This window comes from Neovison vison, chromosome 11, assembly GCF_020171115.1.
Source record: "Neovison vison isolate M4711 chromosome 11, ASM_NN_V1, whole genome shotgun sequence".
In the NCBI taxonomy this organism is placed as follows: Eukaryota; Metazoa; Chordata; class Mammalia; order Carnivora; family Mustelidae; genus Neogale; species Neogale vison.
In genome coordinates this window covers 201,641,644-201,785,822 of record NC_058101.1, presented here as the reverse complement: position 1 = coordinate 201,785,822, position 144,179 = coordinate 201,641,644, and the positions used below count along the sequence as shown (strand labels likewise).

Below are 144,179 nucleotides of genomic sequence, written 5' to 3'. Positions count from 1 at the left end.
TATTGATTGTAGGTATAAGACATAATGATTTGGTATTTGTATATATTGTAAAATGGTCACCATAATAAGTGTAGTTAGCTTCCATTCTTATACACATTTACAAATTTTTTTCTTGAGGACTTTTAAAATTTACTGTCTTTGCAGTTTTCAAATAAGTAATGTAGTTATCAGCTAGAATCACCATACTGTACTTTACATCACCATGACATTCTTACTTTATAACTGGAAGTTTGTACCTTTTGATCGACTTTACTTGTTTCTTCCACCCAGTACCTTATGCCTCTGGCAACCACTTCTGTTCTCTGTATCTTTGAGCTTGTTATTTTTGTTTTATTTTCTTGGCACGTTGTAACAAAAGGTCAAGGGTGAATTATTTTCTATGTCTGAATAACATTACATTTAGAGGGTGTGTGCACCTGTGTGTATGTGCACATATGTGCGTGCATATGTTTATTACAACTTCTTATCTATCACGAGGGGATACTTTGTTTCCATGGCGAGACTATTATAAATGTTGCAGAGAACATGGCTATGCATCCATCTTTTTATTTTCTCAATTTCTCTTTCTGCTGCTTCATTATTGGTATATGGAAATGCAACAGATTTATGTATGTTGGTTTTTATTCTGTGAACTTACTGAATTTATTTATCAGTTGCAATAGTTTTTTGGTAGCATCTTTAGGGTTTTGTACATATCCTCTGTCACCTGCAAGTAGTGGAAATTTTTCTTCCTCCTTACCACTTTGGATGCTTTTTATTTCTTGTCTAATTACAGTGGCTAGGACTTCTAGGACTTCCAGGACTACGTTAAATAAAAGTGGCGAGAGTGGACATCCTTGTTTTGTTCTTGATCTTAGAGTAAAAGTTCTCAGTTTTTCACCATTGAGGATGATGTTAGCTGTGGGCTTTTCATATATGGCCTTTATTTTGTTGAGATATGTTCCTTCTAGAGCCACTTTGTTGAAATATTTCTTGTCTTTTTGATAATAATCACTCTACGGGTATTAGAATTTTCTTAAGCTCATAAATTCTGAGGTTAGGAATTCAGATGCGACATAGCAAGATAATTGATATATGGAATTGCTGAAAGAGGCGGAAACATTTGGGAGCTAGGATTACGTGGGAGCTCCCTAATTTACATGTCTGGCAGTTAAAGTGGGATTAATTGAAAGCTGGATTTAGCACTGACAACCATAGTCCCCACCTATGACCTCTCCCTGTGAGGTATGTTTCCTCTCTGTACGGTTGCCTCAGAAGAGGCTGGGGGAGACGATCATTGACAGGAATGAGAGAGACAACTTTCTTTAAGGGAGTCTTCAGCCGCAGGAAATGTATGCAACAATGGTGTGCATGTACTATACCCAAAATGTGCCTTCCAAACAAAGGAATACAGGAACTTCCAGATCAAGCATATTTGGCCATTTTTGGCTGCCTCCCCTGCCTCTCTGATCTATTCCCATCCAACCCTTCAAAATTTATATGCATAACATCCACAGAAAGAAAACATATCTCACATTTCACATAGTCATGCTTGCTCTTGTGGCAGTAAGAATCAGAGCTCCAAGTGCACCGGACGAGGGAGGTGTAGTGCCTTGATTTGCATGTGAAATTGGAAGCTTTAAATGGTATTTACTGAACTGGACTGGTCCAGAAAAGACCCAAAGGTTGTAAGATATAGGAGTTATATTCTTAAGGAAAAGGTAAAGGGAATTTTAAAAAGCATCATTTAAAAAAGAAAAAAAAAGTATAATTAAGAAAAATAACAATTTATATATTTTTTAAAGTTGAAACTCCTCAAAGGTCAGTGGCTATGTTTCCAATATTATAAATGAAGTTGGGTACTATTTTGAATTTTAAGCTAGTTCATTTATAAGTAATATAAAATATAATCTAATTCCTAGATTTCCAGAAATGGACCCACTGGTTGCTTCAATATTTTGTTTCAATGTTATCTTAATAATCTGAAAGAAATGTCAAAATCCAAATGTCTGTAGGAAATTAGCATATGATGTGTGAATTGGATTTAGTGTAAGAATTAGGAAATACAAGTAATAAAAACGGCCTAACACAAGAAAGCACATCTAGAGTCCTTATTAGAGGGCTAACTCTGGGCATGCCACAATGTAGGGAATAGAGAAGTTTGGATATGACACAGTTATATCATTTAGAACCCTTGGTGCTTTTCTTGATTACTTAAAAGCATATCTATAGAGATTCAATGAATTGTATTATATATACACATATATATCTATAAATAACAGATATGAGAGAAGGATAGTATTGAATTACTTGAGGGAACAAAAATTAAGAAGGAATATGGAGAAGAATTTACTATAACACAGAACTAATGAAGAAGATACACAAGACGCACCAAAAAAAATTTTTTTAATCCATTTAAATTATATGACCAACTAATAAATGAATATGCTATTTATTTTATGATTTGAAAAGCTTCTTTTTCTAACAGAAAAACACATAATGGTGGTTCCAGATTTGTATTTCAATTTAACACAAACATCCCTGCATTTCAAACATATGCCTCTTTTATTATTTATCATCATTGTATAATAGGCAGTTATAGAACTATCAGTTTGCTCAAAATAACCTTGGATTTTCAAGTGGGATTAATTAAAATAAAAATAAATCACATACTGATAGTACGTACACATTAAGTGATCTGTATTAACCTACTTACTTGATCCACACTACGAGCCCATTTGGTTATTATTATGGAGTAATATCCTTTGATGCAGAAGGTTTATGAAGATTTTGCAAATCATATAGACAGTAAATGGCACAGCAGGGATATGAAAACCAGTTGTCCTCCTCTTCCCATTTTCTTTATTTAAATGAAATGTTGTGTTCTTCATGAATTTGGAGGGGAATAGGCCATTTTAAAACAGGTTGTGGTGGGGCGCCTGGTGGCTCAGTGGGTTAAAGCATAAAACAGGTTGTGTAGAATGTATTGTAAAACTACATTTTGAAAAATCAATAATCACGTTCATACAAGGGCACTGAGCTTTTACAAGTACTCTGTAAATATATAACTTTATAGAGAATACCTTTATTAGACATTTCATAGTGTCATTTTAAGTTTTTTTCTAATTGGGAGCCTCTACAGTTTACCACTACCCCTAAGAAACAGATGGGGTAACCACAGGATATTGAAACACCCACAGGATAACTGAAGAGAGATTAATTAACAGAGTATTGAACCTTGGGTCTGTCTGCCCTATCTTCTCCTCTCCGCTTCCTGCATCAGCCAAACCCAATATCATAGTTCAAGCTGCCCTAACAAAATACCACAGATGGAGGGGCTTAGAAATAGAATTTTATCCCCCCACAGGACTGGAGACTGAAACCCTAGAATCAAGGTGGCAGGTTGGTCAGTTTCTCTCGCAAGCTCTCTCCTCGGTGGCGGACAGCTGCCTTCTCCCGTGTCCTCGCATGGCAGAGAAAGCCGGCAAGATTTCTGATGTCTCTTAAAAGGGCACTAATCCCACTACAGGTCCCCACCCTCATGGCCTCCTCTATACCCGATTACCTCCAAACGGCCCCGTTCCCAAATGCCATCACACCGGAGGTTCACGTCGACGTGTGAGCTGGTGAACAGTGGGGCTCGGGATTTCACCCACAGCACCCGGCTAGCATCCTTAGGGCGGGGAGCCCCTCCAGAGTCAGCGCAGTCAGCTTCCCAGGACACAGACCCAGCTGGAAACCACCAAACTCGCACAGTTTAAAAATCTGCCTTTGTCATACCGATGAGAAATGCAGGTTTCCTGTCCTGTTTGATCAAAGAGCCACCTAAAGCCTTTCCCTCTCTCTCTCTTTCTCTCTCTTTTTTTTTAATTTTTGAAGATTTTATTTATTTATTTGACAGAGAGAGCACAAGCAGGGGGAAGGAGCAGAGGGAGAGGGACAAGCAGGCTCCCTACTGACAGGGAAGCTGATGCAGGGCTTGATCCCTGGACCCCAAGATCATGACCCAGCCAAAGGCAGATGCTTAGTTCAGTGAGCCACTGGGGCAGCCCAAAAGTCTTTCTCACTTTATTTATTTATTTATTTATTTTGCCATGCTCAGCATTTCTAGTTGTGTAATAAGGAAACTTTTAAGGATTTAATATACATGTCTGTACTTCATTGTTACCATTTCAATCTTGAAAGTATAATTTTCACTACTATCTCAGAGATAAAATCTCTAATTTTCAAAAACAAGCACATTTTATAGATGGGTCATAGGTGCATAAATCTTTGGCTTTTATTAAACTGCATTAAATGATTGATTATGCTGAGTCTTTACATTGGCATCCAGTAGACACAAACTCAATTATACATATTTTTAACGATTTAAAAGAAGTTCCTTAAAGCTATAGAAGTAAGAGCCCATATTTTACCTGATAGTGTTGAAATTCCAATAGAACAATCATTTCTTTTGATAACTATTATGATAGACCTTCCCAGAGGTATATTGGTGGAAAATATCTTTCATTCTTAAACATCTGAAACCAAACAAAGCCAAACAACAATAACAACAACAACAACCAAAAAAAAAAACCCTTAAAACTCACACTTTACATTATTTTTTCTTGTAGTTATCAGGTCAAAATACAGAAATAAATGTATTTAACATGCATTTCTATACGCTTCAAAATCAGATAAATCTACCTTATAAGTTACTATAAAGTGTAAGATAAATAATTTTTGGTTTTTAAGTCAATGTAAACAGTATGGCTTAAAACTGACTTGAGGAAGAAGATAGGAACATTTCATACTTGTTACAAAACATAGTTTTGTGTATCTGTGTGTTTCTTTTTGCCGTAATGGTAGAATTCTCTCTCATTTTGATTACTCAGAAGGGACTATTGTAAGACGGTTGGAGGTTAGCAGGACGTCACTTTCTTCCTCTCTAGTTAGATGTCCAGATCCATAAAAATACACACATATTATTAGATGCTTGTTCTCAAGCAACAACAGGTATCTGGTGCTGTATGTAGTTTCTGGTGCTCAGTAGTTTCTTCTGAGCACCGGTGAATAATTACTGAGAACATTGCAGCCACACCTTCCGTGTATATGGAGGGACACACTCAACCTCAAACCTGATGTTTTCCAATGGTCTAAGAAAACACTGTCAAAATTGTAGATATTTCTTAAAGAAATAAAGGAAACATCATTTCTGTGTTTTTATTATAATTCTGTTGTTTTGTCCAACGATTTTTTAGAACAGAAAATATACAGTGTCTTAAAACTCTTGTTAAGGCTGTAATTGTACCTTTTTTTCTTATTTCTTTTCCCTCTACTTTAATGCTATCACATTCCATCCTTTCCTTTTGGAAAAGGTAATTGCTTTCTGAGAATTAAAATCTGCCCTGATTTAAAAGAAACTGATAAAAATGAATAGGAAACAAAATATGTTGAGATTACATTTGTTATAACTTCAAGTTATCCTAGAGGCATCAATGTGTTAACTAGTAAAAACACTGAAAACCGGTGACAATCATACCAAGATGCTCTTACGTTTCGATGAAGGTAAGCTGAGTGGGGTTTTAGATTTATTCAAGATATACTAGTTAATAGGTGCTGAAAAATAGCTTTTAGCATGTCTCTTGGTGTGTTCTAATAAAATTCTAGAAATGTAAAGTAGGGTACATTATTTTTTCAGAAGATAAAGGAAAAAAGAATTTGTATTTATCAAAATGAAAAGTGAAAGTAAAGGTTACCAGTGCAAGTTACACAGAGGTACAGTGCAAAGCATTTTGAATTTAGAATTTGTTTTGTATGAAGAATCATTGAAAAAATGATCAAAAACTTAAGTTACCAAGGACAATATCCTTTTCTGTGAAGTTATCAAGGTTGTGAAGAGAACTGGAAAGTTCCCTTCACATTTAAGATTAGTAGGTGGGTTTTGTTTTATTCAACTGTTTTTATGGCTAGAAGAGCTGCTCTACAGAAAAAGAAAATATTTTATATTAAAAATAAAATGCTTCTTTTTTATTGACCTGATACCTGCTAAATAATTTGGCTAAAAATTTGACAGATTTGTCTGGTCATTTAACTAAACTAGTTAAGTCTGTAGGGTTACATATTCATCCAGTAGGTAATTAAATGGAGAAATGGGTATCTGTGATGGTCCCATTTAGACCGACTAGTTAGATAGTTCGATTTTATTTCAATGACAAATGAGTAAATCAAAATTTGTTTTTGTAATTTAGTTAAAAAAAAATTACGAACCAGACCTGTGACCTGTCATCACGTTGATTCGGCATATGTATTAGTTTTTGGATTGATTTTGGTTATTTCTGGTTTTTCTGATATGTAAGAAATGAACAGCTACCTGTCAGTATTTGGCCAATTCATAATTCCTGTTCCTTTCCTTCCTTCTTTCTTTCTTTCAGAGAGAGAACATGTGCACAAGTTGGGGAGGGGCAGAGGGAGAGAGACTCTGAAGCAGGGACCACATTCAGCGTGGAGCCCAACGCTGGGCCCCATCTCATGAGCCTGAGATTATGACCTCAACCTAAATCAAGAGTCGGATGCTTAACTGACTGAGCCACTTGGGCGCCCCGAATTCCCGTACTTTAAATATGAGTATGATATAATTTATAAGTATACCCAATACAATATTTGTCATGTGTGAATTAACTTTTTAAAAGTTTCACATACTCCCATTTTTTCAAAAAGCAATTATAAGAACAAAAGACAAATCATATGCTTATAGTACACTAGTGATATAATTTAGTCTCCTTTCTGATTCTTCACATTTCTCAAGATACAAGTGCCACAGTCATATAAAAACGTGAAAAACAAACCTCTCATATTTTATTTCTTTACAAATAAACCCTTAACATGCATAATGCCTCAAGCATGGGGGATTTTTAATTCAATCTTCAAAAAACATATTAAATATTGAGGGTTACCTTGTCTTAATTGAGAGGAAATATAATACATGTTATACATCAAATAAATATCTTTTTTATTATATTGCCTTATTTTCAGTTTCTCTCTGCATTTTCCATATGCATAATCTGTCTGGGTCATGAAAGATGATATAATAAATGAATAAAAGATGCACACAAAAAGAAAAGAAATTGTGCTTTCACTTCTGAATATTAAGAGAGAAATGAAATTAAAAGCATTTTTATTGAAAAATAAAAATTTCTACTTTAGACTTCTCGCCATTGGATCCCTAGGTTTTCCGTATATCCTAGAAAACACTCATACTACCCTAGAAATATAGAATTGTAATGTAATTACTGTTTACTAGGTGCAGAGAATCCGTGTTTCTACATTTTGATACAAACAAGACCAATTTCATTAAAATTATGTGGAAAGAGTAGACTATTCCTTCATTGAACTATTTAAAACCCTTATGATATAGCAATATCTAAAGTTTTACACTGGTTTTTCCTTGATACATGTATATCATTACTTTGGTCTTCCATTTAGTTTTATTGTTAAAGATCAAGTGATATGAAGATAATGAAAAAACAAATACAGTCATTTCAGTGTCCATATTGGTAACTTAATTCTACTCCTGAAACTAATATTACACGACATGTTCGTTAATTACAATTCAGATAAACTTGAAACAAGCAAACAAACCAAAAAATTCTGAAGTACTTTGATTTCCTCACAGTCTTTGACCAGTTGGCTAAGTGCGTCCTTTATTTAGTGTAAAATGGACAAAAGAGGAAAAAAAAGGTTAGTACAATTTTTTTTATCACTGTAAAAATTATTGACATTTTCTTGAAAACAGTTTAGGTTTATGTTAATGAAATAGGACAACAGGGTTTTTCTAATTTTTTTTTTCCTAAAGATTTTATTTATTTATTTTACAGAGATCACACGTGGGCAGAGAGACAGGCAGAGAGAGAGAGAGGGGGAAGCAGGCTCTCCGCTGAGCAGAGAATCCGGCTCAGGGCTTGATCCCAGGACCCTGGGACCACGACCTGAGCCAAAGGCAGAGGCTTTAACTCACTGAGCCACCCAGCAGCCCCGGGGTTTTTCTAAATTTTTTTAAAATTTTAATTCTAGTATAGTTAACATACTAGTTTCAGGTATATAATTTAGTGATTCAACACTTCTATACCTTACTAGATGCTCATCATAAGAAGGGAGCACAATAGGTTTTTGCTGGGTTTTTAATCACAGACTATAAATTTAACAAGACTAAAACATTTTTTCAAAAAGCTAATGCTTAGAGAGACGCCTGGGTGGCTCAGTCGGTTAAGCATCTGCCTTTGACTCAGGTCATGATCCCGGGGTCCAGGGATGGAGTCCTGCTTTGGGCTCCCTGCTCAGTGGGGAGCCTGCTTCTCCCTCTGCCTGCTGCTCCCCCTGCTTGTGCTCTCTTTCTCTCTCTCTCTCTGACAAATAAATAAAACTTTCAAAAGCCAATACTTTGAATGAGTATTTAGCATCCAATCTTTTGTTGGATGCCTTGCAAGCAAAACATTTTATTCTAGAAGTGAATCTGCTCCAGAGATTCTAAGTTTGGGAAATCCGCCTGGAGGCTCACAGTAAGGACAGGCAGTCAAGAGTCCCAAAAGGAACCAGTCCCACCCTGGGAGACGCGGAGAGCCTAAGTGTGGGGCTCAAGTCTGTAGGACTATTGCCTTGACTTTAGGGAGGAAATTATTCACAGAAGCTCTGGATAATGACCCATCAGATTACACCAAAACAATTTTCAATTTGGAAAGCAGCACCAAAGAAAGTAGCACCTGTAAAGAGATGAGAGGTTCTATTTTGCTCTCTTCCTAGAACATGGAAGAACTGAGCTCTTAAGACTGAGTAACTTGACATTTTTTAACAAATAGGAAGGAGTAGGAGATATTTATGTCATTAAGTGTCAGTGGTGCTTAAGTGTTTACTTAGAAAAGTAAAAACGATAGAATTATGTTTGAATCCTGTGTTCAGGAAATTCTCTATAAGTGCTGTTCTATCATATAAGCTCTCCTGTCATATTAGCTCTAATTTAATTCAGCAAATGTTTATTAAACACTTTCCATGTGTCTGGCATTTTAATAATGGCTTAATTGGTCATTTTTCATTGACAAGACCTGCTAAAATGTTCAATGTTAAGCTAATTCATTTCTAAAATGCTTCAAAATATTTTTTTGTTTTTTTCTTTTTTATTTTTTTCTTCAAAATATTTTTAAGGTCAAAATGACTTTTAAATATATTGTCAATTTCTATTCCCTGTGTTACAGAAACTTTAAAATAGCTGTGTTTTGGGGTGCCTGGGGGGCTCAGTTGGTTAAGTGTCTGCCTTTAGCTCAGATCAGGATCCTGGAGTCTTGGGATAGAGCTCTGCATCAGGATCCCAGCTCCGTGGGGAGTCTGCTTCTGCCTCTCTCCCTCACTGCACTCCTGCTCTCTCACTCTCTCTCAAATAAACTCTTTGAAAAAAAAAATTAAATAAATAAGATAGTTATGCTTCATTTTTATTATCTTAATAGGAACCTTAGTTTATCCATATGGTTTCACCTATTGTTAAACATATTTCTTGTACCCTTATAGAAGACACAGTGACTGTGCCCACATGACATCAAATCATTTGGATGAGAAGCAAAAACAAAAAAACAAAAAAACAACAAAACCCAACCAATCCCAATTATCCAGATGTTGAGCTTAAATAATACCAAACATCTGGTGTTTCCAAATAAATTTTTCTTGATTCTGCAAAACTTTAATTTTTAAGAATGGAGACTTAACTGTCAGACCCAAAATATTTCTTAGCCTAAAATTAACACACATGAACTTACGATATGTTGGAAAGAAATTATTTCAAGAGGTGGGCTGACACAGAAATGCAAACCCTTTTACTTCACAATCACACCCAAAAGGATCATTCTATTACCATGCAAGCAAAGAGATTTTCACTTAAATGTTCTGACTTTTAATGTTTCTTGTCATTTATTTGACCTATGATCTTATCCATCTGCTCAGCTTCTCAGTGTTAATAACTATTCAATTCTCAAATTACAGAATATCATGTAGTTAGAATGGTCAAGACCTGAAAATTTCCAAATTCACAATATGTCTGTGGTTTATAGATCTAAAATACAAAGAATAGAAAGATTTGAGTGGAAAAAGGCATTTTATACATACGATTTACAATGCAATATGCGAAATAACATATATTTTAAAATGTTTTTAAGATGAAAAAAGTTTAATGTGTTGGAAAACCAACTGTTTGATATAAATATATCTGTCACAGATTTGATATACAGTCTATGTACACTTGCTTTTTTTTTTTTTTGGTGTAAAGGTCAAAGCTTAATTTTTTCCCCTGGTGTACTTAGTACCACTTATTGCGAAGATCATTCTTTTCGACTGCTACACAGAGCGATCTCTGTCATAAAGCCAATGTTACATTTAATTGTTCCTGTTCAGGGCTTTTATTTGATCCTTTTGGGCATTTGTCTGCCTTTGTACTATTACCATACTGCTTTAATTACTTTATTTTTTAATAAGCTCAGTTGCATACCAAGAGGGGAATAGTGGCCGTGACTACCTTGGTAGGTAGGAAAACTTTATCGCTGGTATTATTTAGAATTTCCTGTGCATATTAATTATAATAATTAAAAAAAAACACATGGTTACTTTTTATAAAGAACTTTTAAAATCCATTTGGACAATTTACTGCTTTATTGCCTGAATCCAAAAGTGAATTTCTGTCATCATACCCCTTTCTCCCAACCCAGTCGATTGTCTCTGTATAATTTTTTTATCTGCTAGAGCGTGTTCTCCAGAATTTGTTCTTGAAGGAGCCTTGTCTAAATTTGATAATTCTTAATTCCATGTAAATTTTATAATTTATTTAAAAATAATATAAACAGACCACCACCATAAGATAACTCTCTCTAATGCAATTTGACATTGACATTGTCAGGAATTGATAGAGCATTTTAGAATTAATTAACAACTTTATATTAACAACACATTCCAATCATGTATATGAGCTATCCCCTTATATAATATGTTGTTATTAATTTTTTCTCAATAATAACATATTTTTCTGTATAAAGAGCTTATATATTTATTGCTATATTTATTTATATAGAATTTGATTCTTAAAAAAATTGTTTTGAAGTTTATTTATTTGAAAGAGAGTGCAAGATAAGAGAGCATGAGCAGGGGGGAGGAAGAACCAAGCTCCCTCCCCAGAAGTGGGGCTCGACCTAGGGGCTCAATACCAGGACCCTGGGATCACGACCTGAGCCAAAGCAGATGCTTAACTGGCTGAGCCACCCAGGGCACCAAGAACTTGATATTTGGAAGCAATTCCAGATGGAATCCTTGGTACCCTCATTGAAATCATGTATTACTTATAAAAATTATCTATAGAATCATTTGAAATTTCTATCTAGGAAAGCATACTCCCTGAGAATAATTTTGGTGGTAGATACAACTATATAACAAATAGATATAACACCAAGAAAAAGGTAGACTGTTGTACCTTTATGATTTTGACTTCAGGTGATCCTTTTAACAGAACACACAAAGTAAAAATGACACATGAAGTAATTGCTCAATCAAACCATGAGTACGTTTCTGTTGCTGCATAACAAATGACCACAAGCTTGGTGGCTTAAAACAGCACTCCTGTAAGAGCTCAGAGTTCCGTAGGTCAGAAGTTCAGTGATGGTGGGACTGGGTTCTCTCTTGAGGGTCTCATAAGCTGAAAACAGGAGGTCAGCTGGCCTGAGTTCTCATCAGGAGCTTAGGATCTGCTTCTGAGCTCCTGTGGTTGTGGCCGATTTCAGTGTGTTTTGGTTGCCCAGCTTAGCTCCTGTTGGCTTGCTAGCGATCTCCCAGACTCATAGCCTTCAGCCCTGGTGATTACATACACCAAGCAGCCATCTTAGAATTGAACCTACCACAAACATCTAAATTAGTTATGATCTTTCCTTAAAATGCACTGGTAGGAGGATGAAAAATCAAGTAAAGGAGAAGGTTATGAGAAATCTCTAAATATTGGTGGGAAAAAATGGCGAATCTCATAGAAAACAAGGGAGAGCTGAAAAGACTTAAATTGGCTCAGTGGGTTAAAGCGTTTTTCTTCAGCTCAGGTCATGGTCTCGGGGTCCTGGGATCAAGCCCCACATCGGGTTCTCTGCTCGGTGGGGGGGCAGAACCAGGCTCCTTGTGATCCTACTTGTGATCTCTGTCTGTCAAATAAATAAATAAAATATTTTTTTAAATAGGCTTTTTATATTAGAGTCTATCCAACTGTCCATTAAAATATATACAGTTGTCTGCAGACATCACACAGAACCAGACAATCGAAAGGGTATACCCACATAAAGCTTTAACTACACTTGTAACAGATAAAGAAAGCAACTCCCAGCAAGTATCACTGCTGTCTAAGACTTTCAGTCCCGATGATTCTCAAGGCCCTTTCACAAACTCACTGAAGTGAGCTTCATTTGCATTTGTTAACCATCCGGGTAACAAGTTTAAGGAGAGTTTGGTTACAAGGCTAGAATCAGGCAGTGTAACAGGATAAACCAAGTACAAAACATCCATCAATGCACTTTTAACGAACACTGTATCCACATTTGGTGTCTAGGGCTTTCATGCACGTTCTGACTTTAAACTGCATAAGGTAAATCACAAGCTAGTAAGCTCCACCCTCCTCTTGTGGTTAAAAAACATTACCATAGACATCCCTGTGGAAAAGCCTAGAGTTACCATAGACTGGCTACAAGTTCACCCTCTGTTTATACCACAGTATAAATTGAATACATTCAATTTCATTATTGATCAGATACATGTAAATTAAAACTTCCATTGGATATCAATGTCCACCAAATGGGTTGTAATTAAAAGATTGATATTAGCAAATATTAGAAAAAGGGAATAGCAAGAACTCTTACAGCACAACATCTTTGACCGTAAATTGATAGTGCCCCTTGGAAAAAGTAAGTTTTTCATTATCTAGTAAAGTTGAAGGTGCACATATCTTATGACCAAAATTTCTGCTTATATATATATATATATATATGCCCACCATAAGTATCTGTGTATGTATTTCTTCTAATACGTAAATAAAAATAACTGAAAGTTTTAAGTGATCCAGGTGTATCATCAAGAAAATGTTTAAATAAATTCTGGTGTGTTAGGCAGTTGAATAGAATATAACAATGAAAATAAACCAACAATTCTGTAAACAAGAGTATAAGAGAAACAAGCATAATTTTGAACATAAGAAGTTAACATAAAACATAGACGAGTCTGTATATACAATCTCCAGAACCAGACAAGCTAAACTGTAGTGTTTAGGGATAAAATGATGCATAAAAGCAAGTAAGTGATTATGATAAAACTCTTTAGGGATTAGAAAGTAGGTGGTCATTGGAGATTGAATGGAGAAATGAAGAAGGCTTCGCACTGGTATATTAAGGATGTTCATTTTAAAATAATTTGTTCAGCTCTATGCTACAGTTTTGAGCACCTTTCTGTTATGTGTTTATGGCTCTCCATTAAAAAGCTATAAAATACAGAAAGTATTCATTTAAATTTTGTAATGCATTGAATGTCATGATTTCATACCAATTGAAAAGATTTTAATTACTCTCTCAAAGAAAGAAAAATCATAATATTTAATGCCTAAATAATTAGAGATGTAGCCAAATGAAATCATATTATCAATTCTAGCACCAGAAGTCTGAATTGCAACACAAGGTTAGCCCCTTAAAAATAATCACCGGTTCGGGGTAGGGGCAAATCACTCATCCTCGCGATGTGTGGCGATGGGCCCTGCAGAAATTAAAGGACAAGATGACACAAGTCCCCATTGCAACATCGTACTTGCATTGCTTTACTTTTTCCAAATTAAGTTTCAGCCTGACTATCAAGAGTGTCTCCTACTCAGAGGTAAGTGTCCTTCCTTCCACAAAATTTATGAAACTTGTCAGAACCTGGAAAGGGCTTTGATAGGCATTTTCCATCCATCTGCTCTGGACTGCGCCACTCCCTCCTCACTGGCCCAAGCGAGCCGGCCAGACATCACAGATTAGTCCTCCGGTGCCTGGAAAAATCATTTCATCACTGCCCTGCCTACTCAGGGTAAATCATGAAGTACTTTCATGGTGCTGGTTTAAAAGTTGAGTAGAAATTTTTAACACTTGGCTGTTTGGATGCTTCTCTGGTGTTCTTTCCTGTTGAATTCTGCATACCATTTTATGGGATGCGGTAGACTGCGTGTTTGTGCTTCCCCCAGATTTCCATGGTGAAGCCTAATCCCCAGTTGCAATGGCCTTTGCAAGTGGGGTCCTTGCAAGGCTCTGCCCTGAAGAATGGGATTCGTGCCCTTATAACATGAACCACAGGGAGCTCCTGGCCCCTTCATCCAGGCAAGGATACAGTGCTAAGTTCAGTCCAAGGAACCAGATACCCAATCTGCAGGGTGACTTGACCTTGGACTTTCAGCCTCAGGGACCTTGAGAAATAAACAATTGGAGGTTTTGTTTTTGTTTTTTTCTTTTTAATAAGCCCCTCATCTGTTATAGTGGCCTGAGCAGACCAAATATGGAGATATATATGAATTATATACATGAGAACAATTTGGGAAGTTAATGTTATAATTTTTATTCCTGAGTCTGGGTACATAAAGAGGGGAAAAAAAAAATGCTGTGATCTTTTTCCTCAGAGTAGTATATTAACAAAACCAAGATCCTAAATTTGAATTTTATGTGTACGTTGGTTCGTTTTTGCCTATTACATTACAAAGCTATAGTTTTGTACAGTGGGGGGAACGGAAAGGGTGAAACCTCAGAAGGCCTTTGGGTGGTCGATTAGTGCTAAAAAGTAATTATTCTGTCGCTGCCGGGAATGAGAGGAAAGAGACAGTCACCTCGAGTGCAGAAGTGTAATCCGTCCGCCCTTTTCCCAGCCTCGCAGTAAGGAAGGTACCTCGCTTACTGTCTTTTCCCTAAAAGACTAGGCATACCTTACTTAATGCTTAAGTTCAATTATCACAACAAATTTAAAATGCCTGAAAGCTAGTCACTCTCCATCATCTTAAATTTTCAAGTCCAAGGGCCATTTCTTTCCTAGTCTAAAGGAACTGCTCACTCCCACCCCCCCCCGCCCCAGGGCTCCATTTAAATGATCTTTGTGTCCCCTAGAGGCATTTCTGGTTTGTCTCCACTTCACCGGCCACTCCTTGAGAATTCTTTTGCTGACCTGTGGTCTTGTACTTCAACTTTAAACGTGGAAAGGCTGTGAGCTCCCACCTGGACCTGCTATCTTCTTTTCTGCAAAACAAACCAAGGAACAAAAAAGTTGTTTCAGCTGGTCCCCTCCCTTGAGATAGTCAATGGAGTTAGTCTGTATCTGCATATCTAGTCCCAAATCTTCCCCAGCTCTCGCTTGTTACATGCAAGTGCCTACCTGCCCAGACCATTTTCTGGGACGCCTTCAAAATGGAAATTTTGTTCCCTTTTCTGTGTCCCAAATATATAATCCTGTTTTCTGTTGAGTGTTCAGGAATGTGGGCTAGGTTCTAAATCACCATTTACCAACATGTAACAATTTTTTTCTTTTTTTCATGAAATAGAGATTAATGACAATCATTCCATAGCAAAAAAAAAAAAAAGTATCAAAAGACACTTGATCACTTTTTTGCCTGTTTGCTCTGAAGAAGGGTGATTACAGGTTATTCATTCAGGGATCAACTGAATCCATACTGGACCGAATAGAATCCCTAACCTATATACGTTTTAAAAAGTCACTTTCTCTGTGCTTTGGGTGAATTTTATGTGTTTTGGTAATTTCTGAAAGTGTCTCCATTTTCCTTTTTCTCTTTGCGTGCAGCCTAGAGGTATTGTCTCTTTCTGGGTCATTTAACTCATTTCACAGTACATTGTTCATTTCAAGAATTTTTAATTCATTAGTTTTTTTTTTAAATATTCTTAAGAATACTTTATTATTTATTTTTCAAAGATTTTATTTATTTATTTGACAGAGATCACAAGTAGGCAGAGAGGCAGGCAGAGAGAAAGGGGGAAGCAGGCTTCTTGCTGAGCAGAGGGCCCAATGCCGGGCTGGATCCCAGGACCCTGGGATCATGACCTGAGTGGAAGGCAGATGCTTAATGACTGAGCCACCCAGGCGCCCCAAGAATTCTTCTTCTTCTTATTATTATTATGAGATCTAACATCTTAAATGTTTCAGAGTACAGTACAGCTTTAAGTACAATGTTGTACCACAGATCTGTTAGGTAGAAACTAGACAAGAGTAAGGGAAGGAAAACTTTGGGCGAATCCAAGTCCTTGAGGGAGGAATGATAGAGACAAGAACTGGAGGCCAGGGCAGTGACGAGCAGATGACAGGTTAGAAGCTTAGGGGCACAACACCCTGACCTTGTTTCCAAGACCTCGGGGCTGACAAACTAAGGCGCGTAAGTGCAGAGGGAGGGCTCTCCTTTACCTCCTTTGCCCCAGGGTAACCCCTAGACTCATTAGTCATTCATTTGCATTTTGGATACTGACTCACCCCCTCACTGAGGAAAGCTGCTTGGAAGGTTCTAGTACACACCCTGGAGGGTCAAAAGGGCCCCCTCCCCAGCGGTGGGCGGAGTCCACAGATGATTGAAGGCAGCCTCCGTTAGAGCTCCTGCCCGTGGCTCCTTCCCAGGAGCTGGTTCCTGCTTTCCCACCCCGAGTGTGTAGTTTTCCCTTTATATGCTGCTTTGTGTGTGCTCCTTCCCTTGCGGCTGTCTTTATTCCGACTGGGATCCTCCGGTAAATGCAAGGACCGAGACCGTCCGGCCATACAACAGAGACTCTGCGCCGGTGACAGATCCGTGGAACTCCCGTCTCTGGACTAACCCAGCTTCAGACGTGTGAGCTCGAATGCATCATGTACGTATCCACTTTTCCTTGCTTCATTTCTGGGTTGTTTTTTGTTTGTTGCCTTGTCTAATAGTTTCCTTTTATATATACTTTGCATTATATTTTGGAAAATCTTGAACACAGGTTCCACAATCATTTTTAGGTTGCTTTCCTCCTTTCCGTCGATTTTAGGGGTTTCGTCTCCTAATTATGATTTTGTGAGCTAACGTTTAAAGCTTTACTACTCCATTTCGGAATTTTGGATTGCAGACTCGTATGGTGTGAATTTTCTCTTGATGAAAATTCTATGGTGAATTTTCTTCTCTATTGATTTTTGTTTGTTTCTTTCTTCTGGTGCCTCCCTGGGGTCCCCAGGCCTGAGCCGGGTTTGCAGTCCTTCTGCGGACGGTGGCACTAGTGCGGAATTAGAAGGAGCTACAACAGCTGCGGGGCCTGGGGGCGCCCTACTGCTGTATTCCTATGGAAACTCCGTGAAATCCTAGTTGCAGGTAGGGCTCACCGGTGCATTCTCCAGCCTCCTTTTTAGGGCAAGGCGCACCTGCCGCGTGTGCTTATTGCGGGCTGAGAATCTGGATTCAGTTCTCCCTGCCACGTGGTTGAAGGAAGGATTCGGGAGGCGACACTGCAGACCTAGTGCCACTTGTTTTCTGTTTGTTTGCTACTCTTCTGCTTCTTCTCCGTGTACGTTTTTAGTTTTTGACTGTACATTTTTATTCTGTTCATCGTTGCTGTATATTTGAAACCGAGAGAGAACTTGTGCGTGTGAACGCGCAGTGCCATCCAGATTGGGAGTTTCCTTAGCATAAAAATTTCATCCAAGACTTGGATGACGGTGCTTGCTTTTGTCTTTGCTCCTCACATAGAATTCACAATTACTTAAGTAGCCTGTCACACTGCTCCAGACCCCATGCCTTTATTTTGAAGAGCCTCACCTTTTGTGAAGACCCTAAGTTGGTGTCTCAGGACCCCTGACTTTTTCTACTATCCAAGATGTCTTTTTTTAATGCAAAAAGAACACGATGGTGAACGCCGGTTATTAGAGGGTGACATTCAGGAAAAAAAAAACAAAACCAACAGTTATTAACCTAGTCACCTGTTATTTGTTATAGTTCTGTTCTAAATATAAAATTCCTGCTAAGGTTTCCTAAGTTTTGTATTAGATAGTTTATAGTGTTTCATGTGTCATTCTTTTTTAACTCAAAAATGCTAAAAATGACCTTAAAGTGACTCCATCCATGTTGCTTGGCTTTGTTTATATGAACAGCCTCAGGATCTGTGCACATTGGAGGTTTTGACAACTTTAATTATTCTACACATTTAACTGGTGAGAACTTAATTATTCTAGTGTTTCCAGAGGGCTGATGACATAGGCGAGATATTAAAAAATAATAAATAAATGGCATGTACAATCTGTGACTCCTTCAATTTGTAGCTAAGAATATTGTAGGACCCATAGAATATACCTTACTTTATTGTTTTTTTAATTAATTTATTTTTTTCAGTGTAACAGTATTCATTGTTTTTGCACCACACCCATTGCTCCATGCAATACATGCCCTCCTTAATACCCACCACCTGGCTTCCCCAGCCTCCCCACCCCCATCTTCAAAACCCTCAGATTGTTTTTCAGAGTCCATAGTCTCTCATGGTTCACCTCCCCTTCCAATTTCCCTCAACTCCCTTCTCCTCTCCATCTCCCCTTGTCCTCCGTGTTATTCCTTATGCTCCTCCACAAGTAAGTGAAACCATATGATAATTGACTCTCTCTGCTTGACTTATTTCACTCAGCATAATCTCTTCCAGTCCCGTCCATGTTGCTACAAAAGTTGGGTATTCATCCTTTCTGATGGAGGCATAATACTCCATAGTGTATATGGACCACATCTTCCTTATCCATTCGTCCGTTGAAGGGCATCTTGGTTCTTTCCACAGTTTGGCGACCTTGGCCATTGCTGCTATAAACATTGGGGCACATATGGCCCTTCTTTTCACTACATCTGTGTCTTTGGGGTGAATACCCAGTAGTGCAATTGCATATACTTTACTTTAACTCCCTATTTACCAGTTCTTTAATGTTACCGTTTTCCAGAGTAGTATCTAATGGTAATGTAATATCGTATATATTATATAGAAATATAGATTCCTTTATGTATAACTTCTATATTATTATATATGTGTAAATATTTTAAAGATTCTGGTTTTGAATTAATTTTAGATTTATAGAAGATTCCCAAGAATTGTAGGAAGACGTTTCATGTGTCCTTCACTTAAGTTGCTTAAATGTTATGAAATATTTGAACGTAAATGGCTGATATGATATCCTCTTACCTTTAAAGACTTCAATAAGTTTTCTAAAAATAAAAACAATACTTTACTTAACCAAGTGCAATTATCAAAATCAAGGAATTAACAACAAAAATACTGGTGCCTATTGTGCATTCCTTATTCAAACTGTGTCATTTATTCCACTAATGTCATTATACATGTAACAAATGTGGCAAACTATATATATATTTTTTCCTGGTCCAGGATCCAACCCACATGTGACACACAGCCCCTTAATGCCCTTTGGAACAGTTCCTCAGTCTTTTCCGTTTCATATTTTTGACTTAAAAAAAAAAAAAAAAAAACAACCAGTTTATCATTTGTTGAATGACCTTGATTTGACTTTTGTGGTGTTTCCTCATGATTGCATTATGCATTTCAGGAATGCCACAAAGTTCATGCATATCCTTCTCAACGCGTCAGGGCACCGGTCACGTGATGCCCAGTTTTCTCTTCGCTGGTGAGACTGACTGATACTTGGTTAAGCAGTGCCATCACTTCCTTGTAATTAGCAAATATGGGGGGGGAGATACTTTGAGATCATGCAAATATCCCATTCCACATCATAATTTTACCTATTGTATTAGCATCCAGATAATTTTTGCTTACCATGATTATTATTATGATCTTGTCAAATGGCGATTTTCCAATTTCGTCACGCCTTCTGGATTAATTAGTTGGCATTCTACCATGAAGATTTCTCTACTGTCCAATTTAATTATTTACTTAAGCATTTGTAATGAGTGATAATCCGTTACTAACATTATACTAATAATCCAACTGTGTAAGTCGCTCCAGGCTGACCCCAGTGTCCTTTGGCGTGTTACCATTACTCAGAGGAGCCCTTTCCTCTTTCTGGCACAAAAAGATGATCTGGTTTAATTTTACTACTATTTTTTTCCCAGCCATCGCCCAGGAAATTAGGTATTTTTCCAAGAAGCTTTGATGCTGTGTTTCCTTTTTGTGGAAAATGCATTTAGAAACCAGGTGATAGGCGCTAGGTCTGTTCACTACTGCTGGGATACCACTGTGTTTGGGTCCTTTCAGCCGATAGGAAGATCTTCAGATGCATGCCTGGAGCTCCCCCCGCCTTTTTTTTTAAAGATTTTATTTATTTGTTTGACAGAGAGATCACAAGTTGGCAGAGAGGCAGGCAGAGAGAGAGAGAGGGAAGCAGGCTCCCTGCTGAGCAGAGAGCCTGATGCAGGGCTTGATCCCAGGACCCTGGGATCATGACCTGAGCCAAAGGCAGGGGTTTTAACCCACTGAGCCACCCAAGTGCCCCAGGTGCCCCAGCTTTCCCCTTTTCACAGCTGCAAGGTGTTCCATTGCACAGATGCATCATAGGGCATGCGACCCTGCATCATTTCGCTTTTTCCCAGGTCTTTGCAATTACAAACTGTGTTGTAATGAAGAATCTCGTTCACATGTATTTTTTAAAGTGTATCTTACCGGCAAACTCAAAGTGAAATCACCAGTTAAAAGGTAAAAAAATATACTTGTCAGATATTTGCCAAGAGGGTTGTATTGATTTGCATTTCCATAAGCAATTATGAGAGTGTTTATTTCCCACAGCTTTTTCACCAGAATGTGTCCTCATACTTTTTAAATTTTTTTGGCCATTCTCTTAGGTGATAAATGGTATGTCAGGCAGTTTTTATTTCTACCAATGACAAGACTAGCCATATTTTACTATGTTTAAGAGCCATCTTGATATCTTTCATTGTGAATTGTTTGTGGTGCTTTTGCTCATTTTTCTCTAGGAATTTTAGGGTTTTTTATAACTTTTTAAAGAGTGCTTTTATATGTTAGGAATATAGGCCTTTTATCTGTGATATATGTTGCCATTTTTCCTTCAAGTTCCTCAGTTGTCTTTTGACTATGTTTATAGGGGACTTTATCCAGAAAAATGTCTGTTTCTTATGGTTAAACTCATCAATCTTTTATTTTATCTGAATTTCCAGTTATAGTTTAAAAATACTTTTCATATGCTCAAGTTACACAGTAATACATCCATGTTTTCTTATGGCTTTTGTAAGGGTTCTTTCTTTCTTAAAATTTGTTTTCATTTAAATCTCGGATTTACTTTGAGTTTCTACTTATACATATTATGAGATTTAGAACTAAAAGTACATGATTTTCAAATGGTCATTGTCTCAGCATTCTGTTAACAGTCCATCGTTACCGCAAGATTCAGATGCTGCTTCTATCAGATCCTGAATTCCACGTGTTCTAAGTTGGTCTCTGGGCCGTCTCTTTTATCAGATTTCTCCAATTGTCTTCTTATGTATCCATATGACACTGTTTTTCTGTAAAGGGCTGAGATATTAAAACATCATGTGGTGTTGATCCTTTCTCATAGCTTGATCTTTTTCCATAATTTCCTGGATATTTTTTGCATACATGTTGCTTTCCCTTTGAACTTCATTATCAACTTTTCCTGTTCATTATAGTTAGTATTGGGGGAGGGGGTTGGATTACATTGCATTCATAACTTAGGAAAGTTGACATCTTTAGGATATTGAGTCATTTCACACAAAAACAAAAATTCTCTACATTTTTTTCATGTGTGCTTTAGGGTCTTTCAAGAGAAATGCACAAAACTTGGAAGTTGTAGAAAATAAGGTTAAAATTGGCATTAGCCCTCACTTTATCGATAAAAGCTAATTTCTGATTTTATTTTAATTTTACTTTTGCTGTGTGTTATATAAGATATATCAAGCAATTATCTAAAATGCCAATAGCTAGCCTCTCCTAATTTTTCTGTTTGTTAATAAATGAAAGACTATTTTCTCCATGTACAGAAACTTTCTCTTTCTAATCCAGTACTTTATGCATTTATTATCATATCTGTGATTCATAGCTTGTGTACCTATTAATGTAAGTTCAGTGAAATCAGTTTCTTCCTTTTCCAGATATTTTAAGATCTATAAATGAAAATAGATGGTAGTGCTAGAATCTTTTATGTGGAGATTTGACAACTCTGCAACAAGGTCAAAACTGATACATCAGACACATTCTTGAACTAATCACCTAAATAAATTTGCCACAACAGTATCCAGTTAGCAGGGGGGTATATACATTGTGCATTATTTTATGCACCACATATTACTTCCCACACAAGAGTAGTAGCAACCAGAGGGGCCATTTAATTGTAAATTTCCTTTAATTGATAAGACTTTTAAATATCTTTTTAACGTAAAATGAACTTAGTCTTTTTATTGCTTGAAAAAAAATAATAAAGCTATGCCAGTAGGAAAATGTTACTGGAGAAATGCAAATTATACAAAAAGTGTGTTAGGAGAAAATTATTTCCCCAGTATAGTAGTATTAAAATTTTCTAGTCTACAGCAAATTTGAAAATATTTACACTCGCTCTGTATAGGCTTACAAACATGTTACTGTGAATAAGTTACTGTAATTATCACAGATTAGGACATCTTTTCAAGCTATATCATAAAAGTACATCATATCAAGCTATGTCATTTATGACACCTTTCAAAGGAAATTGGAATCATGATACGTTCTCATAAAGACATCAGTATTCATACCATTAATGAAGATTTGGTTAATGATAATGTTATTTCTTGTATATTATATTATTATATATAATCTATTAAATATTTATATACTTACAATGATAATTTGGTTGCAGTTTTTTCATTTGATGTAAGATTTGCTCAGTGCAATACACAAAACTTTTACGACGTATTCACTAGTGTCTGAAAACTGTCTGCATTTATGTAACCCACATCACGTCAAGATATAAAACAATATCATCCCCTCAGATTTAGTTTCCTTCCACCCTTTCCAAGTCCCCAGTTCCACAATAAGTATCTCACTTTTTTACCATAGGGATTAGTTTTGTGGTCATAAAAGTTCAAGTACTTAGAATTATCTACCATGTACTCTTTAGCATAAGGTTTCTTTATATTAGCATATCATCTTTGACATTAATCAAAAATGTTGCAAGTATCAATAGTGTGTTATCTTTACCGCTGAGTAACTCTCAATTGTTCGAATATACTAGTTTTTTCATTGATGGATACTGAAGTGGCTTGTCAAATTGAACTATTACAAATAAAGCTTTACAGATATTCCTGCACAGATTTTTTGTGAATAAATTTTCCATTTCCCTCAAGTATATACTTAGGAATGACAAGTGATGGGGCAAGTGAATGTTTGGTTTATAGGAAATGTTCCAAAATATTTCTCAAGTAATGGTACCATTTTAAATTTCCACCAACAATTTCTGAGAGTTCTGATTGCTTTGCATTCTTGCCAGCATTGATCTGTCAGTCTGTTTTACTTTTAATCGTTCTGATGTCTGTGCTGTGACATCCCACTGCAGTTTTAATTTACATTTCCATAACAATAAATAATTTGAGCAGATTCCAGCTGTGTAATGGTCATTAGTATATCTCCTATTTTAAAGTGTCTGTTTTTCTTTAATTGTGGATGTGAGTATATCCTCTATGTGAGTCCTTTGTCAGGTATATGTCTTATGAATGATTTCTTCTACACTAATGCTTGCCTGTATTTTTTAAAGATGTCTCTTAATGGGCAGAATTTTAGCAATTTCGATGAACTCTAATTAGTCACTTCTATGGTTATTACTGTCTGTAACCTAGGAAACATTTTCTTGCCCTCAAGTTAGAAAGATACTCTATTATTTGTTGTTGTTTTTTAGAGTTTTCATGGTTTTTGCTTTTGTATTTAGGAATACTCTTTTTCTGGAATTAATCAAGTTATTTTGTGCAGGGTGTATTTCTGGACAGAACTCAGGTTTGGCTGTTCGCCAACTGAAAATCAGTACTTGAGAGATAAGTGATGGAGGGAAAGGGAAGTTTCCTTTATTCAGGAAGTCAGTACCCCAGGAAGATGGTGGGCTGATGTCTCAAAGACTATCTTCTCCAGCCAGGGGAAGCCAGAGGATTTAAAAATGGGAAGGTGTGAGAAAAGGGAGTGGGGCTGCTTGTAGGAGAAGCAGGTTCCAGGCTGCTGGTCAGATGTTGACAGACATGACCTTAACAGATTTGCTGGCTTCCCTGGCAGCTGTTTTCCAGCACTGTCAGGCCTTAACTTCCGGGAAAGTTTGGTCCTTCACTTCTCAAGGAAAAGAAGTTAGTTTTGCTACAGGTCATCAAGGGACTTAGGTCATCCTGCAAGGAATGCATTAGCTTGAAGCAAGTTAACACTTAAGAGTGACTGAAATGCTGTTAAGTGAGGAGAGGTCATTTCATATATAGAGATAGCTAGAGGTACAGATATCCAATTATTCCATTGCCTTGCAAAATCATTCTTATACAAATCATGGTTTTCATGCTTTTGTCATAAATACAAAGACCTTATAAGGGTAAATCTACTTCTGAGCTATCAATAGTTCTCTATTATTGATTCTTAAGCCAATGCCACATTATTTTGCTTATTCTGGATTTATAGAATAAATGTGGGTAATGAAATCAAATAACACACATTCCTATACATTCCTATTTTCATTCTCGTTCTTCAAGATATATATATGTGTGTGTATATGCCAAGGACCTTGGCATTTCCACATACATTTTAGAAATTTTGTCAATTTCTCTTTTTTTAAAAAAGTTCCAGGGATTATAGGTAGGATAACTATGAATATATGAATCAATTTGGGAAGAAAGGAAATCTTGATAAAATGGAATCATCTAATCCATGAATACTGTATATCTCTCCAATTTATTTAAATATTTTAAAAATTTTGTCTGAAATGTAAGAATGTTTTCCAGAATATATTAACTATGCTATTAACACCCTTGTTACTCCTGCTTTATCCAAGAAATGCCATCTGTAGTTAATTAAAAGGAAACCTTTAGTACCATTTTAAAATCTAATGGAATGAGGACTCCGTCCTATATGATAAGCTTCTATGCTGATACAAGCAGTGCATAGCTAATACTTGAATTCAGTTCCAGGTTATCTTGGCTCCACATAACTTTGTGGCCTCTTCCAAACCCTTGTGTAATAGATACAGTTGAGTTCACTTCCCCGATCCTTATAACACGTTTGTGTGACTTTGTGTTGTATGATCCAGGGCAAATCACTTTCTCTGTTACTTGTTTCTCAACTCTGAAGTGGTGAGATGGTGGTAAGGTTGTCTGATTTCAAAGATACAATGAGGTAATGTCTAGGCACAGTTGGCGAGTTGGTTCAGTTACACAGGTAATTGTGTTGGAACACAGCCATCAGTAAAGACCACCTGTTGCGATGATTTTCCTTCCTTCCTCCCCTTCAGCCTGCCAAGCCCTTTCCTGCTTTAGAGACTTTCTATTCCCTTTGCCAAATTTTTAGCTACTTCCAGGAAAAATATTTCATCTTTCATATCATAACTGAAATAGTTCTCCTTGTCAAGTCCTTCAATCATTTCATCCGAAGGAGAGGCACCCATTTGCGGTCTCCATAACTTTTTTACTTTGTTGTTCCCTCCAAATCAATCATCATGTTTTTTGAAACATTTTTCTTTCAATTTTTTTGGTTTCACTTTGTGTATTTGTTTTTTGTGTCTAATGTAAAGATTAGACACTGTGCTATTCTCTGTTCACTAATATTTCTAACTAGTATGGTAGAGGGCCTGTCTAATGTAGATATTCAGTTAATATTCATGAAGTAAATTAATTTTCAATAAGAAATAGGATAGTTCTCCTTTTAGAAGTTTTTGATAGTGGTGCCTGAGCAGAATTTTCACCTTTTTTGAATCAAGTGCTAAGTCCCATCTGGCAGTTCTTATTTTGAAATCTCACCAGAGTTGGAGATAAGAAAAATGGAAATATAGTTGTTGATATTCTTCAGAGAAACTTGCAACTGAGACGTGACTCTGAGGAGGTTTTGAAGGTGGCAGCTATCATCACCAAAAGGGTCCTCTTCTGCAGAACTAACTCTTTGAAAACAGTTCTTAGAAAATCATGGTTTCTGTTTGTTTCAGGGTTTGGAGTCATTATTTATTCATTCAACACACACATAATCATTTTGTTCTGTGAGTGCTAAGTACTCTTGAGAGCTTAGACAACAACTGAACCAAACAATTCATGTTACACAGTGGTAGAATGACATAGATGTTTTTTAAAAGAATATTGAAGAGTTCCCAAGCAAAGATTTTAAGGAGGTGGTCCATCTACTGAAATTCTTTCTCTGCGCCTTTCCTTCAAAGACTCCCTGTGTGTTCTGCTACATAGGCTAAGTCATAGTCCTGGTAGAGTCTGTATTTTCCCACTTCTGTCTTGTTCTTTTCACTGGCTTCCTCTATCCGGAAAAGATTTTTCATCTTCCCACTTCTCTGCCATCATCCTCGTTGAGCAATGATCAGGGGTTGCCTGACGTCCCGCAAAACCCTTTCTCGTCCTGTGCTCCTTCAGGCATCATCTAGAGATTAGTCAGAACTGTATTTGTTCCTGAGCATGTCACTCAAATACTTAAAATTCTTTAAAAACTCATCTTTTTTCTGGTGATAAAAGACAAAAGAGTCACCTGGCCCTGTGCCACCCACCACTGGCCGCCCCCCAGCTTCACCTCATGACCTGTCCTTTGCCACTTGCCTATCTTTCAAGTTCTCAACCGTATCCTGGTTTTTCCTTCTTCAGAGCCATACCATATGCTCTTCCTCTGCCTGAAAGGCTTCTCACACCCAGCCAGCCGCTATCTTACACGATCCCTACTCATCCTAAAAAGTTAGCTCACAATTCACCTTCTAAGAAACCCTCACCGTCATCCCTATCTATCCTTGGGGTACAGGCGTGTTTTATTACATGATCTCAAAGCACACTGAATTTCTCTTTCGTAGCATTGGATTGGAGCATTGCTTCATTAGTAACTCACTGTCTGTCTTACCTTCTGTAATATTAAAGAGAACAAGGACAGTTTTTTCTTCGCTTCTAGAATTCCACTACTTAGTATAATTTTTGCATAGAGTAGATATTTAATAACTGCTTGTGGAAGGATGACCTATATATTTTTATTTGCAAAATGAATGTTTATTTAGAAAGAGAAAAGAAATAGGTTAAACATTTTAAAAACTGACAAATACCAAATAACAGAAAATACAGAAAAATAATGGAACATTTTGTTATCAGCTACTTCACATACTACTATAATATTTCTCCCCTGTACATTCTGTGTCCTCTTTGGCTGCCTCTAAACATGAACATTTTTTATTTATGGATAGAAAAGAAAATGAATTTAGTCCTTCATCTAGCTTAATGAATTTTTTTTATAACTTTCGCTAACTGGGAAATATAAAACATACACTTTCACACATAAATGTACTCATTTCTATCAGTTTAGGTTTTTAAACATGGAAATCTGATAAATTTTAGTCAGATAATACCCCTCAAAAACATTTCATACATATACAATTATGTATGTTACATTATCAAATATATCTTTGAAATGAAGATACTTTACTTTTGACTCTTGTTTTCAAATTCACCTGCTTCGTAATTGGAAGGCTTTTTCAAAACTAACTTTATGTATTGCATATCTCACATCTAGCTTCTCTTTGATCCTCAGACTTCTAGATGGGGATTCCAGAGTACAGGACTGTAGGGTAATATGGCCTCTGACCACAAGGCTGGAGAATCAGCCTAGTGGTGGTACGGGTATTTCCTAAATTCCTTCATATAGCGTGTTATAGTTAATAAAACTTTACATGGGGCGCCTGGGTGGCTCAGTGGGTTAAAGCCTCTGCCTTCGGCTCGGGTCATGATCTCAGGGTCCTGGGATCGATCCCCGCATCGGGCTCTCTGCTCAGCAGGGATCCTGCTTCCTCCTCTCTCTCTGTCTGCCTCCCTGCCTACTTGTGATCTCTGTCAAATAAATAAATAAAATATTAAAAAAAATAATAATAACTTTACATGGACTTGATCTTGAGCCCCATAAATATATCCCCTTCACTCTGACTTAAATCTGTTCTCCACTCAATTTCCTCATAGCCAAATCCATAAAAATGACCTTCATACCATCGCAGTGCTATCTTAAAGGAAGGGAAGACAGGAAATAAATAATACTCAATAGATAATGGTCAAATTATCTTTTTAAAATTTTAATTTTATTTTTACTTGAGTATAGTTGACCTACAATGTCACATTAGTTTCTAGAAGCCTGTATTTATTTCCCACTGCAAACCTTTTAAATACATGGCCGTGGGAAAACATTGTATTGACCTCTCAATGACTTTGGGAGCTGAAACCTAAATTTCATTAGCTTTATGATAAGCCTGCCTGCTCTGAACTATTATATATAATTTCTTGACATCTCACTCAAACGTTAAGAAACTAGCCCAAGATTTTTTTTACCTAGAATTTCCCTTTGGGGTAGGTAGATTTTACTACCTTATTTTTTAAAATCTTTTAAATTTAAAAAAGATTTTATTTATTTGATAGAGGGACAGCGAGAGAGGGAACACAAGCAGTGGGAGTGGAGAGGGAGAAGCAGGCCTCCCACTAAGCAGGGGGCCCGGATGTAATGTGGGGCTTGATCCCAGGATCCTGGGATGCTTACCTGACAGAGCCACCCAGGCGCCCCTAGATTTTACTACTTTCATTGGTTTCCCTTTTTGCTGGGGACCCAAATGCAGGGGGAGAATTAGCCCTTCCTAATTATTTTATTAACTTATTTTTCTCTAAGTCTTCCTTCTCAATCTGCCCTCATTTTTTCTACTTTCCTTTCTTCCTCTTTCATTTTACCAAGAACAAGACTCCTCATTTCCATGCTGCTTTTCAACCCCAAGTTACCAGGTGCATCCGATCTCCTGAATTAGGGTGGTGGGTTCCCTACTCTTCTATCCTGGGATGCAAAGTGGGTGATCATCCTAAAGCCTCAAGCTCTTAAGCCTACAGAAAGCACTTGGCAAGTACAAGGAAGCAATTCCAGGGGAGAAATGACAGCTTTTGTTGGGGGAATGGGCTTCATGATGGCCTTCAGTGGGTGGGGATGCTTTGCTGTCCTATTCACAGCCTTGGAAATGCGCCTGTTGAAGTTGTTAATGTTTCACATAGGTGGCAGTGACAAGGTAACTGTCTAAACTCAGAGTCTTCACCATAAGTCTCCGTGGAGCTTGTGTTTCTTTCCTTCATTTATTCTTTTTTGTTTTTATTGTTTAAGATTTTTGCCTCTGTTTTCGTAAAAGATCTCAGCCTCTCAATTTCTTATCATGTCTTCGTTAACGATTTTTTTTTCATCTTCATACTTTCTGTAGTATGTTTTTTTTTAGAGAATTTTTTAAAAAAAATATTTTATTTATTTATTTGACAGAGAGAGATCACAAGTAGGTGGAGAGGCAGGCAGAGAGAGAGAGAGGAGGAAGCAGGCTCCCCGCTGAGAAGACAGCCCGATGCGGGACTCGATCCCAGGACCCTGAGATCATGACCTGAGCCGAAGGCAGCGGCTTAACCCACTGAGCCACCCAGGTGCCCCTGTAGTATGTTTTGTTGTTGTTGTTGTGTCCCATTAGCCCACATATAGTACATCATTAGTTTTTGATGTAGTGTTCAGTGATTGGTTCGTTGCGTATAACACCCAGGGCTCATCACATCACGTGTCACCCAGTTACCCCGTCCCCCCATTCCCCTTCCTTCTGTGACCCTCGTTTTGGTTCCCAGAGTCCAGAGTCTCTTATGGTTTGTCTCCCTCTCCCATTTCTCCCCATTCAGTTGTCCCTCCCTTCCTCTGGGGTCCTCTGCGCTATTCCTTATGTTTCACATATAAGTGAAACCATATGGTAATTGTCTTTCTCTGCTTGATTTATTTCATTTAGCATAATCCCCTCCAGTCCCATCCATGTTGATGCAAATGGTAGGTATTCATTCTGACGGCTGAGTAATATTCCGTTGTCTATATGGACCACATCTTCTTTATCCAGTTTTCTGTTGAGGGACATCTCGGCTCCTTCCACAGTTGGGCTATCGTGGACATTGCTGCAATGAACACTGAGCTGCATGTGCCCCTTCTTTTCACGACATCTGTATCATTGGGGTAAATACCTAGTGCAATTGCTGTGTCATAGGGTAGCTCTTTATTTTTAACGTCTTGAGGAACCTCCGTACTGTTTTCCAGTTTTCATCAAGATTTTGCTAGCCAGATTTAGCAAATTAGGAAGTGTTCCCTGTTTGTCTACTTTGTGAAAATTGAATACTGTAGGCTGAATGTTTGCATCCTCCCCATATTCTTGTGTTAAGTCCTAAGGTTTGGTTGTGAGCCTTGGGAGGTGACTAGGTCTTGAGGACGGAACCCTCAGGAATGTGACTAGTGCCCTGATAAAAGAGACCACCGAGAAACCTCTTCCAAAAAGTAAGAACGTAGTGGAAAGATCGCCTTGTGGGCATCAGGAAGGAGGCCCTCCCTGACATACCATCTGCCACCATCTTGAACTTGGACTTCCCAGTTTCCAGAACTATGAGAAGCAGATTTCTCCTGTTTACAAGTACATAGTCTGGCATCTTAATAGAGCAGCCCAAGCTGACAAAAACACTGAAGGATGTGTTTTCACTTAGAAACTCTTTCTATTTTCACAAGCATACAGCGGGTGCTCCATAAGCAGGGATAGATGTTAATTTTTTTTTTTTTTTTAAGATTTTATTTATTTATTTGACAGAGAGAGATCACAAGCAGGCTGAGAGGCAGGCAGAGAGAGAGGAGGAGGCAGGCTCCCTGCTGAGCAGAGAGCCCGATGCGGGCCTCGATCCCAGGACCCTGAGATCATGACCTGAGCTGAAGGCAGCAGCTTAACCCACTGAGCCACCCAGGCGCCCGGGATAGATGTTAATTAACGGCGACTACCTCTGCTGTCTTCAGCCATTTCACGCCACTTGTGTGCCTTTACATTTGTGTCTTTTTTTTTTTTTTAAATTTTATTTATTTATCAGAGAGAGAGAGGGGAAGAGAGCGAGCACAGGCAGACAGAATGGCAGGCAGAGGCAGAGGGAGAAGCAGGCTCCCTGCTGAGCAAGGAGCCCGATGTGGGACTCGATCCCAGGACGCTGGGATCATGACCTGAGCTGAAGGCAGCTGCTTAACCAACTGAGCCACCCAGGCGTCCCTACATTTGTGTCTTCAGCTTCTCTGAATTTCACAGCTAATACCATGGACTTCCTTCCAGCAGGCAATTCCCTAATTACTTGGACCATATAGTCTTAAGTGATATGTTATGTTTCCATATGATATGTATATGTATTTTTTTCATATTGATATGACATGCTAAACTGTTCTCTTTACCGTAGACTTTTGAATTTTGTGCAAGAAAAAGCAGCATCATTCTAATGTACAGTTTCAGACATGATGTGTAGTCAATCTGAGAGAAGTTGTGTATGCTTGTGTGTGTGTATGTGTGTGTGCATGTGTGTGTTTGATTATATATTGTTCTAATGTCCACAGGGTGGACTGGATGATAAATCATGCCATTTCATCATGAGCTCGGCCCCATATATTCCACAGACATGAATGTTGTAACTTGCCCGACGAGGATCCAGAGGTGTAGTGAAAACTTCTTATAGATGGGGTATAAAAAGGGCTGCCCTTGATTATGGAATGGACAGCTTTTTCCCTGAACCTTTCTAAGGTTTCCAGACAAGGAAGCCGTATTCATAGAGAATATAGCAGGAAAGTGTGTGATGTGCCCCCCATTCCTCCCGAGCACTTTTGTATCAGTGTTATCGCAGATGAAGTCCTGGCAGAGGTAACTGATAGGTTAATGAGGGGTTGAGCAGATGCAGAATTGCGAGCAAAGAGGATGATTTTAGAATTTCTAGTGTATGTTTGGAAAAGGAAAACTTCCAGACAAATATGCTATTTTTGCTTTAGAAACAGGTTTTATTATTGAAGTATCATCATATAGTATGTACTGCCATGAAGAACATGTAAATAGGCAAAAGTAGGCAAGCTTATTTAATTCATAAAGTCAAGTATTTGGCAAACCTAGTATTTTTGGAAAAGGATTATGTCATCTTTTCCAGGGTTCCTTATCAGCACTTTACATAAATAGGGTGAGACAGTATGTTTATACTTTGCCTTAGACGTCATTAATAAAAATCTAGTCACTTAAAAATGGATGATATATTATTTGTGGCTCTTTGATTTTTCACAGTGAAGATATATATAAACGTATATATGTATATATTTATCTGGATTGTAAATTCTGTAAATTCTTACAATTATTTTTTATTATTTATGATGCTGTGCATGTGGTAAGTACTAAGCAAATATTTGAAAACTTGAATCCCACCGGGCAGATTTTCCTATGCAAAATTCAGAGTTTTATTCTTAGTTACTTATTATTTTGACCATGACCTTCTTACCCACTAAACATATTCCAACATTTAGAAACAGAGAACAAGGATTGCAAATGTTTTCTGGATAGAGCCAGATAATAAACAATTCAGGCTTACTCAGCTCGGTTGTTGTAGCATGACATCACCTATAGATGATATGTAGACTAATGGGTGTGGCTGTGTTTTCAATAATTTTATTAACAAAAGCAAGAGATCTGCTACATTTGGTCATTATTTGACACTTAGCAGATTACATAGTCACTTCAATAAAGCTCAAGCCCATTCAGTTACAAAAATACGTTCCCCTTTTCTTCCCCCTATTACCAGATTCAGGTTCTAATTTGATTAACAGCACTTGCTGGATGTTTTCATTAGGGATAATGAAGTTGTGCACCAATTTAGGCTCACTGTTCCACTTTTGTATATTCCATATAGGACTTCTGCAGAAATGGAACTTTTACATTCTGGTTATAATTAGTTTATTACACAAAGCAAGTTTCTTCAACTTTATTACAGATTCACAGTCTGTGGAATAAAACTTATTAGCAGCTCTCCTTACAGAATAGAAACAGAGCATACTAGTTTGCTTAAACTTGTGGAAAACATCAGTTTTGTATCAGCTTGTCAATTGCACCCATTGACCCCCCTCTTTCATCTCAGCCACATAATTTATTTTGGAAGCTCTGTTGTTTCTGTTTCACTGAATTCTCATTTCTTAGATCCACTGCCATAGGGTAGCACCTTTTAATAAAGTTTCATTCCAAAAATGCCACACATGATGAAAAGTAGTACAGAAAATAACAAAAAAGGAGGAATTCAGTGACAGTCAGTGATTCCTATACTCCTGGGCAAGACTCTCGGTTCGTCTTCTATGTGGCAGAAATGGTGACACCTGTTACATTTCTTAAAAGGATTCTGATCACCATTATTCACCCCACTTTTGTAAAAATGTCATTTTTAATGGAGATTTCGTTTGCTAAGCATTCTTTTTTATTTTTCATTAACATATAATGTATTATTTGCTCCAGGGGTACAGGTCTATGAATCGTCAGGCTTACACATTTCATGTTTGCCAAGCGTTCTAATAAGTTATTAAAATAAGGACATTTTTCTTAATGATGTGTGATAGGAATTTTTGTCCTTTTCATCATTAATAATTATAACAATTAAATTTAATTAATTTACTTTTTAACTCCTGTATAGTTCATATTCATAGCATTATATTGTTTCACGTGTATGATACAGTGATTCAACAGTTCTCTACATGACTCCGGGCCCATTGCAGTTAAGTGCACTCTTAATCCCCTTCCCCGATGCACCTTTTCCTCCCTCCACCTCTCCTTCGGGAACCATCAGTTTGTTCTCTGTGGTTGTCTGCTTTTTGGTTTGTTCCTTTTTTTTTTTTTTTAAGATTTTATTTATTTGACAGAGATCACAAGCAGGCAGAGAGGCAGGCAGAGAGAGAGGGAGAAGCAGGCTCCCCACTGAGCAGAGAGCCCGATGCAGGGCTCGATCCCAGGACCCTGGAATCATGACCTGAGCCAAAGGCAGAGACTTTAACCCACTGAGCCACCCAGGCACCCTGGTTTGTTCCTTTTTAACTTGTTCATTTGTTTTGTTCCTTGAATTCCACACGGGACTGAAATCATATGGTATTGTTCTTTCTGTGGCTGACTGCATTTAGCATTATACTCTCTCGAGCCATCCATGTTGTTGCAAATGACAAGATTTTGTTCTTTCATGGTTGAGTAATAGTCCAGTGTGTGTATGTGTGTGTGTGTGTGTACACATGCCACTTCTTTATCCATTCATTGATCCATGGACACTTGGGTTGCTTCTATAATTTGGCCATTTTAAATAATACTGCAATGAACCAAGTTAGGCTGAAATTACTATTTTCATATCCCTTGGGTAAATACGCAGTAGTGGCATTATTGGGACTGGATTATATGGGAATTCTATTTTTAATATTTTTAAGAAACTCCATTTTGTTTTCCACAGTGGGTGCACCAGTTTGCCCGAGGGTTCACAAGGGTTCCTTTTTTCTGCACAGCTTGGCCAGTATTTGTTGTTTGTTATGTTTTTGATTTTAGCCATTCTTATAAGTATGAAGTGATATCTCATTCTGGTTTTGATTTCTATTTCCCGGATAACTAGTATTACTGAGCATCTTTTCCTATATCTGCTGGCCAACTGTATGTCTTCTTTGGAGAAATGTCTACCATGTTTTCTACCCATTTTTTATTTGGATTATTTGGTGGGTTTTTGGTGTTGTGTAAGTTCTTTATATATTATGGATACTAACTATCAGATTCATCATTTGCAGATATCTTCTCCCACTCAGTAGATTCTCTTTTTTGTTGAAGGTTTCCTTCACTGTGCACAAGCTTTTTATTTCGATATAGTCCCAGTTGTTTATTTTTATTTTTGTTTCCCTTGCCTCAGGAGGCACATCTAAAAAAATATATCCAAGGCTCCTCTCAGAAATATTGCTGCCTGTGCCCTGTGATTTTTATGGTTTCCTGTCTCACATTTAAGTTTTTAATCCATTTTGAGTTTACTTTTGTATATGGTGTGAGAGTATTGTCCAGTTTCATTCTTTTGCATGTAGCTGTCCAGTTTTCCAACCAATTTTGGAAGAATTATCTCCCCTCCATTGAATATTCTTGTCTCCCTGTGGAAGATTAATTTACCATACAACCATGGATTTATTTCTGGGCTCTCTATTCCCTTCCTTTGATTTTTGTGTCTGTCTTTGTGCCAGAACTGTACTTTTCTTGATTATTACAATTTTGTAGTATGTCTTGATATTTGGGATTATGATACCTCCAGTTTTGTTCTTTTTCAAGATTGCTTTAGCTATTCAGGGTCTTTGTGGTCCATAGAAATTTTATGATCATTTGATCTATTATTATGGAAAATGTTTTTGGCATTTTGATAGGGATTGCATTAAATTGGTGATTGCTTTGGGAAATAGGGGCATTTTAACAATATCGATTCTTATAATCCATGAACATGGAATATCTTTCATTTGTTTGTATCATCTTCAATTTCTTTCATCAGTTTTTTATAATTTTCAGAGAACAGATCTTTTCACCTTCTTGGTTAAGTTTATTCCTAGGTATTCTTTTTGGTACAATAGTAAGTGGGATTGTGTTCTTAATTTCTCTTTCTGCTACTTCATTTACAGTGCATAGAAATGCAATGGGTTTTTGTATATGGATTTTTAAAAAAGATTTTATTTATTTCTCAGACAGAGATCACAAGTAGGCAGAGAGGCAGGCGGGGGGGTGGGCGGGGAGGCAGGCTCCCTGCCAAGCAGAGAGCCCGATGTGGGGCTCCATCCCAGGACCTTGAGATCATGACCTGAGCCGAAGGCAGAGGCTTTAACCCACTGAGCCACCCAGGCACCCCAATGTATATGGATTTTGTATCCTGTGACCTGTTGAAACTCATTTATCTAGTAGTTTTTTGGTGGAGTCTTTTGGGTTTTCTATATATGACATCATGTCATCTGTAATTAGTGAAAATGTTACTTCTTCCTTACCAATTTGAATGCCTTTTATTTCTTTTTTGTCTGATTGCACTGGCTAGGACTTCCAGTATTATGTTGAATGAAAATGGGGAGAGTGGACATCCCTTGTCTTAGTCCTAATCTTAGGGGAAACACTCTCAGTTTTTCACTACTGAGTATAATATTAGTTGTGAGTTTTTCATATCTAGTCTTTATTATGTTGAGGTGTGTTTCCTCTAACCCTACTTTGTTGCAGTTTTTTTGTTTTGTTTTGTTTTGTTTTTTAATCATAAATGGATGTTGTCAAATGCTTTTCCTATATCTATTAAAATGATCAAATGGTTTTTATCCTTTCTCTTTTTCATGTGATGTATCATTGTTGTTTGTTGATTGATTTGCACATATTAAACCTAAGATCTAAGATCTACTAAACCTATGATCACTTGATCATGGCAAACAATTTTCTTAAATGCATTACTAGAATTGGGTTGCTCATATTTTGTTGAGGATATTGGCATATATGTTCATTAGAGATGTTGACCTATCATTCTCTTTTTTGGGGTAATGTCTTATTCTGATATTGGTGTCAGGATAATGCTGGCTTCATTGAATGAATTTGGAAGCTTTCTTTCCTTTTCTATTTTTTGAATAATTTGTGAGGAATAGGTATTTATTGTTCTCTAAGTGTTTAGTAGAATTCACCTATAAAGCCATCTGTTCCTGCACTTTTATATCGGGGAGATTTTGATTACTAATCCAAATTCATTGATGACAACAGTCTGTTCAAATTTTCTATTTCTTCCTACTTCAGTTTTGGGAGGTTGTTTCTTTGAATTTATACATTTCTTCTAGGTTTTCCAATTTGTCGGCCCATAATTTTTCATAATATTCTCTTATAATCCTTTATGATCGTTATATTCTTATTCTCTTATGAATCCTTATAATTTCTGTGCTGCTGGTTGTTACTTCTTTCCTTTTATTTCTGATTTTATGTGAGTTCTCTCTTTCTCTCTCTCCGTCTCCGTTTGATGAGTTTGGCTAAAGGTTTATCAGTTTTATTGACCTTCCAAAAGAAACAGCTCCTGGTTTCATTGATCTATTCTATTGTTTTTGTAGTTTTTATTTCATTCTTTTCGGCTCTAATCTTTATTTCCTTCCTTTTACTGGTTTGGTTTTTGTTAATTGTTTGTTTAGTTCCTTTGGTGTAAAGTTAGATTGTTTGAGATTTTTCTTTCTTCTTGAGGTAGGCCTATATTGTTACATGCTTCCTTCTTAGAACAGTTTTTACTGTGTCCCAGAGTTTTTACTGCATTCACTGTATTTTCATTTTCATTTGTCTACATGTATTTCTTTTTATTTCCTCTTTGTTTTGTTGTTGTTGTTGTTGTTGATTTATTCATTGTTTGGTAGCATGTTGTTTAACCTCCATGTGTTTGTGTTCTTTCCCAGTTTTTGTTGTTGTTATTGTTTTTCTTGTGGTTGATTTGTAGTTTCTTAGCCTTGTAGTTGAACAATATGCATGGTATGTCCTCGATCTTTTGAATTTGTTGAGACATGCTTTGTGTCCTAATGTATGTTGTATCCTGGAAAATGTTCCACATACACTTGAAAACTAATGTGTATTCTGTTGTTTTAGGTTGGAATATTCTCAAGATATCTGTTAGATCCATCTGGTACAATGTGTCATTCAAAGCCACTGTTTGCTTACTGATTTTCTGCATTGTTCTTTTTTTTTTAAGATTTTATTTATTTGACAGAGAGAGACACAGCTGGAGAGGGAACACAAGCAGGCGTGTGGGAGAGGGAGAAGCAGGCTTCCTGCACAGCAGGGAGCTTGTTGCAGGGCTCTCCCCCAGGACCCTGGGATCATGACCTGAGCCAAAGGCAGATGCTTAATGACCGCCACACAGGCATTCCTTGATTTTCTGTTTAGATGATCTACCCATTGATGTAAGTGAAGTGTTAAAGTCCTCTACTATTACTGTATTATTATCAGTTACTTCCTTTATATTTATTATTAGTGCTTTATGTATTTGTGTATTTCTATGTTAGGTGCATAAATACTTACAATTATTATATCTTCTTGTTGGATTATTCCCTTTATGATTATATAGTGTTCTTCTTTGTCTCTTGTTAAAGTCTTTGTTTTGAAGTCTATTTTGTCCAATATAAGTATTGCTACCCTGGCTTTTTTTTTCCACTTCGCTTTGCATGGTGAATGTTTCTCATCCCTTTACTTCTAAACTGCATGTGTCCTTAGGTCTGTAATAAGACTCTTATAGGCAGCATATAGATGAGTCTTGCTTTGTCACACTTCGTCTTTCGATGGAGCATTTGGTCTATTTACATTCAAAGTTATTATTGATAGGTATGTACTTATTGCCATTTTGTCACTTGTTTTATGGTTGGTTTGTTGCTCTTGTTTGTTTCTTCCTTTGCGCTCTACCCTCAGTTTGCTGGCTTTCTTAGGTGATGGACTTAGATTCCTCCCTCTATTTTTTTTTGCATATATATTATTACTTTTTTGATTTGTGGTTACCATTCAATTTATATATAATATGCATATGCAGTCTATATTAAGTTGGTAGTCACTCAAGTTTGATACCATTCTTTATTCTCTCCCCACCCCACATTTTAGGTATATGTTTTTACACTTTACATCTTTTTTAAAAAGATTTTATCTATTTATTTGAGATGGAGAGAGAGAGTGAGAGAGAGAGAGAGAGAGAGAGAGAGAGCATGAGAAAGAGGAGGGTCAGAGGGAGAAACAGACTCCCTGCTGAGCAAGGAGCCCAATGCAGGACTTGATCCCAGGGCTCCAGGATCATGACCTGAGCCGAAGGCAGTCACTTAACCAACTGAGTCACCGAGGCACCCACTTTATATCTTTTTATTATGTAACTCCCTTGACTGAGTTTTACAGATATACTTTATTTTGTTGCTTTTGTTCTTTCTACTCTCCTTACTCCTGTTTATGGTCTTTCCTTTTCAAAGACTCCCTTTTAAGGCTGGTTTAGTGCTGATGAATTCCTTTAACTTGAAAGGTAGAATATTCTTGTTGCAAGTGTTCTTTAATTTCAGTGTTTTGAATATATTATGTCACTCCCTTCTGGCATGCAACATTTCTGCTAAAAAAAAAAATAAAAGGGGTTTCCCTTTTATGTAACTGTTTTCTTTTCTCTTGTTGATTTTAAAATTCTCTTTATTCATTACTCTTTGCCATCTGAATTACCACGGGTCTTGGACCTCCTTTGATTGACTTTTTTGTGAGGCTCTCTGTGCCTCCTTAATTTAGATTTCCATTTCCTCCACTTGATTTGGGCAGTTTTCAGCTGTTATTTCTTCAAATAAATTTTCTGCTCCCTTTTCTCTTTCTTCTTCTGGAATTCCTACAGTGCAAATGTTACTATGCTTGATAGTGCTGAATTTCTTTACTTTTTGTTATTATTTTTTTCTCTTTCCTGTTCAGGTTGATTGTTTTCCCTTAGCCTATCCTCTATTTCACTTATCTGTTCTTCTGTTTCTTCTAGTTTACTATTTATTCCATCTAATGTACTTTACTTACTTTCACTTACTGAGTTCTTCATCTCTGATTGGCTCCTTTTTATGTTTCTTCTCTTTTTGTTGAGCGTCTCATTGAGGTCTTCCACTCTTTTCTCAAGCCCAGTGAGTATCTCTTCATTCATTACTTCAAATTTTTCTATCAGGAATATTGCTTAACCCCATTTTTTATAGCTTTCTAGCTGTGATCTTGTCCTGGTCTTTCATTCGGGGCATTTTCCTCTGTCTGCTCATTTTGTCTAACTCTCTGTGTCTGTTTCTGTGTGTTAAGAATGTCAGTTTTGGAGGCGCCTGGGTGGCTCGGTGGGTTAGGCTGCTGCCTTCGGCTCAGGTCATGATCTCAGGGTCCTGGGATTGAGTCCCGCATCGGGCTCTCTGCTCGGTGGGGAGCCTGCTTCCCTCTCTCTTTCTCTCTCTGCCTGCCTCTCCATCTACTTGTGATTTCTCTCTGTGAAATAAATAATAAAAATCTTAAAAAAAAAAAAAAAGAATGTCAGTTTTGTCTTCTGCTCTTAAAAGTAATGACCTTTTGAAGAAGAGTTCCTGTAATGTCCTGCAGTGCAGTGTCCTGTCCTCTGTTCATCAGGACCAGCACTTCAGGGGTGTTTTCTATGTGTTGTGTGCACTCTGTGGTTGTGGCTGAGTTGCTTTTGCCTTTAGTCCAGTTGTCTGCACTGTCTCTCTTTTTTTTTTCGTTGTAGGAAAAGTTTCATCCCTTCTTATTAGTGAACCAGTTTGGGGCTTGAGTTGAGTCAGACCAGGGGTTTGCCAGAAATGCAGTAGCAGGGAACTACATTGTGCTTTCCCTGTCTTCGGGCCTTAAGGTAGAACCAGTGTCTATGAGAAGCCCACTAGTAGGCCTACACTTGAACTGCTATGTATGGTTATCTTCCCCTCTCCCTGGGGCAGGAGTCATCTGAAGTGGTGCTGGCTTTCAGGGCTGCTGGCACAGTGTCTGGCCTGGAGCACCGCTTTGATAGGCTCTGTTCAAGGGTATTTGCTAGGGAATCCACAGGATAATGTGAGGACAGGGCAGGTGGTGCCATCAAGGTCAGCACTGGTCTGCTGTGAAGGGAACCTGTATCCACCTGGGAAAACTCCTGCCTAGGCCACCAGGTTGGATGTGGCAGATCTGTAGAAGTGCCCAGGGGCTGGGCGCACAGAGAGTGTTGGAGCTATGCTGACTCCCACAGATGTCCTATAGCTAGGCTGAGGGGTAGGAGAGGGAAAGGAAAATGGCACCTTCTAGCTCATTTTTTCTTGTCTCCCAATGATCTTTGCAAGTACATACTTTGAAATTAGTAAATAAATCTTCCTCCATATACCTCAGGCATTTTCCAAACCATTGCTTCTGTGCTATATCTGTTTGTTGTGCTGTCTCTTCAAAAGCTGGCATTCTGAGGACTCTGTCCTCTAGGCTCTCCCAGAGCCATGCCTGCTGATTTTTAAAATTGTTTATGTTAAGCTCCACTGATTTTTTAGGCCTCTCTGGTTTCCAAAGCCAAATGTTATATAGATTTATCTTCACTGTGTGGTTACTCCATGCCTGGGGTGCCTGGTAAGGATATCTGGTCCTCTCTCCATGCCCACTCAACCCTTCCTCCCATGGACAGTCCCAAGGGTCCATTTGGCTCTTAATGGCATCTTCACCTTATCTACCCTCTTCAGTGTGGCCTCTTTTCTATGTTTAGCTGTGGAGGTTCTGTTCTGCCCATTTTGGGGTCATTTTCTGGGTTATTTATACTGATGTGGATATTTATCTAGTTGTATCTATGGGAAAAGGCAAGCTTAGGAGCCTTCTATTCCACCGTGTTCCCTGGAAGTCCTTAATAATTTTATATACATTACTAAACCCATCTTTCTACTAAATGAGCCATCATAATTCTGTTATATTGTCAGTTTTTTTTTTATAATTAGCACTGGCATGTAAAAACATAAAATAGAGTTAAAATATGAAATACAAACCTTAATCCATAAAGTACATTGTCTTAGAAAAATTGAACTACTTGTACATGAGCCAGCTGTTTATACGAGCAATGATAGTTTTTTATAACCCAGAAGATGCTTTTTATACTAAAGTTATATGTTTCATAGGCAAATTATTTGTTTGCTATGAGAAAAACAGTTCAAACAGTTTATTCATATTGAACTGAGTGATCCATTAAGAAAAAAAATTTTTTTGAGGAGCAAGGGATAGGTATCAACAAAATGGCCGAATAAGAGATATGTAGCATGTATCTTCCCCTTAACAATAATAATTTGGCATCTGTCTTTAGAAAAATGTGCTTTCATGGAAGCTTTGGGACCCAGATAGAAGACAATGAAATGCTGGTGTAGTCTAAGACCAAGAAGAGCCATTTTGAGCAGACAGCTTGAAACCATGCAACTGACTCATGGACTGGTCCAGCTACAGAAAAGAAAGAACTGTTCTTCCTGACAGCTCCTCTGCAGCCTCATTTGGATTTGGGTCTGTCACCAACATCATTACCAAGGGACCGAGTCATTTCTACCTATACATCAGGTAATAGACATCTAGTCCTTAGTACTGGCTGTGGACTCTGAAATGCCCCCCAAACCTGGCATTAGCACCCCCCACCTTGGCCGTGGTCTGGAAACACTTGGAGGTAAGCCCCCAAACTCGATCAAACTTGAAATTCTGAAAGGACCCTGTCACTGGGCTCTATCCTGTTCCAACCACAGTCCTGGTGGCACAGGAACCCAGCAGGAGACATTCCTATATGTGCTCTTGGAGATCCTGAAGGGGCCCTATAATAGGCACCACCCCTTCCCAGCCGGAGTGCCATAACTGGCCTGTTGGCACAGGAACCAGGCAAGAAAAGTTTCTATCTACATCCCTGGAGGTTTTGAAAAGTCTTTCTTTGTGGCTCCAGCTTCTTCATAGTCATAGTCTGCCAGCAGTCCTGAGGGTCTAGGGTCCTAGCTGGGGGTACTTCCAGCTACAGCCCCAGAGATCCTGAAGAGTACTGCACTCAGCTCTAACTCTATCACAGGTGCAATCCCCCAGCAGACCTGTCAGCCCCAGGACCCATTTGGAAGTACTTTGTCTACCCTCATGGAGATCGCAGAAGTGCCCTCTATTTGCCACTAGCCCCTCCGTGTCTTGGTCAGGGAACAATCCAGCTCTCCCATGGATCTAGAAGGAGACACACCCATCTGTGCCTCAAGAGTCAGGTTTGTAGACCTCACACTCGGCCTTGGAAACTGAAACAGCCCTGGGACACGGTCCCTATCCTTGACTGTGATCCCGGGCCATTATTGCCCATCCAGTGACGAGGCCATGGACCTGGCAAAAGCCATACTGTCTTAACATCTAGTAATCGGCCCACTGTCTGAGGACCCTGAAAACCTCAGTGCCACCCTACTGAACAAGGCAATGGGGGCAGTCCCATCCACCCAGTGACCAGATGGGATCTGAGTCCCTTGTAACATGCCCACCAACTGCAGACCCCACTACAGACCCATCTACAGCCTTTTCACATTTTCTGATCCAGCTTGACTATGATTCCAGAGATAATTGGATTCACCCAGGGAACAGACAGGAGATTGTCATTACCTGCTGAAATCAGTGTAAAGACTAGAAGAGGTGTCCACTCTTTCAAATGCACAAGGTAGACTAGAGCCCCAAAATAAATGCCCCCAGGTGGGTTCAGGTAATATCTTACAGGGGAGCCTGGATTACTTGGGAAAATATAGCTTTTTCAATAACTGATTTGGGAAAACTGGATATTCACATGCAAAATAATGAAATTCAATCCCTTTCTTACACCACTCACATAAATTAACTTGAAATGGGCTAAAGACTTAAATCTAAGACTTGCACCCCTAAACCTCTCAGAAGAAAACAGAAAAAGCTCCTTAACATTGGCATTGACAATAATTTTGGGGGGTATGACATAAAAAAAAAAACCCACAAAAAAGTAAAAATAAGCTAGTGGGACTACATCATACTAAAACCTTCACAGCAAAAGAAAGTCAACAAGATGAAGGGAGACAATCTGGAATGAGAGGCTTTTAAGAGAATTAAATAAAATAAATCAGGCAGGAAAAGATAAATACGGTATGATCTCATTTATATGTGGGATCTGAAAAAAAAAATGTCTAACTCCTAGAAACAGAGTTTCCAGGGGTTGATGATTGAGGAAAAGAGGTGATATTGGTCAAAGGCTATAGACTTCCAGTTATATTGGATGAATATTGGAATCTAATATTCAGTATTGTGATTATAGTTAATAATACTATGTTATATGATTGAAAGTTGCCAAGAAAACAGATTCTAACCACACACACATAAATTGTAATTATGTGGGTTAATAGATGTATTAACTAACTTTATTGTGTTACTCATGTGTAATGTCTACATGTAACAAACCATCATGTTGAGTACCTTAAACTTAAACAATGGTATATATCAGTTATATTTCAGTAAAGCTTGGAAAAATAATACGTTTCATTTTTCTCATTATTTTCATTTTTACCTATAAAGGAATGTTCATTGAATAATTTTATCCAAAAATTGATATTAAAATCATTTTTATTATAAATATAAGATTCAATAACAGTGACAAAATTTTAACATATGAACTAAAGGACAGGTTTAAGAATATCTAGAAAATATATTTCCAGCATTAACATCTAACTCACAAGTATGGAGAATCTCGATCTATTTATAATTCTGGATTTTGAAATGACAGAATTACTTTGTGTGAATAGTTATCGACCTCCGCGAAAGCATCTTTTTAATTGTATTGCATCAATTTTTAAGTTATTCTTAGTTATAAAACTTGAAATACTATCACATTTTAAATATAATTTTAAAATATGGATGTTGCTTACTGCCATTGGAAAGTCATTTTTTTAAGAATAGTTTTTTTTTTCTCTTTTTTTTTCGAAGATTTTATTTACTTATCCGACAGAGATCACAAGTAGGCAGAGACGCAGGCAGAGACAGAGGAAGGGAAGCAGGCTCCCTGCTGAGCAGAGAGTCCGATGTGGGGCTCTATCCCAGGACCCTGGGATCACGACCGGAGCCGAAGGCAAAGGTTTTAACCCACTGAGCCACCCAGGTGCCCCTTAGGAATACTTTAAAACAGAAAAGAGTCAAATACATTTGCATTTGCATGTATCCTAGATTACATAAAATAAAATACCCATAGTATGGGAGGGTAGATTTCTCTCTTCCTGAATCTTTCTTCCAAAATTCTTTATTGATTGGTTACCTGAATCCATGGAAATGTTACTTAATGTTTAATTTTGTTTTCATAATATGTAATTTTTGCTCAAAAGCAGTAAGATTTTGGTATTCTGTAAATTTTCTAATCCTCTGAAATAATGTAAGAGACTGTAAATGCCTCACTCAACACTAAGGGAATATGGCTGAATAAATCATGGAACATTTAAATGGACTTATTCAGTTATAGGAATAGCCTCTTTCCACACCGTTCCCTAAATTAGACGGTGTATATTCAAGCATATTATTAAGCATATCTAAAACAATGTTTTCAAATAAGTGATATTTAAGCATATGAAAATGAATTATACTAATAAAATAACCAGCCTGCCTTCAAATTAATAATTTATAGATTCAGAATGAGAAATTAGGAGAGTTTTTTTCTGAGCATTTATTTTAACATATTTTAAAATGCAATATGTATAGTATCTGTTGGAAATTAGCATGTAAACATCATACGCATTTCAGAAGTATGGATGAAAATAAAAACAATGTAACCAGAATTTCATTCTTCAAAGAAATAAATACAGCTTCAGGTGAAAAAAATTTATTAACATGAAAACTATCAGGTTTATGAGCTGCAAAAGTAAAACTGTCTTCTCTAATAGTATAGATTATTCTTTAGTATTTGAATGTATAGTAATAAATATTCTGATCATCTTGGAAAATATTCATATTTATTTTCAACATATTTACTGTAGGAGGGCTTTATTTTTTAATATATTGTAGCTACAGAAAATTTTTTTAAAATAATTTTTTGGTAAGTACTTTTTTTTGTTTCTTTCTAGAATCAATCCTTTTTAAAAATTTATATCACTGTACTTGAAATATTCTTTGTTTTGCAAGACATCAAGGCATCCACTAAGCAACCTTAATGTTCATTTCACAGATTTGCTTTAAATTCCATCCAAAGATATATTTAAATTGCCAGTGAAGTTTGACAGTTGTTAATACATTTTACTTAATATTTAACTTTGCTTAAATATATCTTTTGGACCTTCTAGTTTGATTTTATTATAGGCATTTTATTGTTAATAAACATTAGTATAATTATGAGAAGTATAATATACCTATATTTTATGTATACATATGCAAAATACATTTACATATACATACAAAATACATTTACATATACAGTATACATAGTATAATTAGGAGGAGAAGCAGAGTGATAGATGAAAAAGGAGAACACCATATAACCACAGAGCCATGGCATTTCTAAATGGAGAATAATACAGCGAAACAATTTTTATCAAGTGAACAGAAACTAAGGTACTGTGGGTGTTATCAGCCTAAAATATTTGTAATTGAAGTCCTAAAACAGAGGAAAGAAAGGTAATGTAGCAGAAAAATACTGTTTATAGAAATTATGGCAGAAAATTCAAAAATCTGATGAGAAATATAAATTGACAGATTCGAGAATGTCAGAAAATACCTAAAGGATGGAATAAAAAGGAAAAAAAAAACCATGCCTAGGCAAAGCATAATCAAGCAACTAAAAATCAACGAGGAAATTTTCAAAGAATTGAAGAAAGAAGTATGATACTTTAAGGCTAACATCAGTTCAAAAATCTGTAGACAAGTCATCAGAAATTGTGTCAATAATGTAATAGCATCTTTAAATTGCTGCAGGAAAAACAAAACCAGGGGAGCCTGGGTAGCTAGTGGGTTAGCATCTGCCTTCAACTTGGGTCATGATCTCAGGGTCTTGGGATGGAGCCCTGTGCTGGGCCCCCTGCTCAGCAGGAAGTCTGTTTTTCCCTCTCCCTCTGCCTCTCTCCTGGGCTCATGCTCGGTCTCTCTCATTCTCTCTCTCAAATAAATAAAATGAAATCTAATAAAAGAAAGAAAGACTCCCAAAACTGCTGAACCAAAGATGATACCTCCAGGGAGAATAACCCAAAGGATGTGGAATAAAGATATTTTTAGACTGTAAAAATTATAAATAATAACTAACAGAATTCATCGTCAGCACATACAGTACACTTAATGCTAAAGGAAGTTCTTTAGACTGATGAAAAATGATATGAAATGAAGCTGTTCCAGTAGAGGTGGGTACAGCTCGGTGCTGACAAATTTATAGCTATAATATTTATATTAGGCTAGAACATTGGTCTTAAAATTAAAAACTGGGGGCGCCTGGGTGGCTCAGTGGATTAAAGCCTCTGCCTTCAGCTCAGGTCATGATCTCAGGGTCCCGGGATCGAGCCCCGCATCGGGCTCTCTGCTCGGCAGGGAGCCTGTTTTCCCCCACTCTCTACCTGCCTCTCTGCCTACTTGTGTCTCTCTCTCTGTCAAATAAATAAATAAAATCTTCAAAAAAAAAATTAAAAACTGGAGTTGCCACATTTAAAAGCTAGAAAAAAGATAAAGACAAAAAGCCTAAAAAGAGTAATAATACATATATGTGAAAACAAAGTCAATACAGAAATTACCATAGACCAAAATTGATCTTTTGCAGTAATGAACAAAATTGGTGGTGATTCCATCAAGATGGTGATGGTGACAGGTTGCCCCTGATGACTCCTCACAGGAATGACTAACAACTGCCCACGAACAAGGAATTGGGAGAATCCTACAACACTGGACTGTGGCAGAAGCACCCGCTGCACCAGGGAGGCCAAGACAGACCGCTTTGGAAGGTAAGAGAGTAGCTCCATGTTGACCTGTCTCCCAGGTCAGCGCAGTCCTATGCTGAGAGAGTCTCCCTGAGCCTCAGGACCTCGAGTGGGAAAAGAGAAACCAAGAAGGACGCCCAGCTCCCCAGTCCGCAGCCATGTGGGCCACATTGCCGGAGTCCTCCCTCTGGTATTCAGTCACAGGGCATGGCAGAGGAATCTTCCTGGGCCATCCACTGGGAATGTGACTGTGTTGGAGAAGGGGGTGGGTCTCGCAACAGCCAGGACACAGATTTGGCAGCTGGTGTTCATACCCAGGTAGTGATCCCAGCCTGGGGTCTGGCTCATCTGTAGAACCAAGCCAAGGGCACACATCACCTCATCTCTCAAGGATGTTGGTTGTACACACAGTCATAGATCGGGTTCTGGGAAAGGAGGGTTGGAGACATGGGATCACAAGAGACCTGTGGGGGATTGTGCCTCCCAACATCAAGGTGGAAGTGGAGTATTGCCCAGAGCTCACGGATCAATAATGGAACTGAGTGTCAAAGAGTAGATCCACATAAATACTGAAACAGTCTGTGATGCCAGATTTGGTATTATAGATAAAAAGTTGGAAAACAAGGATCCGACAAATAAACGGTGCTAGTAAATTGGTTATCTATATAAGGGAAAATGAAATTGGATCCTTACTTACCGTTATATTGTAAAATCAATTCCAGAGGAAATAGAATATTTTAGAAGAAATGAACTATTTTTAATTTAGAAGACATAAGAGAATGGTTTTATGATGGAGGAGGGTAGAGAAGGATTTTTAAAAATAATTTTCTTAAAGATATAATTTATTTGAGAGAGAGACATATCACAGGTGCAAACCGGGAGGTGGTCAGAGGCAGAGGGAGAAGCAGACTCCCTGCTGAGCAGGGAGCCGGACACAGGGCGTGATCCCAGGACCCTGGGATCATGACCTGAACTGAAGGTAGATGCTTAACCGACTGAGCCACCCTGGCACCTTGAGAAGGACTTCTTAAACAAAGCATTTCATAAAGCAGTTCTTGGTACACATTAATCTAATGAACATACTTTGTTCATCAAGTGATACAACCAAAATGAAAAGGCTCAAAGTCTCTTTATAATTTAAAAGAATATATTCTAAACAATTTAAGAGAATCAAAGTCCAGAAATATGAAATGAATTAATGGTTTATCGTGAACCATGATTGAAAAAAGCAAGAAAGTCTGAAGAGACAGGGAGAGAGTGTTGAATAAAAGCCATGCACAAATGGCCATTTTACATGGAAGAGACCGCGTTTCGAGAATGAACATAGTAATCAGGGCTATAGATTAAAACCACAACACCTACTATTTCATACTTCCCATACTGACAGAAATTAAGAAATCAGAGACTATGAAAATTCATAGACTCCTGATGCAGTTTATGCTGTTTCAAACACAAGAACTCTATCATTACCTAGTAAATGGAGATCATATGTAGCCCACAAAGTCTTGTACATATGGGGCAAATGCATCCCCTAGTGTATGAGAGTATATAAACAGTATCACTTCTGAAGTAAAATATTGGCCGTGATTCACACGTCCACTGACAGTAAAATAACAATGTTGTAGTGTATTCACAAAATGGAATAATCTACTACAGTGGAAGTGAAGACACTAGAATTACATGACTTAAAATGGATTTATGTGGGAGAAAAAGGAGTAGGAAATGGTATAGTCACAGAAAAAAATAGTATGATTTTATTTCTATCATTTTTTTTTTAAACAGCTCATCTGTTGTTTATCATTGAGTTAAAAACTTCAGAGCAAAGCTTGTAAATAACACAGTTCAGGACAGTAAAACCTGCAGTGGGAAGAAGATACTTCTGTGGTATTTGTATATTCTTTACTCTGCTTGGAACTGATTTCGTGGGTGTGTGTTCTACAAACAATCATAAAAATCTTGTGTCCACATACGTTATACTATCTTTTTTCTCAGTAGATAAATAAGAAGTAAAGAAGGGTCTGGGGAACGACAAGTAGGATGAATGAATCATATATAGCCATATCTTTGTAATAATTTTGAACACCAAAATTAGGTAAAAAAAGGTTTCAGGTAGGAAAAAAATATGAACCTTTAAAGAAACATGCCACTATAAAGTAATTAGATAACTGTCCCTTCCAGTGGAAGCTGGATGACAATAAGACAGCTCTTGGTGCACTAGAAAAACATAGAATTTTATGGAAGTTAAGCATAGAGGAAGATGTATATTCCATATTTACTTTGTGAAAAAAAATTTTTTTTAAGAAACTGCGTAAGCAAAATAAAAGTGATGTCAGTGCTCTCTTCGGCAGCACATACACTATAATAAAAGTGATACCAAAGCATGGGAGAAATTCTTTGCAGTGAGCAATAGAACCAACAAAGCGATGACATGAGAAAAAAAATGCAGAATGAGGGCCAAACTAGTACTTAGGTGTTATTTGACATAAATTTAAAAAGAGCCCATTTAGCCCAAGAAGCCTATCCTTGAAAAGTGGAATTCTTTTTATTTGACAGATGGGGTAAGCAGGGGTTTTCTGGGTGGCTCAGTTGGTTAAGCGTCTGTCTTCAGCTCAGGTTGTGTTCTCAGGGTCCTGGGATCGAGCCCCACGTGGGGCTCCCTGCTCCGTGGGGAGTCTGCTTCTTACTCCCTCTGACATGCTCTTTCCCTCTCACTATTTTTCTCTCTCTATTAAAATCTTAAAAAAATAAAAGATGGGGTAACCAAAAGCCAGAAAAATCTTAGTGATTTCAAGGCATAACAAAGATTAAAAACAGTATGATGAAGTCACGATCCAGAATAGAAAAAGAAGCAAATGGATTGTGGCGTTATTGTCACTAGGGATCTCCAGTAAGGGCGCATTAGCCCTGGCAATAACAACAGAAGCCTTGTCACTGTGACAGCAACGGTCTCCATCAAGTTAAGACACACGTCTTGTGATACTGCTTGGGGGTGGGGGGCTGATTCCACAGTAATTAATAATTTGCTCTATTTCTTGGTCATCTTAAACTGTGCCATTGCACTGTGTTCAAGTCTTGGATATTTGAATTTGGGCTGCATGGAATAGAAAGTTTTGAATCTTGACAAGATAAAAATTAAAGTTGTAGAAAGTTTAGATGACAGGATTTGGAGGGTGGTTGAAGTAGGGTTAAGGAGAAAGACAGGATATCCTCTTCTCATACTATGAGGAGTTTAAAAAAATAATAAATATTAAGTGTTATGTTACATAGCTTTGTATTTCTTAATGTTTGTATGCCCTAAACTTTTGTATTTTGAAGCCCTAACCCCCAAGGGGAAGGTATTTGGAGATGGGGCCATTAGAGTGTAAACGTAGTTACGTGAGGGCGTGAGTGTGTGGAGTTCTCAAAATGGAATTAGTGTCATAGTGGAGACAGCAGAAGCTGATTTACACACTCCTGGCTCTCTTGTTCACCCTGGTGCTCTCACGCACGCTCTCTCCACTAGGTGAGGACACGGTGCTGGAAGCCGGTAGGAGGGCTCTCCCCGGAAATAGAATCGGTCCCACCTTAACCTTGAACTTCCCCGCCTTCAGAACCGTGAGGAATACATTTCTATTGTTTAAGCTCCCCAGACGAAGGTATTTTGTTATGGCAGCCCAAGCCTATGAAGAAGAGAATCTTAAGTGTTTCATTGAAAACGACAAAGATGATGGTTAGAAAAAAGTTAGATTGACCAGAAAAATGGCTAAATACTAAAAGGAGAGAGCAGTGAAAGTTGAGGATGTTTTTTTTTAATCCACATATTTCATTGCAGCCTGTAAATGGATAATGTGTATAGCTGGTGAATCGAAACAGCACCGTGACCATGGTATTTGGAGAAAGAGTTAAGCATCGGAAGAATCAAAAATATAAATAATTGAAAATGATTGTCTCTGAAGACTGCTCAGTGGAAAGAAGGGGGTAAGTTGATTCAGTCTAAATTTTTCTGTATCATTTAATTTTAAACAGTTGCATGTGGCACTTTGAATCAGAAAAGGAAAACCAAACTTGCAGAATGCCATCTTATCAATGGCCCTGTGAGGGAAATTTTGCATAAACATGGATTATAAGTTCCTGAAATAGAAGAGCTGCATTTCCCATTCCCCGCCCGCCCCCCGCATCTCATCATCATACATAACCCATAACCGAGTGTTTTGCACATGGAGGGGCTTAACAAATACACTTGACTTACAAAGTTTATGTTAATAGCAAGAGAGATGCTGCAGGGACACCCCACGAGTTGCGATCCTTGCGGTGTACTTGGTCCAAATGCTTAGGTAAGGACAAAAAAATTGATCAGTTTGGAGCCTCGCTCATTAAATTAATAATGAAGGCCGGGGATAGGGGGACCATAGATTCTGTCATTTCCCTTTATAAATGAGAAAAACAATAAGGATGCTTATGACTTTGGGGGAACAAAAATATTAAAACCTAGACTTATCTTGAGAAAGTTAACTCATCATGCACAGAAAGCTGAATCTATTTTTAAATTCTATTTCTTCTTAATTGACTTTAATTGCTAATTCTTGTCAACAAGGACAAACAGGCCTTGCATTTTAAATGAAAGGATGCAAGCCATATTCAGTGCCGCCTTGAAATTTCCAGACCATTTCAGATGCAGTAGCCATAGTGGTCTTTGCTTCTCCAGTGAAGCAAACGCGAATCACATGAGATTCTATATTTCACATATTCTCCAGAAAATCCTATGCTGAAGAATGTGTCTTCCATGAAATAGTAATCTTTTTTCCTTTGTCATGAGTGTACATTAAAAAATGAAAGTGATCTTAGCATCTCAGCATTATTTTTGTTTCTACTTAGCATTATATTAAAAAAGGTCTGCTTTTATTTGGCATCTCTGGGTAATAATCATCCTTTTTCAAACTGGCTGAAACAAATTCTCCAGGCTCCTACCCCTATATTACACCTCTGGGACTTCGTATAAAACTGTGAAACTTAACACCCATCATTTCTCATACAGTTACGTAACAGGAACACAATTCTGGTTGCTGCATCTTTCAGACTCCACTGATAATCTCATCTAATGCTTAGCAATCGCACTGATCAAAAAGTCGTCCACAAAGAGAAATAGGGAGCTTTGAGTATTTATTCACTGACTCAACAGAAAGCAGTCAATTAAGCATGTGTAGATCACAGTCCAGCCGTGTTGCCAGTGCTCATGCAGTTTCTTTCCATCAAGTTTCTCTTCCTTAGCCAGAAAGTCATGAAGCAACAAACACACCCAGTAAAACCAGGCATTGGTTCTTACTGTCCCATCTCAGGTGAATTCACACAAATTTGATTCCATGTCCCCCCTCCAGAAGGAGAGAGTACTCCTGACAGTTTTTGTCTGTTCAAGGATTATTGAATTTTAGTTAAGATCGCTTCATGCTAGTTGAGCAATATGAGGGTAGAGCAAAAAGATTTTGGGGGCACTTAATACAGGAAGGACATTACACTCATGATGTATTGTAGAATGGACATTTTCTTTTTCAGAAAGTTCTGAAACTTTCTGAAGTTTCAGGGGATGCCTGGGTGGCTCAGTTAATTAAGCATCTGCCTTTGGCTCAGGTCATGATCCCAGGGTCCTGGGATCGAGTTCCGCATCGGGCTCCTTGCTCGGCAGGGAGCCTGCTTCCCCTCTCTCTCTGCCTGCCTCTCTGCCTACCTGTGATCTCTCTCTCTCTGACAAATAAATAAATAAAATCTTAAGAAAAAGAAGATTCATGATGTTTTTTACTCTTTGCAACACATTTCATGTTCCATAAAATTGTAGGCATCTATTTTTTCTTTAAACATATGTGTCTGTACATACAACACGTGCATAAACATTATGTGCTAAAGGGAGATGAACCTTTTTTATACTTATTTTTAACTAGGTTTCCTTAACTAGATGGCTTCCCTGATGTAGATGCTCCTTATTTTTATTTGTAGAAAATCTGCCTTTCATTTTTCCACTGTTGAGCATAGGCCGAGCTCACTGGGAATTGAAGTATACGATATTCTACAAGTAAAGAACAAAATTCCACATCCAAAGCAGCATTATTCTTTGAATTTAAGAAATGTTCCTGGTGGTTTTTTGCCCCTTAGTTCCTTCCATTTTTTTAAATTCATGATGATAAAATGATTATTAGGAACTCATAAAACTGTATGCTTTGTTAGTGACAAAACCTGGTGTACAGTATTTTGACGATCATTTTTTTAAAAATCTATAGTTGCATCTAGAGAGTTATCCTCATAAAAAAGTAAGATAATAATGCTTGAATTAATATTAGTCATACATACCCGTAGGCACTTAATAGCAAAAATATTAGCCATGAAAAAATGAACCTTTTTCTGAATGACTAAATATCCGGTCTACATCTATGACATATTTGACAATTATATTAAGCAGAGCACTTTGAAAAAAAAAATCTATTATACAGTAGCCTAAAAAGAAATGCGGACTACCAGAAAGCATATCCAGCATGATTCTCTTGTTAAAATAGGTTGATAATTGTATCTGTGAAGTAAGAATAATGAACAGAATTTTCACCAAAATGTTAACTATGATTGTTTCTGGATGGTGAGCTTTTGATAAATTTTATCTTGTTTCATCATATCCTTGTTTTTCTTTGAAAATATGCTATCGTCGTAAGAAAAAGAATGATCAAAGGAAAGTATTTTTCTTTGACTTTTTTTGAGATTTACACGTTAAAGTTACCTTGAAATGTTGTAACATAGAATAATTATTCCCCAAATCTAAAGATGCCTCTTAAAATATTCAGTTACACAGCATATAAGAATATCCTTTAGAATATCTTTAGTCAAGTGTGAGGGTGTTTACCCTTTGAAAGGACAATGAAATCACCAAAAAAAATCACCCTTGTTTTACTTCCCCCAGTGCAGTTCTTGCTATGCACTGGGAAATGGACCTCCAACAACCGTTCCTGGGGGAAGGAAACCATGTATGTTCGGCCGCTGATATTAAAGGTGAATTTCTTTTCTGAGGTCAGGATGAGTAATAAGCAATTATGCCGTTCAGGGTTGAGTTAAAAAGTACTTGGTGTTTATATGACCTTCCATGAGTAGTTTAGTATATTTATAAATATTTGCCATCCATTTGCCTTTTGTCGTTGACTAAGGATTGACCTGTGTCTCTTGTCACTGACACCTAACACCACAATGAATTGAAATTCTGTCTTTAGAAATAGGTCTCCTTGATACTGGGACATTTATAAATGGGCCTTTAAAGACTGCACTTTTTCTTTACACTTTGTTTCAATTTCCTGTCACTCTCAAGTGGAGATTTTTATAATACTAAATTTATCACATCTTTCCAAGATCATTTCTCTGGCGCTAAGCTTCTGGTGTATACTTCATCTCTGCAGGAGTCCGTGTTTACGCTGTCCCCTTCCAACTTGCAGCAAAGTGTGCTACGAAGGCACTCTCAGACAGGATGGGGCACTCCTTTCTTTAAAGAAAAAACAAAACAAAACCCTAAAATTAGAGGGAATCATTGGTTTTAACAGCTAAGTTAATTAGAAGTCTGGTCATAATGGAGGTTTTGAAGAGAAGCCATTTCCAGAAAATATCAACCTCGGTTTCTTTCCTGTTTTGAGATACAGAAGTTCAGATGGAGGAAAATATTTAATTGGTTTTTATCATTATTTAAGCTGCAGCTTACCTAAAGTTCTTTGTTCTGTCCATCCTGTCTTGAAAGGCTTTTATCCATCTTTATCTTCTCTTTTCCTTTTGTGAAGGAATTTATGGCAACTTGAAGCTCTTCTCTGCTGTGTGAATTATGTCGCTTACTGCCATCATTTTTTGCACTTTCTGCTTTTTCTTAACATCTTTGTAATTTTTATAGCCTATTATTTTTCATAAAGACAGGCAACTCAGTTTCACTTGACACAGTTATACAAGTTCTAAGATTTTTTTCCCCTCATGTCACAAATAAGCTTATGATCGTTGCCTCTAGAACGAGTCAAATTAAAGAATTAAAAGAGGAAAAGAAAACAAAATCTCAATTTGGGAGATTGATAATTACTTTAGTTTCCAAACCTAATGCAAGCAAAATCTGCATTTCGCTTTCTATACGCTTCAACATATTGCCACCATCACCGAAAAAAAAGCTCCCGTTTCCAAATCAACTTAACGAATTTAAAAGCCTACTTCCGTGTTTAAATTATACATTTTAGTCCATTCTTCAGTTTATTACGTTCCTTTTAATATGCATAGAACAGCACTATTGCCACAAGAAGATAGCGTCTGGAACTTAAATGTCCATTGGGCAACAACTATCGGCATTTTTCCTCTGTCGAGGTCATGAACCCAATTAATCCTCATTGCAGAAAGGATAAAGGAAATACCAGTGATCATACACACTAAATGTTATCCAAATCTAATCTGACAGTCATTGCTGATTGAACTTTGTATACCCTGAAGCCTGAGAAAGAGTCTTAGCAGGCATATAGATTTCTCTGTATTTTACTAATGGCTAGTCCAAATGCTTTTTAGCATCAGCAGAAATGGAACTGCAGAGTTACATGTGGGATTAATTTTTACTGCGTAGGCTATATTGAGTGTGAATATCTAAAAGCATTTCATGGCTTTATAGGAGAATGTACATCGTCTTTACTAAAAAGAAAGGAAAACCTGCCTGTGTTTCTCTAATATCTTGTATATGAAATTGATGACCCATGGAATAAAATGTTAGTAAGTTCACCCCAGTAGAGGATTAATTTTTTTCCATATTTTTAGTAAGGAGGGATTTTAGTGATCTCTCTAATTTTAGCCTTTCACACAGTTCTGGGGTCATATTAACCTATAAATAAATTTTTGCTGGACTTTATATAATTACATAAAATTTTATACATGTGGTCATACATACGATGTCAGATGGTTGTAATCATAATTTATACATAATGGTATACCTACTATTTTCATGTATCCATTCCTCTTATTGTGGATTCTTCAAAACCATAATTTCTAGTATGGTTCTCAAAACTGTGTTTTCTTCTGGTCTCCTTAACCCGTAGTCCACATATTGGAAAATATAGTAAAAGATATACCTGAGATTAAATCCAATAATTCATGTCAAAGTGTCAAAACTAAAGTAAAAGCCTTTCTCACTACAGTTAGTCCATCCTACTGAATTCCAGTCTTCCTGCGATGGAATCTACATCCAAATTGGAAATGAAGAAGTCAGCTTATGTGTGTCCTTTGCTTTCCCCTTTCACATCTAAATTTTTATCAAGTATTTTCTAACTCCCAAATGTCACTCAGATCTCCCTGCTCTTTCAACACTTGCTGAATGCTAATTACTCCTTTCCTGAATTAGGGTACCACCTTCCCCCAAAGTTTTCCCTCTTCCTGGGTGTTCCTCAGTTCTCTTCACACCAGTTTAAATTGCTTTCTAAAACAGTAATCCTTACTAATCTGCTCTTCACAGAGAAAAGTAGCTCCTTTTCTTCTAGAGGATAAAATTAAAACTTTTCAACATAGCCTGCAAGGGCCATCATTAATCTGGTTCCTATCCAGTTTTATAGTTGATCAATAAAACTTCTTAAATATCCTACATCCTCAGTAGAACACATCCTTATTTATAATGCTGCTTCTGTGGTGGGCAACCCTGGAAGATGCTAATGTATCATACAAAAGTCTTCACATTCTGTCCAGTGCCATTGGGCCTTCTTGTTCCCAGATTTCCATTCCATTCTCCAGTCCTTAGGATTCCTGGTCAGTCTTCGTCTGATTCATAAGCTGTAGTGTATGCAGGGTGAGAGTCCAGGAAATCAAAGAGTAACTCCTGGGAGACTGAAATTAGAACAGATATTTGAAAATTTTCATTGTTTGAGATACAACAGGATTCTTTTTTTTTTTTTTTTAAGATTTTATTTATTTATTTGACAGACAGAGATCACAAGTAGGCAGAGGCAGGCAGAGAGAGAGGGGGAAGCAGGCTCCCGGCTGAGCAGAGAGCCCGATGCAGGGCTCCATCCCAGGACTCTGGGATGGTGACCTGAACCGAAGGCAGAGGCTTTAACCCACCGAGCCACCCAGGCGCCCCATAACAGGATTCTGACCAGCCAGAGTGAAAAGACTTTGAGAACATCTCAGGTACTCATTTGAAAGGCTGTGTCATAGAAATCAAGACCATTCTTATAAGAATAAGTTCTCTCCTCTAGGAGTAAGATCAAAATTAGGTACAGACACACTCTAACAAAACCTGTCAAAGCTTAAAAGGATCAAGGAAAGCCACTAGTATTTTGACTAGTATCCACTGGTAATTTGACTTTCTGCTAAAACAACATGCCGTTAGAGTAAGGTAAACTTTAAAAAATTACCCATAATATAAAGTCTGAATAAAAAATTGCTAGACAAAGCAATAGGAAAAATTGATAAGCAATCTGAAGATAAGAAAGTAAGTAACAACAGATTTCAGAGATAATCCAAATATTAAAGTGACCAAAGATTTTCAAACTATAATAAGTTAACTAGAAGGAAAGATAGACAATGTGGTTGAAAGGAAGTATTAAAAACAACATTAGAATCGGCATGCATCAATCCAGCAAACCTTCGAGAAGTATAAAACCCCGCCTGAAATGAGGAACGCACTGGGTGGCTTTAACCACAAAGGCACCCAACTAAAGATAAGATTCAAAAACCTGAAGCAGTTAAAGTAAGGGGAAAAATACTGAACTAAAGCACAGAAAGAAAACATGAAAGTAATAGGAAAAAAACAGAATATATACATGTAAAAGAAAAACATTTTCTAATATAATTTAAGTCTTAGGAAGAAAGCAAGGGGAACCCGGTAGACTCAGTTGGTAGAGCATATGCGACTCCTGATCTCGGGGTTGTTTGAGCCCCTGTTGGGCTGAGAGCTTACTTAAAAAAAAAAAAAAAAAAAAAATTAAGAGTAATAATAAGGCAAAAATAATTCTGGGAGACAATTCTGGTGAGATATTTATCACTGATTGAAAAAGCTCATCAAACCCCAAGCAGAATAAATATAAGTAAAACACCACACAGATATTTTGTACAAAATTGTTAATAACAAAAGATTAGGAAGACCAACAGCAACAGAAATTACAGAAACCAAGAGATAATGAAATGGAAACTTTAAAGTGATAAAAGAAACAAAAACTCCCCATAGAGAATACAATATTCCAGGAACATGTCTTTGAAAATTGAAGTAAAATAAAGATGTTATGATAAAGAAAATGCAGACCTCATCACTAGCGGGTCACATAACAAATACTAAATGCTTCTTTTAGAAACGTGTAAGTATAGGAAGGAACAAATACCATTAGAATTTATAAATATATGAGTACATATATCCAAGAGTATGAACTATTTAAAGCAATAATAATACATACAGGGATAATGTTTTTGTTTATAAAGTGTGTAGAAGTAAAAAATATAGCAAGGACCAAAAAAAGGCAGGAGGCTAAACGCAGTTTAAAAATACTATCTTGTGCATTGTTTGATAGGAAAAACATTGCGTTCTTAGACACTACAATAAATTAAATATGTATTTTGTGATTTTTGTTGAAAATTACCAATAGAGCAATACCAAAAGCTATAATGAAAAGCTAATAGGGACAATTAAACCAAGTAATAGGAAAGATATGATTGATAACAAAAGGAAGCACATAGAAACAAAGTTCACATGAAACAAGTACAAGATGGTCAGTGAGACGTCAGGCAGTCATAGGAAAGGTACTTGTTGGTCTGTCTGGGAAGCTGACAATATTCTATATATGTATATAGCTATATTGCTTGATGTGGGAGGTATTCACGATAGATTTCTGTTTGATGGACATTTTAGCTTACGGTTTTTTTAAGAAAGGTGAAAAATAAACAATATTTAGTATCCAAGGATTCACATTCATGCAGAGCCACAATCATCAGCTAACTAGCCCCTACCCCAATTCCAGGGAGCGTGGATTTCCAAGATGGTAGACTTCTCAGGAAGCCTGCTTCATATTAATTTGCTCTGTCTTTTGTGATCCGTTTTCCAATCTGTTCCTTATACACTCCGCTTCACGAAAGTCCTCACCCCTCATTTTCTCCTGAACGTCAATATGAAACCAATTGCTAGTGAAACGGAGCTGCCAGTCCTAGGTTGCTAGCTGCCTTGCCATAAGCGTTGACTTCACAGAATGCTAATAACTTGGAACAGGGACTATATCACCTACTGATACTAAATGAGGACTACATGTCTAGTGATCATTTTTCTAAATATCTATTTAAAATTAAAAAAAAAATTTTAATTTAAAATTTTAAATTTAAACAGTTTTTTTTTTTTTTTCAGAGACCTTAAATCCTCAACCAGAACAGTTGATGAGATGGCAGAATCCTAAACAGAAGTCAGGACAGTGGTGCTAAAGATGGCATTATTTGTTGAATCCTTCACTTGCTATAGGTCAGGTATGGTTTAGATGTTGGAAGGTTCTATGTGGCTCCTCTGGTCTTCAATGGAGCCCCTCGGGGGTTCCCATTGATGGAGAAACTGAGACCCAAAGTAGTGAAGTGGCTTTTCTAGACTGTGTGGCAAGTAAGTTCCTGATTTATTGAAACCTTATTGAAGCCTTACATCAGGGTCAGGCTTAGAGTCTGTATCCAGTAGCTTTTCATATTCTACACATGCCATCTTAACAGTATGAATATAAGTAGTGTATCCTTATGAAGCAGTAGTCTTGAAAAAAAGTACTCATATTGAAATATATATTGAATATATTTTGAAATATATTAAAATATTAAACAGAAAGGGTTTTATAAGGCTAAATATTACATAATTCATATTACATGATTTTGTAGATTGTATGAGTGATAAAAGGCTAATCATAAGAGACAAAAAATAAGTTTGGTGCAGATTGCTCCTTTTTTTTTTTTTGGTATAACGGCAGCTTAACTGAACGTGTTGTTTTTCATTGTGGATATTATATATTTCACTTTATAAGAATCTTGGCCTTGTGATTCTGTGGCTTTTATAAAATAATTAGATGACTCAAAGGGCAAAATGGAGCTTAGACAGACAGATTCACAGCTTAGACCATATGTCTTCCAAGTAGAATGTCATAATATGTAATTTTGTCAGGAAACATATTCTAGTAAAATATCCAAGAGGTAACCTCTTTTCAAAACTTCCGTTTATGAGTTATGTGGGCAAGATTTAAAATAAACCATTCAGAATATATATTGCTCTATTGCTATACATTTAATTATTTTAGGGTTATCCACATTTTCTAAGAACACTAAATAAAATATATTGAGAGAATACAGCTAAAGTAATAAATAACTGACATTTCTACTTTCAACATAGTTTAATTTAAGTAAACTTGACCTTATTAAATTGAAAAGAGAGTATAGGTTCAAACTCAGTCTTGCTAAGATTTCAAATTTTAAAGGAAGAAGAAAAAATGGTATGGGCACAGTGAAATTATAACATGAGCTTGTTGGCTTCCATCATCTTTGAAATGAAAAACAAAGGACAAGTTGAATGTGATTGCGTGTGTATGGGGAGTGGGGTCAACTCTAGACCCTTCTTTAAATGCGAGAAGCTATTAAATGGACAGTATTAATCAGTGAAAAAACATATCGAAGTTATTTATCAAAGTATTGGGAGTTCTGGTTACTGAGGGGGCAACAGAGGACAAAAGAGAACTCTTGCTGGGAGCGGTTGTGATGAAAACCAGCCAGTGTCGGTGCTTCCACGAACTCCAAGTGTCCCTCTGTCTGCACGCGCACATCTCGAATATAGCCAAGCCAATTTTTCTGTTAGAATGTAGAGGAAAGTCTTAACCAGGTCTGAGGAAACAGAAGCCTGCCTGTTCTTCAGAAGAAAATAAAAGACAAGTGAAGATGGGAAAATACGGGGCAGTTGGAAATTTCTCAAAATAAAGCACCTCTAGCACCATGATCTAATTTTAGAGCAATTTTATCACACCCCCCCAAAAGGAAGCCCATACCCGTCGGCAACCCCCATCCCAGCCTGCAGACTCAGGCAATTTGTAATCTACTTTTTGTCCATATGGATTTGCCTATGCCGGACATGTCACATAAATGAACTTGTGGGATTTTGTGACCGGTTTCTTTTATTTACCATAATGTAATGCCTTCAGTGAAAAAGTGGTATGACACACGGATTATATCTCAGTGAAACTCTTTTTAAAAATAAGATGTAACATCTCATAAAAAATGGCTAATGGTCACTCCAGAAGAGCTAAGGTGTCTTTGCTTCTTCATCTGAGATGCAAGTGGCTCTTTCTGAGATGGTAGAAAGTCTAGGAATCAGGATAATTAGCAGCATTCGGCTATTAGTGGCTTCCCTACCTGAATGCAGTGATCAGTTGGGCATGTAAACTCAAGTATCATCAACTCAAAATAAAGAGCTAATAGTAGTTAAGTTTCTGGGGATCTTAGGAGCAGAAGCCACCCAGTCAATTAAAAATAAATTAGGCATCCAACCAGATCTAAGCAGGAAATTAAGTGCCTCATCAGCCTGTTCAGAATTTTATAAAACTATAACCAACTTTGGGGGGAGCTTATTAGATCCCATCCAGAGGTAACTCGAATAAGTGACCTTGGTTTTCTTCTCTTCGGTGATCTTACATTCAACATAGTATGAAAAATTGGCAGTAGGGAAATGTAGGATGTGAGGGGAATATATTAATACACATAAAGATTTGGATATTTGATCCAGTAGGTTGTGTCCGTAACTTAACTGTGCTCTGAGTTTGTTTTATGTGGAACTAAAAACCTTGAAAACCAGCTAACAAAAATGAAAAATATTTATAAATGCATTTGGAACACTTTAAAAGCAATCTAACAATAAGTTTGCAACTGAAATGTGTAAATCAGAATGTAATAGCTTATTTTATAAATTGGTTCTCATAGAACTTAGACACTGTGGCACCATTATGGGACCACCAGAATGACTCCACTTAAGAATGCAAAGAAGTTTGGAAGTTTCTCATGATTCCTGATATTATTTGATTACATCTAATATTTTTAATTAAGTTTTAACAATCCTACAATTAATTCAGTGTTGAGATACATATCTATTGATGCACATGTAAATTATAAATACATATAAATATAAGTGAGTATATATTCATTTAAAGACCTTTTGAAAATTGGATCTGAGCACTAGCTGCTGGTCATAAAATAGAAATACTAATATTAGTGCCCATAAAAATAAAGAGTTAATGTCGGGGACCGCCTCCGGCTGGGAAAGTCCCCGCCATTACAAGATGGCGCTTGGCTCACTGCCAGCAAAATACGCTGCAAGTAAACAACGAACGTTCTGGTGAAGCTCGCCTAAAGGAGGACATAGTCATTGGTTGTTTCAAATTTAATCAGCATAGTAACAGGACTCTCATTGGCTCTCCCCATTGTTTGGCCCCTTATTGGTCACCCTGCTCGCTGATTGGTCATGTAAACGTATATAAGTGTGGAGACTTGGGGAAATAGAGAGAAGATACACCAGAACCAGGGCTTCTTGTCGTCCTTGTGGGTCGAGGGCGACAAATGGTGCCGAGACCCGGGAACCGTTAACGAGTAAGTAAACCTTGCAAGGAGAAAAACCGCAGGTAAGCGGGGAAGGAACCACGATTAAAGTGGTGGGAATCTTGTACAAGACCGCAACAAGAAGCGGGGCGGCCGTAGAGCCGGGATTTTATTCCGCGGTAAAGCGGGGAGTAAAGGTCGACTGAAGTATATGCGTGTAAAAAGTTAATGTGCTAGTTAGTGTCTTTAACGTCCGCGTCTGTGTGTTCATAATGGGATCTGAAGTATCTAAAGTGCGGTTGGAAGGGTCTCTAAAAGACCTGCTGAAAGCCAATGGAACTCCACTAAAAGCAAAAACTGCTCGGGCCTTTTTGAAACAGTGGAAAAGGTGGCTCCATGGTTCCTAGATGAAGGCTTGCTAAACATACCTCAGTGGGACCACCTGTGATCCAGGGTTTGGCCCATGTGAAACCTATTAATGCCTCGGGGCCATATCAACCTTTTAAGTTGCCCAGGTGCACCAATAACAGGGTATGGCCACCGGAGTGGTCTGGATGTCAGAGTACCTTGCGCTCAGTTTACATCAATGAAATGCATAGCTTTACATTCACTCCACGATTTCCTACTTATAAAAATAATACCTTTACAGGGTACAATTATTCCTTTCAAAATCCTAAGCAAGGCAATCCCTCCTCTCCCTTTGATGCATGGCAGGTCTGTAACTTGCTAGGAGCATGTACTGATATCTCAGCAGTGTCCATGTTAAATGGTGGCAAATTCCTCAACTGTTCTTATAAACAAAATGACTCTAGTACCTTGGAGACAACAGTTAATGTGTCTTGTCCCAATAATATTACTTATCAGTCCACTCCAATATGGGTCTCACCACCGTTCCTTTTCCTCGTAACAAATGCTAGCAAGCTGAATGATATGTTGAATTGCACTAAGAATTGCTATCTTTCCCAGTGCTGGAATGTCACGGCCTTCAAGCTGGCTGTGATTATGCGTATCCCTACCCATGTTCCTATCCCAGTTTCCATTCCAGATGACAAGTTACCGGTGGTGCTATCCAGAAAGAAGAGAGATTTTGGTATCACAGCCGCTGTTGTGACAGCATTGGCTATATCTACATCAGCTGCCACGGCAGCAGCAGTCTCGCTTGCTGCAACTATACCCACTGCAGAAGCTGTGAACACCCTTGCAGAAGGAACGGCGGCTGCCCTTCAAACACACTCAGATCAATGCACATCTGCAAGCAGGAATCCTGATAGTCAACCAGAGAGTGGATTTGGTTCAAGAACAAGTGGACATATTGGGGGCCCTATTGGGACTGGGATGTATAGCGCCCTTCCCAATTTGTGTAACTCCCATAGCCTATGCTAATATGAGTGACTTACAGAATGTCTCCCGACAGCTCTCCCAGTATTTGCAGGGTGCTTGGTCTGATGATTTTCAAAATTTCACACGAATCCTTCTGGCTGAGATAACTCAAGTAAATAGTACGCGTATGCAACCAGCTTCCCTCCCAGAGCTATTTCAAATATTCAGCAATATGTTCCAGTTCACCAAACAATGGGCTGGCGCAATTGGTCTTCTTGTCCTCCTTCTTATTGGCATTCTGCTTCTATTCAGAAAAGTTCGCCAATGGAGAGCACAGCAGCGAGAGCAGAGCCGAGCTGTAGTACAAGCCCTTATGTCAATAGAGGCTGGGACATCTCCCCACATATGGCTAAGCATGCTAGATCGGTAGTCAAAGACGGGTAAGATCAGTAGAGAAACATACCAACCTAAGTCAGGGCAGAGATCATCGATATCTTGTGTCTGATGACAGGTAAGGATGTTTTCTGCTACTGACGACCTAAGACAGGCACGATCTCTGCCATAAAACAAAAAAGGGGGAGATGTCGGGGACCGCCTCCGGCCGGGAAAGTCCCCGCCATTACAAGATGGCACTTGGCTCACTGCCAGCAGAATACGCTGCAAGTAAACAACGAACGTTCTGGTGAAGCTCGCCTAAAGGAGGACATAGTCATTGGCTGTTTCAAATTTAATCAGCATAGTAACAGGACTCTCATTGGCTCTCCCCATTGTTTGGCCCCTTATTGGTGACCCTGCTCGCTGATTGGTCATGTAAACGTATATAAGTGTGTAGACTTGGGGAAATAGAGAGAAGATACACCAGAACCAGGGCTTCTTGTCGTCCCTGCAGGTCGAGGGCGACAAGTTAAATGAGATTCCTAAGCAAATGTCAAAGGTCTGGTGTTTTGTCTGTTGTTTTATTCGTTACAGTTTACACATAGAATGTTACCTAAGCTGTTAAGTATGTTAGCTATTTTAAAATGTCTACTTCCTCCCATTACATCTTTTAAGGTAAGTACTACTGTGGGCACATACTAATTGTGACATCCTTTGCACCTCTTTGCTAGTAATTGAATTCTAAACATTTGGGTAAAAACAGTACAGTACTAGTGAGAGTTTAAGCCAAGGACGAGGCCTCAGGCACTGTTGTGCTCTCTTCTAGTGAGTCTTTTCACATAAAAAATAAGTATTCCTTTTCCACTTCCAACCTTTTGGGACCTGGCAAATTTTTAAGAAGAGGCCTCAAATCAGAAAGGATTATGAAGCTATGTCTGCTACGTTAGCTGGCATCTTATGTTTTGTTTGTTTTTGTGGAAATTAAAAATTTGGTTTGTTTTTCACTGAGATCATTGGTGGTGAGCACTAAGTCACTTACTGATCCTCAGTTCATAGCTCCTTGTATTTCCCTTGAACTTTATCTGTCTCCGATGAGCAAAATATAGATGATAGTCCAGCCTACAAATCATTTTGTTGTGCCAAGTTTTAATAAACTACTCAAGCACCACCTTCAATCAGGGATTAAAGAAGTCCAAAATCCTGGAGGCATTACTTAGAAAAAAAGACCCTAGAGCAGTAGAGCCAAATAGAAATACAGCGCACACGACAACCACCAGCGAAGTTTTAAACATTTAGTAGCTACATGAAAAGTCAAAAGAGAGAGGCAAAATTAACTTTAAAAATCTATTTATCCCAATGTAGATATGCAAAATATTATCACTTTTATTATTACACATTAATTACACAGAAGTCAGCTTATTCTTAAAATGCATTCAGCTTCACTGCCTGTTCAAGGTATAAAACATTTTTTTCTCTCTACTATGTTAAAATCCTAATGGGTGTGTGTGTCAGTCCATCCAACAGTTCTGCCCCCCGCGTGTCAAAATTCCAGTTCAGCAGGTCCAGAGAAAAACGTGACTGGGCAAGTGAGCAGTTTAAACTCTTGGTTTAACAGTGGTCAAAAAGTTTTTCAAATTATTTTTCCTGTTGATGTGAGTCAGGGACGAAGAATGACCAGACCCCCAAGTCTGAACCACTTTGTTCTCTCTCAAGAGATAGAATGAAGCCTGTGCTTGTGTGAGGGCAGAAGAGTTACTTTTTACATACGATGTGCCAGAGTTATACACAGTAGTTCATATCTGGGATATTTCTTCTATCCTGCTGTCTTGTCTTTGACAGCGTGGGACATATTAATTATTTGTTTTAGTAAGTGTTACTATCAGATAGAACATGTCCCAAATCGCTGCTCTTTTTGTTCATCACTTTATTTTTTGGATGCACTCATCCATGGATTTCTTTATCTTTTCTTGGGTGTTTGAGGTTCGCTCATCATCTCCTCGGGGCACAGCATCCCATCACCTTTGGTAAAAGGCTCGTGTCTTATATTAAATAACCATTTTCCCTTCATCTTCATCTCACCCCACCTGAACACTTGCATTCTGATGTGTTTAATATATAGCATTGGATTTGTATATATCCTTGAAAAGTACATAGTGCTGATTTGAATACTGTCTTTAATTCATTTAATTGTTATTGAGCTGTGACTCTCATTGCTGCTTACGCACTTTCTGTCTCAACAGGTGACGAGAGACTCAGCACTTCAAGTTCTGCAGGTGGCCTAGCTGGAGACCCAGAAGAGCCTAAGGCAGGGTTTCAGTCCTGGTCTAAGCTGTAGACAGCAGACTTCTCAGCCTACGTAATTGAGTGAGCGAGTTCCTTATAGTAAGTCTCTTTATATTTCTGTCTCTTTCTAGGAGAGCTGGTGGTGGGTGTGTGTGTGCGCGCGCGTGCGTACACATATATACATACACATATACACAGATCTCCTATGGCGGTTTCTCTGGAGAAACCACATTAATATGGGTTTTGACCTAAGGGTAGTTGTAGAACAATAGCATGTTAAGGATGAGTTTTCCAAATTGGTTCTGGGATTTTTGGAATTGGCTCTCTAAGATGTCTAATATGATTAGATTAAAATGGTAAGTCTATTACCAGTTGTAAACCATGACCCATGACATGACTTGGCAATAGAAACATGCAAAATATCTCTGTTGGATCCTTGTAATCAACCAGTTATAAAAAGCAAGGAGCTGGGTGATTACATTTGTTCTGTTGAAATGTTTTTGGAAAATTAACAGATATAATGAGATTGGCTGATATCTCCTCGGGTCACTGGAGACAGTGGTAAAAGAGAAGGATAAGCCCAGGGATTCAGATTCCAAGCCCAAGTGATGCGAAGTTGGCCTGACAGACGTGCTTATGTTCTGAGCCTCCAGGCTGAGATTTGCAGGACATCACTCTGAACCCCATCCTGTGACTGGCTGAACTGCAAAGCAAGTTGAACTATTAACCTCACAGGGCATCTACTCTTAAAGGGAGGGCACTGACTGGGAAAGAAATGGATGTAGTACATTGGATTGAGGATGTGTGGAAAGAACCCCAGATGAACCTGTGGGAAGAAACTAGAGACAACCCCTAAATTCGGATGAGTCTTCGTTGCAGGGAAAATGGCCTCCCTACACCCAGCACTTGGTGCTTCTCTACCGCCATTGCCTATGGAAACTGTAATGGCCTCCCCTGAGGTAACCTCCATGCAAGACACTGCTGGTTCTCCTCAGGACTTCACCACCCCTCTGTTCGTCTAAACCTGTAGCTGTACTCAAAGCCCGGTAGGACTGTCAAGGTGAGGTACGACATGTGAGCCGTGCAGAGTGTTGTACACCAAAGAAACCACTTGAGTTTCTCCTTTATGCAGACAGAAATCCAGGAAACACATGTGAGAATGTATGTAGAGGGTGTGCAGTAATGGTAAAGGAACATACAGTTGGATTAGGGCTAACTTACTGAGAGCAGCTCACTCGACCGAAGTTCTGCACTTAATGTTGCAGCTCAGGAAGGTAGGATGAAGTGTAACAGTTCGTGGAACAGGCTGGATGAAACTTGGATCAAAAGCTGGCCCAAGGTGGTCAGCAGACACAGTAAAGACGTTCGTCTTCACTTATCAGAGAAATGCAAATCAAAACCACAGTGAGATACCATCTCACACCTGTCAGAATGGCTAAAATCAGCAGTGTGAGAAACAACAGGTGCTGGCGAGGGTGTGGAGAAACCGGAACCGTGGTACACTATTGGTGGGAATGCAAACTGGTGCAGCCGCTATGGAAAACAACAGGGAGGATCCTCAGAAAGTTAAGAGTAGAACTGCTTTATGGTCTATCAGTTGCACTACTGAGTATTTACCCAAAGGATACAAAAATATAGATTCAAAGGGGCACTTGCAACCTGATGTTTTTTTTATAGCAGCATTATTTACAAAAACCAAGATACAGAAGCAGCCCAAATGTCTCTATCAATTTATGAATGGGTAAAGATGTGGTATGTATATATAATGGAATATTAGCCATAAAAAAGAACAAAAACTTTCTGTTTGCAACAACATGGATGGAGCTAGAGAGTATAAGACTTAGCACACTAAGTCTGAAAAAGACAAATACCATATGATTTCACTCATGTGGAATTTAAGAAACAAAGCAAATGAGCAAAGGGGGAAAAAAGAGATAGGGAAACCAAGAAATAGATTCTTAACTCTGGAGAACAAACTGATGGTTACAGAAGGGATGAGTGAAATAGGGGACTGTCCAGGTGAGCACTGGGTGATTAAAATAAATCAGAAAAACAAAAATGCCTGCCCACAGTGAGTGACTTGCCTTAGTTTAATAAGAGGAACAGATTGAGCAGCTTAGAAAGATGGAATGTTAGGGTGGGTTTATCTTTTAAGACTGACTCACCCACATTGGGAGTGTCCAGACCTCTCACCAATACTGTGAGAAGTCAATTTGTGAGGAGAGTCTCAGAGTCCTTGAAAAGCAATGCAAACACTCTTCTCTCTAGGTCAGACCTCCAGGGGAACCAGGATATACTGGGAGTAATTGGATCCCAAAGCGACGAGAGCCACATAGCATTACTCAACCAGGCAAGGCAAGGTGGGCATGGCTACCATAATGGAGGACAGAGTCAAAGCAGCAATCAGAATATTCTGACTCTCTCAGACCGATGGCATTGGCTAATTGATCATGATGCTCCTAGAAGTAAAATAGGAAGCCTACTGAATTCTCGATGTGTATAAGCAGAAAATTTCTATGTCCAGTGAACAAAAGTCTAACCTGAATCATTAAAACAGTGAGTCGTAGCCCCTGAATCAATTCCCAGCCTTCAGCCAGTTAATAGACATAAAACCTCTTAAATAAAAGGCAGACCGGGTCCCCTTGAACAAGGACTGTGCTGTAAGAATGGATAGTCTTCATCTGTTTCCTAGGCTTCCCCAAAAGGTCTTACATCCTTTTCCCAAGGTAACTGTGCATTGGGGAAAAGGGACTGCTGTATTCTTGCTCTGAATTGTCAATTCCAGGAGATCCAAAATATCACTGATCTACCTGTCAGAGCAGGAACTTATGAAGGTCAAGTGGTCAATGCAGTTTGGGCTTAGATTCATCTTACATGGGGCCAAATGGGTCCCCAGACCATTCTGTGATTATTTCCCAAGTTCTGGAGGGCGTAAGTGGAATAGATATACTCAGTAACTGACAGAATCCCATATGGGTTCCTTGACCTGTGGTTTGAGAACTATTATGATGAGAAAGGCCAAGTGGAAGCAACTACAACCACCTCTTCCTAGGGAAATAGTAAGCCTAAAATAATACTGCATTGCCGGAAGGGTTGTAGAGATTGGTGCCATCATCAAGGGCTTGAAAGATGCCGGGGTGGTGATGCCCACCACATCCCCATTCAGTCTGTGTACTTGGACTGTGCAGAGGACAGATGGAACTTGGAGAATTATGGTGGATTATCATCAACTTAACCAGGTGGTGACTCCAACTGCAGCTGCTCGACCAGGTGTGGCTTCATTGCTTGAGGGAATTAATGTATCACCTGGTATCCGATACGACCTGGAAAACCCTTTTTTATTGAGACCTATTAGTAAAGACCTTCAGAAGCAGTTTTCTTTCTGCTCGCATGACCAGTTATATACCTGCACTGCCTTACCTCAGGGGTTTATCTGTTCTCTGCTTCATAATTTAATTTATAGGGGTGCCTGACTGGCTCAGTGGGTTAAACATCCAATTCTTGATTTTGGCTTAGGTCATGATCTCAGGGTCATGAGTTCAAGCCCCGCGTCTGGCTCCACACTCAGTGCGGAATCTGCTTTGAGAGTCTTGCCCCGTTCCTCTCTCCCTCTGTCCTTGGCTTGCATATGCACATGCTCTTTCTCTCTCCCAAATAAATAAATGGATTTAAAAAAATAATAATTTAGTTTTCAGAGATCCTGACTACCTTTGCTTCCACAAGGTATCATACTGATCCATTGCATTGATGTCGTTATGCAGAATAGACACACTGAGCAAGAAATTGCAGTGAAAGAAAAGCCACATATCCACAACAGGCATTTGTTGATTTCAAATTACCATACATATATGGACGCATTTGCTACATTTAGCCTTAGATGTGTTGTCTTCTTGGGAGTTGGATTGTTAGAGAAGATACAGGTTTAGGACAGAGATTTTGGAAAACAGTTGAAATATCTTTGAGTTACATAGTCTTTTTTTTAAATTGCAGTAATAAAGCGATTTCCCTTTTTCTAGTTGGACTTTCAGGTTTGCAGTAAAAAGACATATCATGACTTGTTTTTCTGTGGCTGATCCATTCCTCTTTTTGAATCCGTTGGTTATAAAGATTTCTAATTTCACAACCATCATTTCGGGTTTGACCATCACAATATATGTCATGTTCCTTAGATTGATGATTGCTTGAATTCCAGAGGGAAGTTAGAGAACAGTGAATCTAATCTTACTAACTTCTGGTCGTCATAATCTAGAAGACTGCAGAAATTTCATAATCTACAAAAAGACAGACCCATGCATGTATCAAAAGCATGAAATACAGTAATGTATTCTTTGTTAATATACAAATGAATGAATGAGAACAAGGTTAAAAACTATAGGTTTTAACAACAAATAAGGTTTGTTTTCTTAGAAAGTGGGGGAGGGAGATGTATATCTTCTGGGATATTTGCTTCCCACAAAAATGGAAGGTTCTAGGAAGGTAAATGACCTCTGTATTATTAGTTACAAGGAACTTGCTGGTAAGTGGAGCTGATTATTTAGAATAGGGTCTTCAAACTGGAATGTACGTAGGTTCGGAGGCAGCCAGACATTGAGGAATAAATAGTCTAAGGGGATTCCTCAACGTTCATGACACAATTTTCTTAATGTGCTTAGCTCCCACCTGCTCCTTCATCACTCTGCTTTCAAAAAAACTGCCTTATCACACCGTAGAAGAGAAGCCCTGACTTCTCACCTACTTTGACATATGGTGCAGTGTCCTGTGGTGTCTAAAATTTCCTTGTATGTAACAGATACTTCTCCGTCGGCAGGGGGTGGGGAAGGAGTGAATGACTTTAACAACTGGGAGATATAACCTTTTGAAGGTCCGTTGTTTTCCATATCTTTAAACAATTTGAAGGAAGATTGGGTTTTCATCCAGTAGATCATTAAAAATATCTTTGATTATAAATTACCGTGTGATTTGTGACTGTTAAAAAAAAACCCTTTCATTTTCATGAATTTAAGTGAAAAATGCTTTAAACCTTTTTTTAAATTAATATTTATGTTTTATACTTTTTTATTTTTTAAAGATTTTATTTATTGACAGATCACAAGTAGGCAGAGAGGCAGGCAGAGAAAGAGAGGAGGAATCAGGTTCCCTGCTGAGCAGAGAGCCTGATGTGGCGCTCGATCCCAGGACCACGGGATCCTGACCTGAGCTTTAACCCACTGAGCCACCCAGGTGCCCCTGTCTTATACTTATTTTAAAAAGCAAAAGAGAGAATTCATGCTCAATAGCATTTCCTTGAAGCAACAAGTTCTGTTCATTAGTAGATAAAAGAATTCACTTGAAAAAAATAAGATAGGACTTTCCATCTGTTTAATAGATATATTTAAAATAGAATTTTCAGGGCACCTGGGTGGCTCAGTGGGTTAAGCCTCTGCCTTCGGCTCAGGTCAGGATCTCAGGGTCCTGGGATCAAGTCCCTCATGGGCGCTCTGCTCAGCAAGGAGCCTGCTTCCCACCCCTCTCTCTGCCTGCCTCTCTGCCTACTTGTGAGCTTTCTCTCTGTGTCAAATAAATAAAATCTTAAAATAAATAAAATAAAATAGAATTTTCTCTTTAAAATTATTAAAGTTAGTGACATATTAATACTTTACTGATACTAATAAAATTGCAATGATAAATCAATCCAGAAGAGATATTTAGGCCTAATTATTATAAAGCATTTTAAAAAATGCTTATAATATATGTATATGGTTTTGATTTAGAAAAATAGGATAGTGTAATCAGTAAAATAGTTTTGAGCATGAAATATTTCATGAAAATAAAATCCTATGGAGAAAATAGAGTGGAGATATGGAGAGAAAATAAGTAATATAAGATTTCTGGCTTTTAAAGATACTCATATCTCTATGTATAGATACAGATGTTGAATAAGTAGTAGTATCAAAACCTAGTATATTTTGATTCTGTTGGATACATTTATGTGCAGTTCATTGTAAAGAGCAAATATTTGCAGTTGGCCAACAATTTCATCATTTACAACCATTTAAATTTTAACAAAATTTTAAATATCTTGATAACAGCAGGTCAAGTAATACATAGGCTTTCAAAATGCTTCGAGTAGTTTAATCAAGCAAATAGTTGTGGTGTCAAGTGCTTTACAAGATATTAGGAGTGCAAAATCAAGAGTGCACAGATGGAAAGAGAAAAAGATAGTACCCAGAACAGCAAAGGGAAATATTTATGCTGAGAAAAGACATAGAACATTAGGAGAAGCAGAAGATGGCTTAATGAGTAAATGAAACCTTCTTTCGCCTCCTCAAGGAATAATTGGGTGGAAGTGAGGCAGAATAAAATGAGTTTAAGATTTGACATCAGAATTAAGAATAATTCCTGTACTATTACATATTAACTCTTTAACTATGTACCAGTCACAGGTGAGACTCGATTTTCCCAAATGTAAACAGGAAATCTGCCTCTATGGCTTATTAAAGACTGAACATGGTGATAAATACGACTCACCTCTACTAGCTTGAGGAATATTTATTAAATTAATGAGAATTCCAATAATTAGGAATACAGTACACTTTTTATTATGTCCTATTGGAGGCATACATTTTTTTTTGGTCAGTGCCCCAATTAAAGAATCTTAATTAGGAATTGTTTGTACTAGCAATCACAAATCTGTGTGGACTTTGCATAGCATCTGCTCATTGGATTAATGCCCAGAAAAAAAGATGGAATATTCACTGTTTCATACACCTGAACACTTTCTCTTTGGTAAGAAAGAGGAATGCATTGATGATGCCAATAATATGTCATATACATGAAATTATTAGGTGTGTTAAAATCTTAATGCTTAAAAATACACATTGTTAGCATCTATATGTAAAATATTTAAAATGTATCCTTCTGACATTTAATTTGCCATAAGGGAAAGCTGTGCCAATTAGAAATGCTGGTTAGCCAATGACTGTAGAACACTCAACCTATATTTTTGCCAGACTCATAGTTAATATTGAAAAAGATGATAAACATATCATCTTATGAGACCAAAATACCAAACGTGATTGAATTATTTCTAAGGATTGCTCAGCACTTGAGAACATGTCTAATCAGAGTTCTGAGATACAAAAGTATTATTATTTGAAAAAGAAATTATCCTACCTATTGTGTGTCAGGCAACTGTAATTTGACTGAGTAGCAAAACACCTTCCCAGCTGTTAGCGGGTAGCATTGAACAATAGTAATTTTTGTTGCAATAAAATAGCATTAATACCCAAAAGATTGTTATTTCTTCTGCTGAGTTCACAACAATAAAAGCATTCATTCACATCCTCTAAAATTTGGTAACATAATTATGTAACCCATTTCAAAATAATTTTTTTTTATTTTGAACTTTGCAGATGCTGCTATCCTAAGAGATGCTATTCTATATTGAAATGCGGTACACAAATTTGGAAATACTAACTGGACCTCAGTTAGCAGTTGTTTTCTGAGACTTTGACCTGAACCTTATGCTAAAGATGAAACTGAGTAACCTTTTTGTTTGCTCAAGGTCATTGTCTATTCTGCATTCTAGAAATATGGGAAAGGAAAACCATGTCTTTGGCCAACAGTTGGAGGCCCCTTTATGCATCCTTACCTGAGCATCAAAGATCCTGAGACAAAATGTGATAAATTAGCTACTCAGATAATCAGGACTTGTCTCCTTTGCTGTATATTTTTATAAGTAAATTTCAGTCCTTTCTTTTAAATGAAACAAAGTAAGATAGTTCACCAGTAATTGGTTAACTTTAAATTATTTTTTATTAAGTTTCTAGGAAATTCAGCTTAAATTATTAAGGAATTAAAGATAAAACATGGTCAAAATGTTTACAAAAATCAGTGTTTTGTTTATTCCTATTATTTAGGTGAAAAATACCTAACATTTGAAGGAATACTTTTCCTGGTGTGACACAAACTTTATTGGATTTAAACACAGAATTAGAGAGTTTTTTTTAATGTCCTAATAATAGCTCCAAAACCATCATGGGTATACCTTCATTAGATTTTATCCTTTTTATAGCTAGTTCTTATCATCCTTTCCCAGAAAAGTACTCAAGTTGCTTTCAAGTTCTTTTTTCTCTTAACAATTTTCTTTGTTTATTGACTTACTTATAGTCCGTAAGAAACCAAATAGCCAAAGCAAACACTGAAAGTTTGTAACAAGTGATATATTTATGATTAATAGTACAAAAGTTAAAATCTGTGGTATCTTACGTATGTATAAATGCTGAATATATCAGTCATGACAAATACTCAAATATTTGAGTATCATGATATATAACTATAGCTATAGTTACACAATTGTGCAAGCTATGTTTTTCAAAGATTTTATTTATTTGTTTGACAGAGAGAGAGAGTACAAGCAGGGGGAGCAGCAGAGGGAGAGGGAGAAGCAGGTTCTCCGCTGAGCAGGGAGCCTGATGTGGGGCTCCATCCCAGGACTCTGAGATCATGACCTGAGCTGAAGGCAGACGCTTAAACATAATTTTGCAATTAGGCAAACTATTAAAAATGTATTTAGTAGTAGAATAATGTAAACATTTTTAACTAAACACTGGCATATAGCACCATTTTATAATAGCAATACCTATGCATATAAGCGAACACAATTGAATAAGTAATTTCTCATAGATTCAAGCATGCATGAAACTGGATAAGCTAAGAAACTGGAAAGGAATGAAGTTCAAAATTACTTTTGCAATTTGCAAAGCCAGGCGGCAAACTGCTGCTGAATGGATTAAGTCTCTTGAATAGTGGTGCAGGCGAGTCACAACAAAACATGTTAGTAGCTGTCAGTAGGCAATCCCTGGTTAATTCCATCTGAGTAAAGAACAGACTTCTTGAGAATCTAGTAGTTTTTAACTAGCCTTTTCACGGACAGCTCCCAGTGAAGAAACAGTTGAAGCCATTTTCCCAAGTCAATTTTTCATTCTATGGGGGAAGAAAACCCAAACCTTTTTTTCCTTCTTTTTGGGAAAAGCGTGCCCAGGCCATTCTGTTGCTTGGCAAAGCACTTGATTCAGACTGCCCCTCTTATTTTCTTATCAGTTAACAATTTGTATTAATTTCCTTAAAAATTGATGCTAGATTTTATGATAAACTCCTCTCTTCTGTGCCAGTTTTTAATTTTTCAACAGAGTAGAAAGTTTTAATCCTACAGGACCATTGAAAGGCTTTCACAGTGAAAACCTGTATCCTAGGAACTTAGATGTACCATTAATGTGTGTCACATAAATCATGTGACTTCGCATATATCCACACTACTTTTGATGCAATAAAAGTACATTGCAGGACTCCATATACTCTCACAAAAATCTTTAATATTTATAACATTACCTGGAATACAGCATTGTTTGGATTTTTTTCTTTTGATGAAAAAGTTTGCGCAAATGCGCAAATATTAAATGCACATTTGCTAAGTGTTGACAAACACATCCTTCTTTCTTACCAAGATATAACGCATTATGATAACCTAAGAAAGTTTTGTGTTTGCTTTATATTTGCAGATCACTGCTCTTCTTATAACCCCCAGAGGCAAACCACTGTTCTGATATTTCCCACCACGACATAGATTGGATATACCTACTCTGGTCATTTTTAGAGTCTTACGCTGTGCACTTCTGTGGGTAAGTCATTTTTCACTCAGCAGAGTTCTGAAATTCACCGTGTGGACCCATGTCTCAGCAATATTGCTGAGTAGCACTCTCTCATGAATACGCACGATTTGTTTATACTTTCTCCTTTTTATGAACTGCCTAGATTTTGGCAGTTTAATAATTTTTAATTATTATAAATAAAGTTGCTTGGAATGTTTTTATGCAGTGTTTTTGTACACGGGTAGACCTATAATACATATCTATAGTATGTATTATATTATATATATATAATATCTATCTATAATATATTGTATATAATATATATCCATTTACATATAGTTTTCTTTGATGAACACTGAAGTTAGGGATTTCTGTCTTATAGGCATACCTTTAGCTTTACAGGAAACTGCCAGAAGTTTTTTTCAAGTGACTTTACGTTCCCACCACCAATATTCGAGAGTTCTGTCTGTTCAGCATCCTCAGTAATATTTGGTCTCAGCAGTTTTTTTTAAGTCATTTTGGTGATTACTGTGCAGAATTTTTAGTTACTGTTTTGGATGTTTTATTTCTTCTTTTAAAAGTCATTTGGTAATCAATTTATAAAGAATACAAATAATACAGCAGAAAAGTTTTTTATGAATAGAATTATTAAAAAGAAACTTTAATAATCAAGACTTAACTTAGAAAATTGTTTTCCACGTTCGCTGTTTTTTTAAGGGACTGCTAAAAGCATCTGGGTACTCAGTTTGGACCAATTCTAACAAGTTAAAAAATTGAAAGTTGGAAAAAGTGCTATTCACAATAAAAGACAATGTGAGTAGGTATGATGTCATGAACTTTATTAGCCTCTCAATCCTTTGATCAGGACAAAGCTCTGTAAAAAACAACAGTACTCCAGAGTTATATTTATTCTATATTACTAATATGCATTTTTTCCCATTTATTTCTTTTATAATATTCAAGAAATATAACCTTGGAAAATCATTCTTAAATGGTAATGTTATGTCATCTACCTGAACACATTACTACAGTGTAGTCCACAGACTAATCTTTACAATATGGTTGAGGACAGATTTTATTGCTGTGGTGAATGGCTTCTGGACCAGAAAATGTGTAGCTTGCTTTTAAATCTTTTATAATGTTCTCTTTCTTGCTCCTACTGCGAGGGTTTGCTCATTCTTTTCTTAAAACGCTGTTCCCTTTATTGACTCAAAGATTACTATCAGATGTCACCTGTGCTACTTAACCGTATATCATAATGCCCATTAAACTATGTGCCTATGAACGTACGGAAATAATACTAAATAATGCTGGGCACAGAGGCTCAGTGCGTCCATGCATCAGTGTAAGTAATAAAATGTTTTACTGACTAGAGATGTGGTGCTTTAAGACAGGGTTACAAAAAGTCCCCAGTGCCTTCTTGAAGAGAATATGTCAAATGATTTCATTGGATAATATTGCCATGTAAACTAACAAAAATGAGAGATGTACCTAAACTATCCTTTCTCTTATTAATGTGAGACCCTCTGGAGTTTAAGAATTTGCCAAGACCCTAATTGTGTCCTTCTGTCTTTCTCAAGGAGTGACATAGCGAGGTGCAGCACATTACTGCAAATACAGGATGACTATTATAAACCATGAGAGCATGATTATTTGGTTTATAGCAGAAGAACCCTCCAGTAAGCTACCATTACTGATTAGTGAAGAGCATTGTACCACTAAAATCAACAAAGAGCTGATGAATATGCAATCCATAAAATTCGAGAGCTAAACACAAAAGTATTTCTAATTCTTACATAATGTGGCTTTAATAAGAGTCAGTATTGCAAAAGAAAAAAATAAGAGTCAATATCGCAAAACTGGTGAAAAATTTTACAATGAAAAAAAATGTGTTTAAATTAACAGATTCTACCTACACTGGAATATTGATCAGCCCTCATGGTCAGAAAGACTCTTTCAAATGTACTCTAAATGTTTTATCCTAATGTGAGGGTTAAAATTGCTTAACATCACCCACAATTTTGTTGTAGGTCTTCGTAAATATTAGGTCATTTCTTAGCCTTAGTAGCTGTTGGTAAATACAGGCCATATAAAGTTCTAAAAATAATTTAAAGCCATTTATTGTTGAAATGGTTACTTTGGTAATCATCTGGGTTCTCCCAGTACATGGTAGAATTTTCCTTTTCTACCACTTTGAAGGTGAATGTGACTACATGACTTGCTTTGGTCAAAGAACCATGATGAGCAGTGGTGTGCACCACCTCCAGACAGAGGTGTGAAGATGCAAGAAGGGGTTTTCTTAAGTCTCCTTTCTACTGCCACAGTGCCTTGCAGAGCTCTGGATACGTTCCCTCATTCATTCTGGGCCCTCAAAGGACACATGGAATTTAATGGAAACCCTAGCCAATCCAAGATGTCCGTAAAGCTCAAGCAAGAAATCAACCTTTATTGGGGAGTCATTTGCTGCTACAGAATCACCTGGACTATCTTGACTGCTACCACTTTTGGGTGCTGCCGTAACAAAACATAACAAACATGGCATTGTCTTTGTGGTCGACTGGAAAACAAGAAGGGGGCGGATGCTGTGGGCGGAGAGCTGCTGATCCAACATGAACAGTCGCTGAGCATTTGGAAAACTGCTGCCTCCCTTAACTTGGGAGGGTAACCACGTGTCTAAAGAATTCATACTCTTGGGGAAATGATGGCAAAGTAGAGTGTGAATTCTTTGTGTTCACTGGTAGGGCTGAATTTGGAGAATCCAGTATAAAAAGAGGCAATTCAAGCAAGGAGAGTGGAGTTTTAACAGCGGGAATGAAAGAGAATAAAGTGCAGAATTGTAGGGTCTTCCTGGGTTAGAAGTGGCAAATGTTCCTCAATCCCAAATGATAAATTATAAAACTGAAAAGGTACTTGAGACTTGAGGCCAATTACAACTCAGCCTTATGGTAAATAGCAAATCGATGCAATAGTCATCTGACCCATTGTTAAAATATCTAAATAAATTAAGATGCCTCAAGGCAGAGACATTTATGCTTGTGGCATAAATTTGAATTTAAGAAGTGGCTCAGAGAAAGGCTCAATAGGACTCTTAAATCTAAGTCTCTTAAAGTCAAGGTATCCACAATTAATTTGTGATAAAAGGCATAGGAAGAAGAAAGCAATATATGTAGCAAATCTAAGAACTGTCTAGAAATAGCTGTGGATGTCGCTGTTAGCTCATGGAGGTCAACAGAAATAAAATGGATAAGAAGCCAAGTGAGATTTAATTGATTTGCAGAAAGAAACAACCCACAAGCCATAACCAAGACTCTCAAAGATTTTGAACCTCCAACTTTCAATGCCAATGAAGTAGTCTGAGAAAACTGATTACCTCAAGGAAAACAAAAATATAGTCTTATGCCCACAACATAGAGACAAGGAGAAGAGTGGAAAATGAAGCATCTCCTGGTACAAAGTCAGAGAACAGAGATTGTAATTACAGACTGTTGGCATGGTCTCTGACCTTGACGATGCCCGGTAGGATCCAGAATCACTGTGACCCCCCTCATGTTCTATCTTCCTCAGTGTGAGTGTTTATCATGGCTGCACCTGCCCCAGTTCTGCTATTTTATATGGGTGTATATGGCCGCTGATTTTTCTTTTTCTAGTTCATAGGTTTTTAGATGGAAGCTAGACACATGATGAGTAGATGATGAAAATATAGTCATCACTCAAGTTCATGAACTTGTAGGTGGACCCAGAGACTAACAGACTTGGAGTATCATCTGTCACAGGGTGAGCAGATTGGCATATAGGGAGAGGATACGCTGAATATTCAGTGGCAAGAAAGTCAGGCTGTAGTCATCTTTAGAGTTCCCCTAACGTCCCAGTTGCCCTCCAGGCACAGATGACCTTCCCTACCACTTCAAAGTCGAATGAGGCCCCTTGAGTTGTAGGTTAGTATGAAACGAATTGGCATATGCCTGCCTCAAATGCAAGTTTTAATAACCTTTGTGCGCTCCTTATTTCTTCTTTCCCTCCTCTCTGCTCTCTTTTTCCTTGTGCAGCGATCCCAATGGTGGCTGCTCTTCAGCTGAAGTTCACGAAGGAAGACACTGTGGAAAAATATGCTTTCGTAACCTGAGAGGCACGTGGAGCGTGAATGAGAAGTAAGCCCATGTTGCTTTAAATCATTAAAATTTGGAGGGTGTTGGTTACTGGAGCATGATGTAGATGATCCTGCTTGACACATTTTACACTGTTGATCTGAAGTGAAACAACTGTAAAGTACTAAGTTTTATATCAGGGGACTCTTCTAGCTGTTGTGGTGTTCAGAATATCCTTGTTCAATTGAAATAGCTTCAGCATAAACAGCCTTTTAGAGAGTTGCAGGAGAAGAGATGGAATATTGAAAGTAAAGGAAATTGGGGAAGTGTTTGATTATCAGATTGGTAATAACTTACTGAGCATGTAATCAGTGTCAGAAAAATCAAGACTGATTTGTTTACTATTAAGCCTTAAAAAAGTTTTACTCCTCTACGTAAATGACAAGAAGACTATGACAGGCTGTAGTATTTGTAACATATACAATAAAGGGTTAATACTTTGTTAGTGCAAACCAGTAGATGAACACTGGGAGCAAAACGGAAATAACAACTCAGAAAAGACAAAAAGGTGAAATGTGAATATTGAAGGCTGGGTCGATAAGTAATAGAAATCCAGTGAAAACAGTGAAGTGGTGGGGATTATGGGAGGCACGTATTGTACAGGACACTGGGTGTGGTGCATAAACAGGGAATGCTGGAACACTGAAAAGAAATACGATAAAATAAAATGGAAAACAAATGGGTGCCTGGGTGGCTCAGTGGGTTAAAGCCTCTCCCTTTAGCTCAGGTCATGATCTCAGGGTCCTGGGATCGAGCCCCGCATCGGGCTCTCTGCTCAGCAGGGAGCCTGCTTACCCCCTTTCTCTGCCTGCCTCTCTGCCTACTTGTGATCTCTGTCTGCCAAATAAATAAAATCTAAAAAAAAAATACATTAAAAAATGGGAAAAAAGAACAAAAAGAACTTCCAGAGTTTCTGTATGAAAATAGGCAGTATCTTCAAAACGATGAAGATATTGTTAGAAAGGTATCCTCACAGGCTAGTGAAGGCTCTTTTTAACAAAGCAAATTTGATTTACTTATTTTTAAGTATGTTATGTAAGATTTATTGTTGTAAATATTATAAACATATACAAAAATCATATTTATAACCTTATAATTTTATTTCTAGAAATGTATCCCTAAAGAATAACCATAAACATTACAAACCCCACATTTGTGCAAAAAGATGTTCACCATTTGTACATTAACAGTTTTAAACAACTAAAAACAATGTAAAAGTCTGAAAGAATTGAATTCCTGAGTAATTTATGTTGTCTCTTCTTAAGGGCTCATGCAGTTCTTAAATTGTGCCTATAAGAATTTCAAGAAAATGTGAAAATTCTTATATAATCTTTCAATTCAAGCAGAATAGATAATTAACCACAAAATACGAAAGTCATAAGTATATTTTATCCTTGGAACGAGGATTATAAATAACTTGAATTTTATTTTTGCACACAGTATTAGTGAAATTTTCTCCTAATCTTTCAAGATTAGTTTCTTAGAATAGAAAATAGAAGCAAAAACCCATTAAGTCTTTTGAAAACAGGAGGGAAGGAAAAAATAGGAATATTGTTAGTTTAATGGAAAATAAAAATATGTGGCTCTTTTTAATTCTAAATATGAGTCACTGACAGTAAGCAAATAGTAAAATATTTCTGTGCTAAAAAATACTAGCTGAAGTATTGGAGAAAGTACTTCCTGAAGACCAGCTGTATTCAGAGACATCCTTCTCCTGCAAACCTCTGTATCACGTATATTGGAAATGTTACTTTGCCCCCATGGTCATTTCCTTGAGTGGAGTTTAATGTTCTTTCTGAAAAATAAATGTACTTCCTTAAAAGTATCTCTAAACTTAATTTAACTCTTCTAAACACTCTGCTCTTCATTTAATTTACATGTAATTTGAAGTGGGAAGGCAAGATAAAAGCTTTCTTTAAAAAAGTGTTAACTTCATTTTAATTTTTAAAAATTTTTAAAAATTAGTACGTAATCCAACGAACATAGGATAGTTAGTATCTTATGTTGATTATACTTAAAATATGCATTGTATCAATATAAAAATGAACTTAATTAGGAAAGGAATCAAGTAAGTGTCAAGATCATTATTTTTATCAATTGTTTCCTATAAAAAGCAATGAAGATTAATTTGAAAGGAGCGTCATAGTTATCTAATTACTCTAAATATGAACTGAGCTGACCACAGGAAGCATTTTATTTACAGAAAAAAATGTAGTAATCAAACTCAGCGTTTACTTCTGGAGTTTCAAGTTTTTTACATACTTTTGCAAAGTATGATATATAATCTTACTATACCAGTTTCAAGATTTGCATTAAAAATAACAGAATAGCTATCACATTAATAAATCTTTGAGGAAGTATCTTCTCACAAGTTATTTTACAGTGTTACCACATTTTTATTTTCTTTAATTAGAAATGACCTTAGAGGTCACATGATGAGATTAAGAAACTGAGGCTAAATTATTTGTCAAAACCTACATTGCAAATTAAAATCCAAGCTGGGTGTGGAATTCACACACATTGTAGTTTGTTCGATCTACTGATTCACTAACACAATTTTTTAAAGAAGGAAACATATGATTTTCCCAGTTTGATGAGTAGACATGGATTTTTCCCAGAGCTGTGCAGTGCTTGTAATGTTATAATGTTAATAATGTTTTTAACGATGTTTGTTGGTCTTTAATAATGTTTGTTGAAGTGAGTTAAACTGAACTACTTTAAAATCTATGTTCGTATTCAGAGTAATTTCTTTAGGAATCATTATGAAGGTAATGTTTTTGATTTCAGTAGATAAGAATAAAATCTACATTTCTGCATAGAAAAACAGGTGCTCAGTGCCTGCAGAGTCAAGAAAATTACAACAAACATCAATTAATTTGAAAAAAAAAGTACAAATCTATTAGGAAAGAATGATTGGTCAATATTGAAGAAAAAAAGAAAATTGGCTTCTCTTATTAATCTTGGTAAACTTTGTCCTATTCCATTGTAATATTTTATTGGCACAAATATGTATATGTCTACAAGCTATTTTATCATTTAAAATATCATTTTAGCTTGAAAAAATACCAAATTAACTTTTAATCTGGATGTTAATGATGCTCATTTTGCTAATGAAAAGTCAGATCTAATTCACTACTGTGAATGATATTTGCTGATTGGATTAAACTATCATCTTTCCATGAGTAACTGAAGCCAATATACATAAAACCAAATGCTGTATCTATATATACATTGAGTAAAGTGAGCCAAGAAAATGAAATATATTTCAGAAGCATACAGAATTATTCCATTCTCAAGTATTTGTATAATATTTATTATCTAGATAACACCAACACCAAGTCTCTCTTACCCTGAGAACGTATAGGTAGGTGATCTACATGATTATTAAACATGTGAACATTTAAAAAGAAAGACATTGTTGGATCTGAGTCCTTGTTTTGCTATTATTGACTCTGTGATGTTTCCAAGTCAATTAATTTCTTAAAAGTCCCCATTTCCTCATCTGTAAAATGGGAATGGTAATCATAGTTAAGCTCTGGAGTTACTGTAAAGGTTCAGTGAGAGAATATACTCAAATACTTAGCAATACTTTTGGCATAAAATAAATTCTTGATTTTCCATAAATTTTATCAGTTATATTTCAAAAGTGACATTCATAAAATTGTGTTATATACAAGAAGAATGATAACAGTTTAAAAATCTTACTGGCTAAAAAGAAAAAAAAATGTGATTAATCATCTATAAGAAAGAACAACGGGGGGGGGTAGCCAATCCCATGCTTCATGCATAGCACTAGAAAACAAGTCAAGTGTTAGCATTCACTTGGCTGAAGCTGCTTATTCTCATTCTCTTCAGCCTTTGCCTTCCCAGAAAGTAATCTAAAATTTATCTATATTCAAAATTAATTTTTCTGCACTTTCCAACCATCTTCCTGCAAGTTTACCTCCTGTGCCACTGTCCTGTCCGCAGGCACCCTCAGATTGACCCATCAAGTTTAACTGCATTTGTGTCTCATAATCTCCCCAATCTTAGGCTAACACTTGAATTGCTAAACAAAAGCAATTATAGATAGTAGAGAACAAGAATGCACATAACTGACCTTTAAAACTCACCAATTCAAGTCAGTATCCAAAATTTTGTCATTTTTTAAACATTTTTAAATTTTGTTTTTGTTTTTTTAGTTTTTTGAAGGTTGCCTATCCCACCTTTTGGGAATGAGAATGTGTTTGTGATTCTGGGTTGGAATGGGTGCCAAAATTTCCCAAACAAGAACCCCTGAGTTCAGGGATGTGACATGCATGTTAGGCACCACAAGGAATTCCAGCAAATCTGTGTTCAAGGAGGTAAGATGTGCCACCGTCCAGTGCCTGGCCTGGAGCGGGTGGCAAGCGAGCACAGGACTTGCTTGCTGAGTCTTCAGGCAGACACGGGCAATGATAATCAAACGAGCAGAATTTGCTATTGCCACGTCAGCCAGAATGGGGCAGCTCTCTTCGCTGAAAAAAAATCCTCTTTTCATACTTACCAAAAATAGCCGTAATTTATAAAGAATGACAATTAACTCATTTTCTCTTTGACAGTTACAGTTTTCTAGATTTTATCCAAGATCTAATGAAAAATAATTTGTCATGGGTATGTAAGATATTTATTTAAGATGTGTTTATAGTTATCTAAATTTAGAGGACAGAAGAAGGGAAAGCATGGTTTGTGTGGAACATTTCTATGGTAGATAGTTAGGGTTGCCTCCCCTCATGAAGGAGAAGCAATCCCCTACTGACTATTTGGTTTAACATACAGAGTTAACCTGGGATAAATTTGTACTGGTCTCCTGTGCTGGCCAGAAAAAAAATATTTTTTTTTATATACTTTTGGTTTCTATTATTATATATCTCTAATTACTAAAGGAGATTATGCATATGAATCAATTTCCCCAAACAGATTTTCGGGAGAAAAGAACTTTCGAGAAGGTAAGTCCCTATTCTTGATGTACCAGCCTTGGAGGAGATGAACCTCCTGGAGCAGGAGTCGTGAGCTCTAGTATGTGATGTTGGGGAAGTAGCAGCTCAGTAGAACAGCTGCAGGACGCAAGGGGGTGTTTCCACGATGCTGTGAAACCCAGCAGCGATCCCATGATATTATTACCAGGTTAAATAATTGGCTTAAGGAGACACAGACGGGGGCGCCTGGGTGGCTCAGTGGGTGAAACCTCTGCCTTCGGCTCAGGTCGTGATCTCAGGGTCCTGGGATCGAGCCCCGTATCGGGCTCTCTGCTCAGCAGGGAGCCTGCTTCCCCCTCTCTCTCTCTGCCTGCCTCTCTGCCTACTTGGGAACTCTGTCAAATAAAAAAATAAAATTGAAAAAGAAAAAAAAAAAGAAGAAGAAGAAGAAGACACAGGAAGTGTTAGAGAAGGGACCTGCATTAACAGGGTGTGACCAGAGAGGATCTGGAGTTAGAGATTCAGAATCACCCCTGATTGTGAGAGTACCCTGCCCCACTTTTAGAGAGGATGGGCAATTCAGGATACTTCCGTTTACTTTTCACAATTGTTCCTTTTCCCCTTTCACACTGGTCCATGAAGAGCCTGAATTATTGTTTGCGTAAGCTGGTACTAAGTAAGCCCCATGTGGTCAGTGCCAGCAGGTGGCTTAGGGACAAGGGAAGTAGGGGGCGCAGAGAGTCTTCTACAACAGCGAGTAAGACGCAGTTCAGTTCTTTCCCCCAAATTACGATGTTAATCAAAAACCTTCCTTTGTTCCATTTTTTAAAATATATGCTCTAAATTTTTTCTGCCCTTTAGCCTATTGTACAGGCCATATGCGAACTATAAAAGAAAGCCCCTTCCATGTAGAAATAAGTAGGCACTTAGAAACTCAGTGAAAGATCATACCGTTTCCTAGTGGACAAAGTGCTTAACTCCATTAGTGCCATAGGCTGATTAAATCACCCGCAGTACATTCCGACGGTGTTTCAGCCAATTAAGCCAGCCCAATTCATCTCTGCTTTCTGGGGTCATAAAGACATTAGAAACAAATTTACGATCTGGCCTCTTAGTGAAATGACTTGTGGAGTTGTTTTTAAATCAGAGTGGCTAAATTAATAATTAAAAAAAAAGTTTAAAATGATCTGAAATGGGTAATTTTTTAATATTCAAAGGCATCATGATATGGTCTTAATTACATTCAGAAAATGCTTTTTTCTTTCTTTCTCTAAGCAGACTTAGAAAGCAGTGAACTGAGCAAACCAGCCATCTGGAACAGAGGAAGCAATAAGCTGAATTCATTCTCAGTCAGGTGACCCCATTGTGGAACTATCTCCTCGTAGCATTCAGTTCCCCGGAATGATAATTCCACCAAGTCGCTCACAGGAGAGGGCAGATTCGATCCCTGAAGCAACATGCGTCTAGTAAATGTGCTTTAGCCTACTAGGTTGCGCAATTTCTAGAACCCTGCAGAAAACCCCTGCTGATGTTCCTGCCCCTCGCGCATCGGGCCCACCGCAGGGCACCATCCGTCATCAGAGGTTTGACCTAAATGAAACTAGAGAGCTGGCCAGGTGTGGGTAAAAGAAATGTATGTAAATTGATGGCAGTCCATGCTACGTGAATAAATAAATTTCTATTTTGTTACGCTGGGAAGACCTCTGAGTCTTTATGGTTCATAAGACAGTTTTACGAAGCTGGAGAGACATTTTGTATTGAAGGATCCTTGACTAATTATGATAAGACACGAAATGTATTTTTCTACCATAAACCACTCTCAGAAATGTGAATATGGTGGCATCTTGGATCCATCGTTAGAGCACCTCTCCCTTCTAAATAATCATTGGATTTGTCGTAACACCAATTTGCCCAGTAATTGGTTACATCATAAGTTTGCTTATTTTTTTAAAAAAATATTTTGTGTATTTATTTGACAGAGAGAGATCACAAGTAGGCAGAAATGAAGGCAGAGAGAGAGGGAAGCAGGCTCGCTGCTGAGCAGAGAGTCCAATGCGGGACTCGATCCCAGGACCCTGAGATCATGACCTGAGCCGGAGGCAGAGGCTTAACCCACTGAGCCACCCAGGCGCTCCTTGTCTGCTTATTTTAAGGGACACTAGTATCAACAGAGACTTACACAAAATAGGATTTGTTGTTGTTTATTTTTATATATATATACTTTTTTTTTTTTTTTTTAAATCCAACACCCCGCAGATCATAGATGCAGGCTGATGTAACGGCTGTATTTGAAAAACTCATCCGAGGACCAGTCGTCTTAGTGCGCCGTCATTCCACGTGGTTTCCCTCCAAGCCGTTTGTTCAAGAGGGAGAACCCACCAATTCTGCATTTTAGCTAGCAGGAAAAGGAAAAGGAAAACAGGTAAGAACACCCCTTATGCTTAAGAATACAATTCAGAAGACACGGATCTCACCTGCCTTACATGTCATTTGCATAACTGATTCATAGGAAAATACCTCGCTCCAAAAGCAGATGGGAAATGTCGCGGTATCTGGCCAGCCCTGTACTCAGCTTAAACAGCCCTTATTGTGGCGGGGGAAAGGGGAAAATAAATATCGGAACACAACTAGCAAACTGCTCTACCAATGGGAAGTATACAATAGTGACTAGACAAGAGGCTCCAGGTGTCAGAGAAGGAAGACTTCACATGGTACAGTGTTCGGGGACGGTATTCCCATCTAGTCTCCAGTAATGAGGTGTTGAAAAGCGCATCTTCTGATAAAGCCACGATCTGCAGGGCTCCGCAGACTAACCACGAACAAATGCAAACGGACACTTCTGAAATGGATTAATGCGCATATCAACAATCTCCTAATGGCTTTCATCCTTTCTATCACATTTGACCTTGCCTTTTGGAGGCATTTGATAAATGATTAATTATTCATTCTAGAACTTGATCCTTGAACAACTAAACTACTTCCCGGAAGCAAATATGGATGTGTATTAGAGCATCAGAATCAATCAATTATTCATTGATTGTATGCCTTGTATTTGCCTAGCGTGTGCCAATCTCTAACTTAGGCAGTCTGGGAGATATAAAAATAATGGAATACATGGTCTCTGACCTCAATGGACTTACAATTAGAATGAAACAAATACTGAACAGGATGTGTGGTCTGGGGTGGTTATAGCTGACTGTCTTGGTGTCTGTCTTCAGGGTCTCCCACTCAGCTCTGTGAGTCTTGGCCAAATTATAAGCTATCTCCAGAGAATTGGGAAGGAAAGCTGATTCAAACAAATGATCAAATCTGAAAATAAACAACAATGAAAAATTCGGTGGTAGTGCGGGAAAAAGAAAACCACCCCAGATCCAAATTTTAGATTATAATTTTAATATACTGTTACCATCATACAGGAAGAAGTGAAAAAAAATACATAACTCGGATGTGATCGCATCTGAGGATTACTGATGGAGAGTAGAAGGGATAGAATCACACGCTGGAAGTACAAGAAGGGGAAAATGGAATATGGGAAAGGAAAGCTGGAGGCAAAGATTTACCTCAGAAAGGAGAACAGTAGGAGACCACAATAGTTGGTCAGACCATCACCTACAAATCAGAGGAATGAACAAAAAAGAAATCCGTGTCTGGACTTTCTAAATATGGTAAGTTTTGACCCGCCAAAGGGTGCCTTCTCAATGTCAGAGACCGGTAAAACTTTCAAACATTAGAGCCCAAGAGAATCCTCTTTATTTCCTTTTACTTTAATGTTTTTAAATATGTTTTTATATGGAATAATTATACGTACACAGCTTAGGATCTTGAGGAAGTGCTGGGAGTCAGTTTGTCATAAGCTTTTTCTTTGGTTAAAGGTCAACAGCTGACCTCAACATTATGGAGAAATATCATGTGATAGCAGCAGCTGGGTGGCTTAGTCGATTAATTGTCTGACTCTTGATTCTGACTCAGATCATGACCTCAGGGTCATGAGATGGCTCCCCATGCTGGGCTTCATGTTCAAGGGAGTCTGCTTGAGATTCAATCTCTCTCCCTCTCTCCCTCCCTCCCTCCCTGTGCCCCTCCCCCTCTCACGTGTGCATTCTCTCCCTCTCTCTTTCAAGTAAATCTTTAAAAAATATATGTCACGTGACAGAGAAAGCAAAAGGCAATTCTGCTAGGGGGTAGGTTTAGAGGGGATTTTATCATTTCCCTTTTGCTACTTCTGCATTGCTCCTTTTATCTATTCCTTTACACGTAATATTTGCCATGATTGTTGTATAGCTTGGGGACTGAGTTTAAGAAAAAGTGTGTTTGACTAGCTTTGGGGTATTGTGTGATGATTGACAATTGGGTGTTCGGAGGCAGATATACTAGCTATCCCGGACATAGCGTTGGCCATTTGAGAGAGAAGAGCATAGGGTGAAAGATAACGTGGAAGACAGACAGTAAATAAGGTAAAGGTGGTTGAGAATTTCATTGCAGAATTAGCTCACAATGTCTCCGTGTGTACCAAACCCCAGAGTTATTTGGCCTATATTCTGCGAAGTCCTTTGGACTTTTTTGGGTTCTCTTTTGGTCTGATAATAATGCCCCTCCATGGTAAAGTGACAAAGGAATAAAAAAAAAAAACTAAGAAATTCTTGTTCAAGCTTTAAGTTCACTAAGAAAATTGTTTTTTATTTATAAAGCCATCAAATTTTAATATTTCCTTTAAAGACATTTGAAAAAATGTTTATTCTCATTTTAAATATTCGGTTAATGTCTTATACATTTCTTTTTAAAAATTTTTTAAAGATTTTATTTATTTGAGAGAGACAGAGACAGAGAGCATGAGCAGGGGGAGGGGCAAAGGGAGAGGAGAAGCAGATTCCTTACTGAGCAAGGAGGCCGATGCAGGGTTTGATCCCAGGGCCCCTAGAGCACAACCTGAGCTGAAAGCAGAGGCCCAACCCTCTAAGCCACCCAGGCACCCCATGCCTTATACATTTCAAAACTCCACTAACAAATTAGCATTTTTAGGAGGTATTGAACTACCTCCTAAGTCAGGTAAATCAGCATACAAAACCTTCTAAGATACTGATTATTTTTAAGTCATAACATGTAAAAGCTGTTTTCAAATTATTAGAGAAACAGGGCCCCTGCATGGCTCAGTTGGTTAAGTGGCTGCTTTCTGCTCAGGTCATGATCTCAGGGCCATGGGGATGGAGCCCCGAGGTAGGCTCCAGGGAGCCTATTTCTTCCTCTTCCTCTGCCTCCCCGCTCTGCTCGGGCTCTCTCTCAAATAGATAAATCTTTAAAATTTTTTAAAAAATAAAGAGAGAAACAGCAGGATGCTGAAGTTGGTTCAAAAAGGACAGCATTGATCCCCAGGGTCCTGGGATAGAGCCCTGCATCAGGCTCTCTGCTCAGCAGGGAGCCTGCTTCCTCCTCTCTCTGCCTGCCTCTCTGCCTACTTGTGATCTCTGTCTGTCAAATAAATAAATAAAATCTTAAAAAAAAAAAAGGACAGCATTACTACATAAAAAAAAACAGACAATCCAAATGAACCTATATCTATTAAAAAAGTAGAATGAGTAACTAATAATCTTGCTAAAGAGAAAGCACCAGGCCCAGATGGGCTCACTAGTGAATTCTACCAAATGTTCAAGGAATTAAAGAAACCATTTCTCTAATCTCTTTCAGAAGATAGAAATAGGTAATACAGCTCTTTTCTTTAGGTCAGTATTGGCAGAATATCAAAACTGAACAAAGACATTTCAGGAAAACTACAAACCAATATCTCTCATGGGCATAGATGCAAAAATACTTAACAAAATATCAGCAAATCAATACAACAGTGTATAAAAATAACTATACACTATGACCAAGTGGGATTTATCAGAAGTATGCAAGATTGGTTCACTCTTACTATGTCAATTAATATAATTAATCACATCAACAGGCTAAAGAAGAAAAATCACATGATCATATCAATAGATAGGAACATTTGACAACATCCAACATCCAATCATGGTAAAAACTCTCAGCACCTAGGAATAGAGGAGAATTTCCTTAAGTTGATAAAGAATGCATACAATAAACCTGTATCTTATATCATGTATAATGGTAACAAACTTCCCTACTAATATCATCACTGCCCTCATACAGGAAACATCATATTGGAAACACCAACTAATAAAACAAGGAAAGGAAAAAGGTGTACGGATTAGGAAAGAAGAACTTAAACTGTCTCTGTTCACAGATAATATGACAATCAGTGTTAAATCTGAAAGAATCAATAAAAATAAACCTATAATTATAATGTTATTATAAATTTGTAGGATAAAAGGTTAATATAAGAAGGTCATTAGCTTTCCTATATATGAGCAGTCAGCAAGTCAAACTTGAAATTAAAAACACAATATCATTTAAATTAAGTTTAGGTATAAATCTAACAAAATAGGAAGTTTTTGAGAAAGATTATAAAAACTGATAAAAATTGAATTAAATTGGTAGTTCATATTCATGGATAAGAAATCTGAATATTTTCAAGATATCCGTTCTTACCAACTTGGTTGATAGATGCAGTCTCAATCAAAATCCCAACAAGTTATTTATAGATATTGATAAAACAATTATGAAGTTTATATGGAGAGTCAAAAGACCGAGAACAGCCAACACAATGTTGAAGAACAAGGTTGGGGGACGGATACTACGTGAGTTCAATTTTCTATGAAGCTACAGTAATGGAGACAGTATATTATTGGTGAAGGATTAGACAAAAGGTCAATGAAATAAATTAGCCCGGAAGTAGACCCCCATAAATAAATACATCAACTGATTTTTGACAGAGAAGCAAAGGCAATACAATGAAGCAAAGACGGTGTTTTCAGCAATCGTACTGGAACAACTCTATCTGCAGAAATGGTGAGTGTAGACACAGACATTACAGCCTTCAAAAAGGTGAAATCAAAATATGCCATAGACCTAAATGCAGAATGCAAAACTAGAAAAACTCCTTTAAGAGAACATAATAGAAATTTTAGATAACCTTGGGTTTTGTAATGATGTTTTACATGCAACTCCAAAGGCACAGTTCATGAAAGAAAGAAATTGAACAGCTAGACTGCAATAAAATTAAAAAAAAAACTTGGGCTCCATGAAAGATGCTATCAAGATAATGAAAAGACAGCACACACGGGGAGAAAATATTTGTAAAAGACATATGTGATAAAGAGCTATAAAATATACAAAGAACTCTTAAAACCCAACAATAGGTAAACACACCGGTTACAAAGTGGATCGAAGACCCTACCTAAATGGACACCTCACCAAACAAGATAAAGTTGGCAAACAAGCATATGAAAAGTGATCCCACATCATATATCATCAGGGAATTGCGGATTAAAACAACAGTAAGACACCCCTGCTGTGCCCCTATCAGAATGGCCAAAATCTAAAACACTGACAGAGAAGCAGAGCAAAAGGAAGTCGTAACAGGAATTACAAAATGGCATAACCACTTTGGAAGGCAGTTTGGAGATTCCTTAAAAACTAAACCTAGGGATGCCTGGGTGGCTCAGTTGGCTAAGCAGCTGCCTTCGGCTCAGGTCATGATCCCAGCGTCCTGGGATCGAGTCCCACATCGGGCTCCTTGCTCGGCAGGGAGCCTGCTTCTCCCTCTGCCTCTGCCTCTGCCTGCCATTCTGTCTGCCTGTGCTTGCTCTCTCCCTCTCTCTCTCTGATAAATAAATAAAATCTTAAAAAAAAAAAAAAACTAAACCTAATTTTCACCATATAATCCAGCAATTGTGCTCCTTGGTATTTACCCAAATGAACTGAAATCTTATGTCCACACAAAAGCCTATAAATGAATATTTATGGAAGCTTTGGGTATTTATAGAAGCTCTATTGCCAAAACTCGGAAAGAACCAAGATGTCCTCCAGTAGATAAAATGATAAGTAAACTGCTTTATATTCAGACAATGGAATAGTATTTAGTGCCATAAAGAAATGAGCTACCAGGCCATGAAAAGATATGGAAGAAACTTAAATGCACATTACGAAGTAAAAGAAAGCACTGTGTAAAAGCTTCATACTGCATGATTCCAACCATATGACATGCTGAAAAGCCAAAAATCTGGAGACAGTAAAACGGTAAGTGATTGCCTAGGGTAGGGACTTGAGGGATGAATGGAGCATGGAGTGATTGTCAGGGCAGTGAACTGCTTGATGCTATAATGCTATAATGCTGGATGTGTGTCAATATTAATTTGTCCAAACCCATAGAATGTACAAAACTACGAATGAACCCTAATGTGAACTGTGGACTTTGAATGATAATGGTGCATCAAGGTTAAGGGTTATAAAAAATGGACCACTCTGATGGGGGATGCTGATAATGGGGAAGGCTACATATATGTAGGGGTGGGGATATTGGGGAACAGCTGTACCTTCTTCCTAATTTTGTTAAGAACCTAAACTATTTAAAGAATGTAGTCTTTTTTTAAAAGAAGTAGAGGAGATCCAGATGTATGTATGATTACTGAAAAGAAGAAAATTGGAATAAGACTATTTACATGTAAAACTGAATGATGTACTATAGAGCAATACAGTCAGAACTGTGTTCTTTTTTTCTCGCACAGAAACCATTTGCATGATCGCACAACAAAATTCACTTATGTGGCTCTCAGCCAAAAACCTGTTCGATTGTCACCTATTTTCAACAAATTAACCTCTATCTTTACAGAACTGTAAATTGTCAATAATATCAATAATACCAAAAATATCAATAATAATAAATAAAATAAAATGCATACGTGTAGGGGCGCCTGGGTGATTCAGTTGGTTGAGCGTTTGCCTTCAGCTCAGGTCATGATCCCAGGGTCCTGGGATCAAGTCCTGCACAGGGATCTCTGATGAGCGGGGAGCCTGCTTCTCTCTCTGCCTCTGCCCACCTGCCTGCTTATTTTCTCTCTCTCGGTCTTTCTCAAATAAATAAAGTCTTTAAAAAAATACATACCTACAGAAAATGAGATAATATTTGGACTAGCTTGTTAGTCAAGAACATGAAATGACATAATGTAATCCTTCCCTTATTTCCAAGCTTCAGATACTTATTTTTTTCTCTAATAGTGAACCATTCCCATGATTTTAAAAAAAAAAAATCTTCAGAGATTTTTAAACAAAAATACCTGGTATCAGCAGAAGGTGCTGGTTATCACACCTTGTGACGTGGTTGGCAAATCAAAATCCATACAGTGTTGATTAACTACTAAGACCATAAAGGTAATTTCCATTTAAAGATTTTGGAAAGGGAACTAGGATTGTATTTTTTAAAAGATTTTTTAATCTATTTATTTGACAGAGAAAGAGCAAATGCAAGCGGGGGAGGAGGAGCAGTAGAGGGAGAGGTAGGAGCAGGCTCCGCATCAAGCCGGGAGTCTGACGTAGGCCTCGACCCCAGGACCCTGGGATCATGACCTGAGCCAAAGGCAGATGCTTAACCAACTGAGCCACCCAGGTGCCCAGTAAAACTTATCTTCAAATATGACATGCCAGAAAATTCAAACAACGTTTCAGCAACTAATTCATCAAATTATTTTCTATTTTTTTTTAAAGGAGGACTAATTCTGGTTGTCCTATTTAAATAACTACAGTGCCATTAAGAGCAAAAAGAAAATCAGTAAAAACATTTGCTCCTGAACTCTGAGTGACTTAAATAAAGATGACATATGAATAAAGAAGGGGGGAAAAGGATTCTTTAAATATCTAACAAGGTGGGTAGGGAAAAAGACCTTTCAAGATACCAACAATGTTCTAAGCAAGTAACTGGAGTGAACTGTTTTTAATCCTTTATTCATTCCTACTTGAACTGCTTTTTGTTCTACTAGGTCCTGGGTCTCTAGTCACCTTTCATGAAATCCTCTGTATCTGCGTAAATTTGTCTTGAAATTGTGGACTCAGATTCTGACACCTGTCTGTGCAGTGTCCGCTCAAAATTCTGTCCCATCGATCTTTTCCTGAAGTAATGATAGTTTATACACGAGCTGCTTTAGTCCTATCCCTGAGGTCTGATCCCTTTGTGGGAAAACACATTTCGAATCTCCAGCTTTTAGCAAAGTTTTCAGGAAACACGAGAGATGGGCAGAAATCACCAAGAGGTGACAAGACTAGATACCTGTGAGTAATTGACAACACGAACCAAAAATGTCAAGAATGGAAAGGAATAAATAGACTCTATCATAGATGTAATAAATGGTTCAAAAAGACTTCATTAGTGTTTCTCCTGAGAGAGAGACATTTTATAAGCAGTGAGGGCATTCCTAAATATTCAGGGGTTTCCTCTAAAACACACAGCCTTGGAACAACTTACATTAATAAAAATTTACCTGAGTTATAGTTAACCTTAGGAAAACTGAGTTTCTCTTTTAATAGGATTGCTTTTTTTTTTTTTTTTCAGGAAGCCAATGCATTGTGTTAAGAAAGAAATATGAATCATCAAAAAATGATTTCTAGCATACCACTTTTTAAATCATGTAAAAAACTGTCCACCTGGAAATTTTAAATGTAAAAGACATTTTGATTTTTTGTAATTTAGAGATTAATTTCAAAAAGCCAAAATCGTGAACGTTGTCAGAGGATAGTAGTTAATGTGATTAAAATAATACAGTAAGGTCCTGGAAACAATGAAAAGCTGTAGCTTGCCTCCTATAATTCAGAGAGATAGCGTATATTTAAAAATATGAGTGTGGAAAGTACCACAGTCGTAAGGAATCTTACTTCTTTCAGAAGTGAGAAACTTGATTGTTTATTTTAAATAATCAAGGTTTTAGAAAAGTCAGCATCAAGCTTAGAAAGCTACTCTGAGATACACAATCTCTGTCCACTGGAAAAATTATAGAAAGGGGAAAGAAACCTTTTCACTACCTCTTGTTATGAGCAGACTAGATATTCTAGACCAATTTATCATTATTAACAAGGAGAAAACAAAATTTTAGTCCTATAGTTTTATGATCTATGACATTAAGCATTTTGTGAATAAACCTACCAAATTGGGCAATTTGCTAAAATCTCAGCCTAGTCTTCTCAGACTCGTCACTTGCCGTTATTATAAACCAAGACTAACAAAAGTCCACTGACTTCTTGCGACCTCTTATACCCATTCAGATCATAGTTTCATCATCTTTTCACATATGTAAAAAGATATTTCCCTTTAAAGATAACTACTCTCTTTTTCTATGGAAAACACAGTTTTTGCATACATACTCTTATTTCTGCCCAGCTCCTAATATAATCTAAATCTAAATCATTAAATTAACTTGTGATCAAAGTAACTACCTCTTGTTTTACTAGGAGCTTGGTAATTGAGAACTGTCTTTACTGTGCAGGCTTTCAGAGATCAGCCATGAACACAAGCACGTAGGCAACAGACTGCAGCCACAAAATTTGCAATGGCACAGTTAAAGGGGCAAAAAGAAAACAGTAGAGTAGGCCAGAAATAGAGCTATTTCATAACGTAATACCTATGGGAAAAATAGACATAAATTCTATATGTGGATATATCACGTGTAGATATGTTTGTGTATGTGTGGTGGAGGAGAGCTTGTATGTGTTGATGTCTATAACCGACGTTTTAGTATTCTCCACTAAAAATCGTAGAGGCATCTAAAATTTATTCATCATCTAATTCTATTAATATGCAAATTTGCCTATTTATCTAAGGATCTTAGAAATTAAATTTCAGTTGGCTTATTACATAATTGCCCTTGCTGGAGAAAAATATTTTCAGAATCATAATTCAATTTTTATTAAAAACACATTTACATTTTTCTTCCTTGTAAATATTATATGGACATAATATTAGCTTATCTGGTCAGTAAATAAGTATAAGGAGTTTAAGAATCAGATTATTTAGTCTCACATAAGAAAATAAAGGCAGCTTTCATTTTAAAACCTACAAAATAGGGGCGCCTGGGTGGCTTAGTAGGTTAAGCCTCTGCCTTCGGCTCAGGTCATGATCTCAGGATCCTGGGATCGAGCCCGGCATCGGGCTCTCTGCTCAGCAGGGAGCCTGCTTCCCCCTCTCTCTTCCTGCCTTTCTGCCAACTTGTGATCTTGATCTCTCTCTTTCTCTCTCTCTCTGTGTCAAATAAATAAATAAAATCTTAAAAAAAAAACCCTACAAAATATATTTCTCCATTGTACATTATGGGGGAAAAAAAAAAAAGACACCAGGATTTCCCCAGGGATTCATACCTATTCATATAAACATGGATTATTACATAAAGCTACTTTTGAGCTGAAAGTTTTTGTGAGAATATTTTTCCCCTTCAATATGTAAACATTGTAATCAGTAAACATTTTTTGTTTTTTTTTCTAAGAATGTTTGCGTTCTCTGTATTTGAAATACATAAGCTATTATCTTCAATAAAACAATACAAGCAGTACTCTCTAAGGAGGATTTGTAGTATAATTTATTAAAACATTCCAAGATAGGAAATATTTCTAAAATATATGATGAGAGATAAAAGGTTCTTCTCAATTACAGGCACATAGAGCATAGAGAGTTTTACATATGCTTTTACAACTTTGGACATAGTTTAAATGATACATTGGCCGCGAGGAAGCCAGACCATCCAAACTTTGCTAATATCAGAAACAAAAGCACCAACAGAAAGAAGAAATGACAAAAGATCAGTGAAGGTAAGTTTTATTGTATTTGGAATTCATTCCAGGGACAAAAAAACTCACTTGAGTCTGGGAAGTTCATATCTTACCTGACACATTTTATTTACTTACTTACCTATTTATTTATTTATTTATTTATTTATTTTAAGATTTTTATTTATTTGACAGAAAGAGAGAGAAAGAGCTCAAGGAGGTGTAGCCACAGAGACTGGGGAGAAGCAGGCTCTCTACTGAGCAGGGAGCCTGAAGCAGGGCTTGATCCCAGGTCCCCGAGATCATGACCTGAGCCGAAGGCTGATGTTTAACCCACTGAGCCACCCAGGAGCCCCTTACCAAAGCCATTTTAAATGGCTTGGGGAACTGAATCATTTTCGGTGTCTTAGTGGGACCTCCATCAACTGTCAAAGATGATTTTCAAAAATTAAATAACATGATTCTCTTATAAATGTAAACTAAGCATCTGTCGAAGATTTATTTAATTCAGTAATGAGGGAACCCGCAATCTGGGAAAGGCAGTTGCTTAACAATTTTTACAAGCTTGATAAATTTCATTCATAAAGAGTGTATCTGAAGATATTAACTGAATTCTGTATTTTAAATTTTGGTCATAGAACCATGGCTACATTGTTAACATAACCCATAATTGTGGATTCAAATATAAGCATCTACTGTTTCCATCCAGATGGAATGGAATCAATAGGATTTTATTAGCAGAACAATAGAATTTTCATGTCTGTCGTGAATATATACAATTTTTAAAAAATTCTAACTCCAAATAATTTTTAATTTGATGGGATATTAAAGAACTCAAATATATCTTTCAACAGATTTTACAGATTTTAGATGTTTGTCAAAACTTGCATGCTCCCATATTAATTCTATGTAAAGCATATCCAGTAGCATTTGGGTTATAACTTGAAACTAGTGTTTTATTTTGTCTTCAATTTACTTTAAAATATTTAAGCATAGGCAACATGGTATTAGAATTACATTAGTTGATTTAACTTAAGCCAGAGGTGCAGTTAGATGCTTTAATTGAGAATTTGGACAGGAAGAAAGAGCTGCTAGGACAGGGCCGTGCTGTAAAGCGACTACTACTAGCGTATCCTTTCTCTTTGTCTCTGATGACACCAGATGGTTTGTCCTCAGTTGGAACTCTTTGTTTTGCTGTACCATGTTTTGTGTGATACACTTTTGTGTAATGCAAATTAGTTTATATGATTCTTAAGAAGGGAGTGATATCATTTTAATGTAGAAATTGTATTGCGTAAGATGTAAAATTTCCCAGCTTGTTCCTTTTTGCACCACCAAATCAGAGTGGCTAGGCATAAAGTACACAGAGACTGAAAGGCAACAAAGTGTAGAGAAAGGCGTATTGAACATGACGCCTCGTTCCCCTAAATTCTTCATCTTTGCTCTGTTGGGTCACATGATGGTTGCTGGAAATTCTCTTTGTGTTCGTTTTCTCTGATCTTACGTAACATAACTCAGCAGCCTCCAGCCTTCCTTACACATTTTTTTCCATGAACTAACTTCAACTCGTTTTTAATGGCAGATCTGAAATTTATAGTATTACTATATTACTGTGCAGTAATAGTATAGTATTACTGTATTTAAATTCAGTATAGTACTACTGTATTTAAAATTCAATATTTTTGTACGTTTGTTTGCTTGGTTATAATATTCATGTGTACAGAAAAATTTGCTGTGAAACCTCTTTTCCATATAACCTATTCACAACATAAGGTAAAAATGTTCTTGCCTAATTCCAATTATTTTCATTACAGCCGCCAATAAGTTAATATTTGTGCCTAATAAATAATATTGATACAGATCATCCTGATTTTAAAACTTTTTAATTTTTTCTAGGGAACAGATTTACTCTCTTGGATTTCTAATTTTTTTTTTAAGATTTTATTTATTTGACAGACGGAGATCACAAGTAGACAGAGAGGCAGGCAGAGAGAGGAAGGGAAGCAGAGTCCCGCTGAGCAGAGAGCCCAATGCAGGGCTCGATTCCAGGACCCTGGGATCATGACCAGAGCCAAAGGCAGAGGCTTTAACCCACTGAGCCACCCTGGCATCCCAAGATTTCTAATTTTTTAAAGGAGAATGCTCTCTGTGTAGTCATTGGTAGTATTTGTCAAATGTTTCTGATCTGTGCCTTCTGGTCTCCTGGTAGTTATGGGAGCCATGTCTGGGTCTTGCGTATAAACTGTGAATAGAAATGATATTTATCAAACAGAGCACTTAATTGCTGATGCAAGACCCACCTTCAGAGCTTTTTTTTAACTTTTGGCAAGGTGATTGACATCCTTCAAGTAGTTGCTTCTCTGCTAGCTTGAATCTCTGGGTTATGAGCAGCCTGGATCTTTGAGTTACTTGCAAGCAATTCATCTTTCCTCAAGCCCCTAGGACTTTTGGATTTGGTTCTTAACTGCAACACAATCTACCCTATCCTAACAGATTTGATGTAAAACTGTATCTTATGTCACAGATACTCTCACATTCACAGACTAAAATTCATGGGTTACCTTATATATATATGGGTACTTAGAGTTCTTATTTTTAAATTACAGCCAAACTTTATGTAGAACTATATAAATTAAAATCAGTCTCCAAAGTAATGTATAAATGTTAGAAAAATAACAAATATATATACAAATATGGTGCAATTAAAAAACCACTGCTAGAAAATTGTTGCAAATATTGTTTAGATTTTACTTACTTTTATGATAGATTAACAGATTAAGATAATAAGACTATATTCCTTTTATAAAAAATCCATCCATAAATGGCAGCAGTTTTTTACAATTCCAGCACAATTCAATTTTCATACATTTCCTTAAAAAACTGTATGTTCGTAGTAGAGTTTTAATTATGTTTTTAGCACATACATTTCATAGTCCTGGATGGAAACTAACTATTCTATAATAAATACTATATTTTTTTCTTTCTACATTTTTAGAACAAATTTTTAGTTCTACAAATGAACTAAATTCATCTCCATTAAAAAATGTACAGTGTAATGCATTTTAAAATTAAGAACGTTAAAAATTTTTGTATTGATTATGAAATGCTTTTAATTACCTTCTGAAATGTTAAAATAGTCCCAGCATTAGAACAAATGCTCAGAAAAATGACAAATGACAATTATTTTTTATTTCCTACTTTTTTGAGGAGATTTTATGTTTAAGTAATCTCCACCCCCAATATGAAGCTCGAACTCACAACCCTGAGATCAAGAATGACATGCTCTACTGACTGAACCAGCCAGCCACCCCAACAATTCTTTTATTATAAACAAGTCAGAGGTGGTTTGTCTATTTCTATTTTGATGACTTTTATTACAAAGCAATATTAAATCTCCCTGCATGCTTGCTTTTTCTCTCTTTCCTTCTTCATTTTTTTTTAATTTTAAAGATTTTATTTATTTATTTGATAGAGACAGAGCGAGAGAGGGAACACAAGCAGGGGAAGTGGGAGAGGAAGAAGCAGGCCTCCCCCACAGCAGGGAGCCTGATGCAGGACTCAATCCCAGGACCCCGGGATCATGATCTGAGCCAAAGGCAGACTCCTAACAGCTGAGCCACGCAGGGGCCTTTCCTTCTTTCTTTCCTCCCCCACTTCCTTCTTTTTCTTCCCCTCCCCTCCCCTTCCCTCTCCTCACCTCGCCTCTCCTCTCTTCTTTCCTCTCCCTTTTCTCCTTTCCTCTCCTTCTCTTTCACTTTTTCTTTTCCTTTCTTTCCTTCCTTCTTTTCTTTCTTTCTCCCCCTCTCTTGCTCTCTTTCTTTCTCTTTCGAGAGAAATTTGCTTAGTGTACTTAAGCTTATCTATTTCTTGGTCTATTGCTTTTTCATATCATTCTGACACTTGTTTTCTTTAAACAATTCATAGTGGCATAGCCTCATGTTTAATACACAGACTTGTCAGAGAGCTTTAAACTTAGCCGTAGAACTTACTGTTTGCTTTAGGGCACATTTCTTAACACCCTCTCTGAGAAGGTTTTACATTTGTTTAGTTGTACAGAAAAATTCAGAAGCTATATTTTCCTTGAATGTTTTTGATATTTTCTGTCTTAGGGAATTTTTTCACTCAATGTTAAATTTATTGAAAAAGTAATTCCAAAGAAAGTATTCATTATGTTTTCTTCTATTACCTGTAGGGTCTGTAGTGATGCCCTCTCTTCAGTTTTGTTACTGGTAATTATGTCATTAATTTTTTAAATTATTATCACTCTAAATAGGAGTGTTGATTATTTTTAAGCACTCAGCTTTTGAATTTATTATTTGCTCTATTTTTGTCTATTTTGTAGTCATTAATTTCAAGCTTTTTGTTATTAAGTTAATTTGACTTTAATTTGTTCCTCTATATTTTAGCTCAGTAAGACTGATGCTTAATCATTGATTTTAAATTTTTATCCTTTTCTAATAGAAAAGGATAAATCTATAAATTTCACTATAAGCATGACTTTATCTTCATACATCACGTTTTAATATATGATTATTTTAATTTCAATAAGTTAGAAGTATTTTCTAACTTTATTTAACGTACAGTTTACTTAAGTTTGCTGTTTGATTTCTTTTGTAACAGAAAACAATCTTTTCATCATATCAAATCTCCGAAATTTGTTGAGTTTTATGGTCTATGCTGCTGAATGTTCCTTAATGAGAAAGGAGTGTTGAAATCTTAAAATACAATTGTGCATTTGTCTGTTTTCCTTTAAGATTGCCAGTTTTGCTTCTTTTAATCTCTTTTAAGTAGGTACACCTTAAGGACTGATATCTCTTAACAATAAATTGACCCCTTTATAATATGAAATGTTCCCCTTTATCTTTAAAAGTTCTTGTTCTGAAGTCTAGTTTGATATAATTTAGCCATGCCAGCTTTCTTATGATTAAACAGCATATCTTTTTTGTTGTTGTTGTTGTTTTTATTGATCTTACTTTTAAACATGGAAAATTGAATGCATGCTTATAAATTTCCTTAAACCTGTTCATTCTTTTCCTTTCTTTTTTATTTCTTTCTTTCATTTTGATATATTGAAAATGGACTTACATTACACAGCATGAAGTTAGAATTCATTTTTTATCCATTTTTGAATTTTTTATTGTTTAGGTTATTTGTATTTGAGGTAATTTTCCATCTTTGAGTTTAACTCTAGCACTTTCTAAAATTCCATATGGTTTTTGTTCCTTTATCTTCCTAAAATTTATTTTTTAGGATGCTATTTTTTTCCTCCACTCTTGGAAGAACCACTGTTACATTTATTTTTTATTTTATAGTATTTTTACCAGGATTTACAACATGTATATTTATAGTATTATAATCTACTTTCATAAAATATAATGGCAATCTTGGGGCGCCTGGGTGGCTCAGTGGGTTAAAACCTCTGCCTTCGGCTCAGGTCATGGTCCCAGGGTCCTGGGATCGAGCCCCACATCGGGCTTTCTGCTCATCAGGGAGCCTGCTTCCCCCCTTTCTCTCTGTCTGCCTCTCTGCCTACTTGTGATCTCTGTCTGTCAGATAAATAAATAAAATCTTTAAAAAATATATATATATATAATGGCAATCCACATAAAAAACTTCAACAATATAGGTAGATATACCTCCTATTATTTATTCTGTTGTTGAAATATATTTTACTTCTATACATTATAAATCCAAAATTAAGTGCCTAAGTACTGTTCAAACAGAATGAGAGGGAAAATAATTATGACTATTTGTTTATTTACCCCTTTCACTATTCTTCTCTTATTGTTTTCATCTGGTACCATTTCCCTTCAGCCCAAGGAAGTTCCTTTAAAATTTCTTGTAGCTGAAATCTGCTGGCAACTACATCACTCAGATTTGTTCAGCTTAGTCTTTATTGACTTTAGTTTTTTCATTTGCTGGCTTTATAATTGTATACTGACAAGCTTTTTTTCTTTCAACACTTTAAAGCTTGCATGATTTTTGATGAAAAACTTATGGCAATTTTCATCTTTGTTTCTTAGTATGCAATGATTGTGTGCACATATGTGTTTTTTTGACTGCTTTATTACTTGTTTTCAACAAGATGATTATGATGTGAGATGGTATGTTTTTGGTTTTGTATTATTTGAAGTGTGTACTACTTCTTGAATTCCTAGGTTTATAGTTTTCATCAAATGTGAAATATTTTCAGATACAATTTCTTCAAATATATTTTATTTCCCCTGCCCTTTTCTAAGACTTCAATTACATGTGTGTTATTGTCCTACAAGTCACTCCAGCTATTTTACTTTCCTTTTTTTCACCATCTTTTATCTCTGTGCTATTTTTTGAATATTTTCTATTACTCTGTTTTGAAGTTTGCCAGTTATTTCATCTTTAGGGTTTATCCTGCTATTAATCTCCTTTAGGAGAATTTCATACACAGATTGTATTTTATGTCTTTTAGAATCTTTGCTAATTCTATCATTCTTATCTCTTGCAATTTTATTTTATTGCCAGATTTTTCTCCTGATATGGCTCACATTAACTTACTTATTCACTTTGTGTATGTGTGTGTGATAGGAGAATGCCATTTTTCTAGGATTACACCTGTTTTATTTAAACCTGTTGCTAAGATACAGCTTTACCCTGTATTTTTATTTATTTATTTTTAAAGATTTTATTCATTTATTTGACAGAGATCACAAGTAGGCAGAGAGGCAGGCAGAAAGAGAGGGGGAAGCAGGCTCCCTGCTGAGCAGAGAGCCTGATGCGGGGCTGGATCCCAGGACCCTGAGATCATGACCTGAGCTGAAGGCAGAGGCTTTAACCCACTGAGCAACCCAGGCACCCCAGCTTTACCCTGTATTAAGCAGATTCTCTCCATTCTGGTTGTTCGAAGACTCTAAAAGTTCAGGGAATCCTGGAACTTTTTCTCCTACTACAGTTTCTCTTGTTTGGCCTTATGGAGTTTAATCCGAAGTAGGTTTGGACTGATAAAAAGACTCAGAGACTTTGAATTTCTGGAATTTATTTCTCTGTGCAGTTCCTGCCTCTCAGGTACACTGACCCACAAATCTAGGTCCCTTTCCTTTCAAGAGCACTAATTTTAGTTTCTTCAGCTCAGGAGAAGTACTAAACTCGTTTGGATTTCCTTTCTCCACATTGTGACCTGCAAATTGTCCCCAGGCAGAAAGCAAGGCACTTCATAGGCCTCATTTCTTGTTTCCCTTTTTTCAGTGATTATAGTCCTGCACTCCTGTGATGCAATGACTAGAAAGTAGTTAGTTATGGGAGAGGGCAGATCTCATAGAAGTTACTCCTTCGTGGACTGAAGGTTAAAAATCTAAAACATTATTTTAACTCAATAATACTGGTATGGATTATAGAATTCCAGAGTCATTTTGAAGGAAGATGTAATTTTAAGTGTAAACAAAACCATATAACATACTAAAGACAACTTTCTTATGTAGTTATAGTAAAAAAATCTTTATTCAACATTTGTTGCTAAACTAAGATTCTTTATCTTACATGCAAATAATTCTGTGTTCTGACTTTTTGTAATTTAAGCTTATTCCGGAAAATTATTATTTCACTTTTATGTTTTGACAAACTTTAAAGTATAGGAAGTTAAGGGATTGTTTTTATTGAAATATGTTTCTGTTGGGCACAAGTGTGAGTTCGGTTAATATTGATTTAACAGTCTGTACCAGAGTGCCATATTTCTTTTGGCAAGTTATCTAGATGTCCGTTATCTCTAATGTGGGTTCATCTAAGGATCAGAAACTTCAATGACAGTGACAAGAGGGCTAAATCTTCTATTGAGGAGACCTGATCGAAAGTTTCCTGGTATCTTTGGAGGTGGAGAATCACATGCTGAATGAAATCATTTTAAGGGTAAGTTTATTTGACACCAGTAATAGAGAAGGAGAGTAAAGGCAGTGAAACCAGGAGGGAATCTCAGGCGCCAAGACTTAAATGAGGTAATAAGGAATGAATAATTGCAAGCGCCTGGGGCACCTGAGTGGCTCAGTCAGTAAGCATCTGCCTTCGGCTCAGGTCACCATCCCAGGGTCCTGGGATTGAGCCCTGCATCAGGCTCATTGCTCTGTGGGGAGCCTGCTTCTCCCTCTCCCTCTGCCTGACTCTCTGCCTGCTTGTATTCTCTCTGTGTGTCAAATAAAAAAATAAAATCTTTAAAAATAATAATAATTGTAAGGGCCCTTCAACCCTCTGAAACCATCTCCACTTTTGACTTGAGTTTTCTGGTTCAAGATCTCAATGTTTCGTAATTATTTGTGGCAAGACTCATGTTTTTATATATACCATGCCTTTGTGTAGCAAGAATGAAATTTTAATTTTAATTTTCCATTAAAAATCTCAAGAAAAAAATACTCAGAACCCATGAAGAGAAGACTACAGTTTGAGTTCATTTCTGCTCTTCTGAGTTTGATGTTAGAGACCAGGAGCCTTGGTTGTCCATCATAAAATGAGTTGGGTAGATGTCCCCATTGACCTTAAGCTAAGGAAGGATTCTTTTTTTTTTTTTTTAATTCTTTCTTCAAATAAAGAAAGAGGGAGTGATGGTGACAGAGACATATGAAAAACTGAGAAGCAGCCAAGCCTGTTTTATGTTTCCTAACTGATAAAACACTGCATTTCAATTCAGTATGATTACTTTTCAGGTACTGAGTCAGACACAGCAATCTCCGGCAACAGAAAAAGTGAAAAAGGAAACATTTAAAGTAAGACAACTGTGTGATGCTGGGACTCACAGTGCAGTGACTTCTGTTGTAGCAAGTGTCTATATTGCTATGAACAACCCAGACAATGCCAGAATGTTGTAGCAGTAAGGACCACAGACCCACATTTCAGCTTAAGACCATCATTTACTGAAATCTGCTTATAGGAAAATGTGATTAGCTGGAAGGTGAGTAGTTTGATTTGTCTTCCCTCTTAGTAGTTCGAAGTTACAAATAAGTTACAAATGCTATTTTATAGTTACAAGGAATACTTGTATTTGAATAGTGGTAACTCATTTTTAATTGATCTGCCATCTATGTTGTCCTTCTAAGAATTCTCTTTTTAGTCAGTGGTCTCATCTGATGGAACAATATCGTACCCAGAGATTTCTTGTAACACAAAAGAACCCTGAGCTTCTTAGGTAGGAGGGGTAAAAGGAAAACAGATGAAGAGAGCCAAATAGCCCCATTTGGTTGATGTAGATATACATGGGTCTTTCAATCCATTTTTGAAACTGGCTGATAGGGCTACCACCTGATTTCTGGTGATATTTTCTCCCAGAATTGGTTTCCACTTCCTCTGTTTGAACAACATAGAGGGAGTCTCAAAGCATGTTCACGGGACAGTTTTGCCAAAAATTCAAAACCATGCAAGGGTAGTGTAATACACCACTCCAAAATCTGCCACTTTGCCATATTGATTATTTTGGGCTGCAGGTACTTGAGAAAAAAGCAAATGCAGGAAGATTTCTATGAACTCCCCTTATCTGCTGAAAGGCAGAGCCTCTAAATGGAACTCCTTGTCATAATTCCCCTCCAGGAATGTCATCAGCCAGAGAGCACTGACTTGTCACAGGAGAGGAGCCTAGAAGTCAACACCGCACCCAGACAGATTTCTGTCACCAACTCTCACACTTCGTATTTCTTCTCCAAGTGCCCATCATTTCTCCTAAAAATCACTTCTCCCACATCCATTCCCCTTTCTTTTTCAGAATGGTATTTAAACCTGCATTTTAAACCACCTCAGGGAGTTACTCAGTTTTCCCATGGGCATCTTCCCTGTATACCTGAGGTATACATATTCATCAAATATTCGTTTCTTTTATTAATCTGCCTTTAACTAACAGGGGTCTCAGTTAAGACCTCCAGAAAGTAGAGGGAATTTTTTTTTTTTTTTTGCCTTCCCTATACCACACATAATTCTCTTAATACGATGTCATAGTAGAAGATTGTGGCAAGTACAAGATAGTGGCTTAAATCCCTTGTACCATCTTTGTTTGTCACAATATATCTTATCCATAGGAACTGATAACTATTGAGAAATGACTATGTGTGAAGTACTGTTCTAAGTCACTTAATACTCGTAACCTAGTGAAGTAAGTGCTATCGTCATCTACTTTTCATAGATGAGGAAAGAAGTTAAATGATATCCCCAAGTTTACATGGAAAGGCAAAAATTACAACCCAGGCAATTAGACTCAAATTCATGCTTTTACACACTACACTAGAGTGTCTTTTTATAGTCTCACAGGGTCCTACACAGCATTGGACAAATAATATGAACTCAGAAAATATGTGTCAAATAATAATTTCTGAGGTCAAATAGTGGGTTAATTAATAAACAGTATTATTAAATGTTATAATTAAAATGCATACTATTAAGCACTATTTTTAAACTTAACTATTTTGTTTACTTAGAAGGTAAAAATATAATATGAAATGATTTTATTTTAATATATTGATCTAATAAAGTAGGAGATGAGTGGAATTTTCTAAATTATCTCATGTAATTTTAAACAACTTCAGCAATTTACTAGAGATTCTAGAACTCTTCTTAGAATTCTATTATTGAACTGCTCTTACATTTCAGTAACATCACTTAAACTTCTTCCAGTTTTTCTGAAAAAGAAAGATAAATAATTCTTAAATAAGTTCAGGAGGCAATTCACAGAGAAGTAAATAAAAGATTCCACACACTCATAAAATTCTAGAGCTACGCTTGACCCCAGGAGTTCATTCATCCTCCTGGGAACCAAGTTTCTTGTAGGTAGATGTTTTTCAGTGTTTCTGTGTGAAGCTTCCAATAGTACAGTAGAACTTGCTGTAAAGAATCAGACAAAAGGAAAATCTAGACCCTAAACCATTTGCATATCCTATTTTTAAACACCATTTTGGGTTTAATATTTATCTAAGATGTACACTGACTTGTGTTCTATAATCCAACATTTAATCCTTACTATTGACCTTAACATCTCAGGTATTTTTTATTACCCTCCCTTATGGAGCTACCTTTCTCTCCATCATGAGAATTTTCCTGTTAAGCTCTTCATCAAGATTAAGTCTTCTTGATCTTTGGTACTCTTCCAGTATTTTCTAACTGTACTTTCTCTAATTGCTTTATTTCATTCAGGTGAGGCTCTTAATGAGGTCTTTAGTCTCTCCTTGTCCTATTGTTTTTTCTCCTTCTGCTTAACTTCTGTTTCTAACACTTAGAATGATATCCTTTGCAATCAAAACATAAGAACTGACCTCATGGCCCATTAATGTACTCAAAGAACTATGCCATTTTATTACATATCTTGGATTTATTAATAATAGACTTTAGCCTGTATCCTCAAAAAACAAGTCACTTATTCTCAATACCATGTTGCTTGTCTTTATACCCTTGAAATTTTAGTGCATATATACTAGGAATGAAAATACAGGATAAGAAAGAGAATACAGAGAATCTAGAAAACTCAAAAGTATAATGAATATGATGGGTTAGGAAGTGTAGAAAGTTGAGATAAAATATTGAACATCGATGACTAGATGACTGAATGTACCATTAATACAGATTTTGAATTCTGGATGGAAACACCATAAGTGGGAAAATTGTGGTTATGTTGAATCTGAGTTCCTGGAGATGTGATGAGGCATAATGGTTTTACAAGTATTTAGAAATCTATGACTTTAGATCTTGAGAATGTCTTAAGGATTAGAGATACAGACCTATATATTTCACAAAAAGATGAAAGTTGAAGTCATAGAAATAGATGAAATTTTAGAGAAAAAGAATAAAAAGTGAGTGAATCACAGGTAAGAGTTATTGAGAAATGCTGACATTTGGACAAGAATTAGAAAGGAAATTGTCACAGACAGAAAGAAAACTAGAAGAATGCAATATTATAAAAGTAAACAAAGACTTTAATCAGAAGTACACACTCAATATAGTCAAGATGCCTATACAGGGATAGAATTAAAGATATTTCAGGGAATGATACTTGCCAAGCAGTCTCTTTTCTTTAAATAGTAATCTTTTTTAACTCCTAAGCAGAAAAGTGATATTACTACCTTTAGTGAGTGAATTTATTAAATTGGGTACATTTTATGAGAGATACCTTGGAAAAGAAGTATTTTTAATAAGTCATGATATGTTTTAGCAACTTGTACCCACCTCCTGGCTTGTAAAGAGTTTACCTGGTCTACAGTGCCTGACTTTCTGACAGAGGCTGATTCCAAGGACTGCATGTTCAGGCATGCCTAGCTGGTTCATTCTCAGATTAGTACAGTGTGGTCTTCATCTGCCAAGGGCACATTGGTGGTGAGAATCTATCTACCTTCCAAATGGAGCCCCAGGAAAAGCCACATTTCATTAAAATTGGAGTTAGATCAAGACATCCTGGGTATAAAAAAAAAAAAAAAAAGACATCCTGGGTATCGAACTACCTAGTCTTTATTTCTTAAACCTGAATTGAACACTGCCATTATTAATTCATTGTCTCCGTGCTCCAAGGTAACCCCATTTTTCTGCTCTGTGGAAATGGACATGGACCTTTAAATATTGGTGGTTTTTTTAGGCGGTACTGAAGTTTTCTCCATGGAGAATGCTGGAGAAACATTGTAGGAAGAAAGGGTTTTGCTGCCTAGTTGCGGGGTGCTTGCTTGATAGACTCCTGTATTGCATGTCGCCTCCCCAGTTCACAGCTCTAATGTGAGAAGCTTGTCCAGCATCAGCCTCTTGCAGTGTGGGTGGCTTCGCTAGTATCAGGAGCCTACAGTCGATGGTGGGCAGCAGCACCCACATGCCACCAGCTGGCCTCATCCCTCCCTAGACACTTTGGTATCAGAGGACCTCCAGCTTTTCCAGTCTCTACAGGATGAATAGCTTTCCCTGGCCCTAGAGGGTGGTTTTCCAGCATGTTCAACCAGCACCCACCATGGGCAACTTCCTGCGAAAATGTGAGTCATAGTGGTATGCTCTCCGAAAAGGTCTGAACCTCAGAAGAATGGGCATATATATATGGAGCTTTCCCTTGAGTGTTCATATCAATTCTGACTAATCCTTATAGCTGATATTTCTATACCCTTTAGAGTTCTCTTTAATTATTAGCCCATCTCTCATTACTTTAATCTGTTGCTATACTTAATAACTATTTATATTGATATTCTCTGTTCAAATTACCGCATGTTTTTCTACTCCTGATTAGACCCATACTGATACCTTGACCAAAGGACATCCTACAATCAAGTTTATGAAACTTTATGCAACTGAATAGAAAATGGTATTTTTGTGCTAGTTATCATAATTAAATAGCACGACCTCTCTACATCTATATCCCACATGGATTATAGATCTAAATATAAAAATGAAGGTTATATGGTTTTTCAAAGAAAATATCAGGGAACATATTTATTGATTTAGAAAAGACAAAAATCTCTTACACAAATCCATTACAAAACCCACCATAAAATTTTAAAAAATGAAAAATTGTACTAAGTACAAGTAAGAATTTATATTTATCAAGAGGCACCATTAAATAATAAAAAATACAAGGTGACTTTCATTTACTATATAAAAACAGCTCCTACAAATGATTACAAAAACTGACAACACAACAGAAAAATAAGCAGAAGACTTGATAATTCATAAAACAAGATAGATATCCAAATGGCCAAATTATATGAAGATGTGTTCAGCTTCATTAGTCATCAGGAAAATACCAATTAAACCCAAAATGTGACATGTGCTAACACTACCAACTACCAGAAGAGCTAAGATGGAAAAAAAAAAAAAAGAAAAAAAAAGAAATAAGAACTATAAAAAATACTAAGTCTCCAGCAAGAGTGTGGAGCAACTGGAATGCTTACAAATTGTTAGTGAGGGAGCAAATTAGTATAACAACTTTTCCAAACTGTTTGCCAATATCTACCAAAATGAATACATGCATAGTGTATCACCCAGCATGTATATTTTCCAAAAATATGTACAAAAATGTTCATAACAGCACTATATAGATTAGCCCAAGATTTGAATTAACTCTGTCAACAATGAATTGGAAAAATAAATCGTAGTCTATTTAAGCAATTGAATACTGTATACAAATGAGAAATGCCAAACAGTTCCACACATAAGAAGCCAGACAAAGAGCAAATACTTAAAAATCAGCCTCAATGGACAAAAGTCAACTTTGTTCAAGAAAGTATCTGGATGGAAAGGGGGTGGATTTGGAGATGCCTGTTAATCTTCTGGCTCTTCTTCTTAGTGTTAGAATGACAAGTGTGCTGACATTTTAAAATTCAGTTAAGGTACACTCTGAAGATCTGTACCATTTTCTGGATGTTTGTTATTGGAAAAAAATTTTAAAAATTATAAAATAAGATGGTTTTTCAATAGAATAAGAAAGGTCTTCATACTTGCAGTATATGCTGTGCTCATTCAGTTCTCAAAAGCACTGAAACTCCCTGGGGTCTTATTACTCACTGAATTATTATTAATTCCCAATTACCTTTATCGATGTTACTTTCTAAAGGATTCTTTAATTGGCATCAGTCAATTCTATTCCTCTCTTCATTGGGCATATAAATTAGCCATTCGGTTACACTCTCACAGTCTAAAGCTTTCCATCTCTCACAGATTTACATGATAAATAACAGTTATATTACTTAGAGAAAATTCTATGAGTCCCATCAAAAGCCCCCAGAAAGTCATATCTAACACTGTTAAATGTAACACCCACCATTCTTGTCTTAGATATTCAATACTCAACTCAAGGTTTAAGGGCAAAGAAGTAAGCATATAAATTAAAGCACCAGTAACAAGAAGAGCTGACATATTTGGCCTGTAAGAATCCTTTCGTTTTGTGCTACCCCATCGTTTGGAATCTCGGGGCCAATAGCACGTTTAAATTCTAGTGTCCTGAATCCACAAGTAAGTGCATTTTATGGTGGGTATGATGGGGTGTTCAGATGGTGCAGTAATGTGTTGTGATGGTTGCTGTGCGTGCAATCGAAAGAATGACTCACTGTACATCTATTTATTATTTATAGATTACATGGTGGGCCAGCAGAGAAAGAGAAGAAAACTTGCAAACTAAAATCAATACAAATAATAGCCTCTCCCAAGAGAAATCCCAGGGGCTTAGATAGCTCGCTCTTTTCTTTCTTTGAGCCATCTTTTTCTTTCTCACTTTTTCTGTTCTCTCTTTGCTATAAAAACCATTCTCTATGAAAGGGTATTTCACTATTTTGCTCCATTATATTCTTTGTAAATAATCATTAATATTCCTGCCCTGTCTTTTCTGAAGTGATCCATTCTAAAATAAAATAAGTGGTAACAGGTAGGATACCCTTTTTTTAAAAAAATTTTTTAAAGATTTTATTTATTTATTTGACAGAGAGCGATCATAAGTAGGCAGAGAGGCAGGCAGAGAGAGAGAGGAGGAAACAGGCTCTCCCCGGAGCAGAGAGCCCTATGTGAGGCTCGATCCCAGGACTCTGGGTTCACGACCCGAGCCGAAGGCAGAGGCTTTAACCAACTGAGCCACCCAGGCTCCCCACAGGTAGGATACCTTTGATTAACTTTATACTCCACTATAATTTGTAGAAAATATATGTTGAATGGTAGACCCCTTTCAAGACCAGGAAGTCAATTAACTTGAATAATCAAATATGCTAAGATTTCTATTTTATTCTTTCCTAATGATCTTATGAGATATTATACTCCCTCCTTACTAGTTTGTGAATACTCAGTATAAATAAGTACAATAAACTAGATAATATGTCTATACCATATACATAAACTGTTTTGTTCAGTGTCTTTAGGATTTTATTTTCCTGAATAGGACTATACTGAGGTAGTTTCACATTGATATAAATCGTACCTCAACATTAAATGTATTAATAGAGTATTAGAAAATGAAAGGAGCAAATACAAAATATATTATCTGGAATCACTGCAAATAAAGTTTAAAAAAGCAGTCTCTCCAATATTTTACTTCTGCTCACTAAAGTTGAGTAATAATTTAGGCAGGTGAACAGAAACAGAGTTTATGAATCTATTTACTTATTGAGAAAAATAAGTGCTGTTCCAAAAAAAAAAAAAACCTCTAAGTTACATGCTTAAGTTTGCTGGTATAAATATCTATAATAATATTCACAAAAGAATTTACAAAAATAGTTTCCTTCAGTATATAAAAGATCGATATTGTGCAAAATTTATTTTCTTATATCTGTATCAAACAATAACTATATTCTTCCTTACATTGATAATTGGATTATCTTCTTGACAGTTTATATTCTTATCTTCCTGTTTTTCAGTTCAGAAATGGGAAATTGATTTAATATAGCCACAGAGGGTGATGGTTGATGGAGTTAAGTAATGAAGGGTCTTGTGGATCACAGAAAGACACTGATTTTGGTTCTGAGCAAGCTAAGAAGCCATTAGATAATTTTCACTGATGAAAAAGATGATAAGATTCTGTTTAAAAACTTACACTGTAGCTACTCATTTGATAATGGACTGAAGAGTCCAGGAAAGGAGCTGGGAAAACAACAAGAAATGATCAAGATGGTAGCAGTAGAGATAGTGAAGGTGGCTGGCTTCTTGGCATGTATTTGAACAGTTTAATTACCTCAACAGGATTTCCTAATGGCTTGAACATACAGAGTGGGGAAGAGAGTTAAGGAAGACTAAGGTGGTTGACTTGAACATTGCAAAAATGAAACTCTTAACTCTGAAGAAAAAGACAAAAGAAACAGTTTTTGGGGAAAACATATTAAGTTTGAGATATGGAATATCCAAAAAGCCATGTGGTCAGAAAGTTTGATTAAAGAATCTAGAATGCATGGACACTATAAATTTCCCAAAGGGTAAAATTTCCCAAAGACATTTTAAACATTATACTTTATTACTGGATGTTAAGTTGAAAGAAGAGCTTTTTTTTTTTTTTTTTAAGATTTTACTTATTTATTCAGAGAGAGACAGAGAGAGCAAGCAGAGGGAGTGCAAGCAGAGAGAGAACTAGGCTCCCAAGCAAGGAACCCTGGGATCATGATCTGAGCTGAAGGCAGATGCTTAATCCACTGAGCCACCCAGGTGTCCCTGAAAGGATAACCTTTTGAAAATGGTACTTTAGCATCTTGGTTTCTGACATCAAAACTAAGTATATGCATATTCAGAAAGAACGAAATGAGATCTACCGTCAATATTGTTTGAATATTCCCATGGTTTATACATCTTTCAAAAAGTTAACAAGTCCTTCAATATATGTGATGTCACTGAGATTACTTCCTCTTTGGAAGAGGCTATGAAAAACTACCAAGTTTGGAAATCTGTTAATCCTATTCTTGATTTCCATAGCACCTTAAGGTTGTGTAAGAAATGACTGTCTTCTATCTAAAATAATTAAAACCTAGCTTTTGACAAATTTATAGTGCAAAGTATTTATACTTTTCCTTAATAACATAGTTAAATTATATGTCCATTTTATCTCCATAGAAGAAATTGATGAGGCAGTCAATTGTTACTATTCATGGTAGTTGTATTCTATATAGTCTCTGCAAAGGCTGAATTAGCTAATAGTGAACAAATGTTCCTAGGGGAAAATGTTCACAGAGTTCCTGCAAACTCTGGTCACAACATTTTGTCAGCTGACCAATGCATAACCTTGTCTTATATACAAGTTTTGGCTCAACAGTACCTTAATGTATATCATTGATCCATTAACACTGAACCCATGGACAGTTGCACTGTAAGTCATATCGGAAGGGAATTCATCTAACACATGTCCTAATGCACATTCCCCTTGAGGCACATCACAGCCTTCCTGCTCTTAGGAACACTAGGCAGCACTTGAGCCCTACATCCTAGAGGTCATTTTAAATAGTAAAATCACTAATAGCTCAAAAATGTGAAATATGTCACACTAAATAGACTGAGAAAGATACGTTTGTCATATGAGAGCTGAGACAAGAAGGCAAAGCGTCGTACTGGTTCACCTTCCCTAGGGACGTACACAGAGAATGACTCAAATTTTTAGCCAATCTGCACATATCCGTAAATAACCATGAACAAGCTGCAAATATTGATTCTGAGGGTTACAAATAGACTTTAACAATTTGGCAGATTTATAAATATAGAATCTGTGAATGAGGATCAAATGGTCATATATGCCTATATTCTTATATTCACATCTAAATATTTCTTCATATACACCTATATTCTTATATTCACTTCTAAAAAATCTTTCTTCCCCCATAGACAATAAAAATGTCAAATACTCAATAGGAGAATGGGAAAATGATAAAATAAGTGAAAAAGCAAAAACAAAAAAACATAAGGCCTATATCATAATCTCAGTGCTATATTACTGAAGAAAAATTAGAATGAGGGGAACAATGTGTGCTGGATCCTAACAGAGAAAATTATGCTAGTTTATAGCTGCTTAGACCTTATATGGCCTTTCAAGCCAATAATCTTCATGGATCTCTTTAATTTTCCTTGTAAATACCACATGTCGGTTACCCATGTTAATTGCATCATTGTTTCTATTTCACTCTAAAACCTCTTCCAGATAATATAGATGCTGTGGTAGAACATGCTACAACAGTTGATTTCATATCAGTCTCAGTTACCAGTATCATCACCATCCCCTACACTCTCAAACTGGATTTTAATGTTCCGTACTATCTTAAATTACTGATCATTTGCTTTCCTGTATGCCAGAAAGAATAAGATCTTTGGAATTTTTAGAATTCTCGAGAATATATTTGGGCATCTGAACAAGAAGGCAAAGTTCTAGATAATTGTCCTGTGTTTAGAAGGAAACCCGAATGAGGGAATATGTTAATCTGTAAACATTTCAAATTAAGCACAATTTGATTATTAAAACAATAACAATCAGTGTACAATGATAATTTTTATTTGATTTTATTTCTAAATTGTTTCATAATTTTAAAAATTTCCATGTAAATCTTTCAGACCACTTGACTTACCTTTGTTCAGAATTTGCCAAAGAATTGTGTCTCAGTTTGGAATCATATCAGTATGTTGATCATATACTGTTTAATAAATAGATGTTAAGCATTATTATAAAGTGGACAGGCCAGGTCCAAGGACCTAGAGGGGGTCCTGAGGGACCAGCCGAGAGAGTTACTGGCTGTGCACAGAAGAGAAATCAAACATGAGACAGCAGGAAGGGAAGGCAGAGTTTACTGAAGATACGTAGAGAGTGTACAGATACAGGTAGAGTGTCTGGGAGATTCAGAAAGTAAAGGAGAAAGAATCTCTGCTTTGTGTCTGAGGTTTTTATTGAGGATTGTGGTCTGGTGTATTGTCCTTTCATATGTCCAGGAACTGGTTAGTACAAGGAAAAGGGTCCAGGAGTCCTCCAGAAATCACTTCTTCCATAGAACCAGAGGGTCTTGGTCTTCAGATGTTTAGCACCAGTGGTCTGGAACACGAGCTTAAATGGTTTCATCCCGTCATCTTTGACTGATCTTTCCTTAGATGTTATCTGTTGTTCTGGAAGACTTTAGAGAAATGATCAACTCCTTATCCCTTAACACGGAGGGGGCATAGATTGAGGCACATGTAAAGGGGGAGGAGGGGCACAGGTCCTAGCAAGAATAGAAGCAGGAAAAGGGACAAAAACCATCATAACATGTATAGAATGTCTTCAGCTTCCCTATCCCAATTATATTAACAGAAATGATGTTGTGTAGTTTTTCATTCATCCCATCTGATATTTCTAAATTTGTCTTTGCTATCTAAAGTTTACCTCCTTTCTTTGTAATTATTTTCTTTGAGTTTTCCTCTGCTGTTGGTAGATTTAAGATCACGTTTCCGGTTGCGTGTTGCTGGACCCAGAACCTACCAACTGAATACACAACTGCCAGAGAGAGAGAGAGATTTACATAACTAAACACGGAATCACAGACTTTGTAGAATAATTTAGTCTCATTGCTTTCAATGAGTTTGGAAATTCAAAGTATCTACTAGATATCACACTTAAATGAGTAGTTAACCATTGTGAACACACAGAACTAACAATGCTCACTTCCGCTCAGGTTGGAATTATGCGATTTGCATATCACTTGATCATGGTGCTTGAAATCTTCTAATTAAATATCCCTATGCAAATTTGTTAATATAAATAAACATTTCAAATTAATACATATTTCATATCAAACAGTATTTGATTATAACACATTCAGTTCAAGATTTCTTCAGCTAATACTTACACCAACTATCAAAAATTCATTTTCATATATATGTGAACCAGTTTCACACTCCCTGTTTTAAAAAATGCATCATTTTCTTCTCCAATGATCTTTTTGCATTTAAGTCATTTCTTCTGGTCAGTTGTTTTGTCTTGATACCCACTGGCACATGGAACACTTTGTGCCACATCAAAAAAATAAAATGTGTCAGAAATAAGTAGAAATACTGTCATCGAACCAAAGTGAGTTCGCTCTTTGGTGAGTCACGTAGAAACCACACCGGGGGGAGTTGTCCCACAGAGGAAACTTTATCTGTAGCAAATAAGGACGTCGTAGGGAATAACCTCCAAAGCCGTGACTCTCCAAGAGAGGAAGAATTGAGTCCTTTTGTTTAGGGTTAGAAAGGGGAATCTTGTTCATCGGATACTGAGACAGGCCTAAGGCTGCTTCTATGTCTTAAGGAAACAGGCTACACATCTGTTGTATGTTATGTAAATGAGACTTGTAATTTCTCCTTGGGCAGAGCTTTTAGTATTGCAGTGAGGTGAAGGTAACTGGCCGTCACTCCATGGGTCACTCCATGGTCCATCTGCACAAGCATGAGTCGGGGTCAAGTCCAAACTGGTCTGTGTGGTCTGCATGCAGGTACTTGATACTGTTTTCGGGGGTAGTTCTGGTTTCCACAGGGGACACTAGGCTTGTAAATCTTTTGCCAGAGTTAAGAGATAAACTGAAAAGAAGAGCTTGAGGAAAAATAGGGGACAAAGGTCAGTGGATACAAGCAGGTGAGTTAAGGTCAGGTCTTACGGGGTGGCCAGTGACAATATTACAGCAAAAGATTATTTTAAGTGTCATTGCAAGACATGTATTAAGAGGCTATGGCCTGCAAGTTCACAGAAAGAACTGAGATGGGGGTGTGGGACATGGTAATTATTCTGTATTATTTTCTTCAACTTATTAACCACTGAGTTCTCTGGGAAGAAATGTGGACTTTGTTCCTGTATATTTTTTAATCCGTACTCTAAGTTTTTGTCATTTGATAAATAGTACAATTAAAACATTAATCAGTGATTTTGCCTTTCTTTACATTTTAGACACATATCATTTGGGGAAAAAAAACCCCTAATTATAGAAAGTTTCTCTTGATTATATTAACCAGAAGTGTTTTAGTAAAACAATATCTTGATTAAGCCACATAAATCATAACTCTTAATGTTTTTATCAATGGAGAGCATGTATATTTTTACTGAGTCCAAATCAATAGCAGAAATAAATTAGTGATGAAGTAGCAAAGACCATATGGTAAATTCAATTCAATTAATTAAGAATTTAATTAGAAACAAACATGTGCCTAGCAGTCTATTAAATATTGAAGGGCATACAAAAGAAGCACAGGGCACAAAACATGTTCTCTAGATATATACAACAGCATTTTAAAAATACATGAGATACACACCTAAAATAATTAACAGTAAGACAGTTTAGAACTTTGGAATTGGAGTGGCTTGAGTATAAAACTTAGAACCCCAGGTTCTAAATCTTTAATTTTGGGCACATCTCTTGACTTCTTTAACCCTTAGAGCCTCAACTATACAAAGGGAATATAAACACATCAATGGTTTCCTTCAAGGATAAATGATATAGGTGTATAAAACAGTTTATAAAATACTTGACATATTGTAAATATTTTTAAAAGGGCTAAGAAGTGAAAATATGTCAGTTCGTGTCCATTGATGTGATAATGGCTGCATAGTATCTAACCATACAGAGATACGATGACATGAATGTTAAGAGGAAAACCTACAAATGTGTTCAAGATGATGCTATATCGGGTGATATAAAAGTTAGTCATAATTTTTCAGAGTGGTTGAAATGATAAATGATATTTATATTTAATTTTGTCCTCGTACTCTTCCATATTTTCAGAATAGTTTTATAAGAGTCATAGATTACTTTTTAATCAAGAAATTAAGTAATGAATGAGATTTTGCGTTTGTGGGTGTTCCCTAGTGAAACGAACCTGGGGGGTGTACAGGGAGAGAGACAGAGGGAGAGAGAGATGAATGTATTATGAGGAACTGGCTCACAGGATTACAGAGGATGAGAAGTCTCCTGATCTTCCATATCCAGGCTGAAGACTCGGTAAAACCAGTGGTAGAATTTAGTCAAATGCCCAAAGTCCTGAGAACCAGGGGAGCTAAAGGTGTCCGTCACTCTAGGGCAGGATAAGAAAGATGATCCAGATCCACTGTCTGACTGAAGGAGAAATTCTACTTTCTTCCAACTTTTTATTCTGCCAGGCACTCAACCGTTTGGATGCTGGGCGCTCACACTGGAGAGCGCAGTCTGCGTCACTCAGTGGACCAACTCAAATGCTCATATCATCTAGAACACCCTAATAGACACACCCAAAATAATGTCTACTCAAGTATCTCGGCCCCTTGTGATCCAATCATGTTGACATGGATCTTTCACATATATTACAAAGACATTAAATTTTAGGAGCAGTCAAGTATGGGAGATCTATCAGAGAATTCTCTCTCTTCCGCTCTTCTGTAGTTGGAAGAACGAAAGTGCACGTAGTGCATGAACTTGAAAGCACTGGACCTAGTGACTGCTTCTTTCTTGAAACATTCTGTCTTAGCCTTCTAGGGCTGCCAGCACAAATAATCATTGATTAGGTCGCTTAAATAACAGAAATGTTTTTAATTACAGTTTAGGAGGTTGGAAGTTTCTGGTGAGATTTCTCTTCCTGACATAGATGGCTACCTTCTTACCGCATGCTCACGTGGCCTTTCGTCTGTGCAAGCGTGGGAAAAAAGAGAGAGATGTCATCTCCGTTTTCTTACAATATTCTAGATTGTAAGAAACCAACCAAATTTGGAAGAAACCCAAACCAAATTCAGACCCAATGATTTTTATGTCACTTAAACGTAAGTATCTCTCAAAAGGTCCTATCTCTAAACACAGTCACATTTGGGGGTTAGCTTCTCAACATGTGAATTGGGGGGGGGTGCATAGAAAGCCCATGACATCTTTATTTAAGCTTCTATAATATACAGTCTTCTATGATTTCTCTTGTCATTTCACCATGAGGCTGGCTTCACAGGTGTGCAAAACGTGTGTAGCTGCACAGGGTACCCTATTTAAAAGAGCCCGTAGTTGATTATATTCTTCAATGTTGTCATCATAAAGTTATTAGTAATTTTTTTTAATTAAGAAACTTTGTTTTTTTATAGCAGCTTTTGGTTCACAGCAAAATTAGGTGGAAGTGCAGAGATTTTCCAAAGATCCCCATTCCTGCCCACACACTACTTCCTCCACTATCGGCCCCCAGTAGTGGATAAAGCTATTACGACTGCCTCGCCTATGCTGGTACATCATTATCAAAACCATAGTTTATGTAAAAGTGTGCTCTTGCTTTTGTATATTCTATAGATTTGGACTAATTACATGATGACATGTACCCACCATTTTACTATTATACAAGATAGTTTTATGACCCTAAAAATTTTCTGTGCTCTGCCTAGCCATCCCTCCCTTCCCCCAACTGCTGGCAATCACTGATCTTTTCACGATCTCCATAGTTTCGCTTTTCCAGAATATCATATATTTGGAATCATACAGTACATAACCTTCTCAGATTGCCTTCTTTCACTTGGTGCTGTGCGGTATATTTCCTCCATGTCTTTCCATGGCTTGATAGCTCGTTTATTTTTATCATTGTATAATACTCCATAAACTAAAGTTTATTCATCCATTCACTAGCTAAAGGGTATCTTGTTGCTTTCAAGTTCTAATGTTGGTTTGGTTTTCTTTTTTTTTTTTTCTCACAACACTTTTAATATCTCGGTCTACTTTTTCTTGCTTGCATGGTTTCGAGGAGAAAACAGATGGTTCTCATTGTTGCTGGTCTTTAAGAACCGCCCCCCTGACTTTGTTGAAGATTTTTTCTTTATCTTCAATTTTTCTGACATTTAAATATGCTTTGCCTAAATGTAGCTCTTTTTGTATTTATCCTTCTTGGCATTCTTCCAACTTTCTAGATCTGTGGTTAGGTGTCTGACATTAATTTGAGGACATTTTCACTTATTATTGCTTCGATTACTGCTCCTGGTCCTTTCCCCCTCTTTTGGTATTCTTATTTATGCATGGTATGCCTTGCACCATAACTTGTCTTACAGTTCTTGGGTATTCCTTTTCTTTTCCAACTATCTTTCTCCTTTCAGTTTTTGAAGTTTCTATTGTTATGTCCTCAAGCTCAGCCATACCCAGTCTTCTCATGTGTCCATCAAAGACATTCTTAATTTTTATCACACTAGTTCTGATCTCTACCATTTCTTTTTTATGTATTCTCAGAATGTCCATCTTTCTGTTTATATTATCCGTATGTCTGCCATTAAAGTACTAGCATATTAATCGTAGTTTTAAGAAAATTTCTTATGCGATAATTTCCACCTTCTTGCCATATCTATCTCTGGTTCTAAGAGTTTGTTTTCTTCAGACTCTGTGTTTTTCCTCTTAATATGCCTTGTCATTGTGAGAGCCATACGTGTTCTACTAAGGGAAAGCAACTATTACACATCAAGGTTGAGTGATATGGTAAAGTGTGGGGAATAGGGATGTGTTGCATAATCCTATGATTAGGAGTCTGTCCTTTGGTGAAGCTATACCTGAATTGTGAACTTCACAGGTGCTTCTCAGTTTTTTGCCGCCCTCAGATGGGACAGAATGGCTGAAGGTCACTGGAGTTGTGTCTCCCTTCCCCATACAAAAGGCTAGAGAGGGCTGGAGTTGGATATTTCCCTTCTCTGAAGTATGTTAGGCTCCAGTAGAAGTTTCTCCTTAGAGCAAGTTTTGTGAAGAACAGTAAGCTTTGGTGTATTTCAAAATGATTCATTTTCTCCTCTCCCTGCCAGAAGCCCGAGGGGACTTTTCTACAATATTCCATGAGAGGCCCGGTACAACTCCTAGAGGTAAAATTGGGTCCCCCTGGGGTTTTTCTCTCTCTGACTTGTCTACACTGAGACTCCAGCAATCTTGTCAATTACAGTTTAGGTTTTCCAGCCCCAGTACTGGTTCCTGGGCAGGTTTCTGCTCCCATAGTTGGGATTCTCTGTATCTGCTTGTCTGTCTCTCTAATTTTGCTAACAGCAGTTTGCCCTGGCATCTCACTTCTATGATAGATCTTGAAGAGTTTGATTTTTTAGTGTGTTTGGGTTTTTTGCTTTACTTGTCATCATGATGGAGTGAAGACTTCTAAGCTTTTTAAATGCTGGACTGGAAACCAGTAGTTCAAGTTCTCAGCAGATTTTTTTTTTTTTTTTGGTACCAGGGCCCACATTTTTAAGTCCTGCAAATTGCATAGGACAGACTGTTACAGTGCTCAGAGGCTCTGCTCCTGCCTTCTTCCTCTCTCGCTCGCTCCCTGTTTTGCTCTCACTCTCCTGGAACTCCCTAAGTGATCTCCTCCATGATGACTGTCTTACCATCTGTCCTCTGCTGACGCCTCCAAGATGTCGTATACCCAACTGCTGACTCGGTTGTTATCTTGACTCTCATATCTAGTAAAAATCTGAAATATTTTCCTTGTATATTTTTCATCATCATCATAGGATCACCATAGGCATAATCACACACTCCAAAAGAAAAAGCCTGAGAATCTTTTTATGTTTCATTCTTTTATTCCCTTCAGATTCTACATGCAATTCAACAGAATGCCCGGCCAGCTCTACCTTCAAAAATCAATGCCAAAGCAGGGGCGCCTGGGTGGCTCAGTGGGTTAAAGCCTCTGCCTTCGGCTCAGGTCATGATCCCAGGGTTCTGGGATCGAGCCCCGCATCGGGCTCTCTGCTCAGTGGGGAGCCTGCTCCCTCCTCTCTCTCTCTGCCTGCCTCTCTGCCTACCTGTGATTTCTGTCTGTCAAATAAATGAATAAAATCTTTAAAAAAAAAAATCAATGCCAAAGCAGACCACCTCTCACCCTTTCTATCATTCTGGCCTAAACTGCTATCAGTAACTCGGCCACAGATAGAACGAACCCATTTATACGAGATGTCTACAAAAAAGCAAATCGATAGAGACAGAAAGCAGAGTAGTGGTTGCCCAAGGTTTGGGATGGGAATGAGATGAGCTGCGGTGGGCATAATGGATCTACGATGGGAGGCAAAGGGGGTGATTCAAAACCAATGCATGATAATGGTGAAACTGTTGGGTAGTTACTCAAAATCAAGGGTTTGTACACTTGAGTTTCATAAACTTTGTGATGTATAAAATATACCTCAACAAAATTACTGGAAAAGTAAGTAAACCCTTAACCTGTTCCTCTTTTCCTAAACCTGTACCTGTGGAATGCATTCTCAGTTCAACTGTCAGAATAAAATGCCTATCAGTCACTCCTCCTCAGGTTTCCAGTGACTTCTTACCATCTTGCCCAGATACCTGAGTTTGTATTCCACGACAGCCTTGGTACACCCAGCTGCCCTGGATTCACTTTCATTTCTTGGACTAGCAAATCTTCTTTCTGACTTGGCCTCTCCTATTTGTTATTACCTCGGCCATTGGTTGGTGTCTTCTCATTATTGAGGCATAATGCCAAAGCTCAGAGGGGCTTCCCAGATAACTCAGCTAAAACACTCTGTCCCTTAACCCTAGTTTCTGTGTTTATGTATTTAGATTTGCTTCTACCCCCAAAATATCGAGTTCCTTGCAGGCAAGCATTCTGTACCTTTAATTGTATAAGGAAAAATTTTTAAAAGAAATCTGTGGGGTACCTGGGTGGCTCAGTTGGTTAAGTGTCTGCCTTTGACTCAGGTCACGATCCCAGGGTCCTGGGATCGAGCCCCACATCAGGCTTTCTGCTCTACAAGGAGCCTGCTTCTCCCTCTGCCTCTACCCCCACCTGTGTTCTCTCTCTCTCTTTCTCTCTCTCTCAAATAAATAAAATCTTTTAAAAAAATGTAAGAAATGTAACTGCATATCTCTTCTTAAATACTATGTCATTTTTTATAACATTCATAACATAAATGGTTCCTTAGAATGTTACTCCTGCCAGGTTTTTTATCCACATTCTTCATCATTATGATCTTAATAATACTACTTAACAAGCATAGCATGTTCCAGCTTCAAACTGCTTTATAAATGATAACTGACATTAATTAATTAGTCATTATCAATTGATTTGTTGAATTAATCTCATTTCTAAAATTTCATTTTTATTAAAGATAATTAAGAAGGTGTCCAAACAGGATCTCAAGCCATATCTAATCATATCTTCTGTGCATATATTGTGTCTCGGTAAGAAATGGGAAATTCTTTTTTTCTGTATATTTCTAAATTAGTACAGTTAAGATGACCTTCAGCTAACACCTAATTCATTCATAGTCTCTCACTTTTCTTTCTGGATCTCAAAAATCTTAAAAATGTCCTATGATAATACATTTTCTTATCATAGTTCAAAAAGCTCACAGGTGATCAGAGTAAATTCAGTATTTCACTTCCTTCTTGTCTTTCAATATATCTTGAATTTTTATTTTTATTAATGTTTGAAATCATGTCTATTTTATCATACTATGTTTTATCCTCAGATTTGGGATATTTGTAATTAACAAAATCCATTTCATTTTTAAGTTTTATATATCTACACAAAGAACATCTAACACCCAGCAGCAAAATATCAACAAGTATGAAAGAACAGTACTCATCTTTCCATGGGATTCCCATAGTATTTAATGCTTTCACATTCTTTATTAAGAGAGATTAGAAGATACCTTAAACACTGTAAAACCCAGTCTAAATACATGTTTTATATCATTTTAGTAATATGAATTATAGAAAAATAATAACACCCCCTGAATAACAGTTTTAAAACTCTCAGTATTTACATTTGCTATCTTATCTCTGTCAGTAATAGCAAAACTGAATCAAATTTGAACTATTCTGTGGAGATCTCTAGTCAATATACCAAAAATAACAAAATACCAAAAATAACTTGGCTTATCCAACATCAACAACAAAACCCATAAACAATATATTTTTTTTTACTTTTATTCCCTTAACAAATCTAGCTTTAAATTTGGTGTCTTATCATTTCCACATATGGGTGGCCATAGTTACGGGTTTAAGTTACTTTGATGTACGCATTTCCTCCCCATTGTCTGCTTTTATAGTCCATTCACCCAAATTCCAACCAAACATAAACAAATTACAAAGTTTTGTGGTAGTATATCAAATAATATTTCTGGTTGAATGTATGTTCACTAAATACAATTTTGTGATACCTACTCAGAATAATTGAAACCAGCTTAGATGAGTGATTGAGTATACTTTTATCTTTACCTTGTTATGATATGGGAAAATTCCTATAAAAAGACTTAGGGCTTTTTCTTTGCATATGACACATCGTATATTTGTGTCCGTTTCCTGTCTGGTCTCCAGTTACATCAGGTATACCGTGTTTATAAGGTTAACCATATAGTTTTGACCATATGGTAGTTTTAGTTGCAATGCAAATTGATACATTAAGGGAGTTACTGAGGTGGGAAATCTATTATTAATTTTACTACAATAATTTACTATAACAGCAATAGTATGTATTAATTTCCTGAGGCTGCTATAACAAAGCATCACAAACTGAAGCACTAGAAACAACAAAAATTTATTCTTTTACAATTCCAAAAGGAAGTCAGAGGCAGGGTTGGTGCCATCTGGAGGCTCCAAGGGAGGATCTGTTCCATGCCTCCATCCTAGTTTCTGGTGTTGACAGAAAGTTTTGGTGATCCATGCCTTCTAGAGGCATCCATCCAATCTCCACCTCCATGTTCTCATGTTCTGATTTCCCATTTCTTAAAAGAGCATCCTTCATACTGGTTTAGAGCCCAAGCTAATCCAGTTTGACTAGACTACCTCTGCAAAACCCTATCTCCAGGTGAGGTTACGTACTGAGGTTCTGGGTAGATGTGAATTTAGGAGGAGGATACTTTTCAACCCAGTACTGTCCACTGCTGCCCACCCTCTCCACCAGCCCCCTAATTCAAATCCTTTCCATCTCAACATCTCCAGAAGCCTTAAAGTCTAAAGCAATTTTGTAACCTATCAAAGCAAATTCTGGTAGATCTCTAGGCCTGACAGTAATCTCCTGTGGCTAGAAGCTCTGTCCTCTAAGCATTCTGGGATAGTCCACCCCTCTGATCCCCCAGGGCAACAAACTTGTCCTTTCTGGCCTCAGCATCCTTGTCTCTGCTCTCAGCATCTTTCCTCCTTCCTTTTGTCCCATTTCTCTCCTTTTCAGTCTAGGCTGGGAATGTTAGTATAAAATTCTCAGAAGCTTTACTATTGCTCTTCTGTGACTGTCAGGGGGATCTACACCATTAAATATGAGGGTTCTCCACAGATCTCTCCTGGACTCTCCTGGATAATCCCATGTCTGTTCCTGGCTTCTGCTGAGATGGTTATTGGATCCATAAGTCTCATTCCTGGGCGAATCTCTGGCAGAGATCGCCCAGTTATATCCTCAGGCTTGTTTCCAATGCGGACTCTGTAGATATGCTGAGAATTTTCCAAGTCATCAAGTGCTGATTCTTTGTGTTTAGCAGCAGCTTCTTCAGTTTCTCCCTTTCCTCTCACATTTTGTCATAAGCAGCAAAGAGAAACCAGGCTTCTCCTTTTGCACATTGCTTGGATAGCTCCTCAGCTAAATATCCAAGTTCATTACTTACAAGATCTACTTTTCACCCACCAGAAGTTAATTCAGTCACATTCTCTATGACTTTAAAACAAGGACTGAGGCATCTGTGTGACTCAGCCCATTAAGCATCCAACTCCTGATCTCAGCTCAGGTCTGGATCTCAGGATCATGAGCTCAAGCCTTGAAACACAAACAAACAAGGATCATCTTATTCTAGTGTCCAGTAGCATGTTTCTCATTTGTGTCTAAGACCTAACCAGAAGGACTTTAGCACATTTCCAGCAGTATTCTGTTCATGATAATACATGTTTTCCTAAGATACAGACATTTTCTCTAAATCTCCTTTAACTTCTTTTTTGAGACCTCACCAGCATTGCCATTAACATGCATTATTTCTAAAAACAGTCTCTTCAAGGCACCCTAGGCTTTTCTATCCTGAGCATCAAAATTCTTCCAGCCCCTACCTATTACCAATTCCAAAGTCACTTCCACATTTTTCCATGTTTGTTACAACAGCACCCTACAGCCCATTACCAATATCTGTCTTAGTTTCCAAAGGCACCTGTAACAAAGCCCAACAAAGCAGGAGTTTTAAAACAACAGAAATGTATTCTGTCACAGTTGGGATGGTAAAGTCCAAAATCAGGATAGCAGGGTTGGTTCCATCTGAAGACCATGAGGAAGAACACGCTCTATGCCTCTTTCCTAGTTTCTGGAAGTTGCCAGAAATCCATAGTGTTCCTTGCCTTGGAGATGCACCGTCCAATCTTTGTCTATATCATGATAAGGTGTTTGCCTTCCATGTCTCTGTGTCCAGTTTTCCCTATTTTTATAAGGGAATCTACTTTTCATAATTTGAGAAGGGCTGTATTCAACCCCATACAGCATATTTTAAGGAAACAGGTAAACCTAATAATATGACATATTAACTGAATAACTGAAAATTTACTTATTATGTCAACCCAATATTTGGAACTGGGTAAATGTAATTCCTTGAATTTGAAGAAACTCGAAAAAATGACATAAAATAAATTGGTGTCTTTACTTTTTCTAAACAAAACTATCATTATAATATGAATAACTATTTTACTAATAGAAATGATCACATACTATTAGTGGTCAAACATTAAAAGTTAAATATTAAAGCTTAATTGATAAACTTGAAGTGATCAGTAACTTACTTTTAACTGTTGCATGTTTTATCCTATGCACTTCTCATTTTCCCTCCCTAACCCATACATGTTAGCAAATACAGAAATCAAAGGTAACAAAAATTCAGTTACTTGATTCCCATGGGAATGAGGAGACAGTTCTCCTTGATGACATGTTTTAGCATGCCAAACATGTTTATTTGCTACAGTCTTCAAAAAATTTTTTTGCTCTTCACAATTTCTTTTAGTTATTAAATCTTTCTTCTCATTCCAGATAAATTTTATCATCATAAATTCCTTCATGACTCCCTTAACTTGAAGGTGGTCTTGCCTCTGATCTACTGGAGAAAGCATGGTAAGTGTTGGGCATGTTCAAGTTTATTTGACAAAATATTAATGAGGATCATATACGATCTATATGCTGATACAGAAATTGAGATCTATGGAGGCTTACCATTATGGTTTTGTCACAGAAATTCTTTAAAAGTCAGTCAGTCTCATAGTCACTGTGTATTAAAAAAGGAACCAGGCTTTGGGCAAAGAAGAATGTTCATCAAAATTGAAAGTAAGATTCATGTCATTATGAGTGTTTTCCTTGGGGCCATGGTGCTGCTTCCTGTGGTGTCTACTGTCCCTTCTTCATTGTGTTCTTGGAAAATGGGAGTAAGTGGGGGAGTGGCCCATGGCAGGGGCTCTGTGGGAGGATAAAAATAGAATTTGTGGGTTTATCTACCAGTCAGAAATTTTCTTTAGTAGCTTAAAATGACTTATGACCATGATTATTACATTAATTTTTATGACACCCTTGGGCGACAGTTAGAAATATCATTCTCACTATTTTTAGAGAGACAAACCTAAAATTAACAGATTAAATAACTTTGCACAGGGCAAACAAGTCCTGAAGTGGGAACAATGTTCCCAGAACAGGACTTAAGTCTACTATTCTGCATAAGTACAGGAAATCTTGTACCAAAGGCAGAAATTCAGTTCCAGATGGGCCTCCTAAAGGCCCTAGGCTTCCCAGGCAATGCAGTAAGATGGTGAACACAATAGACAATCTGAACATTTGGATTAAAATCCAGTATCTACCAGGTTACTTCCTAATCAGTGCATGACATTTTGCAAGTTGCATAACTTCTCCGAGCCTCCATTTCTACCTAACAATTCAGCTCTGCTATGTTTTAGTGATTGAATGAGAACGTATATACATGAAAACACTAAGCCCAACAGTCTGGCACATAATAGGCACTTCTGGAAACATCCGCACATGCCTCCAGGACACAAGGTTGCCAGTCACAGTTAGAAGTCTATTCCTCCCTTTAATGACCCTCAGATTAAGTCTCCGAAAAACATTTATTTAACAAGCCTGTTGTTCTCAGCCTGGCATGCCTGAAGTACATTAAAAAGCACCTGTTTGGCTCCTGTAGAAAATCGGCACTGAAGAATGACTAACCCAGCGAGCCAGGCAGAGTCAGGGACTGCTGCTAGCCTGTCTTTCAAACGGTAATTTGGTAATTTAGGTTTGCTTCATAAAGCAGACAGTCTACGAGGTGCATCTCAAATATACCTAACGGTCAGCACAATATGGTTTGTTTTTTTTTAACAATATGTTAAAGGTAAAAGAAAAGCACAATATAAATATCAGAGCACTTCTTTTTTAAAGATTTTACTTATTTGTTTGAGAGAGAGGAGCAGACGGAGAAATGGGATCCCTGCTGAACAGGGAGCCCAATGCAGTGTTCGATCCCAGGACCCTGGATTCATGACCTGAGTCAAAGGCAGATGCTTAACCACTGAGCCAACCAGGCACCACAGTATCAGAGTACTTCTGTCAGAGAAGTTATGCAGACCCAGAAATTGTAGCCCAAGTGGCTCTATTCACTTTATTCAGCTAAGGATTGAAAGTATAATTATTAACCATTTGTGAAACTCTGTCATATAATATTAACATAATTGGTACTCCTAAATATTTTATTATACAAATCTAGGCTCCATCCTAGTCATCTTAAGAATTGAAAGTAGTTTTAAGTTAATAATGATCAGGGAAAAATATTTTATTTTAACTCTTAAGTATGTTTTATTAACTATTCCTGCAAACTATGCTCTTGATTTAAAATGATAACATAAACATTAATTCTCTCCCACAAATTGATTATGCTTAATTTTATTTGATGGATTTTACAATAATAAAGGCATATTCATTTTGCATTTTTGAATGTTCAAAGCTTCTCTTAAAAATTGTTTCGCTACTTTTAAAAAAAACTTGTCAAATGCACATGCCTGTCTTTTATACCAGATTTCCTTATTTTTATGTACAGAGAAAAGACTGTAATATATAACTGCCTCTGCTCTGTGATGTGGTTTTAGGATTAAACAACAACAACAACAAATACCTTGGTAGCTAAATCCAAAAGGAAATATTTTCAGGCAAGGCAGACAGGGAATACACCTTGCAAATTGCAGTGAGTTAAAATGCTTTCGTTAAGAAGAGGAGTGTGCATTCACAGAGCACTCGTTAAGAGCTGCCTCTTGGCTTCTCGTCAGGCTTTGTGGGATCATCTAGGGATGGTTCTCACCTCAGAGCTTATTTGCAATCTAAGTGTAATATATATTGATTTAAAAACAATTTCAGAGCTTCTGTTTTTTCCAAGAAAGTTTAGTTTGTAATTAACCCCTTATTTCTGGGAATCAGTTTAGATATTAAAAAAATTTTTAAACGTAATTAGCACTAATAATTAAAACTATTATTACAGGTTTATACCATTCCCAGTATTTTCAGAGATCAAATAGATTAAGTTTTGTCTTAAAATAAGTACTTCTCTATCCTTGTAAAAGCAGAGAATGTATTTGAATGGAATAGTTCAATTATTTCTAAAGAATCAAAAGGTAACTACATGTTATACTTAGTAGAAACTGTGAATTGCATATTTGCTTGTGTTCTTGAATTATTTACATGGTTGCTGATGACTTAAAATTTCTGGAAGGCATAATGCTGATGACTGGAGCAGGTGTGAAGAATACAAGACTAAATCTTATGTCGATCCTATTATATACCTAGGATAGTATTAGTCTAGCAAAGAAATTGAATGTTAATATGAAAACAAATGGTCGGGGCGCCTGGGTGGCTCAGTGGGTTAAGCCTCTGCCTTTGGCTCAGGTCATGATCCCAGAGTCCTGGGATCAAGCCCCACATCGGGCTCTCTGCTCAACGGGGAGCCTGCTTCCTCCTCTCTCTCTGCCTGCCTCTCTGCCTACTTGTGATCTCTGTCTGTCAAATAAATAAATAAAATCTTAAAAAAAAAAAGAAAGAAAAGAAAAGAAATGGCTGTCATAGATAGTGTCAATATAACAAATCCTTTATCCATGAATTTAAGCTTTTATGAACCCATTTATATTTTCAGTATTTACATTTTAAAGTAATAACCACCATGGATTTACTACCAGTAAAACCTTAAAGAGATCAGCTGTCAACATCTTGGAAAACATGGTTATACATTGTCGCTAACACGCGTGCGTGTGCACACACACACACATACACACACCCCACTCTACCCGTCTTCAGTTGCTCTGCTGTCCAAAGATCAGCCCAAAGATAGACAGCGTAAGGCCAAAGAGAGGGACAGAAGAGAGGGGGAAAGAAAGGGAAGGACAGGTGAAAGGGGGGGAGGGAAGGAAGGAGAGAGGGAAAAAGGAAGAAAGAATATAATCCAGATTTTAAGGAGTATATCTAGTGCATTGTGTTTTGCTGTTATAGCGCAGAGAAAAAAAGGAGTCCACTAGGATGAGTTTATGAGGTCTACTATAAAGAGACAAAATTTTCACACAAAAGCTAATAAAAATGGCAGAAGACAGAAAAAGAAAAAAGCTAAGAAAGAAAATGAGGATGCCGCTAGTAATCTGGATAGAATTAAAATATCATAACTGGGGAACCATGAGACACTGATGGCAGAAATCTTCCAACAAATCAAGAAAAAGTGCCGTGAAGCAGTCTCCTTGGCGGGTCTCTAGTGCCCTAAGAGCTCGCGCTGATTTGTTAGACGTCTCTCTCACTGTTCTCCGATGCGTTGGTTCTACAGGAATCCAGAAAACAAAACGTCTGACAACTGGGAAATGGATCATCCTAGAGCACCACGTATACCCCGTATTTCTTCATTCCTGCCAAGTATAAACCAGCGCAAGGAGAGGCTCAGCAGTGACGTCAGAGACGTTACTGCCCAGACTCTCTTCTAGGATTTTTATGGTTTCAGGTCTCCCACTTAGGTCTTTAACCCATTGTGAGTCTATTTTTGTGGATGATGTGGGACTTTTGTGCAGTATCATTCTTTTGCATGCAGCTGTCCAGTTTTCCAATACTATTTGAAGAGACTATCTTTTCCCCATTAGCATGCTGTTGTTGGAAATAGATTTTCTGTCCTCTTGCTTTCCAGTTATTTGGAGAGAATTAAAAACTCTACTAACGAGATATTGTAACTACTTCCGCTAATTCTTCAGTTAGGTTATGACGTAGGGTCTTATTTGGAAGTTTTAATTCCACTTCAGAAAATGTTTTGGGAAAAACCAATTCATTGTCCGTGGATTCCACTCACGAATTCAGCTTAATTGAAGATAATGTTTTGAATTTGGCTTATACTGGTATGCTGGTCAAGGTAAAATATTAATGAAAATTTTAATATTTCTTCTTAAGTGTCCTCTGTTGGAGGTCTCATTCCTCCTTGGTGTCGCTGCCACACTCCGAGGCCAGCATTCTGGAGATACATAATGCAGCCACCCCATGCCTCCTTCCCTGAGGTATCTGGCAGTTGGTCATTCCTAACCCCTCCCAACTTGAGGGACACTCTGAACGGATCTGGGATGATGTAAATATTTATCACATTGTTTCATCAAGACTATCTGCCTCTTGGAAAACCTCACTAAAAAGTGAGCTCCATTAAGAAGCCTTGTAATTTTCATCTTTAAGTTCTCTGTGACAAGCATAAAACTGGACAGAACTTTCTGGATTTTAATATTTTTGTTTTTCCTTCAAGAGGGTTCAAGGAGGACCCACCAAGTTTTATTAATTTCGTTATGTATGAAGTATAAAAGGGTATCAGAAATAAGTTTATTAAACATGTTGAGACTTCAAATCTACTTAAGCTTGAAAAAGAAATTTAAGTCAGTGTTTTCTAAGTATTGATCAGTTTTTAAACTCTTAAACTCATATAGCTCTTAGCAGCATCTTAAATTCTGAAATTTGCAAAAAACCCTTGTTAGGCACAAAGTATTTAAAGGGATTAAAAAATTGACTTTCTGCCATTAAAGGCAACTTGGTAAATGTTAGTTTTTTACTTTCTCCTTTTATTAACCTTTTTGTTAGATATTAGGACAGAAACCTTGTTTTCTTAGTCCCAAATTAGTATCAAACTGATCATCCAGACATCAACAAGTGATGATTTTTTCCAAATAGACTCTTTGCTAAGATCTTTTTTTTAAATTGCTAGCTTAAATGAAGATCAACTATTATTCCTGCAGTAGGTGATAGGTCTCAGGAGAGTTTAATTTCAACAGGAAATATTATAATTTATCAAAAACCTCTCATATTCCTGAAAACATTTATATTAACACCTTTCTATTCCACTTCATCTCCATCCCAGAGTAGAAGCTGAAACAGAAATTTTTTATCTGGTAAAATCTAGCTGTTTGTAGAGGGCTATTTTATTTAAAGCAATTTAAGTTTGCATAAAGAAAATTGGAATGAAAATTCCAGTTATGACTCTTTTTCACCTTCAAAATGTAATTGTATTGGTAGTTCTTTGGTTTCGCTGGGTTTTGTTTCTTTGGTCCTCAATTTGTTTTCTGTTGGTAACATTTTCCTTTCCCTTTTTCTAACTTTTTTTTTTTTTTTTTGTAATTACACTACAAACCGATTCTGATGGGAGTTTTGGCAGAGAAGTCTAAATTGCATTGTTGTGTCAGGCCATAAACATTTTTTCTGGGATTCCGCAAGAATATGGCTTGACCTTGTTAGAACAATGTCCAAAAGAAAATAATGTCAGATTATGAGAAGTTGAAAAAGGCAATGAAAACATGGCATAGTTAAAGAGCTAATGTGGACCGTGCTACCAGGTAAGTATTTGAAGTTCACGTGGTGTTTATCATTTTGCACTAACTTCGTATGCAGCAACTGTAACGGGGCCATTTAGTGCCATCATGACATTTCTGCTTATCCAGATGTCATATAAATTCAATTAATTTCAACAGTATCTAGGTCTTCAAAGACCATATGCTATCTCTAGGGAATGTTTGTGCAGTCTACTTGCCAGATGTGAAACCAGAGCTAGCAACCAGCAATTTTCTGACTTACAGTTACAGCATTTATGGTCTGATACCACCATCCACGTGAAGGAAGAATGCAGATCAACTTCACTCAATCTGTGGTGTAAGGATGTAAGTAGTGCAGTGAGTTGAATAATCTTACATTATGCTTTTATAGTTCTCCCTTACCATCCTTAGTGTGCTCTACCCCAGTGTATTTTGTGTGAGAAATTAGAAATATGTATAGCAAAGTCAGTACATTTCTCTTTTATAATGATATATTGCATTTCTGGAATGTAATAGCTTCTCCCTACAAAGCATATCCCTTATTAGAGAATCCAAATATCTTTCCTATTCCAAAATACCCGACTGATATTCTGTAATGGGTAATTTTAAGTGTCAAGTTGATTGGGTTAAAAGATGCTCAGGTGGCTGGTAAGACTTTATTTCTGCGAATGTCTGTGAAGGTATTTCTGAAAGGGATTAGCGTGTACTTCAGACACATTCTCACCACTGTGGGTGGCCATCCTTCAATCTACTTATGGCCCAAATAGAACAAAAAGATGAAAGAAGAATTAAAACCACATTGAGATATCACCTTACACCAGTTAGAATGGCCAAAATTAACAAAACAGGAAACAACATGTGTTGGAGAGGATGTGGAGAAAGGGGAACCCTCTTCCACTGTTGGTGGGAATGCAAGTTGGTGCAGCCTCTTTGGAGAACAGTGTGGAGATTCCTCAAGAAATTAAAAATAGAGCTTCCCTATGACCCTGCAATTGCAGTATGGGGTATTTACCCCAAAGATACAGATGTCGTGAAAAGAAGGGCCATCTGTACCCCAATGTTTATAACAGCAATGGCCACGGTCGCCAAACTGTGGAAAGAACCAAGATGCCCTTCAACGGACGAATGGATAAGGAAGATGTGGTCCATATACACTATGGAGTATTATGCCTCCATCAGAAAGGATGAATACCCAACTTTTGTAGCAACATGGACGGGACTGGAGGAGATTATGCTGAGTGAAATCAGTCAAGCAGAGAGAGTCAATTATCATATGGTTTCACTTATTTGTGGAGCATAACAAATAGCATGGAGGACATGGGGAGTTAGGAGAAGGAAGTTGGGGGAAATTGGAAGGGGAGGTGAACCATGAGAGAATATGGACTCTGAAAAACAATCTGAGGGTTTTGAAGGGGTGGGAGTGGGAGGTCGGGGTACCAGGTGGTGGGTATTATAGAGGGCACGGATTGCATGGAGCACTGGGTGTGGTGCAAAAATTATGAATACTGTTATGCTGAAAATAAATAATAAATTTAAAAAAAAAAAAGATGAAAGAAGGACAAATTCCATCTCTCTTCTTAAACTAGGGCATCCATCTTCTCCTGCCTTCAGGCATCAGAATTCCTGGTTCTCAGGCCTTCAGACTCAGACTGAATTATATCACCCATTTCCTGGCTCGTCTTCACCTTGCTGACAACAGACTGTGGGACCTCTTTGCCTCCATAGCCATGTAAGCCGATTCCTGTAAGAAATACTCTCATATATCTATGTATATCCTCTTGGTTCTGCTTCCTTAATACGGTATCTAAAGTTGAAGATCCATTCACAGCAGAAGGATTTAATGTCAAAGAGGAAGTAGCTGGAGAGGACACTGTGTGTGCACTTGTGTTAAAGCAAGTGCCTGGGTACTCGGACTGAGGAAACAGAGGTGAGCAAAGTACTAATCCAGACATTACCGAGTGTATCTTGTTTAGCCCTGCCATGTTCTTGTGCATTTTACTTTTTCCTTTCGTTTTCCTATTGACAATATCATATTTAATGGAAAATCAAATTTTCACCCTCTGCCATTTTAGAAAGACTGCAGTAAATTGACTTTACTCTAGTCTTGGGCTGAACTAAATCCCCAGTCTAAATCAAGCAATTGTTAAAGGTGCACTAAACCATCAAAGAGATTTCATAGGGATTTTTAAGCAAAAGGAATTTTGGAATTTCACATTTTACCCATCGGTGGTGGTGGTGGTGGTGATGGCAGATTTTATTTGGTTTAGTGGTTTTGTGCTTTTAGGGTTCAGAGTAAGTTGTGTTTTTACTATGTGTGGTCTGTTATATTTTTTAAGTATATATTTAATTCAAAAAAATCAGACTGATACAGTGGTGTCTTTCTCATTGGTCTCGGATTGTTCTTCTTTAAAAAATAATTAGGTAAAAGGTCACGTAAGACAAACTCTTTGTGAAAACTAAAGATTTCTAATGCAGCAATGTAGTGAGCATGTTAAGCCCTTGTCAAGGAACCTATCATTTCTATTTAGCTCTTCCTAGATAAAATGACTGTAGCGAGTCTTCAGTGAGCTCTCTTCTTCTGGAGTAAGTAGAAATGACTCAGAGGAAATATATGAAGGGCAATGTGAAAAAGGGACTCTAACTATGCCTTATCAAACCTTTGCCTATCACAATAGTCTACACTAACTGGTATTCTGCTTTATATTCAAATTCAGTCTAAGGTGATTAGTAACACTTAAATTAGAGACTCTTCCTGTGATGACACTGTTAGCTTTGAGAGAAAATTAAGTTACGAAGAAGTTTGGTTTGATAAAGCACAGTTGCAAAATTATATGTCAGTGTCTGTATTGGTTTATTACTTGGAAAATGAGTGGGAGGAAGCAGTATCATAATAATGTTTTCATTCAAGTTTTTCATACTGGAAACATTAATTCATTTATAAAAAGGAGGGACATAGAACTACTGCAAATCTTGATTTCAGCTAAGGTTCCCTTCAAATAGAAAATCTGCCATCGTGCCTATTTCTGATCCAAATGCAGAAAAACACAGTGCCATTTCTCAAAGGTAACAACCCCACCATTGCCCTGCCTGAGGACTTTATTAGATTTAATACTGAGAGCTCACAGTCAGCCACTGCCAGTGAATCCCTTGAAAGCTGGAAACTTGGATTATCTTTTGTCTACATTTCTATTACACAGACAGTTGTTAACCTTCCATTCCCAACTTGAACCTACTTAATGGTGTTGCCAACCAGCAGCTGCACCTCTGAGAGCCTCCAGCAAAATAAAAGCTGTATTTCACATCTTAGGTTTAGTGTGGATTTCCAAGAAGAAAGGTAACCTGATCTTTTAACATTCTGTTTGTACTTGCAAAGTATAGCACATTTGCAATATGATATTCCTTCTGGGAGATCAGCATGTGGATTATTCTGCAACTTTCAGAAGTGATTGAAATATTTCAAATTACAGTCTTGAAATAAAGAAGCTCATGGCCAGGAGCATTATCACTTCAGAGAGTGGAAAATGAGGTTTACTAGTTACTAAATCAATAGAAATAATAGGATTTGTATGAATAAGTTAGGTACTCTTTATTGAATCTTTTGTTTTCTTTTTTTCTTTTATTTGCTTGCTGCTGGTTTAAAAGACACCAAGTATGGCCAAAGCGTTACCCTTCAGTGTATAACTTCAATATTCTTGGTTTTGTATATCCTACAAACACATACATACATCAGAATGCTCAAGGTTTACATAAAGGGCATCATATTTGCTTACTTATATATGAAACTAAAATTCATGCCTATTAATTTTCTCATTTAGATACGTGTAGGAATAGTTCTTCTCTTTGTAAGAGAAAATCAGAACTTAATCTGTGGAAAAAGTCATTTAACAGACTAGTTCTTTATTGTGCATCCCAGGGTTACATGCTTTTATTAAACATATAGGCCAGTACTTCATTATTAATAATATTTGATTAGTTGCCAAAAAATAGTATTGTATTTAAGCAAGAATTTTGGTGCATATATATATAATTCAGTAATCTTATTCAACATTTAGAGATTGTGGTTAAGGAAGTATTCTATTCAGGTTATACACTTAACATGAAAGAAATGTTAAACAGAAAAGCAACAACAAACATTATTATTCCCCACAATTTTTTCCCCCTAACTTCTGACATTTTTTTTAGAGTGGCATTCCAGATTCCAAGTCTATTTCCAATGAATAGGATAATTCTATGCTTTAATGTCATAGTTTCTTAAATCAGAAGTTAGGGAAGGCTAAACATCCATAAATAATCTGACCTGTCGTGCACAGGCTCGATGCTGGCTTTAGAAGCAAACTCAGTATAGACTCAAAACGTAGGAATCAAAATTCTTATGGAATATATGGAAAGATGACTGATGCTTTACAGAGTACAGAAACTCCCTTCCTTTTATTTTTTTCCCCCCAATTTATTTATTTTCAGAAAAACAGTATTCATTATTTTTTCACCACACCCAGTGCTCCATGCAAGCTGTGCCCTCTATAATACCCACCACCTGGTACCCCAACCTCCCACCCCCCCGCCACTTCAAACCCCTCAGATTGTTTTTCAGAGTCCATAGTCTCTCATGGTTCACCTCCCCTTCCAATTTACCCAAATTCCCTACTCCTCTCTAACGCCCCTTGTCCTCCATGCTATTTGTTATGCTCCACAAATGAGTGAAACCATATGATAATTGACTCTCTCTGCTTGACTGATTTCACTCAGCATAATCTCTTCCAGTCCCGTCCATGTTGCTACAAAAGTTGGATATTCGTCCTTTCTGATGGAGGCATAATACTCCATAGTGTATATGGACCACATCTTCCTTATCCATTCGTCCGTTGAAGGGCATCTTGGTTCTTTCCATAGTTTGGCGACTGTGGCCATTGCTGCTATAAACATTGGGGTACAGATGGCCCTTCTTTTCACGACATCTGTATCTTTGGGGTAAATACCCAGGAGTGCAATTGCAGGGTCGTAGGGAAGCTCTATTTTTAATTTCTTGAGGAATCTCCACACTGTTCTCCAAAGAGGCTGCACCAACTTGCATTCCCACCAACAGTGTAAGAGGGTTCCCCTTTCTCCACATCCTCTCCAACACATGTTGTTTCCTGTTTTGTTAATTTTGGCCATTCTAACTGGTGTAAGGTGATATCTCAATGTGGTTTTAATTTGAATCTCCCTGAGGGCTAATGATGATGAGCATTTTTTCATGTGTCTGATAGCCATTTGTATGTCTTGATTGGAGAAGTGTCTGTTCATATCTTCTGCCCATTTTTTGATGTGTTTGTCTGTTTCGTGTGGGTTGAGTTTGAGGAGTTCATTATAGATCCTGGATATCAACCTTTTGTCTGTACTGTCATTTGCAAATATCTTCTCCCATTCCGTGGGTTGCCTCTTTGTTTTTTTGACTGTTTCCTTTGCTATGCAGAAGCTTTTGATTTTGATGAAGTCCCAGAAGTTTATTTTCGCTTTTGTTTCCTTTGCCTTTGGAGACGTATCTTGAAAGAAGTTGCTGTGGCTGATATCAAAGAGATTACTGCCTATGTTCTCTAAGATTCTGATGGATTCCTGTCTCACGTTGAGGTCTTTTATCCATTTTGAGTTGATCTTTGTGAACGGTGTAAGAGAATGGTCGAGTTTCATTCTTCTACATATAGCTGTCCAGTTTTCCCAGCACCATTTATTGAAGAGACTGTCTTTTTTCCACTGTATATTTTTTCCTGTTTTGTCGAAGATTAATTGACCATAGAGTTGAGGGTCCATATCAGGGCTCTCTACTCTGTTCCACTGGTCTATGTGTCTGTTTTTATGCCAGTGCCATGCTGTCTTGGTGATCACAGCTTTGTAATAAAGCTTGAAATCAGGTAAGGTGACGCCGCCAGCTTTATTTTTGTTTTTCAACATTTCCTTAGCGATTCGGGGTCTCTTCTGATTCCATACAAATTTTAGGATTATTTGCTCCAGCTCTTTGAAGAATGCCGGTGGAATTTTGATCGGAATGGCATTAAAAGTATAGATTGCTCTAGGCAGTATAGACATTTTAACAATGTTTATTCTTCCGATCCAAGAGCATGGAATGGTCTTCCATCTTTTTGTGTCTTCTTCAATTTCTTTCATGAGTGTTCTATAGTTCCTCAAGTATAGATCCTTTACCTCTTTAGTTAGGTTTATTCCCAGGTATCTTATGGTTCTTGGTGCTATAGTAAATGGAATCGATTCTCTAATTTCCCTTTCTGTATTTTCATTGTTAGTGTATAAGAAAGCCACTGATTTCTGCACATTGACTTTGTATCCTGCCACGCTGCTGAATTGCTGTATGAGTTCTAGTAGTTTGGGGATGGAGTCTTTTGGGTTTTCCATATAAAGAATCATGTCATCTGCGAAGAGAGAGAGTTTGACTTCTTCATTACCAATTTGGATACCTTTTATTTCTCTCTGTTGTCTGATTGCTGTTGCTAGGACTTCTAATACTATGTTGAACAAGAGTGGTGAAAGTGGGCATCCTTGTCTTGTTCCTGATCTCAATGGGAAGGCTGCAAGCTTTTTCCCATTGAGAATGATATTTGCTGTGGGTCTTTCATAGATAGATTTGATGAGGTTCAGGAATGTTCCCTCTATCCCTATACTTTGAAGCGTTTTAATCAGGAACGGATGTTGGATTTTGTCAAATGCTTTTTCTGCATCAATTGAGAGGACCATGTGGTTCTTCTCTCTTCTCATATTAATTTGTTGTATCACATTGATTGATTTACGAATGTTGAACCATCCTTGTAGCCCAGGGATGAATCCCACCTGATCATGGTGGATAATATTTTTAATGTGCTGTTGGATCCTGTTGGCTAGGATCTTGTTGAGAATCTTAGCATCCATATTCATCAGTGATATTGGTCTGAAATTCTCCTTCTTGGTATGGTCCTTGCCTGGTTTGGGGATCAGGGTAATGCTGGCTTCATAGAAAGAGTCTGGAAGTTTTCCTTCTGCTTCAATTTTTTGAAACAGCTTCAGGAGAATAGGTGTTATTTCTTCTTGGAAGGTTTGGTAGAATTCCCCCAGGGAATCCGTGAGGTCCTGGGCTCTTGTTTTTTGGGAGGTTTTTGATCACTGATTCAATCTCGTTATTAGATATCGGTCTATTCAGGTTGTCGATTTCTTCCTGGTTCAATTTTGGTAGTTTATATTTTTCCAGGAACGCATCAATTTCATCTAGGTTGCTAAGCTTATTGGCATATAACTGTTTGTAATAACTTCTGATGATTGTTTCTACTTCCTTGGCGTTAGTTGTGATCTCTCCCTTTTCATTCATAATTTTATGAATTTGGGATTTCTCTCTTTTCTTTCGGATTAGTGTAGCCAGTGGCTTATCAATCTTATTGATTCTTTCAAAAAACCAGCTTCTAGTTTCATTGATACGTTCTACTGTATCTCTGGTCTCTCCCTCATTGATCTCAGCTCTAATCTTGATGATTTCCCTTCTTATGTGTGGAGTTGGTTTGATTTGTTGTTGATCCTCCAGTTCTTTAAGGTGTAGAGACAGCTGGTGTGTTCTGGATTTTTCAATTTTTTTGAGGGAGGCTTGGATGGCTATATATTTTCCCCTTAGGACCGCCTTTACTGTATCCCATAGGTTTTGGACCGAAGTGTCTTCATTCTCATTGGTTTCCATGAATTGTTTCAGTTCTTCTTTGATCTCCTGGTTGATCCAAGCATTCTTAAGCAAGGTGGTCTTTAGCTTCCAGGTGTTTGAGTTCCTTCTGAACTTCTCCTTGTGATTGAGCTCCAGTTTCAAAGCATTGTGATCTGAGAATATGCAGGGAATAATCTCAGTCTTTTGGTATCGGCTGAGTCCTGATTTGTGACCCAGTATGTGGTCTATTCTGGAGAAGGTTCCGTGTGCACTTGAGAAGAATGAGTATTCTGCTGTTTTAGGGTGGAATGTTCTGTATATATCTATGAGGTCCATCTGGTCCAATGTGTCATTCAATGCTCTTGTTTCTTTATTGATTTTCTGCTTCGATGATCTGTCTAATTCTGAAAGAGGCGTGTTAAGATCTCCTACGATTAGTGTATTCATATCAATATGACTCTTTATCTTGATTAACAGTTTTCTTAAGTAATTGGCTGCTCCCATATTGGGACCATAGGTATTTACAATTGTTAGATCATCTTGGTGGATAGTCCCTTTAAGGATTATGTAGTGTCCTTCTGTATCTCTGACTACAGTCTTTAGTTTGAAGTCTAATTTATCTGATATGAGAATTGCTACCCCAGCCTTCTTTTGAGTCCCATTGGCATGAAAGATGCTTCTCCACCCCTTCACTTTCAGTCTGCGTGTATCTTTAGGTTCAAAAATGGGTCTCTTGTAGACAGCATATGGATGGGTCCTGTCGTTTTATCCAATCTGCAACCCTGTGCCGTTTTATGGGTGCATTTAGGCCATTCACATTGAGAGTGATTATTGATAGATAATGTTTTTATTGACATCGAGTTACCTTTGAAGTCTTTCTTTCTGTAGACTGTCTCTATATTTCTGTTCAATGCTATTCTTGGGATTTTTCCTCTTTTATAGAACCCCCCCTTAATATTTCCTGCAGTGTCGGCTTGGTGGTTGCATAGTCTTTTAAGCCTTGCCGGTCTTGGAAACTCTTTATCTCTCCATCCATTTTGAATGTCAGTCTTGCTGGATAAAGTATTCTTGGCTGCATGTTCTTCTCATTTAGTGCCCTGAATATATCTTGCCAGCCTCTTCTGGCTTGCCAGGTCT

At 37.2% G+C, this 144,179-nt stretch overlaps 2 long non-coding RNA genes across 8 annotated transcripts; both read left to right on the top strand.

Moving 5' to 3' along the window:
- The first annotated feature begins 41,832 nt into the window (after nt 1–41,832).
- Nucleotides 41,833–60,141, top strand: LOC122889158. Its single transcript, XR_006380824.1, has 4 exons — nt 41,833–42,069; nt 47,258–47,438; nt 51,226–51,371; nt 59,749–60,141. It is a non-coding gene; the product is annotated as an uncharacterized LOC122889158 (long non-coding RNA).
- A 2,827-nt stretch (nt 60,142–62,968) lies between these two features.
- LOC122890009 lies at nt 62,969–137,007 on the top strand. 7 transcript variants are annotated; one of them, XR_006381011.1, is made up of 13 exons: nt 62,969–62,996; nt 66,881–67,022; nt 76,463–76,582; nt 80,599–80,700; nt 87,891–88,056; nt 89,051–89,299; nt 95,235–95,392; nt 98,164–98,318; nt 106,943–107,187; nt 121,196–121,413; nt 129,591–129,671; nt 133,393–135,739; nt 136,981–137,007. It is a non-coding gene; the product is annotated as an uncharacterized LOC122890009 (long non-coding RNA). The 7 variants fall into 7 exon arrangements; XR_006381014.1 differs by lacking the exon at nt 62,969–62,996 and having other exon boundaries at nt 66,235–67,022; nt 133,393–133,590; nt 135,232–135,739; XR_006381009.1 differs by lacking the exon at nt 62,969–62,996 and having other exon boundaries at nt 66,235–67,022; nt 133,393–135,418; nt 135,659–135,739.
- Nucleotides 137,008–144,179: the final 7,172 nt, after the last annotated feature.